This window comes from Oncorhynchus tshawytscha, linkage group LG06 (genome assembly GCF_018296145.1).
Source record: "Oncorhynchus tshawytscha isolate Ot180627B linkage group LG06, Otsh_v2.0, whole genome shotgun sequence".
NCBI classification, from domain to species: Eukaryota; Metazoa; Chordata; class Actinopteri; order Salmoniformes; family Salmonidae; genus Oncorhynchus; species Oncorhynchus tshawytscha.
In genome coordinates, this window is record NC_056434.1 from 23,465,756 (window position 1) to 23,609,934 (window position 144,179).

The window sequence follows — 144,179 nt, forward strand, 5'->3', positions numbered from 1 at the left end:
AGAGAATAAACAGGCTATGAGGGGGGGCCAGTCCTCTTCTGGCTGTGCCGGGTGGAGATTATAACAGAACATGGCCAAGATGTTCAAATGTTCATAAATGACCAGCATGGTCAAATAATAATAATCACAGTAGTTGTCGAGGGTGCAGCAAGTCAGCACCTCAGGAGTAAATGTCAATTTGCTTTTCGTAGCCGATCATTAAGAGTATCTCTACCACTCCTGCTGTCTCTAGAGATTTGAAAACAGCAGGTCTGGGACAGGTAGCATGTCCGGTGAACAGGTCAGGATTCCATAGCCGCAGGCAGAACAGTTGAAACTGGAGCAGCAGCACGGCCAGGTCGACTGGGGACAGCAAGGAGTCATCATGCCAGGTGGTCCTAGGGCTCAGGTCCTCCAAGAGAGAAAGAAAGAGAGAATTAGAGAGAGCATACTCAAATTCACACAGGACACCGGATAAGACAGGAGAAGTAGTCCAGATATAACAAACTAACCCTATCCCCCTGACACATAAACTACTGCAGCATAAATACTCGAGGCTGAGGCGGGGTCAGGAGACACTGTGGCCCCATCCGATGATATCCCCGGACAGGGCCAAACAGAAAGGATATAAGCCCACCCACTTTGTCAAAGCACAGCCCCCACACCACTAGAGGGATATCTTCAACCACCAATTTACCATCCTGAGACAAGGCCGAGTATAGCCCACAAAGATATCCGCCACGGCACAGCCCAAGGGGGGTCGCCAACCCGATTGATTGCAGGTCCATAAAACCACGATCCAGTCACTAGAATACAAAGCAGGTGAGTTTGAACCAAAAGCTACGCCATAGGCAATTTTCCTGGACTTTTACTGTGTTCAAAAAGCTTAAAGTGGGGCGCCTGAACACTATACTGTACAAAAATACCACTGCACAGGAAAAGCGATTGTATGTGTGCCACGGCCAAACAGGTGTTAGTTTGTTTTCTGACTGCTTGGAAGTGTAAATAAGAAATCCCAGATATGTTCTAATGAAAAATGTTTTTAAGTCTTAAGTTAAAAACATTTTCATTCATGAAATGCAATTTCTGACATGTTGCGGTTTATTTATTGTTTAATCATTCAAGACTCCCATTGTTATATCATTTTCAAACAAAACAGCTTGACTGTAGGCCTATTTAAAGCAAAATCGATAATAAAAACATTATTATTAAAAAATCCCTATCTGTTCTAACAAAAATGTTATTTTAACTATTACAGCTGTCACGAACCGGCTCAAAGCCCGTAACAAAAGGGAGACAACATGGAGATAAGGAGTAACAAAACATATATTTATTAAATGAAGTAAACTGAGTACAATATACAATGGTGTGTGTAATCAGTAATCAGTAGTGTAAGTGAGTGTTTTGTGGTGTGTTGAAAGGTGCCAAAGCAAACAACAAAAAACCACCAAGATACACAACCAAATCTATTAAGGTGTCTGCATGGAGTGTCTCCTCCATGAATGGGGAAGTGGTGTATTTATCCTGGGACACACCAGGCCCAGGTGTTTCCCATGTAGCTGACGACCCTCCCAACTCCGCTCCCACCGGCATCCTAATAAGGAAACAAGAACAAAGAGAGAATAAGGCAGACAGAGTAGGAGGGTCGTCACACAGCAGGCAAAGAACTTTTGTTTAATTTGTGTAATTGCTTTATCGGAAATATATGTTGTGGTTGTGTGAGGCTTGGAGCACACGGAATCAGTAGTCTATTAAACAAACACTAAAAAACAGGCAACAGAAGCATGATCTAATTTCTGAAGATAACGCAGAACAAAAATATAAACACAACATGTAAAGTGTTGGTTCCATGCTTCATAAGCTGAAGTAAAATCTCATTTCACATGTGCACAAAATGCTTAATTGAGTCACATTTTATGCACAAATGTGTTTAAATCCCTATTAGACTGAAGTTTTCCTTTGCCTAGATAATCCCTCCACTTGACAAGTGTGGCATTTCAAGAAACTGATTAAACAGCATGATCATTACACAGGTGCATCTTGTGCTGGGGACAAAAGGCCACTCTAAAATGTGCAGTTTAGTCACACAACACAATGCCACATATGTCTCAAGTTGTGGGAGCGTGGAATTGGCATGCTAACTGCAGGAATGTCCACCAGAGCGGTTTCCAGATCATTTAATATTAATTTCTTTACAGATGAATACCGCTTTCAACTGTACCAGGCAGATAGCTTGTATGGCGTTGTGTGGGTGAGCGGTTTGCTGATGTCAACGTTGTGAAGAAAATGCCCCAAGGTGGCGGTGGGTTTTGGGATGGGCAGGCATTTGCTACAGACAATGAACACAATTGCATTTTATCGATGACAAATGTCATTTCAGATACTGTGACGACATCCTCAGGCCCACTGTCGTGCCATTCATCCGCTGCCATAATATCATGTTTCAGCATGATAATGTATGTCGCAAGGATCTGTGCATAACTCCTGGAATTCCTGGAAGCTGAAAATGTCCCAGTTCTTCCATGGCCTGCATACTCAGACATGTCACCCAGCACGTTTGGGATGCTCTGGATCGACGTGTACGACAGTGTTCCAGTTCCCACCAATATCCAGAAACTTTGCACAGCTATTGAAGAGGAGTGGAACAACATTCCACAGGCCACAATCAATAGCCTGATCAACTATGTGAAGATGTCACTCTGCATGAGGCAAATGGTGGTCACACCAGATACGGACTGGTTTTCTGATCCACGCCCCTACCTTTTTTTAAGGCTGTGACCAACTGATGCATATCTGTATTCCTAGTCATGTGAAATCTGTAAATTAGGGCCTAAGGAATTTATTTCAATTGGACTGATATCCTTATACGAACAGTAACCCAGTACAATCTTATTCAGTATAAAGCAACAGAGTCAAAAAAATCACCATCAAAATCTGTCAATTTAAGCGAAATATGTTTTTTTTGGATGGGCTGCATCAAAATCCACTGCATCCGTCGATGTCAGCCTTCCACATCTGTGGAGGAATATGATCACTCTGTGGAAAGGGGAGACTGATGATGGTGTTCTCCATTTTGCTCTCCACAAGTGTTATACAGGGACTCTTCTGATGGTAACCCATACAAACAAAATGAAGTATGCTGGTAGTTTGGTGCTAACAAAAACAAGGGGTTAAATTTGTTCCCCCATAAAATATATACAGTACCATTCAAAAGTTTACACACCTAATCATTCAAGGGTTTTTCTTTATTTTTACTATTTTCTACATTGTAGAATAATAGTGAAGACATCAAAACTAAGAAATAACACATATGGAATCGTGTAGTAACCAAATAAGTGTTAAACAAAACAAAATATATTTTAGATTCTTCAAAGTAGCCACTCTTTGCCTTGATGACAGCTTTGCACACTCTTGGCATTCTCTCAACTAGCTTCATGAGGAATGTTATTCCAACAATCTTGAAGGAGTTCCCACATAGGCTGAGCACTTGTTGACTGCTTTTCCTTCACTCTGCGGTAAAAATCATCCCAAACCATCTCAATTGGATTGTAAGGTGATTGTGGAGGCCAGGTCATCTGATGCAGCACTCTACCACTCTCCTTCTTGGTCAAATAGCCCTTACACAGCCCTGAGGTGTGTTTTGTGTCATTGGCCTGTTAAAAAACAAATGATAGTCCCACTAAGCGCAAACCACGTGAGATGGGCATATCGCTGCAGAATGCTGTGCTAGCCATGCTCTTTAAGTGTGCCTTGAATAAATCACAAGACAGTGTCACCAGCAAAGCACCCCCCGCACCATCACCCATCCTCCTCCATGCTTCACGGTGGGAACCACACATGTGGAGATCATCCGTTCACCTACTCTGCATCTCACAAAGACAAAAATCAAAACCAAAATAACAGATTTCCACTGGTCTAATGTCTATTGCTTGTGTTTCTTGGTTCCAACCGCCATGCCTTTGTGAGACGCGGTGTGGGTGAATGGATGATCTCCGCATGTGTATTTCCCAACGTAAAGCAATGAGAAGGTGGTGTTATGGTGTGGGGGAGCTTTGCTGGTGACACTGTGATTTATTTAGAATTCACACTTAACCAGCATGCAACCACAGCATTCTGCAGCAATAAGCCATCCCATCTAGTTTGGGCTTAGTGGGACTATCATTTGGATAGGAGGGCTTTCTCCTATAGAGCTCCATTTTTATGGAATGGTCTGCCTACCCATGTGAGAGACGCAGACTCGGTCTCAAACTTTAAGTCTTTACTGAAGACATCTCTTCAGCGGATCATATGATTGATTGTAGTCTGGCCCAGGAGTGTGAAGGTGAACGGAAAGGCTCTGGAGCAACGAACCGCCCTTGCGGTCTCTGCCTGGCCGGTTCCCCTCTTTCCACTGGGATTCTCTGCCTCTAACCCTAATACAGGGGCTGAGTCACTGGCTTACTGGTGCTCTTTCATGCCGTCCCTAGGAGGGGTGATTCACTTGAGTGGGTTGATGTGATCTTCCTGTCTGGGTTGGAGCCCCACCTTGGGTTGTGCCGTGGCGGAGATCTTTGTGGGCTATACTCGGCCTCGTCTCAGGATGGTAAGTTGGTGGTTGAAGATATCCCTCCAGTGGTGTGGGGGCTGTGCTTTGGCAAAGTGGGTGGGGTTATATCCTTCCTGTTTGGCCCTGTCCGGGGGTATCATCGAATGGGGCCACAGTGTCTGCTGACCCCTCCTGTCTCAGCCTCCAGTATTTATGCTGCAGTAGTTTGTGTGTCGGGGGGCTAGGGTCAGTTTGTTATATCTGGAGTACTTCTCCTGTCTTATCCAGTGTACTGTGTGAATTTAAGTATACTCTCTCTAATTCTCTTTCTCGCTCTCGGAGGACCTGAGCCCTAGGACCATGCCTCAGGACAACCTGGCATGAGGACTCCTTGCTGTCCCCAGTCCACCTGGCCGTGCTGCTGCTCGTTTCAACTGTTCAGCACCTGAGGTGCTGACTTGCTGCACCCTCGACAACTACTGTGATTATTATTATTTGACCATGCTGGTCATTTATGAACATCTTGGCCATGTTCTGTTATAATCTCCACCCGGCACAGCCAGAAGAGGACTGGCCACCCCTCATAGCCTGGTTCCTCTCTAGGTTTCAGCATTTCTAGGGAGTTTTTCCTAACCACCGTGCTCCTACACCTGCATTGCTTGCTGTTTGGGGTTTTAGGCTGGGTTTCTGTACAGCACTTTGATATATCAGCTGATGTACGAAGAGCTATATAAATACATTTGATTTGTTTTTCAACAGGACAATGACCCAACACATCTGCAGGCTGTGTAAGTGCTATTTAACCAAGGAGAGCGATGGAGTACTGAATCAGATGACCTGGAGCCCACAACACCCGACCTCAACCCAATTGAGTTGGTTTGGGATGAATTGGGCGGCAGAGTGAAGGAAAAGCAGCCAACAAGTGCTCAGCACATGTGGGAACTCCTTCAAGACTGTTGGAAAAAGCATTCCAGGTGAAGCTGGTTGAGAGAATGCTGTCAAAGGGTGGCTATTTAAGAAAAATATATTTTCATTTGGTTTAACACTTTTTTGGTTACTACATGATTCCATGTGTTATTTCATAGTTTTGATGTCTTCACTATTATTCTACAATGTAGAAAACAGTGAAAATAAAGAAAAACCCTTGAATGAGTAGGTGTTCTAAAACTTTTGATCGGTAGTGAGTGAGTATACACACACACACACACAGTTGAAATGGGAAGTTTACATAGCCAAATACATTTAAACAAAGTGTTTCACAATTACTGACACTTAATCCTAGTAAGAATTCCATCTTAGGTCAGTTAGGATCACCACTTTATTTTAAGAATGTGAAATGTCAGAATAATAGGAGAGAAAATTATTTATTTCAGCTTTTATTTCTTTCATCACATTCCCAGTGGGTGAGAAGTTTACATACACTCAATTAGTATTTAGGACCATTGCCTTTAAATTGCTTAACTTGGGTAAAATTTCCACAACCTTCCCACAATGAATTGGGTGAATTTTGGCCCATTCCTCCTGACAGAGCTGGTGTAACTCAGTTCTACACACACATTTTCTATGGGATTGAGGTCAGGGCTTTGTGATGGCCACTCCAATACCTTGACTTTGTTGTCCTTAAGACCCCAAGCATACTTCCAAAGTTGTGGCAAAAATGGCTTAAGGACAGCAAAGTCAAGGTATTGGAGTGGCCATCACAAAGCCCTGACCTCAACCCTATAGAACATTTGTGGGCAGAACTGAAAAAGCGTGTGCGAGCAATTCCTACAAACATGACTCGGTTACACCAGCTGTGTCAGAAGGAATGGGCCAAAATTCACCCAACTTATTGTGGGAAGCTTGTGGAAGGCTACCCGAAACATTTGACCCAATTTAAATAATTTAAAGGCAATGCTCCCAAATACTATTGAGTGTATGTAAACTTCTGACCGACTGGGAATGTGATGAAAGAAATAAAAGCTCAAATAAATCACTCAACTATTATTCTGACATTTCATTCTTAAAATAAAGTGGTGATCCTAACTGACCTAAAACAGTAAATTTTTACTAGGATTAAATGTCAGGAATGGTCTAAAACTGAGTTTAAATGCATGTAAACTTCCAACTTCAACTGTATATTTCATGAGCTTTCATATATCTTGTAGATATAGGACAGACACATCAAATATATATTCCTTGTATTTGACTGTCTGCCATTTATGAACGCGCTATTCAATGCGTTTCTATGGGCTATAGTATTAAATGTCAAATTCAATATCTTAGCAAAACATATTATAAAAATGTATATACACACCTAAAGGGTCCTAAAATCCCAAATTAAAATTTCAGTTGAAGACTGCCAAAGTAAGCAAACAAGTGAAGTCATGAGATAATCCTAGTGTGCTGGTCTCTTACCTTTCCTCCAAGGATGTGTAAACCCTCCTTAGCTTGATCCCAAAGAATGAACATGACCACCAGGGCCATCATTGACTTGAATTGGGACTCCTGTCCTGTTCATTCTAATTGTATGCATTTAATTCTATCCGATAGGTGAAATCCTGATAGATAACTTTTGAAAAACTGGACCCAGCAGACCAAGGATAAGGCCATCACAATACTCAATTAATTATAGTAGACATCTGTGTTGGGGTCATTTCTAATAAATTAATTCAATATTATCACAACAAATCCATTTCAAATTAAATTCCTTCAGGCTAATCACATCACTGTTCAAATAGCCTAGCTATACTGGAAATGCAATGATACAAGTTGAAATGATTGAAAACAAATCCTACAGTAAATGTTTAATACAATGCGCATTAATTCCATTACCTGGGAGAAGATAAAATGTTTTTACAATTGCAATTCCAAGTCAAAAAACAGCCTAATTCCAATTAAATTCCATTACTTGAAGATTTTAAAGTATATTCTCCACTTCATGACTGAATTCAAATGTCTAATTAAATTGACCCCAAATCTGGGAGACATTACACTCACCTTAATGAGGAGGACATATGGCACAAACCGGTAGATAAAACTGAAAATACTGATTAAATTGTATTGACACTAATAAAAGACTAATGTTTTGTACAAAATAAATGCTATGTACCATTGCCATCTAGGCCTTTTGGGCTCCCGAGTGGTGCAGTGTTCTAAGGCACTGCATCTCAGTGCTAGAGGCGTGACTAAAGACACCCTGGTTCGAATCCAGGCTGTATCACAACCAGCCGTGATTTATTTATTTTTTAAATACAAGTTATTCAGTGGGCTGCTTCTCCACCTAGTGGTGACACTCCATCACTAAAGATGGGCATTATCAGCAAAAAGCACAGAAGCATCCAAAATCGCATTTCCACTGCCTCTTGTATTTAGAAAATACACTAAACAAAATACATAAACACAACATTTAAAGTGTTGGTCCTGTGTTTCATGAATAGAAGATGCCAGAAATGTTTCATAATCACAGAATAGAATTTCTCAAAAATGTTGTGCACAAATTTGTTTACGTCCGTTAGTGAGCATTTCTCCTTTGCAAAAACAATCCATCCACCTGACAGGTGTGGCAGCTGATTAAACAGTGTGATCTTTGCACAGGTGCATCTTGTGCTGGGGACAATAAAGAGCCATTGCAAAATGTGCTGTTTTTTCACAACACAATGACATAGACGTCTCAAGTTGAGGGAGCGTGCAATTGGAATGCTGACTGCAGTAACATCCACCAGAGCAGTTGCCAGAGAATTTAATGTTAATTTCTCTACCATAAGCCGGCTTCCAATGTCGTTTTAGAGAATTTGGCAACAAGTCCAACAGGCCTCACAACCGCAGACCACGAGTAACCACGACAGCACAGGACCTCCACATATGCCTTGTTCACCTGCAGGATCTTCTATGACCAGCCACCGGACAGGTGATGAAACTGAGGATTATTTGTGTCTTTAATAAAGCCCTTTTGTGGGGAAAAACTCCCCAGTGGGTGAGCGCAAGCCCTCCAAGGCCCAGCCATGGCTGCGCCCCTGTCCAGTCATGGAAAATCCATAGATTATTGCCTACTTATTATATTTAAATTGACTGATTTCCTTAAATGAACTGTAACTCAGTAAAATCGATGAAAATGTTGCGTCAATATTTTTGTTCAGTATATACACTGCTCAAAAAAATAAAGGGAACACTTAAACAACACAATGTAACTCCAAGTCAATCACACTTCTGTGAAATCAAACTGTCCACTTAGGAAGCAACACTAATTGACAAATTTCACATGCTGTTGTGCAAATGGAATAGACAACAGGTGGGAATTATCGGCAATTAGCAAGACACCCCCAATAAAGGAGTGGTTCTGCAGGTGGTGACCACAGACCACTTTTCAGTTCCTATGCTTCCTGGCTGATGTTTTGGTCACTTTTGAATGCTGGCGGTGCTTTCCCTCTAGTGGTAGCATGAGACGGAGTCTACAACCCACACAAGTGGCTCAGGTAGTGCAGCTCATCCAGGATGGCACATCAATGCGAGCTGTTGCAAGAAGGTTTGCTGTGTCTGTCAGCGTAGTGTCCAGAGCATGGAGGCGCTACCAGGAGACAGGCCAGTACATCAGGTGACGTGGAGGAGGCCGTAGGAGGGCATCAACCCAGCAGCAGGACCGCTACCTCCGCCTTTGTGCAAGGAGGAGCAGGAGGAGCACTGCCAAAGCCCTGCAAAATGACCTCCAGCAGGCCACAAATGTGCATGTGTCTGCTCAAACAGTCAGAAACAGACTCCATGAGGGTGGTATGAGGGCCCGACGTCCACAGGTGGGGGTTGTGCTTACAGCCCAACACCGTGCAGGACGTTTGGCATTTGCCAGAGAACACCAAAATTGGCAAATTCGCCACTGGCGCCCTGTGCTCTTCACAGATGAAAGCAGGTTCACACTGAGCACATGTGACAGACGTGACAGAGTCTGGAGATGCCGTGGAGAACGTTCTGCTGCCTGCAACATCCTCCATCCAGCATGACCAGTTTGGCGGTGGGTCAACCATGGTGTGGGGTGGCATTTCTTTGGGGGGGCCGCACAGCACTCCATGTGCTCGCCAGAGGTAGCCTGACTGCCATTAGGTACCGAGATGAGATCCTCAGACCCCTTGAGACCATATGTTGGTGCGGTTGGCCCTGGGTTCCTCCTAATGCAAGACAATGCTAGACCTCATGTGGCTGGAATGTGTCAGCCGTTCCTGCAAGAGGAACGCATTGATGCTATGGACTGGCCCGCCCGTTCCCCAGACCTGAATCCAATTGAGCACATCTGGGACATCATGTCTCGCTCCATCCACCAACACCACATTGCACCACAGACTGTCCAGGAGTTGGCGGATGCTTTAGTCCAGGTCTTGGAGGAGATCCCTCAGGAGACCATCCGCCACCTCATCAGGAGCATGCCCAGGCGTTGTAGGGAGGTCATACAGGCACGTGGAGGCCACACACACTACCGAGCCTCATTTTGACTTGTTTTAAGGACATTACATCAAAGTTGGATCAGCCTGTAGTGTGGTTTTCCACTTTAATTTTGAGTGTGACTCCAAATCCAGACCTCCATGGGTTGATAAATTTGATTTCCATTGATAATTTGTGTGTGATTGTAGTCAGCACATTCAACTATGTAAAGAAAAAAGTATTTAATAATAATATTTAATTAATTCAGATCTAGGATGTGTTATTTTAGTGTTCCCTTTATTTTTTTGAGCAGTGTATATCATGCTACTAGGTAACTAATGTAACTGTGCAGCTAAGTCAATAAGTCTAGTTTATGGTCAAGTCCTATTGCTGCACCATTGTCCACTTTCACTACAGATGTCATATAGGCAGGTAAGTGGCATTGCATCTACTTTTTGTTGATGGGGCTTTTTTCCCCCCCATATTCGTTGCTGGGGGGTGCTTTGAACAATGTTAAATTATAATTTCTTCTACATTGTATCCATCTAAGCCAATAAGGTGGTGCTAGTACAATTAAATATATTCGGTATTGTAAATATTTAGAAATGCAAGTAGAACTGATGCAAGGTTTGAGGAGAAAGGAACGATAATTTTAAAAAATTAAAAAATTATAAAACTTTAGCCAGCATTCCCCAGTTGGCAATAACCTGCATCGACCCCCCTCCTTTACATCGACCCCCCCTTCTTGTATACTGCTGCTACTCACTGTATATTATCTATGCAGTCACTTCATCCCCCACCTACATGTACAAATGACCGCAATTAACCTGTACCCCGCACACTGACTCAGTACCAGTGCCCCGTGTATATAACATCATTATTCTTATTGTGTTACTTTTTTATTTTAGTCTACTTGGTAAATATTTTCTTAACTCTTCTTGAACTGCACTGTTGGTTAAGGGCTTGTAAGTAAGCATTTCACAGTAAAGTCTACACTTGTATTCGGCGCATGCGACAAATAGTTTGATTTGATTTAGGGGTCTATAGTTAAGCAATAAGTCACGAGGGGGTGTGGTATATGGCCAATATACCACCGCTAAGGGCTGTTCTTAGGCACGACGCATCGTGGAGTGACTGGACACAGTCCTTAGCTGTGGTATATTAGCCTTATACCACAAACTCACAAGGTACCTTATTGCTATTATAAACTGGTTACCAATGGAATTAAAGCAGTAAAAATAAATGTTTTGTCATACCCGTGGTATACGACAGCTATCAACCAATCAGCATTCAGGGCTCGACCCACTCAGTTTATAACTTCACATGAATGATGTGTTTATTGATTTACACAATATGAACAAATGAGAATTTGGGCTCATGAACATTAACCCTTTGATTTATAGCAAGATCTCCAAGCACTACAGCAAGCACATATCTAATTTCCTAAAGCACGCTCTCATTTCATACAAGGCTTTCGAGATACTCACCCGAGAACATTTCACACTACTGAATAAATCCCCATTGTTCATGGCATCTGTAAGCAGGAAGTTGCAGCACTGTAGTCTACAGTCTGTAGATAATATCACGGAGTCTACACAACAGCAGCATTATGGCAAGCACTCCTGTCTAACTCCTTTTCTACTTCTGAAAGTGCCGTCAGAAGATTTACGATAATTATCACCATCACAGTGTGTGCGTGTAACAGCCACACCATCACAGCTATGGTTTTTGTAGTGTCTTATGTCAGAAAAGCCTTTTCCACATCTCTTGCAATAGTAAGGCCTAACTCCAGTGTGGACTTGCATGTGGGCTTTAACATTGTTGGCTTGACTGAAACCTCTCCCGCAAACATCACATTTGAATGGCTTCTCTCCTGTGTGGATTCGCTCATGCCTTTTCAGATTGGTGTTGACTGCAAAAGTCTTGTCACAATAACTGCATTTGAAGGGTTTTTCACCTGTATGGGTCCGCTCATGTCCTTGAAGAGCTTGCTTCAGAATAAATGTCCTTCCACAGTATTTACATTCATGGGGCTTCACTCCACTGTGAACTCTCATGTGATAGTCAAAAGCATTTTTATATGCAATGGTCTTTCCGCAAATGGAACAAGAATATTGCTTTTGTCCTGTGTGAATTTCTTTATGCTTTTTCAGAGTTAGCATGGAGCTGAAGCCGTTCAAACATATTTTGCAACTGAATGGCTTTGTTGATGTTCCTTCTCTCCCAGGAACCTTATCTCCTTCAGCCATGTGCCATTGTAGATTATGTTGTCTCATTTGGTAATTGTAAATAAAAGTCTTTCCACATAGGTCACACATAAAAGGTTTGGTTGCCCCATGACGGTGCATGTGAGCTTTTAAGTCGGTGGACTGAGGGTAGCTTTTCCCACACACTTTACATTTGTATGGTCTCTCCCCCGTGTGAAGCACTTGGTGTCGCACAAGGTTTCCTTTATGGCCAAAAGCAGCTCCACAGGTCTCACATTTAAATGGCTTCTCCCCTGTATGAATTCGCTTGTGCTTTTCGAGGACAGATTTTGTCCTAAAGCTTTTACCACACTCTTCGCATAAGTGTGGACGTATGTCTGCACCTGTATGTCTTCGCATATGAATTCTTAGGTCATAAGACTGTCTGTAACTTTTCCCACATTCAGCACAGCTGTATGGTTTTTCACCGCTGTGGATTCTCTCGTGCCCCATAAGTATGGTCCTTTTTGTGAAACCCTTTCCACAAGTCAGGCACTTGAACGGTCTCTCCACTGCATGAACTAGCCGATGTAGTGTCAGATCTGTCTTGGTAGAGAATGTATTTCCACAGACTTTGCAACTGAAATAGTTTTCTTTGTGATGCAACATGTGACGTTCAAGCTGCTTGGACATTCTGAATGTTTTGCCACATTGACCACAAGCAAATGGCCTCTCTCCTGTGTGAATTAGCTTGTGACGTAACAGCATGCGGTTCAGGCTGAAGGTCTTGTCACAAACATCACAGGTGAAGGGTCTTGTGTGAATTAGCTTATGACCTTCCAGTAACCCTTTCCTGCTGAAGGTCTTCTCACAAATGTCACACTTGAAAGGTTTTGTGTGGATTAGCTTGTGAACTCTCAGCAACTCTTTCTTGCTGAATGTCTTCTCACAAACATCACACTTGAAGCGTTTGTTTTCTGTGGATCCTGTCCCATTACTAATATTACTGTTTTTATGTCTTTCATGGCTGTCTCTACCATTGTCAGTGCCCTCTGGAAGAGCAGCTCTCATATGCTCAATGTTGGATTCAGTATCTCTTGGTGAGGGCTCTGTATTCAGTCCATGTGTGTCTCCCAGAGATGAGTCATACTCCAATGAAGTCGTCTCTGTAGGTTTACTGCAAACTTTGGTAGGACCTAAACATAAAAGGAATGTGAGTATACACATAGTAAAACTACAGCCTAAGTTAAGAGAATTTAACAAAATGATTAGGTTATACTAAATGTATTTAGTTAGACAAATAAATCAACCAATATATGGCTATATCAATATTTTTCCTTAAAATAAACATGCTTTTTAACCGTCTGTGTATTGTTTTCGAACAACTGGGTCATATTCTTTAGCGCACACCACAGAAAAATGTTATGCAACAGAAAACAAACAGGCGTTTCTTATTGGCGTTCAGGTAGTTACTCCCCATTTTCTTTTGTTTGGTTCTTACTGAATATGACCCTGGACCACGTTCAGCAGAACACAACTTTATAACATGAGATTCAAAGGTAACGGTGCTATTCTGAAAAAAATATGTTTAGTAAGCCAATGGTGTGGACTGTTTGAGGGAAACATTTAGTTCAGTACAAACTATCACAGCAAACATTGAACTGAACGCACACCTGGTTTGGCAACGATTATTCAAATATAACACCACTGAGGATATTACCTGCACAGACGGATGTTGCGTTAGTGACTGTGTTTGCTTGACTGACATTCCCTGGAAATGCTGAAGCCGCTGTCATTCCAGGCAACAATGGGAGATCTAAAGAACAAGAAAAGTTACATTGAAACATGTTCAAAACTCTCTCTCACTTTTTCCTTTCAACAAAATGATGTGTGGGAAGTTAATACAAACAAAACTATCAAAGATGGGGAACAAAACAATCAGTACACCTACAACAGACCTACTTAGCTACCTTATTATAGGCAGGAACCTAATGACTGGAGGTCTACAACACTCACCAACTGGTTTTATTGCAAAGATCATTCCGTTGTGCAGAACATGGGTTGGTGTCTGTACTTTCGGTTCAGCCTCCACTTTAGCCAGAGACGTTCTATAATGTTCAGCCTTCTCAGTAATTTCCTTCATATATTCATCCATCTGCTCCACCTTGGTCTTCAGTTTCTCGTTTTCATTTTGCAAACGTGAGGAGGCCACAAGGAATAGTTGGCAGACTTTACGAATACCCTCCCCCATCAACAAATTCATAATGGTGCAGAGCTGTGTAGAGCAATAGAAACAAGTGAACTAGTTAGTTACTGTATACAGCCAGCTTAAGCAGAGGATGTGAAACCAGTAACGTTGGCTAGCAACCTAGCTGAGGGCTAGCTAGTAGTACTGGTTAAGTAACGTTGTACCAGGCTGTTTCACAACCGGCCGTGGTTGGGAGTCCAATAGGGCGGCGCACAATTGGCCCAGCGTCGTCCGGGTTTGGCCGGTGTAGTCTGTCATTGCAAATGCGCATTTGTTCTTAATTGACTTGCCTAATTAAATGAAGGTTAAATAAAACAAAATAAAAAATTAACGTTCGCCAGGTAGTCGACACCCTCAGCGCGATGGTTGAAAACTAAAAACATCCGGTTTTCAGGGATACGGTACCTCAACCTAGCTTCCTTTAACCTGAAAATCAGAATCGGGGCCACGTTCAGGTTAATTTAGGTTACAGACGGTAGTTAACGATCTAGGTAGCTAAACAAATTTATTCTGATAACTTTTGTTCGTTAGCTAACGTAGCTGGTTGTAGTCACTAGGCGCCCGTCATCATACTGTTCAATGCCAGAAATATTTTAGAATACTCACCTCTCTCCCCGGATTAACGTCGTTGTTAGCGTCAGAGTTTGGCAAAAATGTGTATATTTCTGTCATTGCCGTCTCGACGACGAAGGCCATAATCGATGTTGTTTCTGACTGGAACATATTGTAAATTGTAGCCATCTTGACCTTTGACTAATTCAGGTAACGTTAGAATAAAAACTACAAGTCGCAGCTACATTTATTTTAGGTAGCATATTTTTGCTAACTTGCTGATACTGTCATCCGCGTGAAGCCAACTGGCGTCTTGTCAGATCCCTTCCGGGTCACGGATTTTTAGAAATGTTCCAAATTAGAAAAGTGCATGAGCACGAACAATTATTCAGATTTGTTCATATTTAAATATGCACTAGTTTTACAAAAAGTTTTAGGACACCTACTCATTCAAGGTTTTTTTGTTTATTTGGACTATTTTCTACATTGTAAAAAAAGTAGTGAAGACATCAAAACTATGAAATAACACACATGGAATCATGTAGTAACCAAAAAGTGTAAAACAAATCAAAATATATTTTATATTCTTTAAAGTAGCCACCCTTTGCCTTGATGACAGATTTGTACACTCTTGGCATTCTCTCAACCAGCTTCATGAGGCAGTCACCTGGAAGGCATTTCAATTAACAGGTGTGCCTTCTTAAAAGTTCATTTGTGGAATTTCTTTCCTTCTTAACACATTTGAGCCAATCAGTTGTGTTGTGACAAGGTAGGGGGGTATACAGAAGATAGGTTCTGTTTGGTTAAAGACCAAGTCCATATTTTGGCAAGAACAGCTCAAATAAGCAAAGAGAAACAACAGTCCATAATAGTTTAAGACATGAAGGTCAGTCAATTCAGAACATTTCAAGAACTTTGAAAGTTTCCTCAAGTGCAGTTGCAAAACCCATCAAGCACTATGATGAAACTGGCTCTCATGAGGAGCGCCATAGGAATGGAAGACCCAGAGTTACCTCTGCTGCAGAGGATAAGTTTATTAGAGTTATCAGCCTCAGAAATTGCAGCCCAAATAAATGCTTCACAGATTTCAAGTAACAGACACATCTCAACATCAACTGTTCAAAGGAGACTGTGTGAATCAGGCGTTCATGGTTGAATTGCTGCAAAGAAACCACTACAAAAGGACACCAATAAGAAGAAGAGACGTGCTTGGGCCAAGAAACACAAGCAATGGACATTAGACTGGTGGAAATCTGTCCTTTGGTCTGGACTCCAAATTGGAGATTTTTGGTTCCAATCGCCGTGTCTTTGTGAGACGTGGTGAGGGTGAATGGATTATCTCTGCATGTGTATTTCCCACCGTAAAGCATGGAGGAGGAGGGGTTATGGTGTGGGGGTGCTTTGCTGGTGACACTGTCAATGCACACTTAACCAGCATGGCTACCACAGCATTCTGCAGCGATACACCATCCCATCTGGCTTGGGCTTACTGGGCTAATCATTTGTTTTTCAACAGGACAATGACTCAACACACCTCCAGGCTGTGTAAGGGTTAATTTACCAAGAAGGAGAGTGATGGAGTGCTGCATCAGATGACCTGGCCTCCATAATCACCCGACCTCAACCAAATTGTGATGGTTTGGGATGAGTCGGACCGCAGAGTGAAGGAAAAGCAGCCAACAAGTGCTCTGCATATGTGGGAACTCCATCAAGACTGTTGGAAAAGCATTCCAGGTGAAACTGGCTGAGAGAATCCCAAGAGTGTGCTAAGCTGTCTTCAAGGCAAAGGGTGGCTATTTAAAGAATCTCAAATATAAAATATATTTTGATTTGTTGGTTTCTACATGATTTCATGGTTTTGATGTCTTCACTATTATTCTACAATGTAGAAAATAGTAAAAATAAAGAAAAACCCTTGAATGAGTAGGTCTCCATAAACGTTTGACCGGTAGTGTGTGTATATGCACAGATGAAGTCGGAAATTTACATACACTTAGGTTGGAGTTATTAAAACTCATTGTTCAACCAAGCCCTGACCTCAATCCTATAGATTGAGTGGATCATAGTCATATGATTGAGTGTAGTCTGGCCCAGGAGTGGGAAGGTGAACGGAAAGGCTCTGGAGCAACGAACCGCCCTTGCTGTCTCTGCTTGGCCGGTTCCCCTCTTTCCACTGGGATTCTCTGCCTCTAACCCTATTACAGGGGCTGAGTCACTGGCTTGCTGGGGCTCTCTCATGCCGTCCCTGGAGGGGGTGCGTCACCTGAGTGGGTTGATTCACTGTTGTGGTCATCCTGTCTGGGTTGGCGCCCCCCTTGGGTTGTGCCGTGGCGGAGATCTTTGTGGGCTATACTCAGCCTTGTCTCAGGATGGTAAGTTGGTGGTTGAAGATATCCCTCTAGTGGTGTGGGGGCTGTGCTTTGGCAAAGTGGGTGGGGTTATATCCTTCCTGTTTGGCCCTGTCCGGGGTGTCCTCGGATGGGGCCACAGTGTCTCCTGACCCCTCCTGTCTCAGCCTCCAGTATTTATGCTGCAGTAGTTTGTGTCGGGGGCTGGGGTCAGTTTGTTATATCTGGAGTACTTCTCCTGTCCTATTCGGTGTCCTGTGTGAATCTAAGTGTGCGTTCTCTAATTCTCTCCTTCTCTTTCTTTCTCTCTCTTGGAGGACCTGAGCCCTAGGACCATGCCCCAGGACTACCTGACATGATGACTCCTTGCTGTCCCCAGTCCACCTGGCCATGCTGCTGTTCCAGTTTCAACTGACCTGAGCCCTAGGACCATGCCCCAGGACTACCTGACATGATGACTCCTTGCTGTCCCCAGTCCACCTGGCCATGCTGCTGCTCCAGTTTTAACTTCCACCTGACTGTGCTGCTGCTCCAGTTTCAACTGTTCTGCCTTATTATTATTCGACCATGCTGGTCATTTATGAACATTTGAACATCTTGGCCATGTTCTGTTATAATCTCCACCCGGCACAGCCAGAAGAGGACTGGCCACCCCACATAGCCTGGTTCCTCTCTAGGTTTCTTCCTAGGTTTTGGCCTTTCTAGGGAGTTTTTCCTAGCCACCGTGCTTCTACACCTGCATTGCTTGCTGTTTGGGGTTTTAGGCTGGGTTTCTGTACAGCACTTTGAGATATCAGCCGATGTACGAAGGGCTATATAAATAAATTTGATTTGATTTGATTTGATAGACCATTTGTGGGCAGAACTGAAAAAGCATGTGCGAGCAAGGCATACAAACCTGACTCAGTTACACCAGCTCTGTCAGGAGGAATTTATTGTGGGAAGCCTGTGGAAGGCTACCTGAAATGACCCAAGTTAAACAATTTAAAGGCAATGCTACCAAATACTAATTGAGTGTATTTAAACTTCTGACCCACTGGGAATGTGATGAAAGAAATAAAAGCTGAAATAAATCATTCTCTCTACTATTATTCTGACATTACACATTCTTACAATAAAGTGGTGATCCTAACAGACCTAAAACAGGGACTGTTTACTAGGATTAAATGTCAGGAGTTGTCTAAAACTGAGTTTAAATGTATTTGGCTAAGGTCTATGTAAACTTCCGACTTCAACCGTATATGTTTTTATTGCAGAAAAAACAGTATACATACAAGAAGTATACAAACAGACAATGATAACATATACTAGGGGTTACAACAAATTACAGATTATACAAAGACTTTAAAGGAAGCACACATATTGATTGTTTTATCAGCTTTCTTATTAGAATAATGTAGAATGGTCTTAATGTACTGCTCAAATTCCTTATAGAAAACGTGGAATAGTGTTTTTTTATTCGTGAATTTACAATCATGAATATGACATTTTGCCATTTGCACAATTAGATTTCAGATAAAACTAGTTTTTTTTTAAATCCTTGTTATAGTTAAGAAAACCGAGCAGCACGTTCTCCCATAACAAACTAAAGTCATCAAGAATATTAACAATTATAAAACTATAAATATCTTGCCATCATTTCTTTACATGTAGACAATGCCAAAATAAATGCAAAACTGTTTATGGATGCTCAACACAAACAGTACAGTTAATGTTTTAGCTTCTTCAGGTAATTATTCGCAGGGTAATACTTACAGTATGGTTCATTCTGATAGAGACCTCTTTGATCTTGTTAAAACTACCAGGTATTTGTGTGGTAATAACCAGACTTTTTTTCAACAGATATTATTGACAAATGTATTCCAGTAAGTTGTGACATAAGGAATGGATACAATATCCCTTTGAAATAAAGCATGTATAGATCTGTTGTTCTGAGGGAACAAGAAGAAACACATTTTTCCTATTGGTGAGTCAACTGGATTAAGCAAGGATAGGCCAAGAAGGTGAGGTCTTGTTACACCTCTAAACAACATGAGAGTTCAAGATGGAATAGCATCAAAAACTATGGCGAAACAAAAATTCAAATAGTTCACCTAATGTCAGTTTAATTGACAAAACAAGCTGTTTGACGTTGTTGTACAAAACTTAAAGTAAAAGACACAAAAACGAAACTTAGAAATAGCAACGCTTTTTATAACTAACCCACAGATCATTGTTCTATCTGTGGAAATAGGGCACATAGAACATATCTACCACTTCTTAGACTACTTTCAATGAGAATGACAGATCTATAACTCACATTTCTATGTGAATTTGGTCGGGGTGGCCCAAAAAGTTGCATATTGCAGCTTTAAGTGACATTTGCATTAAATGTGTTTTTTAAAACAAGGTTAAATAAATAATAACATTTCTGTATGCAGCACATACAAAACGCAGTCCACTCTTTGTTACAGATTCTAGTTTTGGAAACAGAAAACTGTATGGAAATCAAATATTTCCTCTATGAGAAAATGAGCAGAATGTTGGCCAAAATCCATCTTCTCCCATTGCTGGCCACTGGGCTTCCTCTCATCACCATATTTGGTAGTGAGTTGAAACGCCAACCAGACGTTTCACATTAAACATCCGGTGAAATATCTGTGTCATTGTTCTATCTGTGATAGTGCCCTCCAAGCTCATCATTAAAAAGAAACCTGGGATAAAACACCTCCCTCTGCAACTGGGCTCCTGAATGGCGCAGTGGTCTAAGGCACTGCATCCATTCCTTTACTTAGATTTGTGTGTATTAGGTAGTTGTTGTGGAATTGTAAGATTACATGTTAGATATTGCTGCACTGTCGGAACTAGAAGTACAAGCATTTCGCTACACATGCAATAACATCTGCTAACCATGTGTATGTGACCAATAAAATTTGATTTGATTTTAAGAGTACATAGTCTATCGGTAAATAGCCCACCCAATTTTACCTACCTCATCCCCATACTGTTTTTATTTATTTACTTTTCTGCTCTTTTGCACACCAATATCTCTACCTGTACATGACCATCTGATCATTTATCACTCCAGTGTTAATCTGCAAAATTGTAATTATTCGCCTACCTCCTTATGCCTTTTACACACAATGTATATAGACTCTTTTTTTTCTACTGTGTTATTGACTTGTTAATTGTTTACTCCTTGTGTAACTCTGTGTTGTCTGTTCACACTGCTATGCTTTATCTTGGACAGGTCACAGTTGCAAATTAGAACTTGTTCTCAACTAGCCTACCTGGTTAAATAAAGGTGAAATAAAAATACATTTTAAAAAGAGGCATCACTACAGTCCCTGGTTTGAATCCAGGCTGTATCACATCCAGCCTAGATTGGGAATCCCATAGGGCCCAGCGTCATCTGGGTTTGGCCGGGGTAGGCTGTCATTGTAAATAAGAATTTGTTCTTAACTGACTTGCCTAGTTAAATAAAGGTACAAATTTAAAAAAGACAAAAAACTGGATCCTGGAGTTACTGACAGGCCGCCCCCAGGTGATAACTGTAGGCAACAACACATCCGTCACACTGTCCCTCAACATGGGGGCCTCTCAGGGTTGCCTGCTTCACAGGCGGTTGGCTGCACCTTAATCGTTGAGGACAGGCTCATGGTAATGGCTGGAGTGGAATAAGTGGAATGGTATCAAACACATGGTTTCTATGTGTTTGATACCATTCCATTCACTCCGTTCCAGACATTATTATGAGCCGTCCTCCCCTCAGCAGCCTCCACTAGCATGCTTAGTCCCATTTTATACTCCCTGTTCCCCCATGACTTTATGGCCGCACACGACTCTAACACCATCATCAAGTTTGCAGACGACACAACGGTGGTAGGCCTGATCACCGACGATGATGAGACAGGAAGGAGGTCAGAGACCTGTCAGTGTGATGCCAGGAAAGCAACCACTCCCTCAACATCAGCAAGACAAAGGAGCTGATCATGGTGTACAGGAAACAGAGGGCACGCCACCATCCACATCGACAGGGTGTGGTTGAGCAGGTTGAGAGCTTAAAGTTCCTCTGTGTCCACATCACTAAGGAATTATCATGGTCCACACACACTACAGCCTAAATGATGTTCTTATCATCATCGCTATGCAAACAAGGCTGGTTTTGCTGTATATACAAGTTTTGTTTAACTAATAAAATTAAAACAGTAACTCAAACTACTTTTGGGTACCTTGTTAACATTACAACAGGAAATCCATGTCTTAAACATTGCAACGTTTCGGAACAAAGAAAATGTGTAATCTGCTTGACACATTAAAGTTACTTACCTTACAGATCATGAAGTCAGATCATTTCCATTCCATTCATATGCATTTTACAATACATTTGATTCATACACTGGTTTATCTGGTGGTCATGTTTTTATTTTAACCCGCCCTTCCCTTATCTACACTGAAATAATATAATTATGATAAAAAAATAGAAATGATATCTCGCATAGCTCATTAGTATACCCTTGTGGTTGAAAATGTATATATCTATTGTAGGTCCTAGGATACAACAATGAATAATGTAGAACAAATAAATACCACTAAAGGATACCTTACAACTTACAATAATGAACACCTTGTGAAACAGCTGTGAAACCTGGCAATATCTAAGATTGTAATACATAAACTTTGATCGTTTTTGGTGCAGTTGTGTCATTCATTTATTTGTACAGATTCTTTGTACACTCACATGGCAATCATAGACTAAAATACTGAATTCTGGTGTGTGGAATATAGAGTAGGTGGTTGCTGTGTAGGTGGGAGGTTCTGCCTGTCACTTGATCTCAACAGGCAGCCAGTCTCAGAAAGGGGACTTGAAGAGGGAGACTGCAAAGTCCAAGCACGGCTGCTCAGTGGGCCCTCAGATCCTCAAAAAGTTCTACAGCTGCACCATTGAAAGCATCTTGACTGGCTGGATCACCGATTGGTAAGGCAACTGCTTGGCATCCGACCACAAGGCGTAGTACATCATTGGGGCTGACCTCTCTGTCATCCAGGCCCTCTATAGAGTACCACAGTACCACATAATACCCATAAAACCTATTGGTCAAGAAGGGAAATGATTCCAATGGTTTTTTGACAATTCATTCATAGGGTTTTTTAAATTTTTAAAAAATGTGTTTCGTGTAGGTTTACTCTGGCATGACGTTTTGATAATCGTGTAAATCTCTCTGGGACAAGGTGACTTTTATCAATATATTCAGCGCAATTTACTATTTACTCTATAGGACAGAAAGCCCTGCCTCCAGCTGTTTGCTTAGAAATTCTAGGAACAATAAGGAGGCCTGCATCTTGTTTCAGATTTTTGCAATGTTACGAAGATGGAAAAAAGCTGCTGTTTAAATATTTTTGATATGTTCATCAAAAGAGACATCAGGGTCCATAGTAACGCCAAGGTCCTTCACAGTTTTATTTAAGAAGACTGTACAACTATCGAGATTAATTGTCTGATCAAACAGAAGATCTCTTTGTTTCTTGGGACCTAGAACTAGCATCTCTGTTTAAAAGATACAATTCCTTATGTCTGAAACACAGACTTCCAAGATAGGCAATTTTGGGGCTTCACCATTTTTCATCAAAATGTACAGCTGTGTGTCATCTGCATAGCATTGAAAGTTGACATTGTGTTTCCATATGACATCACCAAGAGCTAGCATATAGTGTAAAAAATTCTGATCCCAAAACAGAACCTTGAGGAACACCAAAACTTACCACGGATTTGTCAGAGGAAAAACCATCCAAATTGCTAACTTTCTGACAGATAAGATCTAAACAAGTCAATAACTTGGGTTTCCAATCTCTCCAAAAAAATGTGTTGATCGACAGTGTCAAAAGCGGCACTAAGGTCTAGGAGCACAAGGACAGACGCAGAGCCTTGGGTCTGATGCCATTCAAAGGTCATTTACCACATTTACGAGTGCAGTTTCAGTACTATGATGGGGTCTAAAACTGGAGTGTTTTGTGTACATTTGGCTTCAAGAAGGAAGTGAGTTGCTGAGCAACAGCTCTTTCAAAACAATTTGAGAGGAATGGGAGATTCGATATAGAAGTCAGAGCTCTGGTATGATAGACAAGTTTCCCACTAGTAATTATCAGTTGGAAGGCCATTGGAGTGGATTTTTCCAAGTCATTTGTGGTAAACTCCCACTTCACACTTGGTTACGAACGCAGCATGAACAAGCGACAGGGTTACCTAGAGGCTCACAATGTGGGTTAAGAGTACTGGAGCAAATTGCAAAAATCACTGAAGCTGGAGACTTATATCTCCCTCTCTAACTTTAAGCATCAGCTGTCAGAGCAGCCCACCGATCACTGTACCTGTACACTGCCAATCTGTAAATAGCACACCTCATCCCCATATTATTACTTATCCTCTTGCTCTTTTGCACCCCAGTATCTCTACTTGCACATCATCATCTGCACATCAATTACTCCAGTGTTAATGCTAAATTATAATTATTTCACCTATATGGCCTATTTATTGCCTTACCTCCCTAATCTTACTACATTTGCACACACTGTACATAGATTTTTCTATTGTGGTATTGACTGTACTTTTGTTTATCCCATGTGTAACTCTGTGTTGTTGTTTGTGTCACACTGCTTTGCTTTATCTTGGCCAGGTCACAGTTGTAAATGAGAACTTGTTCTCAACTGGCCTACCTGGTTAAATAAAGGTAAAGTAACAATAAGTAAGTTTTAGAGTTCTGGGAATATGGGAAATAATATTGTTAGGCCTAATTAAAGGGATATCAATCTGGAAAATGTATTTCTGCAGACCACTGGAAGGACAGTAAGCAATGAGTCCAGTTTAATGAAATAAAAATGTTTAAACTTGCATGTAGGGGAGAGAGGGGTAAGCTGAGCCAATTTTTACATTCAGCATCACTCCATCAAGGCGAAATATAGTATTCTCTCTAACAAAGATATCTACATATATTGGTGTGTAATCTTGAAAATAATAATAATTCATGCAAACATTACAGTTTTGAAAAAAAGTGGTCACTTGGCATAACTTATGTGGTAAGTTGAGCCACTGGACAGGTTAAGTTAAGACACCTACACATTTCTATATTTAATTAAATATTGCCAATACCTTTTAAAAATCAAGTCTATCTTCATTTCCCAAACACAATTTAACATATTCACAATTGCTTTTTTGTCTTTTAATCATTTAATATTTTAACAGACTAACAAATACTTTTACTCTTTTAAACACTTTTAACATAGGCCCTGTTGTTACCTCATATCCCAACGAAAATGCCTTGTATTACGCCTGGAAAGAAAACACTTCAATTTGCTTCAATTACTCATCTAAACAATATCACTTTCTCTCCCTTCTACACACACACACACACACACACACACACACACACACACACACACACACACACACACACACACACACACACACACACACACACACACACACACACACACTCATCTTATGATGACAGCCACCCCGTTCAAGTCTAATGGTGTTCATTAATTGCATCCAGAAAGATTGCCTTGTCCTTGTGTGATGAGCAAGGCAGGTTAAATTATGAGAGTAGGTGGTTGGATATGAGGAGGATATGAAGGGAAGGCCTATCCATGGTGGAGATACCAGACTGTAGCACCTGCCAATTCTGCCCACTGGGTGTTCCTCAGAGGAAATGTTGTGCTGGAGTTTACATACAGGAGAGGAGGAGAGAAATAACAAAATATGAAACGCCTCTCAGTCTCAGTCTGTTCCAGTTCAACCCCAGATCTCAGGAAGACTCCTGGTGCACTGGGACTGGAACTTAGACTGGCCTCCTCCTCTGTCTCCCCTTCAAACCAGCCAAACAACAGAGCTCAACAACAGACTGTAACAAATCCTAGTTAAACAGACAATGTTTGATCCCCAGAGCACCCCCTGTTTGTGTTGACACAGGGAAGTGAAAATCAGAGCAACTCTTTCTGCCCCTCACACCTGTGAAAATCCCCTCCCTGCAGAGTCAATATTGGGTGGCTATTGTTAAACCCTATCTCATTTCCCCCTCGCGTGCAGCAGGCAACGTTTCACCAGCAAGCTCACAGTGTGGGAAAGAGAGAGAGAGAGAGAGAGAGAGAGAATTAGAGAGAGCATACTTAAATTCACACAGGATGCCGGATAAGACAGGAGAAATACTCCAGATATGACAGACTGACCCTAGCCCCCCAACACAAACTACTGCAGCATAAATACTGGAAGCTGAGACAGGAGGGGTCGGGAGACACTGTGGCCCCGTCCGATGATACCCACGGACAGGGCCAAACAGGCAGGATATAACCCCACCCACTTTGCCAAAGCACAGCCCCCACACCACTAGAGGGATATCTTCAACCACCAAATTACCATCCTGCGTCAAGGCCGAGCATAGCCCACAAAGATCTCCGTCATGGCACAACCCAAGGGGGGGCGCCAACCCAGACAGGAAGATCACGTCAGTGACTCAACCCACTCAAGTGACGCACCCCTCTTAGGGACGGCATGGAAGAGCACCAGTAAGCCAGTGACTCAGCACCCGTAATAGGGTTAGAGGCAGAGAATCCCAGTGGAGAGAGGGGAATCGGCCAGGCAGAGACAGCATGGGCGGTTTGTTGCCCCAGTGCCTTTCGTTCACCTTCACAGGGCCAGACTACACTCAATCACAGGACCTACTGAAGAGATGAGTCTTCAATAAAGACTTAAAGGTTGAGACCGAGTCTGCGTCTCTCACATGGGTAGGCAGACAATTCCATAAAAATGTGGCTCTATAGGAGAAAGCCCTGGCTCCGGCTGTTTGCTTAGAAATTCTAGGGACAGTAAGGAGGCCTGCATCTTGTGACCGTAGCGTACATGTAGGTATGTACGGCAGGACCAAATTGGAAAGATAGGTAGGAGCAAGCCCATGTAATGCTTTGTAGGTTAGCAGTAAAACCTTGAAATCAGCCCTTGCCTTAACAGGAAGCCAGTGTAGAGATGCTAACGCTGGAGTAATATTATACAATTTTGGGGTTCTAGTCAAGATTCTAGCAGTCGTGTTTAGCACTAACTGAAGTTTATTTAGTGCTTTATCACTAACTGAAGTTTATTTAGTGCTTTTCCGGGTAGCCGGAAAGCAGAGCATTGCAGTAGTCTAACCTAGAAGTGACAAAAGCATGGATTCATTTTTCTGCATAATTTTTGGACAGAAAGTCTCTGATTTTTTGCAATGTTACGTAGATGGAAAAAATATGTCCTTGAAACAGTCTTGGTATGTTTGTGATAAGATAACTATTGATAAGCCCTGCCTCCTTGCTTAGAATTCTAGGGACAATTAGGAGGCCTGCGTCTTGTGACCATAGCGTACGTGTAGGTAGGTACCAGGACCAAATCGGAAAGATAGTTAGGAGCAAGCCCATGTAATGTCTAGGAGCACAAGTACAGATGCAGAGCCTCGGTCTGACTCCATCAAAAGGTCACTTATCATCTTCACAAGTGGAGTCTCAGTGCTATGATGGGGTCTAAAACCAGACTGAAGCGTTCCGTATACATTGTTTGTCTTCAGGAAGGCAGTGACATGATAAAGCATGTATTTAAATTATCAAAAATGTCAATAACACATTTTTTTTAACCAAATGTGCAGTTACTGCTATTTTGCTTTGTAGGGCAGTATACACCACCCATGTTTAATCTGTTACAGGTTAATTGCAAGAACATAGAATCCCCTCTACTGAATTTCCAAAGATTCCAGAGCACTAAAAAACTTTTTTAATGCACAACTCTCCATTTACAACACATCTCTTGTCTTTTAAGAGAACTACATAATGGTTTATTATCTTTATTAGATTTTTTTAAATACCAGCATGGGTAACAACATTAAGTTGCCTCTATTTTTCCCTTTATTCAGATTACAACCTCTCTCTTTCTGTTATTTTAAAATAAAATAATCTCGAAAATATCGCTATTTTTAAAACAAGCCATGGAAAGTTGGTTGCAATTTCAGTTTAATCCACCAGAAAATACAAAACATATATTACAATAAATATTATAGTTAAACTCAATAAATATTTTTTAAAGGTATTCACTTTGTAAATTATATCATAAATAGGACTGGTGAAGTTATGTCACACATGCGGCTATCACAATATATGGAAATGTCTGCTCTACACAAGATTACAATAAACTAATTGTAGCATGACAAGTGGAAGGGGAGAAACTAAGGAACTTGTGACAAATATAGAGTATACCAGTTTCATTTAATGACCAAAAAATTGACAGCTGTGCCAGACAGCTGTGCCAGACAGCTGTGCAGAATAGTAGGGAAGAGATTTGCGATGTACCGATTAACACATGGTTTATGAACTGATTACCAAAATGGCGTTAGATGGGGAGCACGTGATGCCACGGAGCTGAGCAGACGTTGACAAACCGAGCTCTTCAAAGTTATTCTATTTTTACCTAAATAACAACGTTGAAACAATATTCTAACATCGGCTGATAAATTGTCAAGTACTTACCTTCCCAAAGAGCCATGGACCTCCGACCGAGAGGCAAGAAGGACGACCAAAACGTAGTTGATTCCCAAGTTCACGATAACGCTATAGCTAGCAAGATTAGCATTAGCCCTCATAACTCAGACGACAGTTCCAGACTGTTGCTCTCAGCAGCCTCTTGCGAGCCTGCCGACATGCCGGCTACTCTCCTCCGGGAAATTCAGGATGGTAACAAAGGTCTTTCTATGAAAATTGATAAGAAGTCGGCTGAACTCCATTCTTCCATTGACGACCTGAAATCCTCCATGAATGATCTCCTTTTGAGAACGACTGAGGCAGAGTTGCGCATTAGCACAGTTGAAGATACCATCGCTCGACATGACCAGGTCTCGATACAACTGCAAAAGGACAATGCCTACCTCAAAAACAAGGTAGATCAGATGGAGAACCAGAGTAGACGTAGTAATAACCGTGTGGTGGGATTGAAAGAGGACAGCGAGGGCCGTTACCCGGTCCGTTTCTTCACTCAATGGATCCCGGAGGTCCTAGGCATAATCAACTTCACCAAGCCGCTGGAAATCGAACGCGCCCACAGAACATCAGCGCCAAAACCCCGGCCAGATGAGCCCCCACGGGCCGTCCTGATCAGGTTCCTCCGTTTCTAAGACAGAGAGAAGATATTGCAACTCGCAAGAGCCAAAGGGGACATCACCATCGATGGAAAGAGGGTCAGCCTTTTCCCGGATATGAGCGTGGATCTCGCCAGACGTCGCAAGCAGTTCAGACCTGTCGCCAAAGCACTGAAGGAGAAGAACATCACCGGCTACCTCATCCACCCTGCTCGGATGAAAGTTCAGTACAAAGGCAGAAGCCATCTCTTCAACACACCGGGAGAAGTGCTCTGGGGGATAAAATGCAGTTTGTTTGTTTTTCTGCTTTTTGTGACTCCTCTCTTTGGCTGGAAAAATGGCTGTGTTTTTCTGTGACTAGGTGCTGACCTAACATAATCGCATGGTATGCTTTCGTCATAAAGCCTTTTTGAAATCGGACACTGTGGTGGGATTTTCAAGAATTGTATCTTTAAAATGGTGTTTAATACTTGTATGTTTGAGGAATTTTAATTATGAGATTTGTGTTCTTTGAATTTGGCGCCCTGCACTTTCACTGGCTGTTGTCATATCGATCCCGTTAACGGGATTTCAGCCGTAAAACCTCAGGGGCACGTGCTTAATCCCCTCCTATACTCCCTGTTCACCCATGACTGTGTGGCCAAGTCTCCAACACCATCATTAAGTTTGCCGTCGACACACCGACAACAATGAGACGGCCTATAGGGGAGGTCAAAGACCTGGAAGTGTGGTGCCAAGACAACAACCTCTCCCTCAACGTGATCAAGACAAAGGAGATGATCGTAGACTACAGGGACTACAGGAAATGGAAGGCCAAGCACTCCCCAATTCTCATCGAAGAGGCTGTAGTGGAGCAGGTTGAGAGTTTCAAGTTCCTTGCTGTCCACATCACCAACAAACTATCATGGTACAAACACACCAAGACAGTTGTGAAGAGGGCACTACAATGCCTATTCCCCCTTAGGAGACTGAAAAGATTTGGCATGGGTACTCAGCTCCTCAAAAAGTTATACAGCTGCACCATCGAGAGCATCCTGACTGGTTGCATCATCACCTGATATGTCAACTGATCGACCTCTGTCCGTAGGCACTACAGAGGGTAGTGCGTCCGGCCCAGTACCATCCAGGACCTCTACACCAGGCGGTGTTAGAGGAAGGCCCTAAAAATTGCCAATGACTCCGGCCACGCTAGTCATAGACTGTTCTCTCTGCTACCGCACGGCAAGCGGTACCGGAGTGCCAAGACAAGGTCCAAAAGGCTTCTTAACAGCTACTACTCCTAAGCCATAAGACTACTAAGTAGGGTAGCTAATCGAATGGCTACCCAGACTATTTCCATTGACCTCTCCCTTTTTTATACTGCTGCTACTCGCTGTTTATTAAATCAAATCAAAGTTTACTTGTCACGTGCGCCGAATCCAACAGGTGTCGACCTTACAGTGAAATGCTTACCTCCAGACTCTAACCAATATTGCGTGAAAAAAAGTGTGTTTGTGTGTGTGTGTGTGTGTGTGTGTGTGTGTGTGTGTGCGGCTGGCTTCCGGGTTGGATGTGCGCTGTGTTAAGAAGCACATACACATAGGGCAACTTCATGTAAAGCGTGACCCTGTGCATTACATAGCTTACGGTGTCGACTGTCTCTTTGTTTGGGTGACAATATCAGCAAGCAACATATTACAGAGGCTCACGAGTTAGTGAGTGATTGTTACGCCCTACATATATTGCTTGCTTATATTGTCACCCAAACAAAAGAGACAGTCCACACAGTAGTAAGCTCTGTAATGCAGAATACTTTTCTTTACTCTCAGAGAGAGCTCAGTACTGAATAATGTGCAGACTACAGACTAAGGTAGAATGTACAAGAGCTTTACAGAGACTTAAGCACTCCAAGTAATAAAGAAAACTCACAACAAAGAGCTTTGCACAAAGTATCATGGCAGGAGAAAGGGAGGGAAACAGAAGAACAGAGGCTACAGTGGGAGATAGAAAACAGTCCCTGATCTGGAGAAATCCATATTGGGTGGCTGTTATTGAACCCTATTTAAATTCCCCCTCACGTGCAGCAGGCAACGTTTCATCAGCAAGCTCACAAGTGTGGCAAAGAGCTTGATCGAACATTTGTTTCTTCCCTTCCAAATGTCTTTATGTTATTAGGTTATGGAGAAGACAGTCCAATCAACTGATGGATGGTTAGAAATGAACACCTGCCCACTCACTATGCAGCCCTGAGAAATGGTGTTATAACAATCAATTAAAGAGAGATTATCAGTGCCCATATATGAAATACCCTCCACTGCACTTCAGTGAATTCACTCAATACTTCAATGTTAATACCTTTTGCCCAGTCTTCCTTGCTCTAATTGACCTGTGTGACTGGCATTGGCATGTCATAATTGTGTGGAACATATTTAATGCAGTTCACCAAATGTTCTCTAACTATTAGGAATGTAAACACATTGCTCTGATGTCACGTGAATGCTTAGCAAGATTATCTGCACTCCTAGGCCACAATTCCTTGAATGCAATACACATGCACAACCTCCTACTTTTACCTACCTCTTCTCTTACAGACTTAGCATCATGTTCATCGTCACTTCATTGGGTGACAATGATGGAAAATGTGTGAGCTGTCTTCAGGAGACTCCGAGACCCTATGTTAAGGCAGAAAGACAGCCCTTGGTCAGTTAGGGCCTGCATGCGACATGTGGATGCAACACCCAATGCCATGTTTTAGATGACCAAGTAGTTTCATGCACCACATGAACGTAACTTCAAGTATACGGTTAGTAATACATGGCTCGGCATGATGCCTGCATGACTCTACTGTGCCATTCCCAACAAGCGCAGTTCACCAAGTGCACGTTGTGTTAGCTAATTATAAATTAAGAATGATCTTTCCTAAAGGAAGTATGTCAAAGGACAATGTGGCCATCCTCTGATCATTCACACCAACATCCATCAATGCCAAGTCATATGAGACATCCAGAGTATTGTATAGCCTGAAGCATCAAATACAATGACAATATACACGTTTCATTTGTTACAGATCAATTGCAAGAACATACATTTTACTCCACTCAATTTCTAAAGATTCCAGAACACTAAACAATATTTTTAATCCATAAAAATAGCATAGCCAGAAATGTGTTGGTGGGTGGACATTTTTGGAGAAAAAGATTTAACTTCCAGCAATTCTACACATTTTGCCATGGGGCAGTGAGAATCATTTGCAGTTTTATAGCTAATCTCATGCTATTCAACATTTTGCCACGAGTCTGAGAGAAAATGTTGCTGTTCCCCAGTGGCCCACTCAGGCCCATCCATTCCTAAGAGGCTGTCACAACACACACACCCCACTATGAGTCTTGTAAGAGAAATACACAATGGTCTATCATCTTTATTTGATTCTTCCAAATAGGAACAGGTAAAATGAATGTAACAATTACTCAATAATAGATACTCTACATATATTGCTTGCAGTAGAAAGCTCTGTAATGCAGAGTACTTTATTTTACTCTCAGCAAGAGCTCAGAATCGACAACAATACAGAGTACAGACAAAATGGCTTTACAGAGACTTAAACACTCAAGAGTAATAAAGAAAACTCACAACAGAGAGCAAATTTGAGGAAAACGCTGCCAAAGTTCTATCAAGACATTGACTGTAGGTCAAAGCTTAGGAAAAACACTACACCACTGCTACTCACCTTTTCGAGATGCCTACAAAGGCCCTCCGACTCCCTCCCTTCGGATAAATCAGATCACGACTCCATTTTTCAAACAGGAAGTACCCGTGCTAAGGTCTATTCGACGCTGGTCTGACCAATTGGAAGCCATGCTTCAAGATTGTTATGATCCAGCAGACTGGGATATATTCCGGGTAGCCTCTGAGAATAAAATTGACGTATGCACAAACACGGTGATTGAGTTAATCAGGAAGAGTATAGGGAATGTTGTTTCCATGGTGACTATTAAAACCTACCTACCTAAACCAGAAACCGTGGACAGATGGCAGCACTCGAGCAAAACTGAACTAGCGAATCAGTTATTCCCTCCATAATGCAATCAAACAGGCAAAACTTCAGTACAAAGATTAAGTGGAGTGGCAATTCAACGGCTCAGACACGAGACGTATGTGTCAGGGTCTACAGACAATGCCGGATTACAAACGAAAACCAGCCACGTTGAGGACACCAATGTCTTGCTACCGGATAAGCTGAAAACCTTTTTCGCCTGCTTTGAGGATAACACAGTGCCACCGACGCGGCCCGCTACCAAGGACTGTGGGCTGTCCTTCTCTGTGGTCGACGTGAGAAAGACATTTTAAACTTGTTAACCCTCGCAGGGCTGCCGGCCCAGACGGCATCCCTAGCCACGTCCTCAGAACATGCGCAGATCAGCTGGCTGGAGTGTTTACGGACTTATTCAATCTCTCTCTATCCCAGTCTGCTGTCCCCACTTCAATATATCCACCATTGTTCCTGTACCCAAGAAAGCAAAGGTAACTGAAATAAATGACTATCGCCCTGTAGCACTCACATCTGTCATCATGAAGTGCTTTGAGAGTCAAGTTAAGGATCATATCACCTCTACCTTACCTGACACCCTAGACCCACTTCAATTTGCTTACCACTCCAATAGATCCACAGACGATGCAATCGCCATCACACTGCCTTATCCAATCTGGACAAGAGGAATAACTATGTCAGAATGCTGTTCATTGACTATAGCTCAGCATTCAACACCATAGTACCCTCCAAACTCATCATTAAGCTCGGGACCCTGGGTCTGAACGCCGCCCTGTGCAACTGGGTCCTGGACTTCCTGACGGGCCGCCCCCAGGTGGTGAAGGTAGGAAACAAAACCTCCACTTCTCTGATCCTCAGCACAGGGGCTCCACAAGGGTGCGTGCTCAGCCCCCTTGTGTACTCCCTGTTCACTCCCTGACCATGCAAGCCTCCAACTCAATCATCAAGTTTGCAGACGACACAACAGTAATATACCTGATTACCAACAATGACGAGACAGCCTACATGGAGGAGATGAGGGCCCTGACAGGGTGGTGCCAGGAAAATAACCTCTCCTCAGGAAAAATATGTTTCTATCTACTCCTCAGATACCCTAAAATGCAATCAAACTATAATATTTATTACGGAAAGAAGTATGTTCAATAGAAAACCGATTTTAGCAGGTGCGTAATGTCGTCATGGTGTGCGCAAACACAAATTTCCAAGACTGTGTCCCTCTACTTAAACAGTTATTTCTTATTCGTTTTTGAAGTTACAAGCCTGAAACCTTGAACATAGACTGCTGACACCTTGTGGAAGCCATGGGAATTGCATCCAGGGAGCTAATTTTCAATATGACCCTTCTCTTGAATTTCTAAAAGGATGGTCTCTCAAAAAAAAAATTCTGGTTGGTTTTTCTTTGGATTTTCTCCTACCATATCTAGTGTTATATTCTCCTTAATGTTACATTATTGTAACATTTCTACCATCTTCAAAGTGTTCTCTTTCCAATGGTATCAATTATATACATATCCTGGGTTCAGGGCCTGAGCAACAGGCAGTTTACTTTGGGCACATCATTCAGACAGGAAGTGGAGAAAAAAGGGGCCTAGCCCTAATGAATAATGTTTACATACTGCTTTACTCATCTTATATGTATATACTGTATTATATTCTACTGTATTTTAGTCAATGCCACTCGGACATTGCTTGTCCTAATATTTATATATTTCTTAACTCCATTATTTTACTTTTAGATTTGTGTATTGTTAGATACTTCAGCACTGTTGGATAGGTAAACAAACATTCCACTACACCCGCAATAACATATGCTAAATATGAGTATGTGAACAATACAAATTTGATTTGAACAAATTACGGTAAGAGAAAGGGAGGGAAAACAGAAGAACAGAGGCTACAGTGGGAGGAAGAAAACATTGGTCCCTGGCCTGGGGATATCTGGATCTGCTCTTAGGCATGATCATGTGTGTGTGTCAGATCTGGGTTAAATACACTGAGCAAAACTATAAATGCAACATGCAACAATTTCAAAAATGTTACTGAGTTACACAGTTCGTAAGGAAATCAGTCAAATGAAATACATTAATTAGGCCCTAAGTTGTGGATTTGCATCGGTTGGTCAGATACCTTAATAAAAAGGTAGGGGTGTGGATCAGAAAGCCAGTCAGTATCTGGTGTGACCACCACTTTCTTCATGCAGCGCAACACATCTCCTTTGCATAAAGTTGATCAGGCTGTTGATTGTGGCCTGTGGAATGTTGCCCCCCCTTCAATGGCTGTGCGAAGTTGCTGAATATTGGCGGGAACTGGAACACGCTGTCGTACACGTCAATCCATAGCATCCAAAACATGCTCAAATGGGTGACATGTCTGGTGAGTATGCAGGCCATGGAAGAACTGGTACATTTTCAGCTTCCAGGAATTGTGTAGATCATTGCTACATGGGTCCATACATTATCAGGCTAAAACATGAGGTGATGGTGATGGATGAATAGCACGACAATGAGCAACAGGATCTCGTCACGGTATCTTTGTGCATTCAAATTGCCATCAATAAAATGCAAGAGTGTTCGTTGTCCATAGCTTATGCCTGCCCGTACCATAACCCCACCATGAGGCACTTCGTTCACACGTTGACATTAGCAAACCGCTCACCCACATGACGTCATACACGCTGTCTGCCATCTGCCTGATACAGTTGAAACTAGTATTCATCCAAGAAGAGCACACTTCTCCAGCATGCCAGTGGCCATCGAAGGTGAGCATTTGCCCACTGAAGTCAGTTACAATGACAAACTGCTGTCAGGTCAAGACCCTGGTGAGGATGCTCACGCAGGTGAACTTCCCGGAGATGGTTTCTGACAGTTTGTGCAGAAATTCTTTGGTTGTGCAAACCCATAGTTTCATCAGCTGTCCGAGTGGCTGGTCTCAGATGATCCCGCAGGTGAAAAAGCCGGATGTGGAGATCATGTGCTGGAGTGGTTACACGTGGTCTGCGGTTGTGAGGCCGATTGAACGTGCTACCAAATTCTCAAAAATGACATTGGAGGCGGCTTATGGTAGAGAAATTAACATTAAATTCTCTGGCAACAGCTCTGTTGGACATTCCGGTAGTCAGCATGCCAATTGCACGCTCCCTCAAAACTTGAGACATCTGTGGCATTGTGCACATAATTTGAGAGAAGTAAGCTTTTGTGTGTATGGAACATTTTTGGGATCTATATATATACAGTGCCTTCCGAAAGTATTCAGCCCCCTTGAACTTTGCGACCTTTTGCCACATTTCAGGCTTCAAACATAAAGATATAAAACTGTATTTTTTGTGAAGAATCAACAACAAGTGGGACACAATCATGAAGTGGAACGACATTTATTGGATATTTCAAACTTTTTTAACAAATCAAAAACTGAAAAATTGGGCGTTCGAAATTATTCAGACCCCTTAAGTTAATACTTTGTAGCGCCACCTTTTGCTGCGATTACAGCTGTAAGTCGCTTGGGGTATGTCTCTATCAGTTTTGCACATCTTTAACCGTTTCCCAGAACTTCTTGAGGTTAGACCCACAGAGAGAGAACTTCTTAAACCAACTAACTTCGGCCTTCCGGATAGCCTGGGTGTACTCATTTCTCATTTGCCTGAACGAGAGCCAGTCAGCCTGAGTATGCGTGTGCCGAGCCTTTTGCCAAATGGAATTCTTGAGGTGGAGTAACTCTGCAAGTTTACAGTTGAACCAGGGCCTGAACCCGTTTTTAGGTCTCATTTTATTTATGGGGGCGTGTTTAACAATACCACTGAAAATATCTTTAAAAAGTCCAAGTGTCTTTGACAGAAGTGATCAAGCTGATTCTTTACAATTTTACAGAGGCCAGTTCATGAAGGCGTGCTCATTACATTTTTTTAGCAAGCTTATGACAAATCAGGAAAATTTGTTTCTCTGAGCAGCCATTACAAACACAGGCTGTAAAACAGTGATCACTAAGGTAATTACAGAAAACGCCAGACTGATGCCCATCAGGATTATTTGTGAGGGTAACATTGCTGAAAAAGGTCATAACCAGAAAGGTTAACATCAGTGTTCAAAACACTCTTTCTTAACCACGTCTCAGTAATGACCAACACATCTGGATTGGAGCTGCGAACCTACACTTTAAATTTATCAATTTTAGGTAATAAGCTTCTAATGTTAACGTGCAGAAAACCCAGGCTTTTACGAGAGCAGAAATCATTGAAGCGGATATCTGTGCACAAGTCCGAATTGGGGCTAGCAACAGTAGATGGGCAAGGGTGTACATGCACATTTCCAGATATCGTCAACAGTAATACGGGGCCCAAAAGCCTTGACACCTTTTACTTCACACCTCAGTGCTAATTTAAATTGTATTTGGTCTGTCCTTGCAAGCCTGGCAGCACAGTTCCTATCAAGGCACAAGGCAAGACCCAAATGCAGACACAGTAAGCAGAGGGTTGGAGTCTTACAATGTTTTTATTCCAAAGGGGTAGACAAGAGAATGGTCGTGGACAGGCAAAAAGGTCAAAACCAGATCATGAGGTCCAGGAGGTACAGAGTGGCAGACAGGCTCGTGGTCAAGGCAGGCAGAGTTCAGGCAGGCGGATACAGAGTCCAGAAACAGGCAAGGGTCAAAACCAGGAGGACTAGAAAAAGGAGAATGCAAAAAGCAGTAGAATGGGAAAAATGCTGGTTGACTTGGAAACATACAAGATGAACTGGCACAGAGAGAGGCAGTTTGGGGAGAGGGATGAAATAGGCTTTGTTACTTTGGTCCCAGCTCTCTGCAGGTCATTCACTAGGTCCCCCCGTGTAGTTCTGGGATTTTTGCTCACCGTTCTTGTGATCATTTTGACCCCACGGGGTGAGATCTTGTGTGGAGCCCCAGATCGATGGAGATTATCAATGGTCTTGTATGTCTTCCATTTCCTAATAATTACTCCCACAGTTGATTTCTTCAAACCAAGCTGCTTACCTATTGCAGATTCAGTCTTCCCAGCCTGGTGCAGGTCTACAATTTTGTTTCTGGTGTCCTTTGACAGCTCTTTGGTCTTGGCCATAGTGGAGTTTGGAGTGTGACTATTTGAGGTTGTAGACAGGTGTCTTTTATACTGATAACAAGTTCAAACAGGTGCCATTAATACAGGTAATGAGTGGAGGACAGAGGAGCCTCTTAAAGAAGAAGTTACAGGTCTGTGAGAGACAGAAATCTTGCTTGTTTGTAGGTGACCAAATACTTATTTTCCACCATAATTTGCAAATAAATTCATTAAAAATCCTACAATGTGATTTTCTGGATTTTTTTTCTTCTCATTTTGTCTGTCATAGTTGAAGTGTACCTATGATGAAAATTACAGGCCTCTCTCATATTTTTAAGTGGGAGAACTTGCACAATTGGTGGCTGACTAAATACGTTTTTGCCCCACTGTAAGTGTTTCACCTGTTGTATTTGGCGCATGTGATTTTAATCAATGCTGTTTCCATGTCACTTTAACAAAAAAATGCAATGTGACGACATTGAATCAACGTTTTTTACTCAACTTTAAACTTAAATCCAATGAGATGGTTTATATTTTTGTTGATTTGAAGTTGAAGTTACGTTAGTTGACAACTCTACAAAACTAGGTGTTGAATGGATGTTTGTGCCCAGTGGGTTTGTCCAGACAAGTAGTCCATGTGAAGCACGTCCTGTAGTGTATTTAAAAATCAGTTACAAAGAGGATTGCATTGAAACATATTTTATTAACATGATAAGAACACAGGATAAAGGAGACAAAAAAATTGGACAATACATACATGTATGGAAAAAAAACAAGATTTATTCATAAAGCACTTTAACAAATGCCCTGTCAAAAAATGTGGGGACTAAAAGATCCTACAATAAATAAATAAAACCTTCTACAGTACTATTTAAATTAGTTAACATCTTCTGATGGCTGGAGTGTTAGCAAGCTATTCTGCTGTTCTACATACAATGACACATCCTCCAGGAAACCAATGGTAAGTCAGACTCATGAGCTATATTGTTTACCACAGTGACCAGGTGGTCTATAGCACAGCACATGTTCTTGGCTTTACAAAGCTTTACCGTGCCACAATGTGGAGGAACACATTAAAATAAACAGGTCTGGACAAGCTTCTGCAGGATGATTTTTGTTAATATAGTACGCTGAACATTTTTTTTCAGCAAAAAAAACAACAATGAATTAATAATCTTGTCAACCATCCACCTCCAGTCCTGTGTCTCCCCTGTCCCACCCTCTGAGGCATCTGTATCCAAAGACTGTGGTTTTAACCTTTGCTCTGCTATGCCCTGCCCGCCTACCCACTTTTTGACGGGGAAACCACACATTTCCAACAATCATGGTCCATACCTCATTAAACCTTTACCGCACAAATCTCATCATCACACTTAAATGTAGAAATCCTTTTATGAAGTTGATAGCTGCTGACAGTAGTGACAACGTACAGTAGACACATGCAAGCACAGAAACAGACACACTAAAACAATGAAATCATCTTTACAGCTGTGACCCTATTCTAAGACATATACACACCCACAATAGCCCATTCTAACCCAAAATTCTGATGTTATTAGTCAGCCTTGTCACAGGTAAAAAGTAGTCACTGTGACAGTGTTCCTATTGGGGGCCTTGGTTACAACCTGTCCTGTTTTAAAACTCTTCGACATAACAGTAGTTAATAGCAACAATACCCATGTGCATCTGATGATACCCACAAGATCATTGTGATCTAAGAACAAATTAAATCCTTGCTCGTAATGTATGTAGTCTGGATTGAGCTCAAGCAGGCAACTATTATGTTCACAAGTTTGTATTACATCAGCATTAAAAAAAACATGATGTTATATTTGTAAGATTTACAACCAGCAATATTATATTCCTGTGATACTGTAGGTCCACTGAGGTAAGACATGGTACAGTCGGAAGGCTACTGGTGATTTAATGACAAATCTACAGACAAGCAAAAGGGTCTCTGTAATTTGTATACTCAGAATAGTTGTAAAAATAACTATAATTATAATAATTATGTCCCATGCATGGTCTATTTGTGAACCAGAAATCTCACGGGAAACTAAGACGTCCTTAGATATACAAAAAAGTTAATTGACAGCATTAAAAAAAAGCTCCACTGCAAAGTAGAAATTCATATCTACAAAGATTTTAAAAATAACGGCCAAAGCAGAGATTTACAACATGGTGCACAGGGTGCAGTGAGCCAGTCTGATCTGCCGTAAATGGGGAGGGGTGCTATCATATAAGAATTATAACACTTACGCTCCAATCACTGTTACACGTCCATTTCCCTGTCTACCCTCAGTTTTCAGCTTCTCAGGGTTCAGATGAGTTCAAGTGTGTCTGTAGTCAGGGAACTGAATAGCCTTGGCTTTATCAGAGGCACTAGTATAATCAAATTGATATTTCGCTATCCTTTACAGAAACATTAAACCTTTCCCCAAAAAAAGCTGAAAACAAAAGCATACAGAAAAACAAACACCCAGACTACAACACATAATGTCTGCGTTCAACAGCCTGTAAGCTGCTGAAATAGAAGCCATGGCAACAAACAGACACAATGCCCTTCTGGGAAGCAGTTGACTCACTAACTGGGTAATGGCAGAACTACTGTGAAACAGTGAGTCAGTGAATCTGAACAACAATTCTAGCTTTGGCCTACCAGGAATTAGCACCAAGCCAGGCCACACATCACAATTGACTGAAAGCACAGATTGCAACTATATGAACACAGGGATGCCAAACCTTCAGTGAAAGAATAGTTTGAACGAGAGGACATTTTTCTGTAAACAGAAGTAACATAATCCTTATAAATACAACACTTGTGAGCCGTGGTTCGGTACAAAGACATTAAAAATCAACAAAATCTTGAAGACTGAAACAACGTTTGCAGTGAAAACCTGTCTGAAGGTATCCCAACAGCTACAGTATGTGCAGGGTAGAGGGGGACCGTGCTGGGCACAGCAGTCTAGCAGCATGGCTCTCCTGCACTAGAACACTAGGAGATCAGAAGGAATGATTAGACCTAAAAAAACATTGATGGGGGCTGAGTGAGGGTGTAGACTGGGAGCAGGTGCCTCCAGGGGTGAGGGGGTAGATAAGTGGTCACTGGGGTTGTATGTCGAGGGGCTTCGTCGCTTTAGCTCCTCTTCAGGATTCCTGTGGTACCACCCCAATCAGCTTCTGGCAAAGCGCCGTGGAAGAGACTGGAGAGAGAAACACACCGTAAGTCACAATCACTGTATAATCAGAAACAGACTACAATCATGCAGATAGGTCCAGAGAGAGCATTGAAGCAATTCATAACGGAAACTTACAGATAAACTGAAGGAGCCATTTGGGCTTGTTTTGCCACCAAACGCCAATGTAGTAGACTGGCACTCCAGTGGCAATGATGCCAAAGCCAATGGCACACTCCACAGGTGTTTTCCAGATGGACACCACGATGAGGAACATACAAGCCAGGACAAAGCTGATAGGCAGCAGGATATTCACCTGGGGGAAACATTTAAATGTGACACTGAATAAATAAACCAGGACAGACAAACACACTGACACTACCGTTAACAAAACACACAGAGAATGACTGGATTCAAACTAAACCCATCTTGAGGGAATTAAAATAGGAAAATATTGTGAAATTGTATGACAGTAATTCACAAAGCATCTTCATCTACTAAATAGAATATTTAAAAATCAATATTTTAAAAGTAGAAGATAATACATAGCAAATGGGCCTCTCTCATCAGTCTTACTGAGGTAAATGCTTAAGGTTAAAACTCTGAGGAGGTTTAGATGTGAAATGCTGAGTGGAGAGGGAAGGGGAGTGTTTGTGCACTTTCGTCAAACTCTGATCAGAACACTGACTCACATCCAGCTGAATCTGGACCATCGGACCAATAACTGACATTTTCAGAGGCTGCCAAATGCAGTCTGATGTTGATCCACACTAACTAAATGAGTACCAGCAAGCGGGTATACGAGAGCGAGATATTCAAAGGCAGAGAGTTGAATGGTCAATGTTGAAGAACCCCTCCAGCCCCTCCTTTATTGTGGCACAGAGCCACTGTAAGGTCATCTGTCCCAAACCCAGTCCCAACACAAACACACAGGACAGATGTATCTGTGATAGATAGAGATCTGAACTGTGCAGCGCTGGCCTCTTTCACTTCACTGCCTCTCTTGGCCACTCCCCTCATTAACACATCGCCATGTCAACCAGACAGATGGGTTCAGGCCATTATAGGTCCATTTTGGGGGCAGGCAGAGGACCCACAGTCACACAAAGGGTCTCTGTGTGTCCAACAGTCCAACAGTCCTCAGTGCACATGCTGCTCTACCTTCTTTAGCCAGCAGCTCATGCCAATGGCAGGTCACACTGCGGTCTACGCCGCCAAGTAACCAGTTCAAGCTCCTTCTTTTCTTTCTTCTTCTTCTATCGTCCTCCCCCTCTATCTCTCTGGGCTCTATTGGGCGACGATGACATGGACATCGATTAAGGCAGCCCCCCGCACTGCTCTGATTCGGAGGGGTTGGGTTAAATGCGGAAGACACATTTTGGTTGAATGAATTCAGATGTGCAACTGACTAGGCATCCCCCTTCCCTTGCAATGGTAAATCTTACTGTTGGCAGTAGCGCTGTAGGTTTTGATAAATAAACAAGTTGTGGGTGTGTCGACGCTTGGCCCCTCACTCAATCGAAGCGTGCTCCATGGCTAAATATGTGGTTGCTTCAAGTAGTGTATTTACGAATATTATTCTGCTATAGCATAGTCCGTTAAATAGCCTGCCCCATATTTGCTAAATATGTTGAACATTTTTGCAGTCTACATTTTTCTAATTGAATTGCTTCAATTTGGAAATACATAGTTAAACATAGGCTAGAGCAGTGGTTCCCAAACTTATTATAGTCCCATACCCCTACAAACATTCAACCTCCAGCTGCATACCCCCTCTAGCACCAGGGTTAGCGCACTCTCAAATGTTGTTTTTGCCATCATTGTAAGCCTGCCACACACACACTATACGATACATTTATTAAACATAAGAATGAGTGTGAGTTTGTGTCACAACCCAGCTTGTGGGAAGTGACAAAGAGCTCTCATAGGACCAGGGAACAAATAATGTAATAATAATCAATAGTTTTGCTCTTTATTTAACCACCTTACATATAAAACCTTATTCGTTCATCAAACATTGTGAATAACTCACCACAGGTTAATTAGAAGGGTGTGCTGGAAAGGATGCACATAACTCTGCAATGTTGGGTTGTATTGGTGAGAGTCTCGGTCTTTTTCCACACAGTCTGTGCCTGTATTTAGTTTTCATGCTATTGAAGGCCGAGAATCCACTCTCACATAGGTACGTGGTTGCAAAGGGCATCAGTGTCTTAACAGCACGATTTGCCAAGGCAGGATACTCGGAGCGCAGCCCAATCCAGAAATCTGACAGAGGCTCTCTTGTTCAGATAACGGTAAGTGGACTGGAGGCAGGGCATGAAAGGGACAACGAATCCATTTGTTTGTGTCATCCGTTTCGGGAAGTACCTGCGTAATTGCACACCCAACTCACACAGGTGCTTCGCTGTATCACATTTGACATTGTCCGTAAGCTTGAGTTCATTTCCACACAAAAAAAATCATACAATGATGCAAAGACCTGTGTGTTGTCCTTGTTAATGCAGACTTCTTAATCACAGCCTCAATTTTGTCCCGCACATTGAATATAGTTGCGGAGAGTCCCTGTCATCCTAGACTCAGATCATTCAGGTGAGAAAAAACATCACCCAGACAGGTCAGTTGTGTGAGAAACCTGTCATCATGCAAGCAGTCAGACAAGTGAAAATTATGGTCAGTAAAGAAAACTTGAAGCTCGTCTCTCAATTTTAAAAAAACGTGTCAATAATTTGCCCCTTGATAACCACCGCACTTCGGTATGTTGTAAAAGTGTTACATGGTCACTGCCTATATCATTTCATGCTTTTACAAATTTAGCCATTTTCACTGTAGTGTCCAAAACGTCTTTCAAGCTGTCAGGCATTCCCTTGGCAGCAAGAGCCTCTCGGTGGATGCGGCAGTGTACCCAAGTGGCATCGGGAGCAACTGCTTGCACGCACATTACCACTCCACTATGTCTCCCTGTCATGGCTTTTGCGCCATCAATACAGATACCAACACATCTCAAAGTCCATTTTATGTCACAAAGCTGTCCAGTACTTTAAAAATATCCTCTCCTGTTGTCCGGGTTTCCAGTGGTTTGCAGAAGAGGATGTCTTCCTTAATTGACCCCCCATAAATGTACGGACATATACCAGGAGCTGAGCCAGGCCCTTCACGTCTGTTGACTCATCCAGCTGTAATGCAGAGAACTCACTGGCTTGTATGCGAAGCAGTAATTGTTTCAAAACATCTGCCATGTCACTGATGCATTGTGAAACAGTGTTGTTTGATGAAGTCATTGTCTGTACAGTTTTTTGTGCCTTTCCCCCCTGCATTGTCCCAGCCATATCCGGGGCAGCAGGAAGAATAAAGTCCTACACAATAGCATGGGGCTTGCCTGTCCTAGCCACTCATTAGCTCACCATATAAGAAGCTTCTAGACCCTTTTTATTAATGGTATCTGTTGCTTTTATACGTCTTACTACTCGAAAGTCGTCTTAATTCTGGCTTATTTTTCAAATTGGCATATTTCAAAATGTCTGCACAAGAGTGAAGGATTCATCGAGTTGTGAGATAGGATTTTTGCACATATAATACACTGTGGCTGAGGAAAGGCACTACTCCCAATATAAGTGAACCCCAAATCAATGTAGTTCATCATATTTGCGCCTCTTCGATGGTACAACGTCCCTGTCTGTTGTTCGGTGCTTTCCCGGGTAAGGGGGCAGTAGCTCTTCGGCTGCATCAGATTCACAACTGTCAGTGTCAATGGTAGCTGGGTTATCAACAAATGTAGAATTACTTATGTGCTTGTGGAAACAGAACAATTGTGTCGTCGACAGGTGCAGTAGAGCTGGTATGTGTCGCTATGGACGCGGGCCTTACTTTTTTTTAACCATTAATCTATTTTCGAGCAAACGGAATGAGCAGCAGCTACGTTTTGCTACATTCGGACCGTTACTGGAATTCCCGCGAGAGAGTAACGGTTCATGTGATTGGATGTTAATTATTTGACTAGGTTACCTGTATTTGACATTGGGTTGTTATTTCGCTGAACACTAGATGGTTTCATTTTATTTTGGATAGTGAAACGAGGCTATTAAGGCGAGAAAAAAACCTCACCCAAATGTATAGCCCCGTTGGAAAATATAAATGGACTGTTTGAAAATGTGATTTTTTTTTATTTGGCGTACCCCCGAAGGCATTGTGTGTATATAGGGACTAGACCTACTGTAAATTGCAGACATGGACAGGCAAAACGTAGTCAATAATCAGATTAAATTCACTAGTCTATTGATAAGATATGAATAATTCTATTCAAATTCTATAAAAAAGGAAAAAACGGTTTTAAATAAGCTATGTCTAAATACAGTTACAGGCACCATAATTGCTCGCTGTGGGATACAGGGGCAACTTAGAGATAAGGTAAGGCAATTTCAAAGAAGCTGGATAAAGATTCAGCACGAAGTTACCATATTTGCACTTCTCCAGAAATAGCAGACGAAATTGCATTGTATTCAAGCCAAGTACATACTCACCAAAAACCCATGGACGGTGAATCTTTCTAATAAATTAGTTTAAATAAAATAAAATAAATGTAAACCAACAACAATATTTTGAAATAGGATCGGGTCAGATGCATGATATCACAAATCGCTTATCTCGTTCCATGGCACTGTGCACACAAAGGCGTAAATGTCTTTGCGCATATCATTCGCACATCTATACAAAATACTAGGCTCCTGTCAATTGTACCGTTGCCTATGATCAAGGCAGGTAAAAAAAATCTAATTGCAATTGATATGGCATTATAGGAAGATTGAATAGTTTGGAGGAGCGGGCGTGTCTTTGGTAATCGAACGAGTGGCGCGCTTATGAATAATGAAAACACGAGGAAAAAATAATCATAAATATATATTTCAAAGCTCTCTCAGTAGACCATTTAAAAGCCCTTTATTCATAGGCTACCTGGTTAATGGCCAGCATTAAAAGACACACCTATGCGATGCTGCTAAACCAGCCTTGATTAAGGGGAGGGTAGGCATTCTTGTTTTTTAATCATATTAAACAAAATGAGAGGAAACCAACAGTTTTTTAGGTTTCTAAATACAAGATTCACCGGCACAAAATGCACATCTCTCTTCCATGGGCACTGTGTGTCATGTCTGGATAGGCCTCTGTTCCGCTCTCACCATCCATGCCATTATCAACTGAGTTACCGTTAAGACCTGCATTTTGTGGGTCTTAAAACTTCCAATTAGTGCTGCATGAAATTGTCACTTTTGCACGTGTTTTTAAGGACATACTTCAAACATTGCCACCCCTCCCACCTCAGCGCAAGTGAGCCGATGTTAGACAAGTAAACTGCTGAACCTGGTATTAGGAGTGGAAAATTCCAGTGTGACAGTTTCTACATGACTAAATTAAAAATGAACGTGCATCAGCCGCAAACAAAGAGCTCTCTCTCTCTGGTGCCTGATCAGTTGAAAACAGGTTAGAGACATTACACATATTCTCACCTTAATTGGTCGTTCCAGCTCAGGTTTCTTGTAGCGCAGCCACATCATGCCGATTATCGCCATGGCAATACAGAGCCAGTTGAAGAAACTGAAGAAGTTGATGACAGAGAAGATGTCGTTGGAGAAGGCATACAGCAGCGTCATGAGGCACTGTGAGGGAAGTATGAGAGAGAGATGTGAACGTAGCACACAGCAGTGACTATTGTAGACAGGCATGAAAAATTGCTAATAATGACCATAATACTGAGCCTCAATCTTCAGGCTCAATGTTTGACTACAAGTTCCAATATTATATTTTACTTTGCATATTGAATGATGAGAGCCCTCGATGGTGGAGCAGTTTTGAGAAGCACCTGGTCAGAGAGAGGTTACGTACTGTGAAGATGAGTGACGGCAGAGGGGTCAGCAGGTCGGGGTGGATCATGGACAGCAGACTGGGGAGGTGGCCTTCTCTTGAGCCCACAAAGAACAACCTGACAAAGAGAACAGGGGTTATAGTATTTATACATACACACAAACCAAAAGAGCATACTTGTATATAGCTTTGGAGTTTGTGTGTGAATTAATAAGTGTAAGTCAGAGGACTATGGTGGGAGGAGCTATAGGAGGACGGGCTCATCGTAATGTCTGGAGTCAAAAATGGCTTTATACGTTTTATACCGTTCCATTAATTCCATTCCAAACATTACACTGAGCCCATCCTCCTATAGCTCCTCCCACCAGACTCCACTGGTGTAAGTGTGTGTGTGTTTGTGAGATACCTGGATGATGTAAAGAGAGAGCCATTAACAGAGCCGAAACAGGACAGTCCCACAAACACAGGGATGATCCAAGCCATGGGGCCCAGGTGGTAGTTTCCAAAGTCCTGAAGGACAGAAACACAAACAATATCAGCAAACAAAGTCTGTCTACCTGTCACTGGGCTGTGTGTACTAAGACATACAGTGATGTACGTAACCTGATATTGAGTGTGTACCAGTGGAGAGAGACAGTTCTGTACTGTATGTACAGGCTAATCTCAACACCATAAGTCTGTCACGAGAGACTAGTACAGGCTGGTTCAGTATGGGGGAGAGCTTACCACCGCCACAGCCTCAGAGCTCAGCATCTCTTCTGGACTCAGAGTGGTGAAGTAGGCCAGGTTAGTCAGTACGTACACCACAGTGACGATGGGCAAGGAGATGATGATAGCACGAGGCAGGTTCCTATGGGTGTGGGGGGGGCAGTGAGTTATAGAGTTTAACACGCCACCTCTGACATAATACTTCCTTTGTTTACCTACGTCGGAAGAAAATCTGAGGTAATTATAACTTTGAAACGGACTGACACAGGAATCGTGTTAACATAAAACATGCATGTACCAGTAATTATTTTCAATATTCATAGGTAGTCATTCTTGACCTATAGTATGTTACAAGGAACATGGGCTGCGGTCCAAACACTTAAAAGACACATCCTATCCCCTCAGCCCTCAAATTAAGTTGACACTTCTGATGACGTATCATGACGTCTGACGAGTATACACTTGCAGGGCAAGGGGCGAGGGAGGAAGGAATTATTTTTAAGTAAACCACACAATCATCCTGCACTGATTGTGTTTTCAGCCACTGGTAGCTTGTGGGTGCTTTATATGCGCTACAGTCAATTATGAGTGCATGTCTACTTATATTAAATATATAATTATTAATATACGCCTACTGTATGATAGCTAGCAAATTAATTTGCTAACTAACATTAGCCTGCCTAGCTGGAACTTCTGAAGAAGGAACATTTTTTATTTCTACAATTTCCAAAAACATATGTACTTTTTACAGAGTAGCAAAATGTCTAACTTATTTGCATTCGTTTTTACTTACACTTGCATGTTGACTTCTCCATTGTTGTTTTTAAGTTTTCACAGACTTTTCTTAGCAGATGTACAATCGTCGTGGTTTGAATTATGGGGAGTTTCAGGCCCCGGAGTGAAGATAATTGTACACTCGCAAAGCCGACTAAAAACGAGGGCTGGGTCTTACGTTGCAAACTTCCCTTGCTTGGCTGACCAGCCAAGATGGCAACGGGGATTCCCCCAAGGGCATAAGGCGAGGGTAAGTGGACGAGGGCGTGTCTTTTAAGTGTTTGGACCGTAGCCATGGACTAGTTTGGACACTCACTTGTAAGGTTCAATCATTTCTTCTGTAACAAAGTTCAAGTAATTCCTGCAAGATAAAGAAGACATGGTTTAGATATACAGAGAGACAATCAGAACAGAACACTTTGTGTAAATCTATTGTAATCATAGCTTTCATAAACCATAGATGAACAAAACATAACACACAGTGAAAAAAGACCAGACGGGAGAGGAAAGAGTGAGACTGTAACCAAGTTTCCATCCACAGTTTTTATGCAAGTAAAGTCATCATATTTAAAGAAAATATGACAGCTGTGATGGAAACAGGAAGTTTTGGTACAATTTGGTAAATGCCGGCAGATAATTTGTTCATTTGACATAGTGGGATCTTTTGTGTCTGTAAAATTAATTATGCGAGGAATGCGGTGGAAATGCCTTTATACGCAAATATTGATGTAAACACCACCATATCGAAGTCAACTTGAAACCACACTGGTGTGTGTTCCTCCCACTATGACTTGGGAAACCATGCAATTTAAAATAGGATGCGGATTAAACAAGTTATGACCTTTACAGGGTGGTGAAAGTAAAAGATATGAGCTTGATGCTCCTTTCCAATAACATATCAAGGGTCTTATTCTGGTGACATGATGATCAATGCTTGACTGCCATTTTGATCAATAAAAACATTCTCGCTCAAATCCATCATCAGGCGGCAGGTAGCCTAGTGGTTAGAGCATTGGGCCAGTACACGAAAGGTTGCTAGATCGAATCCCTGAGCTGACAAGGTAAAAATCTGTCGTTCTGAACCTGAACAAGGCAGTTAACCCGCTGTTCCTAGGCCGTCATTGTAAATAATAATTTGTTCTTAACTGACTTGCCTAGTTAAATAAAAAGAAATTCATCATGTAGACTGGAGCTGTGTGCCAAGACCAGAGTAGGTGCCTTTTCTATTTAAAACTATCGGTAGAGTTGAAAATACAAATGGAAACACATTGAACATTAGATTCAAGTTTGGTGGAAACACACCACTTGTGGGAAATTTGCACATTTCATTTATGCAGATTTTAGAATATTTGCATGCAAATGTTGCCAATTGGATGGAGGCCTAGCTAGTGAGGAGAAAGCGGGAGAGGGACGGAGAAAGAGGGAGTGAACACCAGGCATGGGGAGGATTAGCCTGAACAGACTTTTCAATTCACTTAGTAGAGTTCTTAATTAGTCAGTCCTCCTAAGAGGGGGTTTACAATGGGATTAGAATGGAGGACAAAATGCTGGCCTAGTGTTCAATAGTTCTGGATGTCAGTCAAGTTCTAGTTCTCTGTACTTACCAGCCCCCATATGCAAACAGACCACTGTACAGGGCCAGACCAATGTTCCCAAAGTCATAGTTTGAATTCTTGAAAGAATTTTCTGGTAAGAGGTTGACTGTGTCACCTGGAAGAAGGAGAGAAAGGGAGTTGGAAAGGTAAGTCCAAAGTTGACTGACTCATTGAACACAAAGTGTACAGAATCAGTATCCCTATGAATTGTGTCAGAGCAGGGTTCTGGAATGATACAACACTAGATAACAAATGCACCATGATCAACTTGAAACCATTGAAATAGTGCAGGGCTAGACAAATGTACCCAGACAAAATATCACTAATATAATTTAGAGCTTGTTCAAAAGGCTGTGAGCATCCGTGGTTTAAACTTTAATCTAGAGGTTGACCGATCAGCATGGCCGATTAGTTAGGGCCGATTTCAAGTTTTCATAACAATCGTAATCTGCATTTTTGGATGCCGATTATGGCCGATTACATTGCATTCCACGAGGAGACACACGAGTGCAGCAAGGAACCAAAGTAAGTTGCTAGCTAGCATTAAACGTATATAAAAAACAATCAATCAATCTTAACATAATCACTAGTTAAACTACACATGGTTGATGATATTACTAGTTTGTCCTGCGTTGCATATAATCAATGTGTTGTCTGTTAATTTATCATCGAATCACAGCCTACTTCGCCAAACGGGTGATGATTTAACAAAAGCGCATTCGCGAAAAAAGCACAATCGTTACACCAATATGTACCTAAACATAAACATCAATGCCTTTCTTAAAATCAATACACAAGTATATATTTTTAAACCTGCATATTTAGTTAAAAGAAATTCATGTTAGCAGGCAATATTAACTAGGGAAATTGTGTCACTTCTCTTGCGTTCAGTGCAAGCAGAGTCAGGGTATATGCAGCAGTTTGGGCCGTCTGGCTCATTGCGAACTGTGTGAAGACCATTTCTTCCTAACAAAGACCGTTATTAATTTGCCAGAATTTTAAATAATTATGACATAACATTGAAGGTTGTGCAATGTAACAGCAATATTTAGACTTATGGATTCCACCCGTTCTATAAAATACAGAACGGTTCCGTATTTCACTGAAAGAATAAACGTTTTGTTTTCAAAATTATCGTTTCCGGAATAGACCATATTAATGACCAAAGGCTCGTATTTCTGTGTGTTATTATATTATAATTAAGTCTATGATTTGATATTTGATAGAGCAGTCTGACTGAGCGGTGGTAGGCAGCAGCAGGCTCGTAAGCATTCATTCAGACAGCACTTTCCTGCATTTGCCAGCAGCTCTTCGCAATGCTTGAAGCACAGCGCTGTTTATGACTTCAAGCCTATCAATTTCCGAGATTAGGCTGGCAATACTATAGTGCCAATAAGAACATCCAATAGTCAAAAGTGTATGAAATACAAATGGTATAGAGAGAAATTCCTATAACAACTACAACCTAAAACTTCTTAACTGGGAATATTGAAGACTCATGTTAAAAGGAACCACCAGCTTTCATATGTTCTCATGTTCTGAGCAAGGAACTTAAACGTTAGCTTTTTTACATGGCACATATTTCACTTTTACTTTCTTCTCCAACACTGTGTTTTTGCATTATTTAAACCAAATTGAACATGTTTCATTATTTATTTGACAATAAATGGATTTTTACGTATTATGTTAAGTTAAATAAAGTGTTAATTTGGTATGGTTGTAATTCTTATTATTACAAATATAAATATAAAAACCGTCTGATTAATCGGTTATCTGCGTTTTTTGTCCTCCAATAATCGGTATCGGTCGACCTCTACTTTAATCCCCTACCATCAACAGTAATGGGGATTTCACTGATTCCACAACTCAGGGGCTACCTGTTAAAAAAATAAAAGCAAGGCAAATGTGAAGCGTATGCCTGAGGGAACACACCAGGGATGGACATTCCAACAGTACCAGCTGGCCCAAAGAGCCAGACATTCTCTGAACAAACAATTCCCAGAGTGTTCTTTCAGACAGGGGCCCATGATTAAACAGGACAAACACTGGGCCGTGAGAACCCCCATGTCCCTCTTCATGTAGGACCATGACCTTCCACCTTTATTGTCCCCCAACTCTAAGCCTAAAGCCTGCATGACGTTCCAACATGGTAAGGGTCTTCCCAAAGTTCTACAACATCAGCTAGTCCACTGAAACTCTTATGACACAAATATATTGGTTGCGCGCCCTCCACTTCTTACCAGCATGAGTCAAGGTGCAAACAAAGAATGTAATCATAATTGAAAAGGAAAATGCTCAACGCTCGCTCAGCATTAAGAATTCATTGTTTTATTTAAGCAAGGTTAAAATAAACTCTTCAGCCTTCAATGGCCTTCAGCAGAATAATCAGAACAAGGGAATGGACAAGTTCATAAAGGGCATAGGGAAGACAATTAGGAAGAAAACGCTATTCAGCTGGTGGTGCAAATGAAAGAGAGTGTGGTAGACTATACAGGTTGGTCCTCAGGGTGAGGGTTACTGTGGTCAATGTCTCCATCTGTTTTGTGGACGTGTACATCCAGGAAGTCCAGACCTGCCTCGTCATGTTCCATAGTGAAATGCAGGTGTCCCGAGTTGCAGGTTAGCGAAGTTTGGTACAATCCTTATGCCCATGGCATCTCTCCACTGCAGGAAGTAGGCATTGTCAAGGATGGCACCAAACTTCACAATTGAGTTTGTTGTCCGTAGCTTATGCCTGCCTGCCCATACCCCCACCATGGGGCACTCTGTTCACAACGTTGACATCAGCAAACCACTCGCCACACGACGCTATACATGCCAACTGCCTGGTACAGTTGAAACTGCGATTCATACGTGAAGAGCACGGTTCTCCAGGGTGCCAGCGGCCATCGAAGATGAGCATTTTCCCACTGAAGTCGTTTATGATGCAGAACTGCAGTCAGGTCAGGTCCCTGGTTTCTGACAGTTTGTGTAGAAATTCTTTGGTTGTGCAAACCCAGTCTCGGACAATCCCAAAGGTGAAGAAGCTGGATGTGGTCTTGGGCTGGAGGGTCATGTCAGGATGAGCCTGCAGGAAGGGTACCACGTGAGGGAGGAGGATGTCTTCCCTGTAACGCTCCGCATTGAGATTGCCTGCAATGACAACAAGCTCAGTCCGATGATGCTGTGACACACCGCCTCGGTGTAACGCTCATTCCTTCGACGATAAACGCAAATCCGACCATCACCCCTGGTGAGACAAAACCGCGACTCGTCAGTGAAGAGCACTTTTTGCCAGTCCTGTCTGGTCCAGCGACAGTAGGTTTGTGCCCATAGGCGATGTTGTTGCCAGTGATGTCTGGTGAGGACCTGCCTTACAACAGGCCTACAAGCCCTCAGTCCAGCCTCTCTCAGCCTATTGCGGACAGTCTGAACACTGATGGAGGGATTGTGCATTCCTGGTGTAACTTGGGCAGTTGTTGTTGCCATCCTGTACCGCAGGTGTGATGTTCGGATGTACCGATCCTGTGCAGGTGTTGCTACACGTGGTCTGCCACTGCGAGGACAATCAGCTGTCCGTCCTGTCTCCCTGTAGCGCTGTCTCAGGCGTCTCACAGTACGGACGTTGCAATTTATTGCCCTGGCCACATCTGCAGTCCTCATGCCTCCTTGCAGCATACCTAAGGCACGTTTACGCAGATGAGCAGGGACCCAGGCATCGTTCTTTTAGTGTTTTTCAGTCAGAAGAAAGGCCTCTTTTGTTTCCTATGTTTTCATGACTGACCTTAATTGCCTACCGTCTGTAACTGTTAGTTTCTTAATGACCGTTCCACAGGTGAATGTTCATTAATTGTTTATGGTTAATTGAACAAGCATGGCAAACCGTGTTCAAACCCTTTACAGTGAAGATCTGTGAAGTCATTTGGATTTTTATGAATTATCTTTGAAAGACAGTGTCCTGAAAAAGGGAAGTTTCTTTTTTTACTGAATTTATTTAGCAGATGTTGTTGCGGGTGTAGCGAAATGATTGTGTTCCAAACTACAACAGTGCAGTAGTATCTAACAATTCACAACAGTACACACAAATCTAAAAGTCAAATAATGGAATTAAGAAATATATAAATATTAGGATGAGCAATGTCGGAGTGGCTTGACAGGTAGGTACGATTGGCAGTTACGTGATTAGCCAGAGGGAGACTATGTGGGAATTTAATTTTGATTTAATACCTAGTCAGTTGTACAACTGAATGCATTCAACTGAAATGTGTCTTCTGCATTTAACCCAACCCCTCTGAATCAGAGAGGTGCGGGGGGCTGCCTTAAATCGACATCCACGTCATCGGCGCCTGGTGAACAGTGAGTTGGTTATCTGCCTTGCTCAGGGACAGAACAACCTATTTTAACCTTGTCAACTCGGGGATTCGATCCTGCAATCTTTCGGTTACTGACCCATCGCTCCTTCCCGCCAGGAAGTGGGCGTAAGTGTGTTGTATTTGGGGAGGGTTAAAGTTGGTCACAGCAGCACAATGAGCAGCTGGGTCAGGTTGTAAATAAACCATTAAGAGATCCCGTTACAATACTGACTACCGTTCCTTCAACTGAGCCAGCAGAAAGAAATGTGATGGCAAAACTATTGCATGGCTGCCTATTTCATAAGCAGCCAAGGGGAGATGTACTGAGACAGAGATGTACACATGAAAAACACACATTAAAGACACCCAGACAAGGAATGTCCCTACAGAGCCTCTCGACTGGCTCCAAAAGACAAACAAAAACACTTTTGATTGAAAAGGAACTGGACTATTGCAGTAGCCTAATCAGATTAGTTTTTAACAATCCTGTTGCCATTAACCTGCTTGAGCCTATTGCCAAATGAAGGAATGACCCAGAATCTTATACTTAATCCGTTTACCCTAGGTGACTGCCCAGTATAGACAACAGGTGGTTTAAAATGCACTGAAGTGAGCATGTCTCTCAGTCAGGAAAAGAGAAAAAGGACAAGAGGAGCGTTCATTCGACCTCTGTCATTAGATGTATCTCTCCAACCCAGTGGCGTCCCACCCAGATAAGACAAGACCAGACCAGAGCTGTCCAGCTCTGGAAGATCCTCCTCCATACCACAGCCATGAGCTGGCAGCAGGAGGACCATGATAATTTGATACATGCTATTTCACAACACTGAGTTTGTCACGGGGCAATAGAACTATCACACACACACATCCTGACAGACAAAGAAATACAGATAGAGACACACTTAAGTAATTTAGCAGATGCTCTGACACATAGGGACTTACAACAAGTTAATTCAAGTAAAGACAACCACTACCATGATCATTGCAAGTAAAGCCTTAATCAAAAATGTCCTCTATTAGAAAGATCAGTCCGTGTAAGAATGAACAAGAAACAAATAAGTGTTTAAAGATGCTGTTTTTTGTGAAAACATTTTGTGAAAAGCAGACAGTAACCAATGACCATTGGGGCCTACAAGACATTTGTTTACAAATCCATTGTGAGAAAATGCCCATCTGACATAAGCCCCTCACCAACTTCCACTCCCAACCAGCACTAACATATTGACCTTGCAGACACAGACACCCATAGCTCTTCTTTATTTAAATATATTTTTCCCCCTTAGAGCCTGCCATTCATCTGTCTGTGACCACTGGCAGAGTCAGACAGGACCATGCAGATGGAGGGGGGGAGAGTGGGGCTGCTGTTGAAGACAGAAGATAGAGAGCATTGAAACCATATTTAACTCTGAATGATTGATAGTATTAACTCTACCTAGCCGTATTATAGTGTCTGACAAAAATAGCTAAAAGTCCACCACCAATGTTATGATTGATTCAATCTAGTCTGGTGCTTTAAGCAAGAGCTCCCCCACTGGACAAGGATGTCAGTTCAACATCTAGTTTTGATTTACATTCGGTTGAGATGTCAACTAATGTGAATTCAATGCAAAATCAACAAAACATTTCACCATGCCATTGGATTTAGGTTCAAAGTTGGGTGAAAAAAAAAACACAAAATGCCATTACATTGATGAGTTTTTACAAATCCAATGAGTTTTCATCGTTGATTTAACGTCATCACAATGATTTCTTTGGTTGAAATTACATGGAAACAACGTTGATTAAACCAGTTTTTGCCCAGTGCTCTGGCCTGCAAAGAAATTCTCTCTCATACACTTCACCCTTAACTTCATGTGCATCCAAATATACAACCAGGAGAGGGGAAAAAGATGTGATAACAAGGAGGCCAACCGGGAAGAACAAGACCAGCCATGGTTACACAGCAGGCCATGACTACACATATTCACCCAACAGAGGGTATCTGGCCCCTAAGGGCACAGGGTTACCTGGGAAAGGTTAGCAGTCTCAGAAACAGTTCCCTGAGCAGCATTGCAAATGTATGCACCTTAGACATTGCAGTCTTGGTACACTGAAGGAGGGGGGGCATGCCTCTGGTAAATAGGGTGGCACCTCTCTGTAAGCTGTTTATTTAAGCTTGAATCACTCATTTGCTCCCAGCCACTAACCACACACTTCTGTAAAGGAATTCTCATCTGCTAACTTGCTACTGTAAAACATCAGGTTACAAAATCTCAGGCATCTCCAGGACAAAGGTTTTAAAAAGTGCAATTCCTTGCACTTCAACAGTACCTTTTATTCTAACATAATTACTTTTACATAATATTAAATCAGTCTGACTGGAAGACTTGTTTGTTTTCCTTCAAGGTGGCCCATAAGCCCAGTCTGGGCACTGAATCAGTCCACACTGATCTCTCAATCAGTACTGACTGGCCCTCAGCTCTCCTTCCTCCCGCAGGACAATGGAGTAGTGTTTTACTGTTGGAACATGATAACGTTGTTTTTTATGCCTCTCATTTGGGCTGAACATCTTAATTGGACCAAAACACTAGTGGATTGAATGGTGATGTCTGTTGGACTTATATCACTTAAAGTTAATGATCATAATCTTTCCTTTGGACCCCAGTCGGGACCCTTGAGTTGGGAACAGGATGGGTATAATATTGATTATTTGTTTGCCATTTCTTTTATCCATTCTGTTCTTACATTGTGCAACATGAGGTGTTTTTCCAGGTTCTGTGATAGCAGCAGCTTCCTGTGCTCTCAAAGACTGACTCAAGCTGCTGAGATATGAAGCTGCCTTTGTGCGTCTAGAAATTATAGGGCGTATTTGATACTGCTCATAATTTTTTTTTACATAGCAAGTAATAAAATAATCATAGCAAGTACAGCTATCATTTTGTAACATACAAAATGGTAGCTGTACTTGCTATGATTATTTTGCATGCATGTCAATTGTATGTAATTTTGTTCGTTTTTTTGTGCACATGATTCTTCAAGATAGTGTTTTATAAGCTCATGAAACTGAAATAAAATCAATCATGATAATGCTTGATCCTGCTAGTCAAGAGGAAGAAGACTTCTATTCGCCAGCGCACAGTTACCTATCAGATAGGATTAAATGCATAACAATAGAATGAATAGAACGGATGAATCATTGACTTGAATGGGGACTCATGTTCTTTACATTCTATTTCTATACATCCAATCTGATAGCTGAAATCCGGATAGATAACTTGAGAAAAACTGGGCGCTGGGCTAAGACAGTTAGTTACTTCACTCTCTTGGGGACACCCTCCATCTATGGAGAAATACCTTATTGGCAATGAAGGCCACGCCAACTTCCTGCACTCGATCACCTGACACATCGTTATTGGGCCTGACTTATAATATAACAATATATGCCATTTAGCAGACACTTTTATCTGAAGCAGGAATCGGACCCACTACCCTTGCATTACAAGTGCCATGCTCTACCAACTGAGCTACAAATGACCACTTCCTTTCCCGTCGCATGGCACTTTATGGCTTGTCTGTTTAGTTTTCACTGTGTACCTCCTCCTGTAAAGTGCATTATGATGAGTGTGTTAGTGATTTTGTGTGGCTGTATCTTACCTTTGCCAATCTTCACAAAACCAATAATAATGATGAGGCCCAAGGCAAAGAGCTTGGCAGCTGCAAAGGCATCCTGGACCCGCGTGGCTGCCTTCACACTGTAGCAGTTTATAGCAGTCAATAGCACTGGGGAAAGACAGAGAAAGAGACAGTGTGTGAGAGTTATGCCTTTTTATTACTGTCTACATGAATGAGCTAAAAAAAAAATCTTTAAAAATTCTCCCACCTTTTATAAGCTCAGTAAGCTCAATAAATCCTTCTGAAGGTACTAATTGTTTGTGTAGCATCCACTCAGCACGCACAGCGGGACCCTGAGGCTAGGGTTGGGAAATCCCAGCACCCAGCCCACATTATATATGTGATCGGGCGGCAGGTAGTCCAGCGTTTAAGAGTGTTGGGCCAGTAAACCGAAAGGTCACTGGTTCGAACCCCCAGTGCCGACTAGATGAAAAATATGTTGAGGTTCCCTTGAGCAAGGCACTTCACCCTAATTGCTCCTGTAAGTCGCTCTGTATAAGAGCATCTGCTAAATAACTAAAATGTAAATGATCAGTGCGCTGGACCGCTGTGAGGTGTGTCATGTGGCACAGAGGGTGGAATAGTTCAGAGACCCAGTAAACAGATTCTTGTTGGAATAAAATCAAGGCCCTCCCCCTGTCCCTCTGACTCCCCATTAAAAAAGATTAACTAACGAACACTTCAAAGAACCATAAATAAAATCAGCCTGGGCAACAATGGGGAACCAAACAGAACAAAGAGGGCCTGTGTGGGAGTACAGTATAGATTGGGAGGAATGGCACACACACACACACGAAAACACACTCACACTGAGAGTGAGAATGAGAGAGCAGACCTGCTGCCACTGGGATCAGAGTATAGGGACTACCAAGGCAAAAAGGCTTCAGTCTCAGCCTCCTAAACAAATGACATGGACTGAACCTGAGGTTTCAACCCACAACCAGCCAGGGGGCCACTGTGTTAAACCTCACCACTGTGGAAATATACATTAAACTAAAGCACGGCGACCTAATAACTACTAAAAACCAAATCAATCACTGGAACAATAACACAGACGGTCAGACAAACATCCTAGCCTAGCACAACTCAATGGATTAGCAAAACTGCATGGAACAGTATTGTGGATAATAGAAGCTTAGCTATCCTGACTGACCATGTCAACTCTAGAGTCTAGACCAACAACATCTTGGCTTCAACACTATCTCTAATCTATATATGTGCCCTGGCTTGGCTGCCCCTCTATCTCAGTCTCTATCATGTGGTCACTGTTGGGGATTACACGCTCAGAAAAGGGATTAGAGACTAGCGCAGGCACTATACCATATGACGTTCACACACACATTCCTGCACCTTAATCAGGCATTCATACCAGTGGAAGCTACTGAGGGGAGAAAGGCTCATAATAATGGCTGGAATGGAGTCAACGGAGTGGTATCAACCACATGGTTTTCATGCGTTCGATACCATTCACTCCATTCCATCCATTCTACTCCATTCCAGCCTTCATTATGAGCCGTCCTCCCCTCAGCAGCCTCCACTGATTCATACCCCCAACAGAGAAATGTATGCTACAAGAGAGAGATGGGTCCAAAAGGGGCAAAAGTCTGTAACAGAGAGATGGAATTGGAGAGCAGAAAGAAAAGTCTGCTTGAGATAACTAGCAATCTCCACAATGTGAGAATGTTTTTGATTGGTTGGCTAATTAATGCAGAGCTCAAACTAATCCACCCATAATCCCAACTGGCTAACTACTATCCAACACTGCACAACAGTAGTGCTGAGTGATAAGTGCTTTTTGAGGTCTGTTCGGTTTTGGTTCATTATAAAAAAAGGTTTTCTATTTCGGTTTCTATTATATGTGTTGAATGCTGTAACACAGAATGCAACAATACAACAAAGTCCCATGATGGTAGTGACTGCTCACCACTGCTTATCACTTATTAACCATCATTTATTCACATTACTTCAATCAAATATTTCAGTTGTGTATATTGTGACATTTGTTTTATTTGATGACTTTCTTATTTCATTCCAAGTCATCATCTCATCCCTATAGAGCTGCTGCATATGCGGTTTGACAAAAATCACTCTTTTGTAGTACTCCAAAGTAAATAAGGCATGCTTTTATGACGGCTGAATACCAACTATTAATCACTTAGATCATGTATTTTCAGGTAGAGATACTGTACCTTGCGAAGCAACAGCTGCCCTCTATATCCCCTCATGGTCGTGCATTCTTCTGCTTCCGTAGCAGGCATAAATTAAACACAGACTACAAATGCGTTTTATGCGCTAAACTATGTAGAATATTGGCCTGTTGGAAACTACAACATCATACAGTTCAGGTTGGATCTGATTTATCTCTAGAGAAACTGTGCAATGTGTGCATTGAGCTCACAGAAAAAAAACGGAACAAATTTCAAATAATTGAACCGATTTAGGTCAATTTATTGTTTAAAAAACGAAAAATAATCATCGTTCAGCACAACACAACAGCCATGTCTGTTACAGACTAGCTAACATCTACGTGTTGAACTTCACAGTGCCACCTGACTCACAAAAACATTTATAGAACAACTCTTACTGAATGTATAGGCCTATAAGCTGTCCAAATTGGTTCGTTGGAGAATACAATATTGTTTATTGGTATACCAAAGCATATGATATCAACAAAGTGATAAAGGATAGTGTCAAAACTTAATACATCCCTTCATCATATTGATATTGAACATAGTAAGTCACATCACACGCCTTCCTTTTATTTTATTATTACTGTCGTTTATACCCCGCGCAATAAGGGTCCATGAGAATAATGTGCGCAAGATGTGTAACTGAATTAATGTTATTAGCATATTATGGGGAAACAATAATTCATTGTAGATTATGTTTTATATTTGTATTGTATTTACATTATTTTCCTTATTTTAATTGTAATTATTCATTATCTGGAGAGAAATAAAATGTCTGATCACACTCACATGGACCATATGGCGCCTGGGTAATGCTGCCAAAAAGCCGGCCTCTACCAACCAAGGATGATGAAATAACGCGCTATTTTTTCAACAGTTTCTTTCAACTACAGTAGACCTAGCCTACAGAGTTTCCGTTTGGGTGAGTGGCGAGCGCACTGCCAAGAGAACAGTGTCGCAGTGAGTAAGCCTAGGCTACGTGTTTTCAAGATTTTGGCACCATATATCAACATAGTCCAGGAAATTGCAAAATGAAGTTTTATTAAAAATATTTTTATAAAACAGTGTCTGTTGGAAGATACATTTGCATACTACGAAATCCTGACGTGGCGCCATGCGTAAAGGAGGATGCAACGTGTGTAACTACCACCTGATATAGTAACACTGAGTTTGAGAATAGTAAATTGAATCAGAATGGCTACTTACAGATGCAAAGACAGGCGATTAGCTTCGCCCCATTCTCGGGTACAGGGCAGTCAGGGAAGATTGGCTTGAGAAGGTAGGTAGCGAAGACGTACGCGACAATGTACTGCGATGACGGGCGGATGATGAGCAACTCGATCCACAGTTTCAGGAAAGCCGGCAGGGAACCATACACTTCAAGGATGTAAGCATAGTCACCACCTGATTTGGAAATAGTGGTGCCAAGCTCAGCATAACACAGTGCACCTATGGTTGAGAACACACCACACACTGCCCAGACGACTAGGGACAGTCCGACGGACCCGGCTTCCTTCACCACTCCAGTCGGGGTCACAAAAATACCCGAGCCGATAATGGTACCCACTATGATAGCTACGCCATTCACCAGGGTAATGGTTCTTTCTAGGACAACCTTCTCTTCCCCGGGTACCTTATCCGGGCTTCCCATCCGGCTTGAGTTTCCATTCTCTCCTCCGACTGGAGAGAGCATCTTCTCCGTAACCTCCTTGTCTTCCACATCCCGTTCGGCTGACGAATTCGAATATCTTTTCTTTAAACTTGACATTGCTCGCTCCTGTGGGGACACGGCTTTTTGTTTGGCGTCTGTGTCTCTCCCTTTTTTCTTTCTTCTCCAATTGAATTGTATGATCCTGTCTGTCGCTCCTGAAGTGCAAAGACACGATGCTGACACAGAAACACGTGTTCTGTGCTGTGTCAACGGAACTCTGTGTATAAAGGATTTTAGTATAAAGCTTCATGGTCTGTCTAGGACAGCCTCTTCCATTTCTCCTTTCATGACAGCGTCACAAATCCACCCCACATACTGCTCAATGCGAGACCAAAGCTTTTGCGCCCTCTACTGATGCTTTGGCCTCAAAGGATGTCTCAGACAGGGCCAAACTGCCAAACTAACTGAACTGGTTTTATTGGTACTTTCAAGGCATTAGTGAATTGTAATACTAGAAAGGGCATTGTGGCGAAGAAACAGTATGTGCCTCTTTCTCCACAAATGCGCTCACTATCTCCCGCCAATCCGTGCGAATGAATTATTCCATGGTGTGAATTGTTTGCCCTTTGTTTATGAATGCTTATCCAATATACCGTTAATCCTTGCCATTTCCCATAGTTCACATTATTACATTCATTTAGCCTACGGCTGTATTTATTTAAGTGGACACGTTATTTGGATAGCTCACAAACTGTGCTACACTTGTGTGAAAGGAGATAAGGTTTATTTAATTATATTTACCAGTTTTCTGTCCATTTCTTAATTGTCTTTGGTTTGGAGTGCTTCATGTGTGCATGATAGCCTATTTATTTATTTTAACTTTTTAGATTTTTTTAGTATTGCTAGGTAGGCTATCATTACTGCACTGTTGGAGTCAGAAACACAAGCATTTCGCTGCACCTGTGATAGCATCTGTACATGTTTTTATTTTTCTGGCTTCTCAGTCCGGTAGGCCTAATGTTGTGTGTACTCGCGCCGTTGCGTGCATATAAGTACCTCCTGAGTTTATAGCAGGGGTTCCCAAACTTTTTTGTCCCAAGACCCCATTTTGATATCTGAACATTTTCTCAACCCCAACCATGTGGAATTTAAAACGATAATTATATTTGGGGCTATGACAGTCAATTGAAAAACATTCAAACAGTATTCAAACATAATTTTAATGTGGGGCTATAACAGTCAATTGTAAATTAGTCTGACATAATGTATATTTTCTCACCACCACTAATGGGATGGTGTGCTTGATGCATGTGGCCTCGGAGATTCTCAAAGTCAGGGGGCGTGGTCAACAGTGTGCACCTCATCTCTGCTGTCACATCCAACCTGGATTGATATCCGCTGTTAATGCAGATGAGAGCACTGAATCCAGCTTCACACAGATATGAGCTGGTGAAGGGTACCATGAGTTTTGAGGGTGCTTTCAAGACAAATGGGAACTCAGAAAAATACGAAGTCAAATCATGATTTCAGTGATCTACTGGTCGGAAAGGTGAAGCTCTAGGAGGAGGTCGCACAAAATGGCGACGAGAGCAGCAGCATCCCTGTGAACTCAGACAGTTATGGAGTACCACATGTTTCATTGATTTATTGAACCACAAACATATTTACATTATGAAAGGAATTTAACAATGTGACTTTTGAACCAAAATCAAAAAGATTTAAGTGCTGGTTGAGACTCAAAAGCAAACTTTCTCTGTTCATGTTGGCTAGCCAGTCTGGTTAGATAGATAGCTAACTAGATAGCTAAATTACTGCCTGTACTATAAAAAAACAAACTTTTCTTTTAGCTACCGTTAGCTATTTGTTTAGTTAACGTTGGCTTTGCGAGTGACGATGCCAAAGAGTGATTCTAGTAAGGTCAGTGAGGAGGCTGAAAGGTACAGTAGGAGGTGGAATTTGCGGCTCTACAGCCTTCCTGAGACCCGCAATGAAGATGTGAGGAAAGAGTTTTTCAATGTTTTGGCCAAGATCGCTCCAAAGACAGGGAAAAACTTGGATTCCTGGTGGACACGGTGCAGAGGCCAGATACCCCCGAAACGACAAGACAACTCGACCAGTTATCATGCAATACACCATGAGCACATTCAGAAACAAGATATGGAGAGCATTCCGTGACGCAGAAGTCCTGCGATCTCGAGAGGCAGCTAAGGCACAAACTATGGCCACTGGTCAATAAGGCACGTAAAGAAGGGAAAAGGGCTGGATACGCATATAATCGTTGGGAAGAACGTGAAATTTGACGACCTCAGCAATAGATCCAACCAACCCAGGGTGACCTAAAAGGCGCAGACAGGCAAGATTCACATTGATAATGACCATTGTGTTACATGGTTAACTTTTGGTCTATATGTGGTACCTCGTTTTGTTCAGAGTTTTTTCTATTCTCGCAAGTGCCTTTACTCTCAGATTATCTCAGAGTTACAATCCTTCATTTGTGGTACAGACATATAGTTCAATCATATTTTGTTAATATATTAGGGCAACTAGGGAAAAAGGAGGTTTGGAGTTATGTGATTTTGTCGATATGAATAATATCTTTAAGATTAAGTGTTTGAAAAATGCATAGAATCTCCAGAATCTTTATGGTTCATTATATTTGTAAGAAAATTGGGGGTTCACAATTTGGTTGTCTTGAAATTACAACATAATCAAACTGCCACTAATGTTATCGAAATGTAATCAGCAAGCCTTTATGGCATGGAAATTATTTTTCAATTACTTTTTCAGATTAATTTTTTTAAATATCATCTTTGTAGGTGACATGTTTGATAGTGGTGGCCATATGTTATGTTACAAGGTCTTTTTAAGAGTCTGTCAAAGCCTTTCCTGTTACATACAAAGAATATCGCTCTGTGGTTAATGCTATGCCCTCAGCTATTTCCCAGCTAATGAAAAGTCATGTGTTTTCAAGATGCACATAGAATAGAACCTAGGCTATTGATTAATGGTATTGAACTCAAAAGTCCCAAGTGTACAAATAAACACAAAAGATAAAAAAAATTTCTAGCAAAAGAAAGATCACACATAAGAGGGAAACCCTTTTGGAATTTACAACTATCAGACATTTCATGGCAAAATGCTTTGTATCTTCCTTTCTTTTTATTTCTATTAAGAAAGGGGCACCTAAAGATTTTGCACAATATATACCCCTCCAGCAAAATGGTGTTAAGGTTTACAGACATGACATGTACTTTCTACAATGATGGACCTGAAACGCTGATACATTTGTTATACAGTTGTTTGTACACTATTAGATTTTGGAGAGAAATGGAAGAGTACATATTGAGTAAAACTGGTCACACTATTGATATTAAATGCAATGATGTTATGAGCTTGTTTTTTTTACTGTACTCTGACCTCTGAAATGTATAACTAATGTCATGATTTTGGTTGGTACATTTTTATATCCACAAAAAATACAAATAAAACTCTGTCTTTAAAGTATTTTTGAGAGTTTGTTTCTAATTGAGTCTCTGAAATTCCTATAAGAAAAGCTTGTCTATGGTTGTATTCTATAATTAATTATTTTCTGAATAAGTCACATTGTTGCATTATCTTATGCTGTCGTAACACATTTTTCTGTTTTTGTTTTATCCTTTAGGTTCTTGTTAATTATTGACTCCATGATGTCAGATTATCTGTTATATTTGATTCAATAAAAATAAATACACTTTTTAAAAAGCTTTAGAAAGAGGCCCGAGTTCCAGAGTTGGAATTCCGAGTTAGATGACCGTTCAAATAGATTTTTCCTAGTTGGAGCTCGTTTTTTCCGAATTCCCAGTTGTCTTGAACGCACTGGAGTCGGAGATTTCCCAGTTCCTAGTTGTTCTGATCGCTGCATTAATGCTCAGAGGGAGACGACAGGGTATTTATTCCCTTGCGAGTCATGAACCGAGTTACCGTCCAGACACTTAAGACACACCCTCGTCCACTTACCCTCGCTTTATGCCCTTGGGGGAATCCCCGTTGCCATCTTGGCTGGCGGTCCAAATGATCAGCCAAGCAAGGGATGTTTGCAACGTAAGCCCCTCAGCCCTCGTTTTTAGTCGGATTTGAGAATGTACAATGATGGTCACTCCGGGGCCTGAAACTCCCCATAATTAAATTCGTTAAGAAAAGTACATCCGCTAAGAAAAGTCCGCGAAAACGTTCTAAATAACACCAATGGAGAAGTCAATATACAATGGGAAAGTAAAAATGAATGCAAATAATTTGAAAATTGTGCTACTAATGCACATGACGGCACAAACACGTATCGTAAAAAGTAAATATGCTTTTTTGGGGTTCTTTTTTTGGAAATTGTAGAAACAAAAAAAACGTAATTCTTCAGAAGTTCCAGCTAGGCAGGCTAACGTTAGTTAGCTAATAAATGTGCTAGCTATCATACAGTAGACGTATATTAATACTTATAGATTTAATAGAAGTAGATATGCGCTCGTAATTGACTGTAGCGCATATAAAGCACCCACAAGCTACCGGTGTCTGAAAACATCAATCATTGCTGGATAAACTAGTGACGAATTTCCGGTGTTGTGCGGAAAATCTTCCCCCTGTCAGAATTTTGGGCTCTTCATTGCTGCGACTTGCTTGCTCGTTGAGATTTCTGATCTTCACCCCGTTGTTAGTTTAGCCTACATGTCACTGATCTTAGTAGCAAAAAGCATTTCTGTCTACAGTTTTCGGTTTGGCTATTTGTTTCAAGTGTATGCGGCGGTTCTAGCTGGTATGGCGCCCTGGGCGAACCACCCCCATCAGCGCCCGCACCCGGCAAGATGCCGCCCTGGGCGGCTGCCCTTGTCGCCGGTACCTAAATCCGTTACTGATTTTGTATTAAGTCTATAAATACATCTCTTTGTCAAAATTCGTCATCTCCCCCATGTCTTATTCGACTAGTGTTTTTGAAAATGTAAGGATAATAATTCAGCCATAGTTGTTCTGAAATGTTAATTGCTTGCCATAATTTTATTCCCTCTATGTTTAATATAACACACATTCATTATTAATTTCGGTTGCCTATCCGTGAAGTTTGTTCTATAGAAAGTATTTGACTCTGATGTGTGTCACAGAAAGTATTTGACTCTAGCCACAAAATGAAGGAAATTAGAAGGGGGAGATTTTCGGGGTGTTCCATTTAAAAATCATTCCTTCCTCCCTCGCCCTGCAAGTGTATACTCGTCAGACGTCATGAAACGTCATCAGCAGTTTCCACTTAATTTGAAGGCTGAGGGGATAGGGTGTGTATTTTAAGTGTTTGGACCGCATGACCATCCTTAGTGATCCGTGAATGCGTTGTCTGCAGCTCGATCAGCTCTTAGATTTCCCTTAACGGCATGTTAACTGAGCCAGGATCACAGGCAAGTAGGTCCCAAAGTGCTCTTCCAAGCTTTGGAGGTAAGCAGTCATCACTCATGTGGGATATTTACTGATGCTGTTTTCTTTTCGAAACATGTACTGCAGGAGGAAGGGAGCATGGTTAGCTTTTGAAAAAAACTATCCAATAAGAATTACACTGCTCAAAAAAATAAAGGGAACACTAAAATAACACATCCTAGATCTGAATGAATGAAATATTCTTATTAAATACTTTTTTCTTTACATTCTTTACAGTTGAATGTACTGACAACAAAATCACACAAAAATGATCAATGGAAATCAAATTTACCAACCCATGGAGGTCTGGATTTGGAGTCACACTCAAAATTAAAGTGGAAAACCACACTACAGGCTGATCCAACTTTGATGTAATGTCCTTAAAACAAGTCAAAATGAGGCTCAGTAGTGTGTGTGGCCTCCACATGCCTGTATGACCTCCCTACAACGCCTGGGCATGCTCCTGATGAGGTGGCGGATGGTCTCCTGAGGGATCTCCTCCCAGACCTGGACTAAAGCATCCGCCAACTCCTGGACAGTCTGTGGTGCAACGTGGCGTTGGTGGGTGGAGCGAGACATGATGTCCCAGATGTGCTCAATTGGATTCAGGTCTGGGGAACGGGCAGGCCAGTCCATAGCATTAATGCCTTCCTCTTGCAGGAACTGCTGACCCACTCCAGCCACATGAGGTCTAGCATTGTCTTGCATTAGGAGGAACCCAGGGCCAACCGCACCAGCATATGGTCTCACAAGGAGTCTGAGGATCTCATCTCGGTACCTAATGGCAGTCAGGCTACCTCTGGCGAGCACATGGAGGGCTGTGCGGCCCCCCAAAGAAATGCCACCTCACACCATGACTGACCCACCGCCAAACCGGTCATGCTGGATGGAGGATGTTGCAGGCAGCAGAACGTTCTCCACGGCGTCTCCAGACTGTCACGTCTGTCACATGTGCTCAGTGTGAACCTGCTTTCATCTGTGAAGTGCACAGGGCGCCAGTGGCGAATTTGCTAATCTTGGTGTTCTCTGGCAAATGCCAAACGTCCTGCACGGTGTTGGGTTGTAAGCACAACCCCCACCTGTGGACGTCGGGCACTCATACCACCCTCATGGAGTCTGTTTCTGACCGTTTGAGCAGAAACATGCACAATTTTGGCCTGCTGGAGGTCATTTTGCAGGGCTCTGGCAGTGCTCCTCCTGCTCCTCCTTGCACAAAGGCGGAGGTAGCGGTCCTGCTGCTGGGTTGATGTCCTCCTACGGCCTCCTTCCACGTCACTTGATGTACTGGCCTGTCTCCTGGTAGCGCCTCCATGCTCTGGACACTACGCTGACAGACACAGCAAACCTTCTTGCCACAGCTCGCATTGATGTGCTATCCTGGATGAACTGCACTACCTGAGCCACTTGTGTGGGTTGTAGACTCCGTCTCATGCTACCACTAGAGTGAAAGCACCGCCAGCATTCAAAAGTGACCAAAACATCAGCCAGGAAGCATAGGAACTGAGAAGTGGTCTGTGGTTATCACCTGCAGAACCACTCCTTTATTGGGGGTGTCTTGCTAATTGGCTATAATTTCCACCTGTTGTCTATTCCATTTGCACAACAGCATGTGAAATTTATTATCAATCAGTGTTGCTTCCTAAGTGAACAGTTTAATTTCACAGAAGTGTGATTGACTTGGAGTTACATTGTGTTGTTTAAGTGTTCCCTTTGTTTTTTTGGGCAGTGTATTTCCGCTGAATCGGTCATATCTCCAAATAGATGTGAACAGGCGTGTACGCAGTGGATGTGGATTAATGTAGTTTACAATCAATATCAATTGTAGCTGGTAATATCAAAGTCTGCAATAGTGTGTGGTTTCATAGCGTAGCGGACCAAGTCATTCACCATGTGAATGATTCAAGTGTAATGGTAAAGTCAGGCCTTTTCCCATGATCTAAGGGCACACTGGTTGAATTTTCTTTTAGATTTGATTAATTGTAATTTGGATTTAAGGTTAACCACATTACAATGATTTTGAGATACAAATATGATATTATGACCCTTTTTTGTATATTCAGGATTTTGTCAAATTTCCCTCGACCCCATTTTCAAATCAGGCGACCCCCATATGGGGTCACGATCCCCCTATTTTGGGAACCGCTAGCATATAGCCTATTACTAAGCACACTATTACAGTGAGGTAACTTTGGTTAACTGAGTCCAACTCGGGGTAACTGGTCATACAAGTTTCTATGCCATCAAATCCTTCTGAACTAACCTGCTCCGGGGCAGGCTAACTCACATTCCACATTTAGTAATGGCAGGATGAATTTGAAAGTTCACACACAGTAAAACTTTTGTGATGATTGCATTGATAACCATGCCAAAGTAATATAGTAATGGTCTGTGTGGCCTTGAGAGGGAGTGGAAAGGTATTGACTACTCTGGCATGTTGCCATAATGTTTCAGGGCAGTCGCAGCACTATGAGGGTAAGAGAATAGAACCCTACCTGCTGAAATCACTGCCATGGAATGAGGGGGAGTGGAGAAGTGTTGATTAGGCTACTCTCTGTCTGTGGCCTTGAGTGGAATTCGGCTACTGTAAAAGTCTATTTCACACGATAGCCAGGTTGAATTTGCAAGATAACATTTTCTTTCATTTTTGGCACAAATGAAAATGTGGCACTGATTTGCCCATGGGTTGATGTTTCAGCATTGTCTCAATGAAGAGTTTGGTGTTAGACTAGCCATGTGTGACATGCACATGTAGTTAAGCCTGCAGGCGGATGACCAATATCCACTGTTGTAATACGGATGAAGCCTGAGCTGGAATGTGAAGCTAACTGAAGTTCTCTAGCTTTAGATCTACTCAGGGTTTTCTATCTTGCTTTGCAGTATACCCCTCTGGTCTGCGCACCACATGTGTTGCCTAAATGCCCATTTGGGGATGTTATCATTAGTTCTGTTTTAGTAAAGGGAGGGTGCATTTGACCCTGCTTACACCCCACCTGTGTCTTGTATGGTTAAGAACAGGTTTAGCCTGTTATAGGCTTTTTTCTTTTGAAGACTGAAATATTCAACGGAAGTTTGTATGTCATTGTAAATATATCCACATTCTTGGAAACTCATCAGCGCTGTGTAAATAAAATCAACACATTCACATACAGTAGACCTATTTGCATTTCTACCTGGCTGCCTCCCCCAAATCCTACCCCATAGGGTTAATGCACAGGAAGGGTTAAGAAAATAAGATGAAAAAAGCCCCACCTTCAGGGCTTTGCAGGGATGTGCCCTGCAAGGAATGTCATTTGTCTGGAGCTCAGAGGGACAAATATTACCCCACTCAGACAATTTCCTGCCATTTTCCTCCGAAGAGGAGGACATGGGAAAAGAATAGTGGACAAATTTACCTCCTAAGGTCTTCAAGTTTTTTGGCTCCTCATTCAACACAGCAAAAAAAAGCTATTTCAGACATACACAAGCTTAGTTTTTCATCTATAGTCTGAATAGTTGTTTTTTTCCTAAATACCAAACCCGGGTCACTGCAGAGAGCATTGTGAAAGAAATACACTAGATATACAAAAGTATGTGGACACCCGTTTAAATTAGTGGATTCGGCTATTTCGGCCACAATCGTTGCTGACAGGTGTATAGAATCGAGCAGGCCACCATGCAATCTCCACAGACAAACATTGGCAGTAGAATGGCCTTACTGAAGAGCTCAATGACATTCAACGTGACACCGTCATACGCTGTCACCTTTCCAACAAATCAGTTTGTCAAATTTCTGCCCTGCTAGAGCTGCCCCAGTCAACTGTAGGTGCTGTTATTGTGAAGTGGAAACGTCTAGGATCAACATCATCTCAGCCGCGAAGTGGTAGGCCGCACAAGCTCACTCACTACCAAGTTCTAAACTGCTCTCTGGAAGCAACGTCAGCATCAGGACTCTTCGTCGGGAGCTTAATGAAATGGCTTTCCATGGCCGAGCAGCCGCACACAATCCTAAGAGCACTATGCTCAATGCCAAGCGTTGGCTGGAGTGGTGTGAAGCTCGCCGCCATTGCACTCTGGAGCAGTGGAAACACGTTCTCTGGAGTGATGAATCACGCTTCACCATCTGGCAGTCCGACGGACAAATCTGGGTTTGGCGGATGCCAGAAACATTCTACCTGCCCGAATGCTCAGTGCCAACTGTAAAGTTTGGTGAAGGAGGAATAATGGTCTGTGGCTGTATTTCATGGTTTGGGCCAGGCCCCTTAGTTCCAGTGAAGGCAATTTTAACGCTACAGCCTGCAATGACATTCTAGACAAAAAGGGAAAGCCCTTTTCTGTTGCAGCATGACAATACCCCTGTGCACAAAAGCGAGATCCATACAGAAATGGTTTGTTGAGATTGGTGTGGAAGAACTTGACTGGTCTGCACAGAGCCCCAACCTCAACCCCATCGAACACCTTTCGGATGAATTGGAACACCGACTCCGAGCCAGGCCTAATCGCCCGACCTCACCAATACTCTTGTGGCTGAATGGAAGCAAGTCCCAGCAGGAATGCTAAAACATCCAGTGGAAAGCCTTCCCAGAAGAGCGGAGGCTGTTACCGTAGCAAAGGGGGGACCAACTCCATATTGATGCCCATGATATTGGAATGAGATGTTTGACGAGCAGGTGTCCACATACTTTTGGTCATGTAGTGTACCTTGGTGTCTGACTATACCCTCTACTTGTGTAACTCCTGATCATTTATTTAGAATCCGGCCCTACGATTCAGTGGCGGTTGGTGCCATTTAAGATGAGGGAGGACAATACATTTTTTATTTCAAATTACAGCATATTGGATGTCTGTCGTTCATATTCCATTCACTCAACTCAATATAACATCTAAGTTTAGGCTACTACATGATTCTCACATTTTCCCTATACCCATCATGCGGTTGCTACAACCTAGCCTATGAATGAAAGTGCACAAAGTATGTCCACAGTTCGAGAGAAATTGACATATTCAATACCGCCTTTACACACTTTTGCCTGCATCTAGCTGATCTAGGGTGTAATCATTAGCCCATCAGTTGCAAACAAGAGTTTCTATTGGTGACGTGAATATATTTAGCATAGTTTAATCTATAAAGGATAACTTTTTAAATGTTTCACTTTTCATGAAATTTACTGAGGATGGTCCTCCCCATCCTCTGAGGAGCTTCCACTGCTACGATATCATATTGCACAATATGACATTCCACACCCTTAGTTTAGTCAGTCACAAGAACACAAATGTTAACGCACATGGGGAGACTTATTTCCCCTAATTTATTTCCCAGTTCTCTATTTGTCTTCTTCCCTCATGATGTCCAGATGTTTTAATACCTACTGATATACTCCACTGAATGTGGGACTCATCATTCGTTAACCCAGGTATCAGAGTACTAAGCACGATGGTGGTTGGGCAGTTTGTGTGCATCGTGGCAAGGTGAAGTGGTGATCATCATTGACAGAGTCATGAAGGTACTGCTGCCTCCAGATGTGGAGGTTCTGCTTTCTCTCCCGGCAGGTGATCTAAGGGTGGGATTGACCTCTAATACAGGGCTGGTCAACATAAGGAAGTTAAAACAATCAACCATCCTCTGAATGCAGCCCACAGAGGGCCTGCCAGCGGGGGCGCAGGGAGGATCTGAGGCTGTTGCTGAGATTGCATGGAACATATGTTTGTACATAGTGTGGCTATTAGGATAAGGAGTCCCTTGAACAGCAATCCTTAAAACAATGAGAATAAGTAAATACACTTACACAACAAAATGAATGCTATACAAGCTCTGTTATGTAGGCTCACATTGTCTGAGGTGAGAAACTTACTCAGAAGTAGCCTAACATTCACTGCATCTTTAAAAATTCAGCAAGTCCATTGAAAAATCAAGATAACAGAAGTCCCTATGGTCTCTGTGTGATGTGATTTGGACTGAGATCAATAAAGACATTTGATATTGCATTTTCTGATTGACAAAACAATGAACACAGGTTATTTTCTTCAGTTCAAAACAACATCTGAAGATCCTGTGAACAAAACATACTGGCATAAGAAGTGCCCAATCTACTGCCAACCATTCTCATAACCAAAGAGCCTGGACTATCCTCCTTTCATGTTTCAAGGAGCCAATTTCAGTTGAAGGTTCCATTCACATCAGAGGGGACTTCTAGTTCTCAAACCCTATTTATGAGAAACAGATTGAAATATCTGATAAACTAAACAAACTTTTGAGTTGAGGGGGAGAAAGAGCAGCTGGATGAGAGTTCTGAGAATGTCCTGAAGCTGCAAGTTCCTGTTTACAGTCCTAGTATGTGGGCTTTGGGAGATTGGTGGCTCATCTTTTGTTCTAAGAATATCCTCTTCAAACAAAGAAGAAAAACCAAGAGTAGAAATTCTTTAATTAGACATTTTCTTTCATCTTCTAACTGCCATTCATCTTGTAACTTAAGGTCAGTGGAAAGAGGTCAGCTCAAGCATGAGGACCACAGACGGACATGACGCTTATTCCCATACTCTGAATGACAGCCATGTAGTCACAGAAATATTCACTCTGATCGCCTGTTCGTTTAACTTTGCCATTTGTTTTTACACCGTTCAAAGAACAGCTTCTCAAACTCTCCCACACAATAATGGGAAACCATGCAGCCTTTTGGGAGATATCACATCCCACTTTTATATCCCCTGTGGCGAACCATAATAAACACGAATAGGGGTCTGTTTGAATCAAGTTGAGACAACTCAAACCAGGTTTTCTAACATTTATAAACACCCACACCCCATTCTCTGTTGTCTTCAAAGGTGCCGTTTAGCTCTTCTGTGGCGTTATCAGCCCTGGTCCAGGTCCTTATTGAATGTCTGGGCCTAGGCTCTTGTCTGATAGGGAACAATGGAGTGCAGCACAATTATTGTGGACAAACCTTTAAGAACCCAGAGCTCTGTGACATTGTTTCTGTTGCAGACCGTCATCTTAGTTCATGTGTAGTGCGTTCTGGCTTGAAATTGCAGCGAAGCATTACATGCGTGCATAACAGTGAAGATGAACCTTCATGTAATTGTCTCTGGCCCCCTCCCAATTAGGGGGAGTGATGAGCTCTATAGCAGTCTCACAACTCAATCGCTGGTTGAAAACTGTTTTCTGCCCCTCCCAAAAAATAGTATTTGTAGATAATTGGCCCTCTTTCTGGGACTCACCCACAAACAGGACCAAGCCTGGCTTGCTGAGGAGTGACGGACTCCATCCTAGCTGGAGGGGTGCTCTCATCTTATCTACCAACATAGACAGGTCTCTAACTCCTCTAGCTCCACAATGAAATAGGGTGCAGGCCAGGCAGCAGGCTGTTAGCCAGCCTGCCAGCTTAGTGGTGTCTGCCACTAGCACAGTCAGTGTAGTCAGCTCAGCTATCCCCATTGAGACCGTGTCTGTGCCTCGACCTAGGTTGGGAAAAACAAAAAATGGCGGTGTTCGCCTTAGCAATCTCACTAGGATATAGACCTTCTCCATTCCTGCCATTATTGAAAGAGATCGTGATACCTCACATCTCAAAATAGGGCTACTTAATGTTAGATCCCTCACTTCAAAGGCAGTTATAGTCAATGAACTAATCACTGATCATAATCTTGATGTGATTGGCCTGACTGAAACATGGCTTAAGCCTGATGAATTTGCTGTGTTAAATGAGGCCTCATCTCCTGGTTACACTAGTGACCACACGGTGACCACCGTGCATCCCGCAAAGGCGGAGGTTTTGCTAACATTTACAACACAAAAAAATGACTTTCGTCCTTTGAGCTTCTAGTCATGAAATATATGCAGCCTACTCAATCACTTTTTATAGCTACTGTTTACAAGCCTCCTGGGCCATATACTGAGTTCCCTAAATTCCTATTGGACCTTGTAGTCATAGCAGATAATATTCTAATTTTTGGTGATTTTAATATTCACATGGAAAAGTCCACAGACCCACTCCAAAAGGCTTTCGGAGCCATTGAGTGGGGTATGTCCAACATGTCTCTGGACCTACTCACTGTCAGTCATACTCTGGACCTAGTTTTGTCCCATGGAATAAATGTTGTGGATCTTAATGTTTTTCCTCATAATCCTGGACTATCGGACTACCATTTTATTACGTTTGCAATCGCAACAAATAATCTGCTCAGACCCCAACCAAGGAGCATTAAAAGACTTGCTATAAATTCTCAGACAACCCAAAGATTCCTTGATGCCCTTCCAAACTCCCTCTGCCTACCCGAGGACGTCAGAGGACACAAATTAGTTAACCACCTAACTGAGGAACTCAATTTAACCTTGCGCAATACCCTAGATGCAGTTGCACTCCTAAAAACTAAAACATTTGTCATATGAAACTAGCTCCTTGGTATACGGAAAATACCCGAGCTCTGAAGCAAGCTTCCAGAAAATTGGAACGGAAATGGCGCCACACCAAACTGGAAGTCTTCTGACTAGCTTGGAAAGACAGTACAGTGGATTATCAAAGAGCCCTCACTGCTGCTCGATCATCCTATTTTTCCAACTTAATTGAGGAAAATAAGAACAATCTGAAATGTATTTTTGATACTGTTGCAAAGCTAACTAAAAAGCAGCATTCCCCAAGAGAGGATGGCTTTCACTTCAGCAGTAATAAATTCATGAACTTCTTTGAGGAAAAGATCTTGATCATTAGAAAGCAAATTACGAACTCTTTAAATCTGCGTATTCCTCCAAATCTCAGTTGTCCTGAGTCTGCACAACTCTGCCAGTGCCTAGTATCAAGAGAGACACTCAAGTGTTTTAGTACTATGCGGATGACACACAGCTGTACATTTCAATGAAACATGGTGAAGCCCCAAAATTGCCCTCGCTAGAAGCCTGTGTTTCAGACATAAGGAAGTGGATGGCTGCAAACGTTCTACTTTTAAACTCGGACAAAACAGAGATGCTTATTCAAGGTCCTAAGGAACAAAGAGATCTTCTGTTGATTCTGACAATTCATCTTGACGGTTGTACAGTCGTCTCAAATAAAACTGTGAAGGACCTCGGCGTTACTCTGGACCCTGATATCTCTTTTGACCAACATATCAAGACTGTTTCAAGGACAGCTTTTTTCCATCTACGTAACATTGCAAAAATCAGAAACTTTCTGTCCAAACATTATGATGAAAAATGTATCCATGCTTTTGTTACTTCTATGTTAGACTACTGCAATGCTCTACTTTCCGGCTACCCGGATAAAGCACTAAATAAACTTCAGTTAGTGCTAAATACGGCTGCTAGAATCCTGACTAGAACCACATTTTTAAAAATCATATTGCTCCAGTGCTAGCCTCCTTACACTGTCTTCCTGTTAAGGCAAGGGCTGATTTCAAGGTTTTACTGCTAACCTACAAAGCATTACATGGGCTTGCTCTTACCTATCTTTCCGATTTGGTCCTGCCGTACATACCTACACATACGCTACGGTCACAAGACGCAGGCCTCCTGATTGTCCCTAGAATTTCTAAGCAAACAGCCGGAGGCAGGGCTTTCTCCTATAGAGCTCCATTTTTATGGAATGGTCTGCCTACCCATGTGAGAGACACAGACTCGGTCTCAACCTTTAAGTCTTTATTGAAGACTCATCTCTTCAGTGGGTCCTGTGATTGAGTGTAGTCTGGCCCAGGAGTGGGGCTCTGGAGGCTCTGGAGCAACGAACCGCCCTTGCTGTCTCTGCCTGGCCGGTTCCCCTCTCTCCACTGGGATTCTCAGCCTCTAACCCTATTACAGGGGCTGAGTCACTGGCTTACTGGTGCTCTTCCATGCCGTCCCTAGGAGGGGTCACTTGAGTGGGTTGAGTCACTAACGTGATCTTCCTGTCTGGGTTGCCCCCCTTGGGTTGTGCCGTGGCGGAGATCTTTGTGGGCTATACTCGGCCTTGTCTCAGGATGGTAAGTTGGTGGTTGAAGATAACCCTCCAGTGGTGTGGGGGCTGTGCTCTGGCAAAATGGGTGGGGATATATCCTACCTGTTTGGCCCTGTCCGGGGGTATCATCGGACCCCTCCTGTCTCCTGTCTCAGCCTCCAGTATTTATGCTGCAGTAGTTTGTGTTGGGGGGCTAGGGTCAGTCTGTTATATCTGGAGTACTTCTCCTGTCTTATCCGGTGTCCTGTGTGAATTTAAGTATGCTCTCTCTAATTCTCTCTTTCTTTCCCTCTCTCGGAGAACCAGAGCCCTAGGACCATGCTTCAGGACTACCTGGCATGATGACTCCTTGCTGTCCCCGGTCCACCTGGCCGTGCTGCTGCTCCAGTTTCACCTGTTCTGTCTGCGGCTATGGAAACCTGACCTGTTCACCGAACCTGCTACCTGTCCCAGACCTGCTGTTTTCAACTCTCTAGAGACAGCAGGAGCGGTAGAGATACTCTTAATGATCGGCTATGAAAAGCCAACTGATATTTACTCCTGAGGTGCTGACTTGCTGCACCCTCGACAACTACTGTGATTATTATTATTTGACCATGCTGGTCATTTATGAACATTTGAACATCTTGGCCATGTTCTGTCATAATCTCCAGGTTTCTTCCTAGGTTTTGGCCTTTCTAGGGAGTTTTTCCTAAGCACTGTGCTTCTACACCTGCATTGCTTGTTGTTTGGGGTTTTAGGCTGGGTTTCTGTACAGCACTTTGAGATATCAGCTGATTTAAGAAGGGCTTTATAAATATATTTGAAATTTGATTTGATGTAATTCAAAGTGTTTGGTGTATTGAAGTGCTTCATAGGTGCAAGCCCTGTAACTTCAGCATATTCTGCTACTTCAGTGCCTACTACTGCCCCGCATACCTCATAGCATGACAAGCCCAATGCTGAGTAACGACTAAAGACAAGTACCTTGTTCCACAGACAAACCATCTTTCTGCAATATTGACTATTGTACCCTTCCTCCTTTTCCCACCCTATTGAGGACATCATAAGATACACATTCAACACGCCCCAATATGACCTATAACATAACCACATGAATATAACATAACCACATGGGCTCACAAAATCAAATCAAAGACAAAGTCCAAAAAAAGTAAAAGGTGATGGCATGTCCCATAAAAGACTTGTGGTATTATATGGGAGATGCAATCACCCTTACTTTAACTACATGACTTGGCCCAGATGAGTAACACATTCCATAGTTTTCAAAAAGAAAGGAGGACCAAGGCACTCTTCATATAATTAATTAAAATGCCTTTATTGGCCTCCTGGGTGGCGCAGTGGTTAAGGGTGCTGTACTGCAGCGCCAGCTGTGCCACCAGAGACTCTGGGTTTGCGCCCAGGCTCTGTCGTAACCGGCCGCGACCGGGAGGTCCGTGGGGCGACGCACAATTGGCCTAGCGTCGTCTGGGTTAGGGAGAGCTTGGCTGGTAGGGAAATCCTTGTCGCACCAGCGACTCCTGTGGCGGGCCGGGTGCAGTGCACGCTAACCAGGTCGCCAGGTGCACGTGTTTCCTTCGACACATTGGTGCGGCTGGCTTCCGGGTTGGATGCGCGCTGTGTTAAAGAAGCAGCGCGGCTTGGTTGGGTTGTGTTTCGGAGGACGCATGGCTTTCGACCTTCGTCTCTCCCGAGCCCGTACGGGAGTTGTAGCGATGAGACAAGATAGTAACTACTAACAATTGGATACCATGAAATTGGGGAGAAAAGGGGATACAATTTTTTTTTTTTTACATTAAAAAAAGAATACTCCAAGCTAGTTTTTTGAGAGTCACCCGGAAGATAGCTGTGGACTAATTTGTCATTTAGGGTAGGACATCTCTTAAAGCTTATGAATTATGACTTATGAATTCATTGTCTCACTGACTGAATGGACTCTTAATCATAACATCTTTATCTTTCAGGACCGTATTTTTAAACAGGTCAAAGGGTGTGCCATGGGAGCTACAGCCCTTCCTACGCTGGTTTGTACTTGGATAAATGGGAAAATGACTTCATTTTGGATCCTTCTAATAACCATTTCTTTGACCGGATTATATGGTGGGGACTCCATATTGATGATGTTTGCCTGTTTTGGTCCGGCTTTGAAGATGAACTTATTTCCTTCCACCAATACCTTAACAACATTACCCCTAACATCAAACTAACTATGGAGTACAGCAAGGATAACATTCATTTTTTGGACCTCGACATTAGTAAAAATGACAGGTTGTTTGCACACATCAATCTTTAGGATGCCTACAGATGGGAATACCATTCTGAGGGCAGACAGCTTTCACCCCAAAAGGCTAATATTCCATATGGCCAATTCCAAAGAGTCCGCAGAATTTGCGATTAGGAAACGGACTACAGTATCAAATCTGCTGAATTGGAGAATCGCTTCTTGAATCGAGGCTACAGCGTTCAGGTCCTGAAAGATGCAGGTATAAGGGCTGGATTACTTGACAGAGAATACTTGTTTTGCGAAGGGGAGTGCCTCATGACAAATCAGAGAGAGTGTATTTTGTTACAAAATATAGCACTGAAGCAGAGAACATTAAAAGAATCATTAAAAATAATTGGGGAATCATCCAAAGTGATATGCTTCTATGCCAAGTCTTTCCTGAGCCACCAGTCATAAGCTTTAATAGATTTCCTACCCTAAATAAGAACTTAGTCCAGAGTTATCTTCCGGGTGACTCTCAAAAAACTTGGCTTGACCACAAACCCAAGGGCTCTTTTAAATGTAACCATTGCAGTAATATTGCACAGAAGTATTTTGTTGACACAGCTTCCAAAATGGAGTATTACTTCAAGCATTTTATTAACTGCAAAACCACTCATGTCATCTACAGATTGGAATGTCCACAGTGCAAGGTGTTCTACATTGGACGGACAAAGAGATGCCTTCAAGACCGCTTAGCGGAACACAAGTACGCCATACGGGGAGGCAATGAAGACTACCCCATGGCATGGCACTACAAGTCCTTACACCTTGGCAACCCAGCCTCCCTACAAGCTATGGGTATTGATTATGTTTCGGCCTCTATTAGAAAAGGGGACCGTCTTAAACAGTTAAACCAAAGGGAACGTTTTTGGATTTACAAACTACAGGCCACTAAATACCCTGGTTTAAATGAAGATATGGATTTCTCACCCTTCCTGTAGGGTCGTGATGGGTCCATTTGCTGTCATCTAGTGGACATTTTGCTCAATTGCCCTCAGCTATGTTTAGACTGTTGTTGTTCATGTTTTGCTGTGTACTATGGAATATATAGCTTTCTTATTCTTGACACTTCTCCCAGTCATATTTAAGGTTAGAACTACCTTTCTAAGTGTTCTGATACTTCTAGCTTGGAGTTGTATCTTTATGATAACATAGCAACAGCATTTCACCTTTTAATGTGTATATTATTGCTTACTAGGTGTGTCCAATCAATTTTGTAACCACTTCTTCTTTCAATTAGGGCTAATTGGAAAAGCTGTTCAAAAGAGGACATTGTATTCTTTTTTTTTTTTTTGTACTCCCTGATGAAGGCCATGAAGCCGAAACACGCTGGTTTTTAAAAAACTTTGTTTCTATTGAACATTCCATATTAAAGGCATTTTAATTAATTATATGAAGTGCCTTGGTCCTCCTTTCTTTTTTGATGACCAATTTACCCCTTTTACCAAGGAGCACCTTCTATCTACCAAAATGTACTATTGTGTACCTTAGTAGCGTTTCCCTTTCTTCCATTCCAGTTTTTTTAATAGCACCTGCACATCAAAATAAAATAGGCATTTCTTTATTATTAATCTTATATATAAACATTCTGTCAGCAAAGGATGTAAGGTCCATCCCTGTGGTGTTTTAGGCCTGTGGGACATGATAGTAGCACCACTTCCTGGTTGCCCAGCTGGACTGGGCCAATCCAGCACCTGGTGCAATAACAGGCCTGTTGGAAGAGGGGCCCCAACTTATCCCTTGAACCACAGCTCCTCAAGGCCCATGGGGCAGGAATGTGGCTGCCCGACGATCTAACAAATACAACATGTACTACAGCATACTCCTCTAGCCTCAGGAAAACACCTGCCAAGTAGCAAACAAAGAAAGGGGAAGTACTGCAAGTCGTATTTATGTAAAACATGTACACCGTGTACAAAACATTAAGAACACATGCTCTTTCCATGACAGACTGACCAGGTGAATGATAGGATCCCTAATTGATGTCACTTGACAAATCCACTTCAAATCAGTGTAGATGAAGGGGAGGAGACAGGTTAAAAAAATATTTTTAAGCCTTGACACATGGATTGTGTGTGTGTCAGAGGGTGAATGGGCAAGACAAAATATTGAAGTATCTTTGAACAGGGTATGGTAGTATGTGCCAGGCGCACCAGTTTGCATCAAGAACTGCAACGCTGCTGGGTTTTTCACAGTTTCCCTTGTGTCAAGAATGGTCCACTACCCAAAGGACGTCCAGCCAACTTCACACAACTGTGGGAAGCATTGGCGTCAACATCGGCCAGCAATATTAGGAAGGTGTTAATGTTTTGTACACATTGTATATCGACCGAGATCATTGTGCATACTAACTTCTACACGTTTAAAACAGGCATTGATGGCAGACACATTAAAATACAGCAGTTCACCAGAGGACATATTAACCAAGACTAATGATCCATTTTTAAAGTACATAGTTATAGTACAACTTTTGTGTCCGTTTAGTATTTATCATTTGAAAACTATAAAAATACAGTTAAACGAATGGAAACCTCCCACTGGAGAGTATTATTTCAAATATTTAAAAAGGCAGATCATAACTAAACAGACCAAGACAAATGGAAGCTTGAAAAATAGCAGTACCAGTTACAACAGAAAATAAAATCTCTCTACTTACCATCAAACCAATCAGCACCCATAAAAATGCCCACATGAAATGTATAACCATTCAGAACTGTGTTCAAATCCTCCCTGTACCCCAACATTGTTCCCCTAAACTCTGGTGTAACAAAATGCCATCTTTAATTTCATAGGGAACGCAGTGAAACAGGCAAGTGTCATTTGGGTATAGAGGGCAAGAGTCTTACGGTTCCTGTGTTTGGACAGTGCTGTACAGTTTTCAAAACGGGTTAGTGTCAAGCTACTTCTTCTCTGCAATTGACCTAGTGGGGAGAGGGCCAGGTGGCTCTTTCAAGGGAGAAGCCCCACAAGGGACAGTTTATACAGGAACATTGTTATTGAATGATCACAAAGACAACCATTCACTCACGTAATGCTTTATAGAACAAACAATACCAATGTTGCCTCAATGTCTGCTCCCTTTTCATTCCCTGTTTATAGAACAAACCAATCAATCCCTTTCTCCTCCAATCTTTTTAGCACCTACTTCACATTCTCTGAACACTGCAAACATAAGACACCCCCCTCTCTTTATTCAATCACTCCCTTTCTTTGATGAAAATAGTGAAGCACTGGAAGGCACACCCAGAATACTGCAACTAGAAGTAGGCTAATGGAAAATAGGCAGCAAGGTATTACAATTGCTGTAACACGTTTCATGGTTTTGTGTCAACATGGGGAATAGCAGTGCTTATATTACAGTTAACCTTTTGGAACGCTATTAAAGCATAACATTAAGTGTAGTTATGTTTTAAAGTTGATGCATGTAGTTGGTTCCACTGTAATCCCTATCCAGTTCTGCTGGGAACTTTAAAATCTCAAATTTTATATATATATATATATATATATAGATAAAATACAGAAAAAGCTTAAGTCTCAAGAAATGAAATACAAATATCAGGAGAATGATTCCTGTCTGTGTGCTTCTAAAAAGGCAAGTAAAAACCTACCGACCTCCACCAATAAATAAATACAGAACCAACAAGATAACAGGTTAATGATGCATGATGTGATACCCTCTCTTAACTCTCCCAGCGCCTAAACCAGAAACTGGCAAACATACAAATTGACAGACTGTTAAGCTTGGTAGGGGCAGAATATTATCGATATGCGTTAGACCAGCAAGCCCCAACAGAATACACACTGCCATGAGCAATTGATCTATGAGAACAGAGGTGACCGCCATGTGTCAGTATGATGCATAAAATAGAAGGCACTATGGTAGATTCCTGTTTAGTAGAACAGAACAATTTGATTACAAGAGGAAATATGCCTAGACACCCATGCTAAAATACAGATGTTTGCTATATCAACAAAATAGTTCTGCATATTAGTTGTAACAAATGCCTGTGTCCCTGTGCTTATAAGGCCTTATAAAAGATGTCGATCCTACACATATGATTTTCACCTGTAAGTTACAGATAGTGAGATGTGCATTCTAGTCCACTCAATAGACTATGTAATAAAATCAATCACAAATGCATCTAAAACATCTTTCAAAGCAATGAGCAACACTCATTTGTGCAGTTTGGAGCCTTAGCTAGGCCCAAATACAATGAACCAAATCTCTTCGGCTGTGTGCAGTAAACAAGTTCAGAGCTTAAAACCTTCAAACTAAACCCCACATCCATATGGAGCCCCTTCACCTCAAATACTTTGTCAAGGAAGGAGAACAATTACTGCAAGAGTACTGCTCATACACAAGGGTGATATTCTTATGCTTGAGATTATTAAATCGGTGATAGTATAAAAGTGCAGGTAACTGAGAAAATAATGGAAACACTTGAGTAAATGAGGGAAACAAAGTATATTGAAAGCAGATGCTTCCACGGGTGCACTTCCTGAGTTAATTAAGCAGGTAACAGCCCATCATGCTTACTTAGGGTGATGTATTATTTTGGCTACGTCCCCATAGGATGACAATAACCCCATCCACAGGGCACGAGTGGTCACTGAATGTTTTGAGCATAAAAATGATGTAAGCCATATGCCATAGCCATCTCAGTAACCAGATCTCAACTCAATTAAACACTTATGGGAGATCCTGGAGGAAAACAAAAAATTCTGGAATTTCTCATGGAAGAATGGTGTCGCATCCTTCCAAGACTTCCAGACACTTGTACATTAAAGCTGTGGTGGCCCAACTTAAAGACAATACATGTTGGTGTTTTCCTTTATTTTGACAGTTACCTGTATTTCAGCATTATCCCTCATTGGTTTCTGGAAGCATTTCAAGTGGGACTGTTAAGGACTGAATAAAAAAGGTTTACAACTTAAACATTCAGAGCATCTAGAAAAAAATATATTCACCTAAGAGACAGGGGTTTAAAAAAATCTGTTAGCATAGACTACAGCAATACACCTGCCCTGTGTTGATGATGCCTTTCACTTATTGATAGGACAGCAGGCAGTGAGACAGCTGTCTAGTGACAAGGATGGTCAACAAAACAGCTTTTAGATGGTGACATTGGAATTATAAAATCCCTGGCACTTAAGTGAAATCAGAGTGCTTTCTGAATGCATAAGCGCTTGGAAAGATGCCAGCAGTATGACTTCTGTAGAGTCAAACGTAAGACTTTGTTAGCCAAAAATGTGCTTCCCAGGATATTGCATTATTTTGGTTTGAAGGGTCCAAGTTAGTCTCTGAGTAAAGGTCAGTGGCCTGTGTGTGGACCCTTTGCCGGTTGCTCCTCCTTCAGGAAGGGGGTAAACGAAGAACGCACAGTGCGGCCCTGCAGCGACTGCTGCACACGGAAGTTGTTGACCATGCTCTTCTGCACCTCCTCCTCTGCTGAGGTGAAGAGAAGGCTCCGAAACACAGCCAGCTGAGGAAGAGACCGGACAGGGAGAGAATGTGTTAAGCAGACATGGAACAGCTGAGTGAAGTCACTAAAGTGTAGTCCACCAGTAGTTCTAACATTCCTTTTTACTACACACATGCACACACTCTCACTCACACACTAACCTGGTCATGGCTGACTTCGATGTGCTGCTTCATGATAATCCAGGTCACTGCTTCAGTCAGAGGAGGCGTGGTCAGTGACCCTGCATACGTCCAGTAATCATCAATGTTAGTGGGCAGTAGGCAGGCTGGGTCGAACCTAGTGAACTCAACAACACTGTCCTAAGGTGTAAAAAGGGAAAGAGGAAAGGGTCACATGGTGCTGCCAACCGTGTCATAAGTCATATAATAATAATTGCCATTTCCCAACCTTAATGTGTGATGCATTGTTGTCTACCTTCTTGACCATTGTGCTGTTGACTGTGCCCTGTTTTGTGCTGCTACCATGCTGTGTTGTCATGTGTTGCTGCCTTGCTATGTTGTCTTAGGTCTCTCTTTATGTAGTGTCGCTTGTGATCTGTGTTTTGTCCTAGATTTATATTGTATTTATTTATTTTAATCCCAGGCCCCCATCCCTGCAGGAGGCCTTTTGGTAAGTCATTGTAAATAAGAATTTGTTCTTAACTGACTTGCCTAGTTAAATAAAAGGTTAAAAAAAAAAAAAAAAAAATTGTAGAGGCATGTAATTTGACTCATGGCCACTAGACAGAAGTTAAAGTTGACAGTCTCCCCATCTCAGATCATACAGTAAGTTCCTTTGCAGTAATACTTCTGGAAGGTAACAAGGGGAGTGTGTGTGTGTGTGTGTGTGTGTGGGAGGGGGGGGGCTCTAAATAATGCTAATTTAACCATTCTCCTATTTGTTTAAAATGCAGTGGTAAATATGAAACGTACACCCCCAACTCATGGTTGGTCATGGTTTAAACCATTTATTTCTGTGGCGGTGCTGTCCATCCAGTAGACTAGTGCTGAATTTCAGCTTCAGCCGAGCTCCTTTCAGCATAGATACTTTGTCATTTTTCGCCATTTGTTTGCCATGCAGCCTTGATAAAAATAGCCTGTCTTTATTCCAATGCATTAGATTTATCCATTGATTTATCATTGTTTGCTTTTGTCAGTCAGCTGCTTAAAGCACTCATTGCTGTTTTTTAGGTGTGCGCAGGTACTGGTGTTCTCCCTGCCAACAGTGGCCAGAAGTACCAGACCATTTATTATTTTCTATCAATATTGGTTTTCTTTACTGGATCACCTGATGGTCGACAATATCACTAGACAACTAGCCTACAGCTAGACACCAATGCGCATCCAATCCAGCCAACAAGTTTACCTTAATAACAGTAGTTGACTCCTCCGGTTAAAAGCATTCGGTTTTGCAATGCCATAGGCCTACATTACTTTGGATTTGTGTGCCCATGAGAACTGTTTTCACTGCGAAACATCACATAATGAAATGTTAGACTTAGTGGACTTTCCCAGATCTCCAAGATCCATTATTTGTATAGGGTTTAAGTTCAATATTCTAATTCAATTGTTAAATACTTAATAAATAACAACACTGTCAAATGTCATTAACATAAGGAAAGAAAGGTACTGTTATGTCCCATTATCTGTGAAGACTCCAAACATGAACTCATGACAATTCATGAACTAGGGTGCAAAACATGTTTTGATTCAACTGTATTATATTGAATGTAAGCTACCTACGTAGCGTGTGTTTGAAATGGCCTTGGCTGAGGGGGTAGGCTACCGGTAGGTGTGTAGGCCTAGTGAAGGATAAACGCAAGTAAATGTTGTTTACCCACCTTTTTTTTAATGCATTGAAAGTGTTACTTTTTTCATTTTAAACACTACATCACTGACTACTGGTAGGCCTATTTGAAAATCATGCTAATACACATTACATTGTAGGCTAGTCTAGTAAGTTGACCATGTGTGTTAGGGTGACCATCCCGTTTTTCCCGGGACAGTTTCAGCCCCATTTCAAGTGTCCCAAATTTTCAGGCTACAAAAAAATATCAATTTGTCAGCAAGACGCATCAATTAATGTAAGAATAATCAATGGAAATCGCAGAATGACACTAGGAACAATTTTGGTGCTTTGTAACAAATCTATTAACAGTCAAACAGCGGAATGGCCGATTAATTTGGGCCGATTTCAAGTTTTTATAACAATCGGAAATCGCTATTTTTGGACACCGATTATTATTATTTTATTTTTTTACACCTTTATTTAATCTTTATTTAACTAGGCAAGTCAGTTAAGAACACTTTATTTTCAATGACGGCCTAGGAACGGTGGGTTAACTGCCTTGTTCGGTGGCAGAACGACAGATTTTTACCTTATCAGCTCGGGGATTCAATCTTGCAACCTTACAGTTAACTAGTCCAACGCTCTAACCACCTGCCTCTCATTGCACTCCACGAGGAGCCTGCCTGTTATGCGAATGCAGTAAGCCAAAGCAAATTGCTAGATAGTTTTTTTATAAGATAGCGTTAAACTTATCAAAATCACTAGATAAACTAGTAATATCATCAACCATGTATAGTTATCTAGCGTGTCCTGCGTTGCATATAATCAATGCGGTGCGTATTCGCGAAAAAGGACTGTCCTTGCTCCAATGTGTACCTAACCATAAACATCAATGCCTTTCTTAAAATCAATACGCAGAAGTATATATTTTTTAAACCTGCATATTTAGCTAAAAGAAATCCAGGTTAGCAGGCAATATTAATCAGGTGAAAATGTGTCACTTCTCTTGCGTTCATTGCACACAGAGTCAGGGTATATGCAACAGTTTGGGCAGCCTAATTTGCCAGAATTTGACGTAATTATGACATAACATTGAGGGTTGTGCAATGTAACAGGAATATTTAGACTTATGGACGCCACCCGTTAGATAAAATACGGAACGGTTCCGTATTTCAATGAAAGAATAAAAGTCTTGTTTTCGAGATGATAGTTTCCGGATTCGACCATATTAATGACCTATGGCTCGTATTTCTGTGTGTTATGTTATAACTAAGTCTATGATTTGATAGAGCAGTCTAACTGAGCGATGGTAGGCACCAGCAGGCTCGTAAGCATTCATTCAAACAGCACTTTCGTGCGTTTTTGCCAGCAGCTCTTTGTTGTGCTTCAAGCATTGCGCTGTTTATGACTTCAAGCCCATCAACTCCCGAGGTAAATCTGGTGTAACCGATGTGAAATGGCTACCTAGTTAGCGGGGTGCGCACTAATAGCGTTTCAAATGTCCCTCGCTCTGAGACTTGGAGTGGTTGTTCCCCTTGCTCTGCATGGGTAACGCTGCTTCGAGGGTGGCTGTTGTCGATGTGTTCCTGGTTCAAGCCCAGGTAGGGGCGAGGAGAGGGACGGAAGCTATACTGTTACACTGGCAATACTAAAGTGCCTATAAGAATGGACATCCAATAGTCAAAGGTTAATGAAATACAAATGGTATAGAGAGAAATAGTCCTATAATTCCTAGAATAACTACAACCTAAAACTTCTTACCTGGGAATGTTGACGACTCATGTTAAAAGGAACCACCAGCTTTCATATGTTCTCATGTTCTGAGCAAGGAACTTAAACGTTAGCTTTCTTACATGGCACATATTGCACTTTTACTTTCTTCTCCAACACTTTGTTTTTGCATTATTTAAACCAAATTGAACATGTTTCATTATTTATTTGAGGCTAAATTGATGTATTAAGTTAAAATAAGTGTTTATTCAGTATTGTTGTAATTGTCATTATTACAAATACATGAAAAAAATAATAATAATAATAAAAAAATAAATCTAAATTTTAAAAAATATGTAAAAAAGAAGAAGAAATCAGCCGATTAATCAGTATCAGCTTTTTTGGTCCTCCAATAATCGGTATCGGCGTTGAAAAATCATAATCGGTCCACCTCTAGTTTGGATGCTGGAATTATTTTGGAGTGGACCAACATGCCTACTTTTTGAAGTGATTTGTTTGACAATCAGATGAACATATGACTGGTTGTGTTCATGCCACATTAAAAGGTCATTAAAAGGTAATTTATTACGCCGATAAATTTGATAGAGAATCCCCCAAATAGCATGGTGTAATTCGCACTCCAATAGTCACACAAATGTCATGTGTGCGCCACCGGAGAGAGGCTTGTCTAGAATACCAACCTGAGTCGTACAGCACTGACTACTTTATGTTCTTAAGCTTTGGGCGGCCTTCTCAGAAACTCAGCGACATATAACCCCTGCTTGAAACGTTCTCTCTGAAACCTTGGCAACAAAATCACCTGCATGGTTTAAGTGGTCAATCATTGAACTCACCTTGTGTCTGACAGCAGGTAAGACATCTACTAGTTTCTGCAGTCCCTCGTGTCTCTTCCCTATCTGAGGAGGAAAATAATCTGTGTCTGAGCACTGAGTCCTTCTGTCAGGCATGTGCTGTGTGTTTACATTCACTGCATGGGGTGTTTACATTTCAATGTCAGTAAATATTGAAATGGTGTGTATATGACGTGTACAGCTGAAGTCGGAAGTTTACATAAACCTTAGCCAAATACATTTAAACTCAGTTTTTCACAATTCCGGACATTTAATCATAGTAAAAATTCCCTGTCTTAGGTCAGTTAGGATCACCACTATTTTAAGAATGTGAAATGTCAGAATAATAGTAGAGTGATTTATTTCAGCTTTTATTTCGTTCATCACATTCCCAGTGGGTCAGAAGATTACATACACTCAATTAGTATTTGGTAGCACACACTTCTTCAGTTCTGCCCACAAATTTTCATTAGGATTGAGGTCAGGGCTTTGTGATAGACACTCCAATACCTTGACTTTGTTGTCCTTAAGCCATTTTGCCACAACTTTGGAAGTATGCTTTGGGTCATTGTCCATTTGGAAGACCCATTTGCGACCAAGCTTTAACTTCCTGTCTTGAAATGTTGCTTCAATATATACACAATTTTCCTACCTCATGATGACATCTATTTTGTGAAGTGCACCAGTCCCTCCTGCAGAAAAGCACCCCAACAAAATGATGCAACCACCCACGTGCTTCACGGTTGGGATGGTGTTCTTCGGCTTGCAAGCCTTCCCCTTTTTCCTCCAAACATAATGATGGTCATTATGGCCAAACAGTTCTATTTTTGTTTCTTCAGACCAGAGGACATTTCTCCAAAAAGTATGATCTTTGTCCCCATGTGCAGATGCAAACCGTAGTCTGGCTTTTGGCGTTTTTTTTTGAGCAGTGGCTTCTTCCTTGCTGAGCAGCCTTTCAGATTATGTCGATATAGGACTCGTTTTACTGTGGATATAGATACTTTTTGTACCGGTTTCCTCCAGCATCTTCACAAGGTCCTTTGCAGTTTTTCTGGGATTGATTTGCACTTTTCGCACCAAAGTACGTTCATCTCTAGGAGACAGAGCACGTCCTCTTCCTGAGCGGTATGATGGCTGCGTGGTCCCATTGTGTTTATACTTGCGTACTATTGTTTGTACAGATGAACGTGGTACCTTTAGGCGTTTGGAAATTCCTACCAAGGATTAACAAGATTTGTGGAGGTCTACAATTTATTTTCCTGAGGTCTTGGCTGATGTCTTTTGATTTTCCCATGATGTCAAGCAAAGAGGCGGCAGGGTAGCCTAGTGGTTAGAGCGTTGGACTAGTAACCGGAAGGTTGCAAGTTCAAAACCCCGAGCTGACAATTACAAATCTGTTGTTCTGCCCCTGAACAGGCAGTTAACCCACTGTTCCCAGGCTGTCATTGAAAATAAGAACGTGTTTTTAACTGACTTGCCTGGTTAAATAAAGGTTAAAAAAAAAAGAGGCACTGAGTTTGAAGGTAGGCCTTGAAATACATCCACACCTCCAATTGACTCAAATTATGTCAATCAGCCTATCAGAAGCTTCTAAAGCCATTACATAATTTTCTGGAATTTTCCAAAATGTTTAAAGGCATAGTCAACTTCGTGTATGTAAACTTCTGACCCACTGGAATTGTGATACAGTGAATTATAAGTGAAATAATCTGTCTGTAAACAATTGTTAGAAAAATTACTTGTGTCATGCACAAAGTAGATGTCCTAACCGACTTGCCAAAACTATAGTTTGTTAACAATAAATTTGTGCAGTGGTTGGAAAATGAGTTTTAATGACTCCAAACTAAGTGTGTAAACTTCCGACTTCAACTGTATGTATGACAGTGGTGGTGGGTTGCATGTGGTAGGGATGCTTCGCTATGTTAACAAGAAGCAATAAGTTACCTTGAGGAAAACCCCGATAACAGCCAGTCCATTCTCCTCCATCACCGCCTCCTCAAACCGGCTGTACTTATCAGAGTTCCAGTGGACCATGTGGAGCTATCAACAGAAAAGGCAATGCCATACATTAATTAGAACCTATTTATCCACACACCCAGAGAATTCAAATGCAATGTGTCACAGATTATATTTGCTGCTGGATAATTATGAATCTTTAATATCATTCTCAAGATAAACGGTTACCTTCGTGGTAGAACAATCAATTATCAAAACTGTAACAACAAAAAATTAGCAGATTCTGAATGAAAATCCACCCCAAAATCCTCCATCCTGAACAGACGGGTATCAGTAGCTATTAAACCAAACGGAGCATCGTCTGACCCTGAGGTCACATGCAGCTGCTCTTTGTTTTACTCCATCGGCGTGTCCAACCCAACCCTACCCATACTTACACCACAGATCCCTATTCACCCTGGGATCTGGGGAGATTTCTATAAAGAATGGTACAACCCAATAAGTAAACTGAGAAGGATCCATTATCTCGGTTACCCACTGTGGTGTGCTCCTATTAGGCACACAGAGTGAGTTGTGTGCTGTAATCGTAACTTGAGCCTCTGTACACACACTGCACCTGGGGATTGTTGAGAACCCTGACATGGTCAGATTCTCACAGCCACTAACGCCAGCTTGGCATGGCACCCTCCCCCAGACATACAGTAGTACTCCCTCTATTGCATAAGTATGCTTTAGGTGAGTGGAAAAATATGAAAATAGATCACACATTAAAAAGTGGGCCTTAATGATAGAACAGAATGCATTCTGTTCTTCTATACGTAGAGGTTTCCAACAGCACAATCCCCCTGTCACAGAAATTGCATGCCAATGTCGTCATGGATTGGCTAGGGCATCAGCATTGACTTGATGACTAAGCAGTACCTACTATCTACCGTTCCATGCCACAGTCTCCTGAAGACTATGACTCTATTAGACTTGACATGTTAGGAGGTTCTTACTATAGCATAGCTAGAGTCATTCAACAAAGTTAGCATTTAAATACAGACACTCTCTGTTAAGTAAGAGGACGTGCAGTAGCTACCTCCGCAGGGAAGAGGCGGCGGTCCACTGTGTGCTCAGAGCCCCATGCGTTGCTCTCCCCCCAATGGAAGTGGAACTGACACAGCCGGAAGTTGTCCTCCAGAGGACCCCCTTTAAGTGCTGAGAGGGAGAGAGCGACGAGAAGAAATCAACCACTCATCAATGTTGTGTTAGAGACGCATACAATAATGAGAAGAAACCGCAAATTAATACACACAACAGCTGTGGCGAGTTAAACATTATTATATAAACATACTTGTTAAAACATATGTATCCTCTTCTCACACAAACACACATGAAAAGCAGAACTAAGAATTAAATTACAGAATAATTAGCCTACTGTTCAAAAAAAATGTGCCTCTTGGTATAAATATTTATGTAAAGTCTAGCGGTTAATAAAATATACATTTCTGAAATAATATTGGATTGAAAATTAAAGTAATTAGACTGTCTAAACAATAAGTTAAGACCATGATGTTGAGAAATAAGCCAAGAGCAGGGATACCTAAATGTAAATCATAATCATGTTCCACGTGGCAGGCATTGCAGTTTTAAATCAGGAGGTCACGCAGCAGAACAGAAACTGCTTACTGGATTTGTCGGTGGTGTCATCGTACTCAACCAGGAATGAGTACCCGTTGTTCCATATCTGTGAACATGTCCTGGGGTCGTAATCCGGGGTCAGCGGCTTGAGATGCGGATCAAACACACTCTTGCGCACCCGAATATCGATCGGAGATTGTCTGTTGCCCCCAGGAGCAACAAGTGGTCCCTGCCACATCGGATGCACTGGAGTCAAAGCATGAGAGAGGGGATTTAAATCTAGTCTGATAGTAAAATGTAAAACAGCAGCTTGTCTTTAGTAAATCACATTAGGTCCTATTGCTTAGCCTACTGTAAGAAATGCTGACACTTACTTTTCATAGTGTACTCTCCAGCTTCCTGCATTCTAAAATAGGCAATAAGTCAAATTCCCAAATAACACAAGATCAAATGTCTCAAAGTAGACAAGCAATTCTGAAAACTTTGTGAGACCAGTAGTCTAAGCCTCCTCCGTTGATTCCGTTTAAGAAATTTAAAAAGCAGGAGGAAAAAGAGACACTTCCTTCAGTAACTCCTATTGAAAGGAAATTACAGGATAAGCAAAATGTGGGTAGGCTACAGAAACAGACTCGCGGAATGTATTGGCAGCCCACCAGGTCTACTCCGCAGCAGGAATGGGAGACACTAGTTCAGCTCTGAATGGAACGTTTCATAGATGTACATCTTCTGGCGTTAAAATAAATCTACTACGACTTCCTGGTTTTGCCATTGGGCTGCAAAACAATAACTGCCTATGATGCAATTTACATCAGTCACTGACCGCTCTGCCAATGGGACTGTGAATGCTTAACCTATGTGAATGCTTAACCTACGACAAAGGTCGTTTGGAAAAGGTATTTAATGGAAAAATGTATTAACAATTATCCATTTTGCTACTGTACCTGAAAAAAAAGGGCCTATCCTTACTAGCATTTTCTAAATTTGAACGAACCACCTGCAACTGAACACAGACCTATTAGAAGATATGTTTGACCGAATCGAGGACGAAGATAGTGTCGCTAAGTTAAAGTTGATCGAAAATTCTCTGTGATACGCCAAACAGTAGCTATCCTGCAATGACTAATAGATCACATTACTCGTTACAATCTGCTAGATATTCATGAAGTAAGTATGTGGACGGGTATGGCTATTTCAGCCACACCCGTTGCTGACAGGTGTATAAAATTGAGCAAACACCCATGCAATCTCCATAGACAAACATTGTGTAAAACTTGCCGCCATTGGATTCTGGAGCAGTGGAAACACTTTCTCTGTGGTAATGAGTCACGCTTCACCATCTGGCAGTCCGACAGACAAATCTGGGTTTGGTGAATGCCAAGAGAACACTACCTGCTCCAATGCATAGTGCCAACTGTAAAGTTTGGTGGAGGAGGAATAATGGTCTGGTGCTGTTTTTCATGGTTCGGGCTAGGCCTTTTCGTTCCAGTTGTGAAATCTTAACGCTACAGTATACAATGACATTCTAGACAATTCTGTGCTTCCAACTTTGTGGCAATAGTTTAGGGAAGGCCTTTTCCTGTTTCAGCATGACAATGCCCCACTGCACAAAGCGAGGTTCATACAGAAATGGTTTGTCGGGATCGTTGTGGAAGAAGCCCAGCGAACATCTTTGTTAATGCTTGTTTACGGAAGACAGAGGCGACCACCTGTGCTAAGCGTAACTGGGGAGAAGGTGTAGCGGAAGTGTAGTTTGTCAGCTGGATGCACACACAGCCATATGGATCTGTGCAAATCTGCTACATTAAGTGAATAAATAGTTGTTTTATATTATTTCTCGCTTATACAGTATGAAACAAATTCCATATGTTTCAAAAACCGTAATGCAAGCAATGATTGATGGTTCTAAACATTAAAACAGAGCGCTGGGATTTTAGTTCACATGTTCCCACCGGTATGCAGTGCTTATATCTGAGAACCCTTGGAATAATGCATAATGCCTTGGGTTCTGGAGAGAAAAGTCAGGCCTTATGAATGTCTTGAGTAAAGACAAGACCATAAAACAAACATGCAGTGTAAAATAGGCCAAGTTAGAAAAGAAAATACAAAAGATAAACATAAATTGTGATCACAGTTATGATCAAATTGACATGTGTATGTACACACCAGAGTTACAATCAAAACCAGTACCCGGCAAGAAGTTTAGAATGAACTATTTCCCCCTGAAAATGTGACGCCAATTCACTCATGCAGAAATCCAGTCCTTGGTTTCTATGTATTCTTTGTGCACCCGTTGCGATCAAAACAACGCCATTAATTAACCCTTTAGTAATGTAGACATTGTGGATTTCGATTACAACTTTACAGCGTAGCCATTTATGTTACTATTGCTTGAGCGATTGAAACGGTCTTATTTCTCATGTAATCTCAGCGGGCAGCTGGACTGAACATTAATGTCATTGTTCTAGTCTTGTGAAATGAAGAGCAAACAGCTAGCGAATTCAACTGCAACTAATGATAATTCAGCTGTAATATGATGAAAGCTACCGTACTTTTAAAGTTTCGACACTTACACGCTGAAAGCACATATTTGCTTGAACATGCAGTGAGGTTGCATCTTCTCACAGGTATCAACCGTTGACCTTTAGTTTGCTTGATGACATGTCTCTGCAGATGCCGGGCAAGTGGGTTTACGATCGATGAGAGAGCCACCATGACCACGGTTCTCCGAACAGGCTACTCGAAGTTTGCGAGAGTCAAAATGAGCTGTTGTGTTATCTTTTCAGGTAAGGCAAAACGTCGAATTAAAACTGCTCCCGTCTCCCGAGTCGTTCGGTTTCATATGTTTTCAGTCAGAAACAACAACGGGAGTTGCGTTATGGCCCCTCTTCTTCCACACTGACAGTTTCGGATGGCTGCCGGCTGGCTCTCTCCACACTATCGCTTGATTGATCTGGAAAATAGACAAGCTTTCACACGATTGAAACATTCACGTAAATTCCAAAGGTTTTACACTTGACCTGTTGATGCGTGCTTACTTTAACACCGCGGCGATTTATATTGGCTACCTACTGCTATCGAACGCTCCGAATCAATGAAGGTGAAATATTGTTTGTAACGTGTTTGCGATAATGTGGTTCCAAAAGGAAGAGATCGTTGAGTGGGGCTCGTGTAAGACTTTCGACCAATCGGCTTTATCCTCTGAGAGGCGTTTCAAACAACATGCGCTAGATCTAGACCCGTGACAGAGATATTTGGTGTACTTTTTTACTTAGTTTTGTTGAAATGTCTGTGTGGTTCTTGTCATATGTCATAACAGCACAATTCATCTGCGCCTCATGATCTTCAATACGATACATGGTCAAATGTGCAGTGCTTTCTCTATAACAAAAACTCATTCATTGACTGTGTCGTTTCCAATTGTGGATGAACACACATGCATCTTTACAAACAGCCCAAGTATTCTATTCTGATTTAATGTAAATTATTGGTTAAGGTTATTTTGAATAACATTGAAGTCTTGCAAATGTTGTGCAACATTGTGCTACTATGGAACTGAGAATATGTTCAGCTAAAGCTCCTTAGGAATGTCATGTTTATTGTAAACATGCTTATGTTATGGCTTTTCTTGTGTACTCCATTTACCTACAGGGCTGAGATGACTCTTTTGGACTTTAATCCCTACACACACCTTCAGTTACAAAACATTTGCTCTGAAAAATGTTTTTCCTTCAGTCCCAGGACGTTGGAAGACAAACATTTAAGGGACGTTATGAAACTCATTCGCTCTTTCGCTCCCCCCCCCCCAAAAAAGTACCACAAATAAGTTAGCAAATTGAAATTTGGTGGTGTGTCCAGTAAAAACAAGCCAAAGTACTGATGTTCCAAACAAATACTGTATACCAGTAATAATGTGTATGCTAAAGCTTAAAAAAAACAATTTTGGGGTCATTAGATGTGTGTTTATTGTGTCGTTATCTATTTGGTCCAAAGGGAGGTTGAGGCCTGGATATGATGGCTCCAACTATAAACCACATGAAATATGTATAAATAAAGTAACAAACTCCAGTACAATTTATTTTTTAACCAGCTGTGACAAAGAAAATCACCCTGCAAGTGGTCAATGGTTAACAATTACAAAGAAAATTCAGTCAACGCTTGACTCAAAGAAATGATTGGGTTTGATCACTTTTTTTTTATTTTTTTTTTTTACATTCCTTCAATGGAGGTGTTTACTGGATGAAATACGCTGAAAAAAACTTTTGTTATTAAATGTACAAACCACACCCTGACTTGTGACATGACAAATACATTATAAAAAATACAAAAAGCTAAAAGTATTTTATCCATCTGTGATGGACCAAAATAAAATAAAAACTGGTACACTTAACAGTTTTTGTACATTTATATTTACACATGTTTGGTAAGAGGAACAGCGTATGAAAACACAGAGTTTCATCCTTCTGAAGAGGGGAGGGGCCAGGAGAGACATACTAGTCTAGTGCAATGATGTCATCATCTTCCGCATCGGCAGCCAAAGGCTGATCCAGGCGTTGGCGCTTGGATGAAGTCTCGCCTGTCTCAGCATCATGGAGCTTCCTCTTGTGGCCTCCTGACTCCATGCGTACATCCATAGTGCTGGAGGACGGCTCCTCCTCGTCTGAATCAACTATCAGAACATCGTCCTGCTCAGCAGGGGCTAAGAGGAGAAAGGAAATCAAGAGAAAGTCAGACGAGAGACGATCGACATGTACCATTTTAGAGTTTACGTTCAGCTACAAAATAAACATAGCTGCACATGATTCTCAGTACCATAAACAAAATGGTTTAAAAGGACAGGACCGGTGACTTCTGACCAGGATTTTGATTATTAGACAGTTTAAAACAGTCCATCTCTGTAGTCAATGTCAGTTTTGCTCACCTTTTGAAGAGGTGGACGGTTCTGCAGTCTTTGTTGCCGTTGGCAACATTCTTGTCCTCTTGTGCACCGGGTGGGGTTGGGGCTTTGTCAGGGGCGTCACCCACCACCTCAAACTCCACATCCTTCTCCAAGTCCTCACTTTTCCAGACAAGCGCAGAAATACATTTACATTAAGGAAACAAATTTGCATTAGTCATGAAAATGCAAAGGCCTATACAGCACAGAGAAATACATTCTCTCTTACCAGTGAATCACGTTAACCAGGAGTGTGTAATCCTGCAGAAAGTCATCCACTTGCAGACGGCTACCATGTCGTATCCTAAAGTCAGACAGAAACTTGCTGTTGTTTGCTATAAGAAGAGAATGGTGCATGATCATAAATATGTATACCTGATGATAAGAGTATACCGTTGAGTACAATATGGGGTTTAGCGATATTATGATAGTATCGTATAATCGACAGTCATTGCCAATGGTGACAATATTGTGATGTGACAGACAACTTTTTTGCCCAGGGGTCTCCAACCCTGTTTCTGGAGTTACCATCCTGTAGGTTTTTAAACCAACCCTAATACTTGGTTGATAACCTGAACCAGGTTAGTTACAACTGGGGTTGGAGAGAAAAGGACAGTGGCTCTCCAGGAACAGGGCTGATGACCCCTGGTTTAGCCTATTTGAACTTGACTAGCGCCGCGCAATAAATAACGGAGTCGGGCAGGGCAGCTCAGTGACATTCTGAGTAATTTACCTATTCCTATTTGCTATAATCTTGTTTTATGAAAGGCTTCATATTAATAAAGGCTTGCCTATTTCAATAAATATGTTATACAGAACGCAAGAGGAATGTAGGCTAGACAGAGCAGAGTAGTACACCAAAGCAGCGCGAATTGGCCATTCAGAGAATATTGTCTCTCCCCCCTCTCGCTGTCGGATGCTTGGGCCTGTCGGCCTAAACCATTTTTAAAATATATATATATATACAGTGCCTTCAGAAAGTATTCATACCCCTGGACTTATTCCACATTTTGTTGTTTACAGCCCAACTTCAAAATGGATTAAATAGATTTTTTCCCTCTCACCCATCTATACATAATAACCCATACTGACAAGGTGAAAACATGTTTTTAGAAATGTTAGCAAATTTATTGAAGATTAAATATCTCTATTACATAAGTAGTCACACCCGAGTCTATATTTTGTAGAAGCACCTTTGTCGGTGATTACAGCCTTGAGTCGTCTTGGGTTTGTCTGTATAAGCTTTGCACATCTGAATTTGGGGATTTTCTCCCATTCTTCCGGAGAACAGCATTCTTCAAGTCTTTCCACAAACTTTCAATGGGATTCAAGTCTGGGTTTTGGCTGGACCACTCAAGGACTTTCACATTCTTGTTCTGAAGCCATTCCAGCGTTACTTTGGCTGTATGCTTGGGCTCATTCGCCCAACCGAAGGTTGTTTGCACTCTGAAGCAGGTTCTCATCTAGGATTTGCCTGTATTTGGCTCCATTCATGTTCCTTCTATCCTTACCAGTCTCACAGTTCCTACCGCTGAAAAGCATCCCCATAGCATGATGTTGCAACCACCATGCTTCACGGTAGGGATTATATTCGACGGGTGATGAGCTGTGGCCTAGTTCTCCCCAGACGGCGCTTTGCATTCAGGCCAAATATATTTAACAAAAATATGAAACACAACATGTAAGTGTTGGTCCCATCTTTCATGAGCTAAAAAAAAAGATCCCAGAAATGTTCTATGCTCACAAAAAAGCTTATTTCTTTAGAATGTTGTGCATAAATTTGTTTACATCCCTGTCAGTGAGCCAAGACAATCCATCCCCCTGACATATCAAATAGTTGATTAAACAGCATGATCATTACACAGATGCATCTTGTGCTGGGGACAATAAAAGGCAACTCTAAAATGTGCAGTTTTGTCACAACACAATGACACAGATGTCTCAAGTTGAGAGAGTGCAATAGGCCTGCTGACTGCAGGAATGTCCACCAGAGCTGTTGCCAGATAAGTGAATGTTCATTTTTCCACCATATGCCACCTCCATCATTTTAGAGAATTTGGCATAACATCCAACTGCAGACCACGTAACAACTCCAGCCCAGGACCTCCACATCTGGCTTCTTCACCTGCGGGATCATCTGAAACCAGCCACCCGGACAGCTGATGAAACTGAGGAGTATTTCTATCTGTAATTAAAGCCCTTTTGTGTGGAAAAACTCATTCTGATTGGCTGGACCTGGCTCCCCAGTGGCTGGGCCTATGCCCTCCTAGGCTCACCCATGGCAGTGCCCCTGTCCATTCATGTGAAATCCATAGATTAGGGCCCAATGAACTTATTTAAATTGGGTTCCTGACCAAAGTCCTTCATGCCCAGTTGCTCAGCCACTGTGCTCTTGGAAACTTAACACTAGAAATAGTTTCCCAGATATATGCCCCAGCATAATTATATCTCAGATCTACGGACAGTTCCTTGGACTTCATGGTATAGTTTCTGCTCTGACATGCAGCCCAAGTGTTCTATTCTGATGTAATGTAAATTATTGGATGAGGTTATTTTGAATGACATGGAAGTCTTGCAAACATTGTGCTACTATGAGACTGAGAATATGTTCAGCTAAAGCTCCTTAGCAATGTCATGTTTACTGTAAACATGCTTATGTTATGGCTTTTCTTGTGTACTCCATTTACTGACAGGGCTGAGATGACTCTTTTGGACTTTAATCCCTACACACACCTTCAGTTACAAAACATTTGCTCTGAAAAATGTTTTTCCTTCAGTCCCAGGACGTTGGAAGACAAACATTAAAGGGACGTTATGAAACTCATTCGCTCTTTCGGCAAAATTGGAATTGCTATAATGAGGCCTTTTCTCAGTCTGAACCCTTTAGAAGACAACTGTGGCAAAAACAGATCATTTATTGTCAAACCAAAACCAAGCAATGAAAGGGCTTCATAGCCCCCCCCCCCAAAAAGTACCACAAATAAGTTAGCAAAATGAAATTTGGTGGTGTGTCCAGTAAAAACAAGCCAAAGTACTGATGTCCCAAACAAATACTGTATACCAGTAATAATGTGTATGCTAAAGCTTAAAAAAATTGGGGTCATTAGATGTGTAAGTGTTTATTGTGTCGTTATCTATTTGGTCCAAAGGGAGGTTGAGGCCTGGATATGATGGCTCCAACTATAAACCACATGAAAGATTTATAAATAAAGTAACAAACTCCAGAACAATTTCTTTTTTAACCAGCTGTGACAAAGCAACTCACCCTGCAAGTGGTCAATGGTTAACAATTAAAGAAAATTCAGTCAACGCTTGACTCAAAGAAATGATTGGGTTTGATCACCTTTTTTTTTATACATTCCTTCAATGGAGGTGTACGTTTACTGGATGAAATACACTGAAAAAACATTTGCTATTAAATGTTTCTTTCAGTCTCCCTACAAACCATACCCTGACTTGTGACATGACAAATACATTATAAAAAATACAAAAAGCTAAAAGTATTTTATCCATCTGTGATGGACCAAAATAAAATAAAAACTGGCACACAACAGTTTTTGTACATTTATATTTACACATGTTTGGTAAGAGGAACAGCGTATGAAAACACAGAGTTTCATCCTTCTGAAGAGGGGAGGGGCCAGGAGAGACATACTAGTCTAGTGCAATGATGTCATCATCTTCCTCATCGGCAGCCAAAGGCTGATCCAGGCGTTGGCGCTTGGCTGAAGCCTCGCCTGTCTCAGCATCATGGAGCTTCCTCTTGTGGCCTCCTGACTCCATGCGTACATCCATAGTGCTGGAGGACGGCTCCTCCTCGTCTGAATCAACTATCAGAACATCGTCCTGCTCAGCAGGGGCTAAGAGGAGAAAGGAAATCAAGAGAAAGTCAGACGAGAGACGATCGACATGTACCATTTTAGAGTTTACGTTCAGCTACAAAATAAACATAGCTGCACATGATTCTCAGTACCATAAACAAAATGGTTTAAAAGGACAGGACCGGTGACTTCTGACCAGGATTTTGATTATTAGACAGTTTAAAACAGTCCATCTCTGTAGTCAATATCAGTTTTGCTCACCTTTGGAAGAGGTGGACGGTTCTGCAGAGTCTTTGTTGCCGTTGGCAACATTCTTGTCCTCTTGTGCACCGGGTGGGGTTGGGGCTTTGTCAGGGGCGTCACCCACCACCTCAAACTCCACATCCTTCTCCAAGTCCTCACTTTTCCAGAAAAGCGCAGAAATACATTTACGTTAAGGAAACAAATTTGCATTAGTCATGCAAATGCCTATACAGCACAGAGAAATACATTCTCTCTTACCAGTGAATCACGTTAACCAGGAGTGTGTAATCCTGCAGAAAGTCATCCACTTGCAGACGGCTACCATGTCGTATCCCAAAGTCAGACAGAAACTTGCTGTTGTTTGCTATAAGAAGAGAATGGTGCATGATCATAAATATGTATACCTGATAAGAGTATACCGTTGAGTACAATACAGGGTTTAGCGATATGATAGTATCATCTATCGACGATCATCGACAGCCATTGCCAATGGTGACAACATTGTGATGTGACAAACAACATTTTTGCCCAGGGGTCTCCAACCCTGTTTCTGGAGAGTTACCGTCCTGTAGGTTTTTACGCCAACCCTAATGCTTGGTTGATAACCTGTACCAGGTTAGTTACAACTGGGGTTGGAGAGAAAAGGACAGTGGCTCTCCAGGAACAGGGTTGGAGACCCCTGGTTTAGCGTATTTGAACTTGACTAGCGCCACGCAACAAATAACGGAGTCGGGCAGGGCAGCTCGGTGACATTGAATAATTTGTCTATTCCTATTTGCTATAATCTTGTTTTATGAAAGGCTTCTAGGCAGGGTAGCCTAGTGGTTAGAGCGTTGGACTAGTAACCGGAAGGTTGCAAGTTCAAACCCCCGAGCTGACAAGGTACAAATCTGTCGTTCTGCCCCTGAACAGGCAGTTAACCCACCGTTCCTAGGCCGTCATTGAAAATAAGAATTTGTTCTTAACTGACTTGCCTAGTTAAATAAAGGTAACATTTTTAAAAATAAAATAAAAGGCTGGCCTATTTCAATAAATATGTTCTACAGAACGCAAGAGGAATGTAGGCTAGACAGAGCAGAGTAGTACACCAAAGCAGCGTGAATTGGCCATTCAGAAAATATTGTCTCTCCCCCCTCTCGCTGCCGGATGCTTGGGCCTTATGGCCTAAACCAAAATTTATTTTTATACAGTGCCTTCAGAAAGTATTCATCCCGCATGACTTACTCCACATTGTTGTTTTTATTTGATTTATTTAACCTTCATTTAACCAGGTAGGCTAGTTAAGAACTGGTTCTCATTTACAACTTTGACCTGTCCAAAATAAAGCAAAGCAGTACGACACATAATAACAGAGTTACACATGGAGTAAACAAACATACAGTCAATAATACAATAGAGAAAGTCTATATACAGTGTGTGCAAATGAGGTAGGATAAGGGGGGGTAATAAATAGGCCATTGTAGCAAAATTAAACTGGGGTGATAGATGTGCAGAAGATCAGTGTGCAAGTAGCGGTACTGGGGTACAAAGGAGCTAAATAAATCAAATAAATAACAATATGGTGATGAGGTAGTTGGATGGGCTATTTACAGATTGGCTATGTACAGGTGCAGTGATCTGTGAGCTGCTCTGACAGCTGGTGCTTAAAGCTGGGAGATACGAGTCTCCAGCTTCAGTGATAATTTGCAGCTCGTTGCAGTCATTGGCAGCAGAGAACTGTAAGGAAAGGCGGCTGAAGGAGGAATTAGTTTTGCGGGTGACCAGTGAAATATACCTGTTGGAGCGCGTGATGTGGGTGGGTGCTGCTATGGTGACCAGCGAGCTGAGATAAGGCAGGGCTTTACCTAGCAACAACTTACAGATGACCTGGGGCCAGTGGGTTTGGCGAGGGATATAAAGTGAGGGCCAGCCAACGAGAGCATACAGGTCGCAGTGGTGGGTAGTATATGGGGCTTTGGTGACAAAACGTATGGTACTGTGATAGACTGCATCCAATTTGCTGAGTAGAGTGTTGGAGGCCATTTTGTAAATGACATCGCCGAAGTCAAGGATCGGTAGGATAGTCAGTTTTACGAGGTTATGTTTAGCAATATGAGTGAAGGATGCTTTGTTGCGAAATAGGAAGCAGATTCTAAATTTAATTTTGGATTGGAGATGCTTAATGTGAGTCTGGAAGGAGAGTTTACAGTCTAACCAGACACCTAGAATATGTGGACAACTACAAATACCTAAGTCAGAACCGTCCAGGGTAGTGATGCTGGACGGGTGGGTAGGTGTGGGCAGCGATCAGTTGAAGAGCATGCATTTAGTTTGCATTTAAGAGCAGTTGGAGGCCACGGAAGGAGAGTTGTATGGCATTGAAGCTCGTTTGGAGGTTACTTAACTCAGTGTCCAAAGAAGGGCCAGAAGTATACAGAATGGTGTCGTCTGCGTATAGATGGATCAGACAAATCACCAGCAGCAAGAGCGACATCATTGATGAATACAGAGGAAAGAGTCGGCCCAAGGATTGAACCCTGTGGCACCCCCATAGAGACTGCCAGAGGTCCGGACAACCTGCTCTCCAATTTGACACACTGAACTCGGTCAGGGAAGTAGTTGGTGAACCAGGCGAGGCAGTCATTTGATAAACCAAGGCTTTTGCGTCTGTCGATAAGAATGTGGTGATTGAGAGTCGAAAGCCTTGGACAGGTTGATGAATACAGCTGCACAGTACTGTCTTTAATAGATGGCGGTTATGTCGTTTAGGACCTTGAGCGTGGCTGAGGTGCACCCATGACCATCTCGGAAACCAGATTGTATAGCGGAGAAGGTACGGTGGGATTCGAAATGGTCGGTGATCTGTTTGTTTAACTTGGTTTTCAAAGACCTTAGAAAGACGGGGAGGATAGATATGTCTGTAGCAGTTTGGGTCTAGAGTGTCTCCCCCTTCCAATCTTTGGGGATCTCAGACGATTCGAGAGGTTGAACAAGCTAGTAATAGGGGTTGCAACAATTTCGGAAGAGAGGGTCCAGATTGTTGATTTGTAGGGGTCCAGATTTTACAGCTCTTTCAGAATCTCAGCCTTCTCTATTTGGGTGAAGGAGAAATGGGGGGGGCTAGGGCAAGTTGCAGTGAGGGGTGCAGGGCTGTTGACTGGGGTAGCCAGGTGGAAAGCATAGCCAGCCGTAGAAAAATGCTTATTGAAATTCTCTATCACAGATTTATCAGTGGTGACAGGGTTTCCTAGCCTCAGTGCAGTGGGCAGCTGGGAAGTGCTGCTCTTATTCTCCATGGACTTAGTGCTACAGGATGCACATTTCTGTTTGAAAAAGCTAGCCTTAACTTTCCTAACTGACTGTGTATGTTGGTTCCTGACTTAACTGAAAAGTTGCATATCGCGGGGGGTATTCAATGCAGTACGTATTACAGCCCAAATTCAAAATTGATTAAAAATAGGCTATGCTTTCATCGTTTCATGCATGCATGCATGCATGCATGCCTTTCTCCTGATCAAACAATGAATGCTGAATGCTAGCTGAGTTACATCAAAGTAGTTTGAATAGCCTACAAATGTAAGGTAGCCAGGGGACTAATGAGAGAACAATCATCATCAATAACCTATAGAAACATTGAATGACAAGTTTAAGCTTATTATGAAATAAATCCCTCCATGTGACTCTGAATGGCCAATAACCTAAACTCAGCAAAAAAAGAAACATCCTCTCACTGTCAACTGCGTTTATTTTCAGCAAACTTGTATGAACATAAGATTCAACAACTGAGACAAACTGAACAAGTTCCACAGACACGTGACTAACAGAAATTGAATAATGTGTACCTAAACAAAGGGGGAGGGTCAAAAGTAACAGTCGGTATCTGGTGTGGCCACCAGCTGCATTAAGTACTGCAGTGCATCTCCTCCTCATGGACTGCACCAGATTTGCCAGTTCTTGCTGAGATGTTACCCCACTCTTCCACCAAGGCACCTGCAAGTTCCCGAACATTTCTGGGGGGGGGAATGGTCCTAGCCCTCACACTCCAATCCAACAGGTCCCAGATGTGCTCAATGGGATAGAGAGCTGGGCTCTTTGCTGGCCATGGCAGAGCACTGACATTCCTGTCTTGCAGGAAATCACACACAGAATGAGCAGTATGGCTGGTGGCATTGTCATGCTGAAGGGTCATGTCATGATGAGCCTGCAGGAAGGGTACCACATGAGGGTGGAGGATGTCTTCCCTGTAACGCACAGCGTTGATTGCCTGCAATGACAACAAGCTCAGTCCGATGATGCTGCGACACACCGCCCCAGACCATGACAGACCCTCCACCTCCAAATCGATCCCGCTCCAGAGGACAGGCCTTGGTGTAACACGCATTCCTTCGACAATAAACGCAAATCCTACCAGCACCCCCAGTGAGACAAAACCGCGACTCGTCAGTCAAGAGCACTTTTTGCCAGTCCTGTCTGGTCCAGCGATGGTGGGTTTGTGCCCATAGGCAACGTTGTTGCCGGTGATGTCTGGTGAGGACCTGTCTTACAACAGGCCTACAAGCCCTCAGTCCAGCCTCCCTCAGCCTATTGCGGACAGTCTGAGAACTGATGGAGGGATTGTGCGTTCCTGGTGTAACTCAGGCAGTTGTTGTTGCCATCACACCTGCGGGACAGGTACAGGATGTTCGGATGTCCCGATCCGGTGCAGGTGTTGTTACGTGGTCTGCCACTGCTAGGACGATCAGCTGTCCGTTCAGTCTCCCTGTAGTGCTGTCTTCGGCATCTCACAGTACAGACGTTGCAATTTATTGCCCTGGCCACATATGCAGTCCTCATGCCTCCTTGCAGCATGCCTAAGGCACGTTCACACAGATGAGCAGGGACCCTGAGCATCTTTCTTTTGGTGTTTTTCAGAGTCAGTAGAAAGGCCTCTTCAGTGTCCTAAGTTTTCATAACTGAACTTAATTGCCTACCGTCTGTAAGCTGTTAGTGTCTTAATGACCGTTCCACAGGTGCATGTTCATTAATTGTTTATTGTTCACTGAACAAGCATGGGAACATTGTTTAAACCCTTTACTTTGAAGATCTGTGAATTTATTTGGATTTTTACGAATTATCTTTGGAAGACAGGGTCCTGAAAAAGTTGAGAACATTATCACTTTTATACAAACAGGTTACCAACATATTCAAATAATGATTGCCATATTTTAATATAAAAGGTTTTGATTTATTAATTCATACCATTTCATCCTTCAAAAAGATATAGTCCCGACACAAATCTAGGTTTGCTACCCAACCGGCTGGTCGTTCGTTCTATTGGTTCGGTTGCTAGAGACACGACCAAGTCATTCAGTCATCTTGTTCTGTATCTATGGACACGACTCAGTCGTTCGTTATAAATGTTCCATTGCCATACTGGCTGGCAATGTTCTTATCCGCATTTGCATTCGTTTAAGCTGTATTCCAGTGACATTTATTTGGATACATCCATAACAATGAGCTAATGAGGCACGATTTCGTCTGGCATAGAAAATGTGCTCACTCGTTAGGACACTGTTGTTCAGAGGACGCTACCTGACTGTCTCGCCCCGACACATTCATTACTATGGGAATGCTGAAGATGCTGAAATGCTGAAATGCTGAAATTCTATATTGAGACAATGTTGCAAATGTCAGTTAATACAAATCTCCTCTGTTGAAAACTAAAATGTTAGTCTAAAAGAAATGTGAGATAATGTCTAGATGCTTTTTATAGTAGAGATCAAGTTTATAAATTGTCTGGCTGGGCTGATGAGACAGTGGATTGTGCAGTCAGATGGAACAGAGTAAATAGGCATTTTAACGTCATAGATTTAGCCGGTGGGAACTTGTGGAATAGACACCGGCTGGGAATTCTGTTTTAACCAATCAGCATTCAGGATTAGACCATTGCCATATATAGATCTGTGCCATTCACTTTTTGCAGCATCAGCAGTCGAGAATAGATGCACTTGTTTTGAGATCAAAGCAAGAGCTTCTTGTAGGGACGTGTGTACATTTGTTCATATCCTTTGCTAGTTAGTGAGTTATTAGCCCAGTTATAGATAATTTGTAGTCAGCAATGGGGAGTGACTGATTCCAAAAAGAGCACAAATGTGTGCATTTCAAGACATCTTTGAAACGTCAGTCAGGTAAAGAGCTTTTTTTTGTCTTAAAAGGGGCAACGTATTTTGAGACAGGCTTGAATAAGCTAAGTGGCCAATAGGCAGAGGGTAGAATAATGTCTGATTCACTGTAATAATGGTATGGGAATAATGATGCATTTTATATTGTAAAGTGGTTTCTTGCATCAAACAACATGTTCAGTCACCTTGTCTGAAGGTCACGTGGATAAACAGTTTCTCAATTGTTTGAATTGAACCTTTGTTTTCCCGCGAATTGAATTTTGGAACATTTGTACGTAGCCTACAGCCATGAGCGCATTGTTGAGCTTATAATATGGACACTTTGGACACTGTTAACAACCCTCCAGACGAGCTTCAATGCCATACAACTCTCCTTCCGTGGCCTCCAATTGCTCTTAAATACAAGTAAAACTAAATGCATGCTCTTCAACCAATCGCTGCCTGCACCTGCCCGCCCGTCCAACATCACTACTCTGGACGGTTTTGACTTAGGTAGTTGTCCACATATTCTAGGTGTCTGGTTAGACTGTAAACTCTCCTTCCAGACTCACATCAAACATCTCCAATCCAAAGTTAAATCTAGAATTGGCTTCCTATTTCGCCAGAAAGCATCCTTCACTCATGCTGCCAAACATACCCTTGTAAAACTGACCATCCTACCGATCCTCGACTTCGGCGATGTCATTTACAAAATAGCCTCCAATACCCTACTCAATAAATTGGATGCAGTCTATCACAGTGCCATCCGTTTTGTCACCAAAGCCCCATATACTAACCACCACTGCGACCTGTACGCTCTCGTTGGCTGGCCGTCGCTTCATACTCGTCGCCAAACCCACTGGCTCCAGGCCATCTACAAGACCCTGCTAGGTAAAGTCCCCCCTTATCTCAGCTCGCTGGTCACCATAGCAGCACCCACCTGTAGCACACGCTCCAGCAGGTATCTCTCTCTGGTCACCCCCAAAACCAATTCTTCCTTTGGCCACCTCTCCTTCCAGTTCTCTGCTGCCAATGACTGGAACAAACTACAAAAAATCTCTGAAACTGGAAACACTTATCTCCCTCACTAGCTTAAAGCACCAGCTGTCAGAGCAGCTCACGGACTACTGCACCTGTACATAGCCCATCTATAATTTAGCACAACATAATTTTGCTCCTTTGCACCCCATTATTTCTCTCTACTTTGCACATTCCTCCACTGAAAATCTACCATTCCAATGTTCTACTTCGCCACCATGGCCTTTTTTTGCTTTTACCTCCCTTATCTCACCTCATTTGCTCACATTGTATGTAGACTTATTTTTCTACTGTATGTTTGTTTTACTCCATGTGTAACTCTGTTGTTAAATGTGTCGAACTGCTTTGCTTCATCTTGGCCAGGTCGCAGTTGTAAATGAGAACTTGTTCTCAACTTGCCTACCTGGTTAAATAAAGGTGAAATAAAAAAAATTACTTGATCAACATTTTAAGCTAAACGGTCTGATCTGTTGCACCGAACTCATTGCTTTTCGGATTTTGCTACTCCCGCAATAACATCAGCTAAATAAGTGTATGTGACCAATAAAAAAAAATAAAAAAACATGTGGTGGTTGTATTTTGAACCGTAGACATTGTTTATCGTCCCAGGGACAACGGGACACCCTTAATTTCAAGCCCCGGACGGAATTATTTTATAAACCAAAAAAGTATTTGGTTTTACTTGTAATGTTGCATTATTTTATAGGCTACGAAGGGTGGCCAACCATTTCAGGAGAGCCTTAAAGATGCAGAGTGTAGGCTTGACTATGCAAAGAAGCCAATAAGCAGAGTGTAGCTAGCCTACCTTTTTGTCTGATTCGAGGGTAAAACAAGATAGTAATGCATTTTATTTGTAAAGTGGCTAAAAATGTTAATGTCAAGGCCTGCAGTCACCAATTTGTAAAGTGGCTAAAAATGTTAATGTCAAGGCCTGCAGTCACCATGGGAACAGCATCCTCCTTTTTTTTACCTTACACTAGTACCCCAGGTCTGATTACGAATATAAGGGTAAAACAAGATAGTAATGCATTTTATTTGTAAAGTGGCTAAAAATGTTAATGTCAAGGCCAATGTCCAGTCACCAATTTGTAAAGTGGCTAAAAATGTTAATGCTCAAGGCCTGCAGTCACCATGGGAATTCTCCACGCATCGCGCCGACAGAAACAAACATCTCTCTGGTTTGACATGGTGTGATGAAGGGAATTCCTCACAATCAAATGTAGACCGCATTATCTACCAAGAGAATTCTCTTCGATTATAATCACAGCCGTATATATCCCCCAAGCAGACACATCGATGGCTCTGAACGAACTTTATTTAACTCTCTGCAAACTGGAAACGATTTATCCGGAGGCTGCATTCATTGTAGCTGGGGATTTTAACAAGGCTAATCTGAAAACAAGACTCCATTTTATCAGCATATTGACATCATCATTGCCACTGCCTGTTCGGAAAAGCTGACCACGACTCCATTTTGTTGATCCCTGCCTACAGACAGAAACTCCAGAAGGCACGCTGAGGTCTGGTCCGACTCAAGCTGACTCCACACTCCAAGACTGCTTCCATGCATCAAAGCTGGGACAGACAACAACAGAATAGACTGAAAAACAGCGAGTTCATTAGAACGTGCGTTGAAGATGTCGTTCCCATAGCAACGATTAAAACATTCCCTAACCAGAAACCGTGGATTGAGGGCAGCATTCGTGTGAAACTGAAGGCACGAACCACTGCTTTTAATCAGGGCAAGGTGTCTGGTAACATGACTGAATACAAACAGTGCAGCTATTCCCTCCGCAAGGCTATCAAACAAGCTAAGCGCCAGTACAGAGACAAAGTAGAATCTCAATTCAACGGCTCAGACACAAGAGGCATGTGGCAGGGTCTACAATCAATCACGGACTACAGGAAGAAACCCAGCCCAGTCACGGACCAGGATGTCTTGCTCCCAGGCAGACTAAATAACTTTTTTGCCCGCTTTGAGGACAATACAGTGCCACTGACACGGCCTGCAACGGAATCATGCGGTCTCTCCTTCACTGCAGCCGAAGTGAGTAAGACATTTAAACGTGTTAACCTCGCAAGGCTGCAGGCCCAGACGGCATCCCCAGCCGCGCCCTCAGAGCATGCGCAGACCAGCTGGCCGGTGTGTTTACGGACATATTTTGCTTCAAGAGGGCCACCATTGTTCCTGTTCCCAAGAAAGCTAAGGTAACTGAGCTAAACGACCACCGCCCATTAGCACTCACATCCGTCATCATGAAAAGTGACATTTGACCCACTCCAATTTGCTTACCGCCCAAATAGGTCCACAGACGATCATCTCAACCACTATCTGACAAAAACTACAGCTCGGCATTCAACACCATAGTACCTCCAAGCTCGTCATCAAGCTCGAGACCCTGGGTCTCGACCCCGCCCCTGTGCAACTGGGTACTGGACTTCCTGGACGGGCCGCCCCCAGGTGGTGAGGGTAGGCAACAACATCTCCTAACTGGGGCCCCACAAGGTCAGCCCCTCCCTGTACTCCCTGTTCACCCACCTGCCATGCATCTCCAACTCAATCATCAAGTTTGCACAACAGTGGTAGGCTTGATTAACGAGACGGCCTACAGGGAGGAGGTGACGGAGTGTGGTGTCAGGAAAATAACCTCACACTCAACGTCAACAAAACTAAGGAGATGATTGTGTGCTCAGGAAACAGCAGAGGGAACACCCCCATCCACGCCCGATTAATCCACACAGCATGTCTGAGGAAGGCCAGCAGCGCCTCTTCAACCTCAGATGGAACTGCACGCCCCAACTCAATCATCAAGTCACGACACAACAGTGGTAGGCTTGATTGAGGGCCCTCGGAGTGTGGTGTCACCTCACACTCAACGTCAACAAAACTAAGGAGATGATTGTGGACTTCAGGAAACAGCAGAGGGAACACCCCCATCCACAGTGGAGAGGGTAGCAAGTTAAGTTCCTCGGCATACACATCACAGACAAACTGAATTGGTCCACTCACACAGACAGCATCGTGAGGAAGGCGCAGCAGCGCCTCTTCATTCGGCTTGTCACCAAAAGCACTCACAAACTTCTACAGATGCACAATCGAGAGCATCCTGGCGGGCTGTATCACCGCCTGGTATGGCAACTGCACCGCCCTCAACCGTAAGGCTCTCCAGAGGGTAGTGAGGTCTGCACAACGCATCACCGGGGGCAAACTACCTGCCCTCCAGGACACCTACACCACCCGATGCTACAGGAAGGCCATAAAGATCATCAAGGACATCAACCACCCGAGCCACTGCCTGTTCACCCCGCTGTCATCCAGAAGGCGAGGTCAGTACAGGTGCATCAAAGCTGGGACCGAGAGACTGAAAAACAGCTTCTATCTCAAGGCCATCAGACTGTTAAACAGCCACCACTAACATTGAGTGGCTACTGCCAACACACTGTCAATGACACTGACTCTACTCCAGCCACTTTAATCACGGGAATTGATGGGAAATTATGTAAATATATCACTAGCCACTTTAAACAATGGGAATCTCATATGCATACGTACTGTACTCTATATCATCGACTGCATCCTTATGTAATACATGTATCACTAGCCACTTTAACTATGCCACTTGGTTTACATACTTATCTCATATGTATATACTGTGATATCATCTACTGTATCTTATGCTGCTCTGTACCATCACTCATTCATATATCCTTATGTACATATTCTTTATCCCCTTACACTGTGTATAAGACAGTACTGCATTGTCGGAACTAGAAGCACAAGCATTTCGCTACACTCGCATTAACATCTGCTAACCATGTGTATGTGACAAATAAAATTTGATTTGATTTGATTTGATACTGGTCTCCTTGGGAACAGTCTGATATTATTCTGTGATTGTCTTATACCTTCAGTTTCACCCTCCTCAGAGGAGATGAGGATTGTCCCTTTCCCATCCTCGATCTGCACATCTGGCGCCACCATCCCAAACTTCTCCTTTAATATCTAACAAAGAAACAAGAATCTTTAGCGGAACACATAGATATGCTGATCACTTTTCACTGTGTTGTGGTGGTTGCAACAAACAAGCACACCAGATTGGTCTTGTATAGATCAACATGCAACTCTCTAAGCAGTCAATATCCATCTGGCTTCATCTCTGCCTCTATGGTCAAAAATGTCTTCATCACTTGCCAACAACGTCCATACCAGTCTGTGTGTTTGTCTTTATCAGTCTGATGGCAAGCATGGTCACATGCATACAGGAGCCAGAGGCATACATTACCTTGTCTTGAAGGGCCAGGACAAGAGTTTTGTGCACATTTAGTTTGACTGTAACCTCTGGCTTGCTGGCGCACACATAACAGTTGGCACTGGGTGGGTCCAAAGCACATGGAACAAGCAGCTTTTTCCTGGGGTTAGGCTGCTTGTTCAGGAAGATCTAAGAAGACCATACAGGAAGGAACATTGGAAAATGTTTCAGAGGACAGTAGGCATACACCAAACACTCATAATCTATTAAATTATTTACAACCATTATGGCTACAATTAGCGAATGAAATGCTGGGCCAAGTAAGTGATATGCTGAATTTTGAAAATAGTGCCCCATTCATACTGTCAAAGCTTCCCTGAATGTGCAGACTAGGGGCAGATGATCAAAGGTAGAGTACCACCCTCTAAGAATAGAAGGGATCACTCCCGATTTCTCACCGTGCGACACTGCTCCACATCTCCAGACAGGATCTTCAGAGCCTCCAGCACAATGAGGCCAGCAATGACTGCATTGGTTGTGGCAATTGCTGGGATGATGTTTCCTGCCATGGCTGCAAGGAACAATTTACAAAATCAAAACACCTTAATAGGTATCAGACTTAGAAACATTTAAATGCCCAGTGCAGTCAAAAACATGATTTATATACATTTCCACAATATGAAGGTGGAATAATACTGTGAAATTATGAAAACGATCATGCTCTTTTTAGTGTAAGAGCTGTTTGAAAAGACTGCCTACAATTTCTGCCTGTTTTGGTGGGATGGAGTTTTGGCGTGCCTTGTGACATCAAGTGGTACATTAGTTAACAGACCAATAACAAAGAGTTCCAAACCTCTCAGCCAATAACATATAGTTTTCAGTTTCCCCCTGCCCACTCAGACCACTCCCAAACAGTCCTAGCCATATTCTTGCTTGAGAAATTGACCATTTTAATTAAAAACAAACAATCACAGTAAGGTACTTAATTGTTCTTAATTGTTAAGCAGAAATTATTTATCGAGAAAAAACAGCAGCATTGGAACTTTAAAGCAAGAAAGTAAAATCAATTGTATGAATCTGTATCAATAATAAATTGTCACAATAAGAACTTAACAGCTTGACATCTTTCACCCAAAATACCCACACTTGATGTCAAAACGGCTCTTCATGTTCATGCTAAAGATATGCATGCGCAAGTTGGCGGCTGCTGTCACAAAGTCCATCGCTGGAGGGTCATCCTAGCAAAAGGAGGAAAATGTTACTCAAATGCAATGCCAAAAGAGCATAATCTTCCCAAGTCTATTTTCTATCTCCACCAAAATATTTTGTTCCAGTGGGGCAGTGTTGATTCTGCAATGTCCAATCCTTAGGTCCTCACCTTGTCCCACACAAGTTCTGCTCCATCCCCTTTGTCAGCCAGCATGGAGCGCAGGGTTTCCACGCTGCGGGAGAAGAGCTGGGAGTAACCTGCCACACCCAACACCTGTTGGTCCTTCAGTCCCGTCCCAGTCACCTCCTGGGGACACGCTATCGCACAACCAGAAAGAGAGAGAGACAATGACAAAACTAAACTACCACAACAAAATCTTCTCAATCAAATTGGTCCACTGCACTCTCCAGAAGCTTGGAGCAATATAATATATACTGAACAAAAATATAAACTCAACCATTTCAAAGATTTTACTGAGTTACAGTTCATATAAGGAAATCAGTCATTTGAAATAAATAAATTAGGCCCTAATCTATGGATTTCACATGACTGGGGATACAGACATGCATTTGTGGTCAGATACCTGTTAGAAACTTTTTTTTTAATGTAGGGGCGTCGATCAGAAAACCAGTCAGTATCTAGTGTGACCCCCATTTGCCTCATACAGTTCGACATCTCCTTCACAGAGTTGATCAAGCTGTTGATTGTGGCCTCCTCTTCAATGGGTGTGCTTAGTTGCTGGATATTGGCGGGAACTGGAAAACGCTGTCGTACACGTCAATCCAGAGTAGAATTCGACCGATTAATCGGCATGGCCGATTCCAAGTTTTCATAACAATCGGTAATCCGCATTTTTGGATGCGGATTATGGCCGATTACATTGCATTCCACGAGGAAACTGCGTGGCAGGCCGTAACGCGAGTGCAGCAAGGAGCCAATGTAAGCTGCTAGCATTAAACTTATCGTATAAAAAAACAATCAATCTTAACATAATCACTAGTTAACTACACATGGTTGATGATATTACAAGGCTAACTAGCTTGTCCTGCGTTGCATATAATCAATGCGGTGCCTGTTAATTTATCATCGAATCACAGCCTACTTCACCAAACGGGTGATGATTTAACAAAAGCGCATTCATGAAAAAAGCACAATCGTTGCACGAATATACCTAACCATAAAAATCAATGCCTTTCTTAAAATCAATACACAAGTATATATATTTTTTAAACCTGCATATTTAGTTAAAAGAAATTCATGTTTGCAGGCAATATTAAGTAGGGAAATTGTGTCACTTCTCTTGCGTTCATTCAGAGTCAGGTTAAATGCAACAGTTTGGGCCGTCTGGCTCGTTGCGAACTGTGAACTAATTTGCCAGAGTATTACATAATTATGACATAACATTGAAGGTTGTGCAATGTAACAGCAATATTTAGACTTAGGGTTGCTGCCCGTTTCATAAAATACGGAACGGTTCCGTATTTCATTGAGAGAATAAACGTTTTGTTTACGAAATTATAGTTTCCAGATTTGACCACAATGACCAACGGCTCGTATTTCTGTGTTTATTATATTAAAATTAAGTCTATGATTTGATAGAGCAGTCTGACTGAGCGGTGGTAGGCGGCAGCAGGCTCGTAAGCATTCATTCAAACTTTAATGCATTTGTCAGCAGCTCTTAGCAATGCTTGCATCACAGCGCTGTTAATGACTTCAAGCCGGTCAACTCCTGAGATTAGGCTGGAAATACTAGTGTCTATTAGAACATCCAATAGTCAAAGGTATATGAAATACAAATGGTATAGCGAGAAATAGTCTTATAATTCCTATAATAACTACAACTGGGAATATTGAACCACCAGCTTTCATATGTTCTCATGTTCTGAGCAAGGAACTTAAACGTTAGCTTTTTTACATGGCACGTAGAGCACTCGTAACATCTGCAAATCGCTCTCCCACACGACGCCATGCACGTGGTCTGCAGTTGTGAGGCCAGTTGGACGTACTGCCAAATTATCTAAAACGACGTTGGAGACGGCTTATGGTATAGAAATGAACATTAAAATCTCTGGCAACAGAGCTGGTAGGCATTCCTTCAGTCAGTATGCTGATTGCATAATCCCTTAACTTGAGACTTCTGTGGCATTTGTGACAAAACTGCACATTTTAGAGAGGCCTTTTATTGTTCCTAGCACACGGTGTACTTGTGTAATGATCATGCTGTTTAATCAGCTTCTTGATATGCCACACCTGTCAGGTGGATGGGTTATCTTGGCAAAGGAGAAATTCTCACTAACAGATTTAAACAAATTTGTGCACAAAATATGAGAGAAATAAGCTTTAATTTTATTTCTGCTCATGAAACCAACATAATACACAATGCGTTTATATTTTTTGTTCAGTGTAGGATGCTAATATCTTACCAAGTTTCTGAATCTCAAGCCAATCCAGAGGGAGTGGCGCTTTCCTCTTCTTCCACAGCTTATCCATGGTCAGGAGGTACTGGATGTCATCTTTGAAAAGCTGGAGGACCACACAAAGCAAATGGCTATTAGCCAAAGTCAAGGGGCTAATAAGCTTGTTGACAACAAGACAAGGGGACACTTTCACTTAAGCAGTCCTTTAGTGAATGCTTGTTCACACTAAAGCCTACCTTGTTGAAGAGTTTGACTGCGTCGTAGCCTGTGGATCGTGCCCAGTCCTTGGTGGACACCCGTTTGATGTCTCCATCCTGATCAGATGCTGTGGCTCGGGCTTCAGTGTCTGCAGGGTTCCCTGAGAAAAGGAGACAAGAGACCTCAATGAAAACCAGTGTACACAGCAGCCTTTTACTGCATACGTGTCAGTGCATCTCACCCCTCTGGTCTATGGAGGGCAGGGAGGTGGCAGTATTAGAATTCTCTAGTGTTGCGCTCTACTCACATGAAAGCTCTGGGTCAGCGGTGTCAGGGGACACCTCCTGATCTGCATCCTCCTCTCCAAAGAGCTGGCTGAGGCGGAGATTAAAATAAAACCGGATTGTCATTATCATGGACTTAATCTCAACCACCCAGCAATAAAACATATCTCTGCAAGCAACACCAACACTCACTTAGGATGAAGATAACAATCACAACCTATTCCTCATTGGTTTACAACTAGTGAGATACATAAAAGTTATCTTCCAAGATGGCGCAGCAGTAACACGCGTTTGTTTTTTGGCCCATGTAAATATTCAATATTTTTCTGGGGGTTTGTGTACAATTCAAATCTCTTTTTCCCCATTTCGAATTAAATATATTTTCATGCAACCCGCCTCACACAAGGTGGTACGGATCTGCTATTTTTTAGACCTTATAACTAGAACCTCCATCAGCAGCTAGCCAGCTAATTAGCTACTAGCCATTTAGTCATTGTTAGCCACTGCTAGCGGTCTTAACCTTTAGCTCGGACTCCAGACGCTTTAGCCCGGATAATACCTGCCAGTCTGCACAGCGCAATATCAGCCCTGAGCATATCGGACTGCTTTTTCCCCCACTACATCCCCGGATTCCTGACGCAAGCTCTGGACCATTACACCGGATCTTCGCAGCTAGCTAGTTGCTACCGAGTGGCTAACGCCCTTGTCCAGAAGCATGCACCAGTTAGCCTCGAGCTAGGCCCATCTCCCGGCTAGCAAACGAAGTACACCAACCACAATACCTCTCTTGCCAATTGGCCTGGACCCTTTGTCGACATGGAGCCCCGCCGATCCATCACGACTGGTCTGCTGATGTAATTCGGCCCCTGCGCTCTCAACCCGGCCCCTGCGCTCGCCATTTACCCGTTGTTATTGTCCTAGCTGTTTACCCATTGTTGTCTCACCCTTTGTTGTCTTAGCTATCCCAATCAACACCTGTGATTGCTTTATGCCTTTCTCTTAATGTCAATATGCCTTGTATACTGTTGTTTAGGGCAGCTCTCATCGTTTTATTTTATTGCAGAGCCCCTAGTCCTGCTCAACATGCCCTCGGATAGCCCCCTTGTCCCACCCCCCACACGTGGAGACCACACCTAGCCTAACTGGCACCTCCAGAGATGCAACCTCCCTCATCCCCACTGTACTCGCACCCTACCATACCCTTGTCTGTACACTATGCCCTGAATCTATCCTACCATGCCCAGAAATCCGCTCCTTTTATTCTCTGTCCCCAAAGCACTAGATGACCAGTTCTTATAGCCTTTAGCCGTACCCTCATCCTACTCCTCCTCTGGTGATGTAGAGGTTAACCAAGGCCCTGTGTGTCCCCAGGCACTCTCATTTGCTGACTTCTGCAACAGTAAAAGCCTTGGGTTCATGCATGTTAACATCAGAAGCCTCTTCCCTAAGTTTGCTTTATTCACTGCTTTAGCAGACGTCGCCAACCCGGATGTCCTAGCCGTGTCTGAAACTTGGCTTAGGAAGGCCACCAAAAATTCAGAAATTTCCATCCCCAATTACAACATTTTCCGTCAAGACAGAACTGCTAAAGTGGGCGGAATTGCAATCTACTGTAGAGATAGCCTGCATAGTTCGGTCATACTATCCAGGTCTATGCCCAAACAGTTTGAGCTTCTACTTTTAAAGATCCATCTCTCCAGAAATAAGTGCCTCACTGTTGCCGCTTGTTATAGACCCCCCCTCAGCTCCCAGCTGTGCCCTGGACACCATATGTGATTGATTGCACCCCATCTATCGTCAGTGTTCGTACTGCTGGGTGACCTAAATTGGGATATGCTTAACACCCCAGCCATCCTACAATCTAAGCTAGATGCCCTCAATCTCACACAAATTATCAAGGAACCTACCAGGTACAACCCCAAATCCGTAAACATGGGCACCCTCATAGATATCATCCTGACCAACTTGCCTTCTAAATACACCTCTGCTGTCTTCAACCAGGATCTCAGCGATCACTGCCTGCGTCCGTTATGGGTCCGCGGTCAAACGACCACTCCTTATCACTGTCAAATGCTCACTAAAACACTACTGCGAGCAGGCCTTTCTAATCGACCTGGCCCAGGTATCCCGGAAGGATAATGACCTCGTGCCGTCAGTAGAGGATGCCTGGTTGTTCTTTAAAAAGTGCTTTCCTCACCATCTTAAATAAGCATGCCCCTTTCAAAAGATGTTGAACTAAGAACAGATATAGCCCTTGGTTCACTCCAGGCTTGACTGCCCTTGACCAGCACAAAAACACCCTGTGGCGTACTGCAGTAGCTTCAAATAGTCCCTGCGATATGCAACTTTTCAGGGAAGTCAGGAACCAATAAACACAGTCAGTTAGGAAAGCAAACAGAACTTTGCATCCTGCAGCACTAAGTCCAAACAGTTTTGGGGCACTGTAAAGTCCATGGGGAATAAGAGTACCTCCTCCCAGCTGCCCACTGCACTGAGACTAGGAAACACTGTCACCACTGATAAATGCACAATAATTGAGAATAACATTAAGCATTCCTCTATGGCTGGCCATGCTTTCCACCTGGCTACCCCAACCCGGCCAACAGCTCTGCACTCTCCGCAGCAACCCCCCTTCTCCTTCACCCAAATTCAGACAGCTGATGTTCTGAAAGAGCTGCAAAATCTGGATCCCAACAAATCAGCTGGGCTAGACAATGTGGACCCTCTCTTCCTAAAATTATCTGCCACCATTGTTGCAACCCCTATTACTAGTCCGTTCAACAACTCTTTCGTATCGTCTGAGATTCCTAAAGATTGGAAAGCGGCCGCAGTCATCCCCTCTTCAAAGGGGAAGACACTCCAGACCCAAACTGTTACATACCCCCTATATCCATCCTGCCCTGCCTTTCTGAAGTCTTCGAAAGCCAAGTGAACAAACAGATCACCGACCATTTCAAATCCCACCGTACCTTCTCCTTCTTCTCTATGCAATCTGGTTTCCGAGCTGGTCACGGGTGCACCTCAGCCACGCTCAAGGTCCTAAACGATGTCATAACCGACATCGATAAAAGACAGTACTGTGCAGCCGTGTTCATCGACCTGGCCAATGCTTTCGACTCTGTCAATCACCACATTCTTATCGGCAGGCTCAACAGCCCTGGTTTCTCTAATGACTGCCTCGCCTGGTTCACAAACTACTTCTCAGATACAGTTCAGTGTGTCAAATCGGAGGGCCTGTTGTACAGACCTCTGGCAGTCTATGGGGGTTCTTCTTTGGACACCATTTAACAAACCTCTAAACAAGCTTCAATTCCATACAACACTCCTTCCGTGGCCTCCAACTGCTCTTAAATGCTAGTAAAATGAAAGGCATGCTCTTCAACCAATCGCTGGCCGCACCCGCTCACCCAGCATCACTACTCTAGACGGTTCTGACTTAGAATATGTGGACAACTGTAAATACCTGGGTGTCTGGCTAGACTGTAAACTCTCCTTCCAGACTCATATCAAGCATCTCCAATCCAAAATGAAATCTAGAATCGGCTTCCTATTTCGAACAAAGCCTCCTTCACTCATGCTGCCAAACATATCCTCACAAAACTGACTATCCTACCGATCCTCGACGATGTCATTTAGAAATTAGCCTCCAACACTCTACTCAGCAAATTGGATGCAGTCTATCACAGTGCCATCCGTTTTGTCACCAAAGCCCCATATACTACCCACCACTGCGACCTGTATGCTCTCATCGGCTGGCCGTCACTACATATTCGTTGCCAAACCCACTGGCTCCAGGTCACCTATAAGTCTTTGCTAGGTAAAGTTCCACCTTATCTCAGCTCACTGGTCACCATAGCAACACCCACCCGTAGCACGTGCTCCAGCAGGTATATTTCACTGGTCATCCCCAAAGCCAACACCTCTTTGGCCGCCTTTCCTTCCCGTTCTCTGCTGCCAATGACTGGAATTAATTGCAAAAATCACTGAAGCTGGAGATTCTTATCTTACTCACTAACTGGAACGTCAGCTGTCAGAGCAGCTTACCGATCGCTGCAGCTGTACACAGCCCATCCAACCAACTACCTACCTCATCCCCATATCTGCTCTTTTGCACACCAGTATTTCTACTTGCAAATCCTCATCTGCACATATATCACTCCAGTGTAAATTGCTAAATTGTAATTACTTTGCCACTATTGGCCTATTTATTGCCTTACCTCATTTGCAGATACTGTATACAGAATTGTATATTGTGTTATTGACTGTACATTTGTTTATTCAATGTGTAACTCTGTCGCACTGCTTTGCTTTATCGTGGCCAGGTCGCAGTTGTAAATGAGAACTTGTTCTCAACTGGCCTACCTGCTTAAATAAAGGTGATATAAATAAGAAATACATTTAAAAAAGCACTTCAACAACACTTACTTGAACAGGTACTTGGCCCACACAATGCAGTGTATAGGCTCAGAGGGGGTGTTGCGAATGGTACAACCAGGGAAGGTTTTCTGTGTGGGTTTGGGCTGGCACTCATAACACTCAGTAAGACCCTATAGTGTGGGAAATCAAGGAGAGAGAGGTGATTATTTCACTCTGTATCTAATGAATTTTTACTGCACTGAACATGACCATGCATCTAATTGGCATCCACAGGTTGTTTTCATCCGTGTCTTACCTTCTTAATAACGGTCACCTGCCCAAGGTAGCCAGCTGTGCCACTCTCAATAAGGGGAATGTCAGCTGCAAGACACATCCTGTTCACATGGTTACGAGCCGCTGCAAGGAAGAAGAGAGTCAGCTGGCGCTAAGACCAGGACCACACCAGGGAAAAGATACCAAATGTACTCTACAGACAGACTAGGGGTAGGGAAAGAGGGTGTAATTAGGGGGAAGTAGATATTACTATACCTCGATTGTCCAAAGCATTCATGACAAGCATGAAGTTCCTGAAGAATTCCACATTGTACTCTGGGCTGTGAAGGACAAACATACCAAACATTAAACAGGATCAAGGACTTTAAGTTCTCACACCGGCAACTCACAACACTAGTTGACTTACTTCATGATGCTGTCATGATAGGCTGTAATGTTGGCAGTGGGACAGAATTGCAGCACACTCTCTTTTGCCACCTGCAAGACAGATAGCCGTAAGTTCACAAATAGTGTATGCTGTACACAATCTAAATACTGAGTGTACAAAACATTAGGAACATCTACTCTTTCCAAGTGAAAGCTATGATCCCTTATTGATGTCACTTGTTTAATCCACTTCAAATCAGTGTAGATGAAGAGGAAGAGACAGGTGAATGAAGGATCTTTAAGCTTTGAGACATGAATTGTGTATGTGTGCCATTCAGAGAGTGAATGGGCAAGAAAAAATATTTAAGAGCCTTTGAATTGGCTATGGTTGTAGGTGACAGGCGCACCTGTTTGAGTGTGTCAAGAACTGCAACGCTGCCAGGTTTTTCACACAACAGTTTCCAGTGTATATCAAGAATGGTCCACAATCCAAATGACATCCAGCCAACTTGACACAACTGTGGAAAGCATTGGAGTCAACAAGGTCCTGCATCCCTGTGGAACGCTTGACACCTTGTAAAGTCCATGCCATGACGAATTGAGGCTGAACAGCCACAGGGCAAAAGGGGGTGCAACTTAATATTAGGAAGGTGTTCCTAATGTTTTGTAAACTCAGTGTATTTTTGAATGCAAGACCAAGTGATCTCATGTTTGTGAAACAACAACAAAGCATCTGTCCCCTACCTGCGCCTTGGACTTCCCCACATGTTTTTTCTGGAACAGGAACTGTCTGTTCAGGTTGCTCACATCAATAATGTCCAGATCAATCTATAAAAGAGACACAGCAAATTCAAGTTAAAACACAATTACTGATACAAAAAATGCAATTAATAAGATCAAGACAGGTTCACAAAAAAGTTGGACGTGGTATGAAAGACTTTGCTACAAACTGTATAACGTTAGCTACCTACCTACCGTACGTTATTATATATCTAGCTAGCTGCATTGTAGTTTACATTGCTTATCACAAATCACCAGCATTGCTAGCAGCTAGCTAATTAGCCTTCAATCATACCGGTATGGACAGCTTAGCATTGTCTAGCTAACGTTAGCAGACCACAAAGAGGTCGGGACAACATGGCGCGCAATTGAAATTCTGGACGAAGTGACCTAAATGTTGTGTTTTTATATACATGCATGTAACTAGCTAGCTATATAACTACATTGCTAACTCCACCACTTACATATAGCCAGGCTCATGTGAAAATGTTCTAATATATACACTTATTTCAGACTAGCTAGCATGCCAGGCCTTTCACACTTCAGCCTGTAGGCTGCACAAAGACCCAGCAAATGTCCGCCCCCTGCACGACTTACCACTTCTATATTTTTGAAGCCGGTGAGTACAAGATTTTTCAAGAGCTCGCAACCAATTCCTCCAGCTCCGACCACCAGCACCCGGCAAGCGGATAAGGAATCTGCGAGCTCTTTTCGGAGAGACCCCACTAGTTGTACCATTGTTGATCAGAAAAATACAGAAACTGCAGTAGACCAGAAGAGAGAGGAGCTAGCTATGTGGCTAGCAGCAGGCACCACCTCCTCACTCGGATAAGGGGGCCCTTCGATATGAGCGCACAAAGACTGATCAAACACTCTGCCTATAGTGCCGCCTTCTGGAGAGGCGGGGTTTAGGCTTTTGAGTTGAGTTCGTTGAGTTTCCTTCTCTGACAGTACAGTGCTGAACTGCACACCAAAACCATGACCAAAATAGGCTTTGTTTCTGCCTTTCTCACGATGTGGGTGGGAAAATATTGTGGGATACCAGTTTTGATGATATAGCTAGTTCAAGATAGTGCAGTGGCAAATTAATTCCATTCAGATTGGCAAAAACATCCAGTCAAGCAAGCTAAAACAAGTAGTCATGATGAAAATGATTGAGAGCCAGAGTATCACTGACATAAAACTAGTTTATTGCTTCGAGTGGTGGTAAACATATATATTAAAGTCCACTTTTGCACTAACTCTCTTGCACTGACTATGCACACCCACTAGACTCTACCCACATACTCACACTGACGCCCCAACACACACACACACTCACACACACAATTCACACTCACCATATATGCCACTGCTACTGTCTATTATCTACCCTGTTGCCTAGTCACTTTCATTGAATCAGATGGTTCATTCATCACAAAGCCCACTGATATTGCAAACTACTTTATTGACTTTTTCATTGGCAAGATAAGCAAACTTAGGGATGACATGCCAGCAACAAATGCTGACACTACACATCCAAGTATATCGGACCAAATTATGAAAGACAAGAATTGTACTTTTGAATTCTGTAAAGTCAGTGTGGAAGAGGTGAAAAAAGTATTGTTGTCTATCAACAATGACAAGCCACTGGGGTCTAACAATCTGGATGGAAAATTACTGAGGATAATAGCATACGATATTGTCACTCCTATTTGCCACATCTTCAATTTAAGCCTACTTGAGAGAGTGTGCCCTCAAGCCTGGAAGGAAGCTAAAGTCATTCCACTAACCAGGAGTAGTAAAGCAACCCTTTACTGGCTCAAATAGCTGACCAATCAGCCTGTTACAAACCCTTAGTAAACTTCTGGGGGAAAAAATTGTTTGACCAGATACAATGCTATTTCACAGTAAACAAATTGACAACAGACTTTCAGCATGCTTATAGGGATGGACACTCAACAAGCACAACACTTATACAAATGACTGATGATTGGCTGAGAGAAATTTATGATAAAATGCTTGTGGGGGCTGTCATGTTAGACTTCAGTACAGCTTTTGACATTATCGATCATAGTCTGCTGCTGGAAAAACTTATGTGTTATGGCTTTACACCTCCTGCTATAATGTGGATAAAGATTTACCTGTCTAACAGAACACAGAGGGTGTTCTTTAATGGAAGCCTCTCAAATATAATCCAGTTAGAATCAGTAATTCGCCAGGGTAGCTGTTCAGGCCCCTTGATTTTTTCAATTTTTACTAACTACATGCCACTGACTTTGAGTAAAGCCAGAGTGTCTATGTATGTGGATGACTCAACACTATACACGTCAGCTACTACAGCGACTGAAATGACTGCAACACTCAACAAAGAGCTGCAGTTAATTTCAGAGTGGGTGGCAAGGAATAAGTTAGCCCTAAATATTTCCAAAACTTAAAGCATTGTATTTGGAACAAAACACTCACTAAACCCTAAACCTCAACTAAAGCTTGTAATAAATAATGTGGAAATTGAGCAAGTTGACATGACTAAACTGCTTGGAGTAACCCTAGATTGTAAACTGTCATGGTCAAAACATATTGATGCAGTAGTAGCTAAGATGGGGAGAAGTCTGTCTATAATAAAGCAATGCTCTGCCTTCTTAACAACACTATCAACAAGGCAGGTCCTACTGGCACAAGTTTTGTTGCACCTTGACTACTGTTCAGTCGTGTGGTCAGGTGCCACAAAAAAGGACTTAGGAAATTTGCAATTGGCTCAGAACAGGGCAGCACAGCTGGCCCTTGGATGTACACAGAGAGCTAATATTAATAATATGCATGTCAATCTCTCCTGGCTGAAAGTGGAGGAGAGATGGACTTCATCACTACTTTTATTTATGATAGGTATTGACATGTTGAATGCACCGAGCTGTCTGTCTAAACTACTGGCACACAGCTCAGACACCCATGCATACCCCATAAGACATGCCACAAGAGGTCTCTTCACAGTCCCCAAGTCCAGAACAGACTATGGGAGGCATACAGTACTACATAGAGGCATGACAACATGGAACTCCTACACCTGCATTGCTTGCTGTTTGGGGTTTTAGGCTGGGTTTCTGTACAGCACTTTGAGATATCAGCTGATGTAAGAAGGGCTTTATAAATACATTTGATTTGAAATTTGATTTGAACTATTTTCCACATCAAGTAACTGACGCAAGCAGTAAAATTAGACTTAAAAAACAGATTAAAAAAACTCCTTATGGAACAGCGGGGACTGTGAAGCTATACAAACATAGGCACAGACACACGCGCATTCAACCCGGCCCCTGCACGCACACACACACACACACACACGATAACATACATACATATGGATTTAGTAATGTAGATATGTGGTAGTGGTGGAGTAGGGGCCTGAGGACACACAGTGTGTTGTGAAATCTGTGAATGTATTGTAATGTTTTTAAAATGGTATAAACTGCCTTAATTTTGCTGGACCTCAGGAAGAGTCGCTGCTGTTTTGGCATACACCCAGTCACTACAAAGATGACTCAGTTGACAGAGAGGAAGTAAACCGCTCAGAGATTTCATCATGAGGTCAATGATGACTTTAAAACTGTTATAGAGTTTAATAGCTGTGATAAGCGAGAACTGAGGATGGATCAAAAACATTGTAGTTGCTCCACAATATTAACCTAATTTACAGAGTGAAAAGAAGGAAGCCTGTACAGAATAAAAATATTCCAAAACATGCGTCCTGTTTGCAACAAGGCACTCAAGTAAAACTGCAAAAAAATTGCCTGTAAGAGATTTCCTCCTCTTCTTCCGAAGAAGAGAGGCGAAAAGGATCAGAGGACCAATATGCGGCGTGGTAAGTGTCCATGGTTCATTTAATATGTAAACTTACACATGAACAACTGATACAACAAAACAAGAAACATGTGAAACCCTAAACAGCCCTATCTGGTGCAAAACACAAAGACAGGAACAATCACCCACAAACACATAGTGACACCCAGGCTACCTAAGTATGATTCTCAATCAGAGACAACTAATGACACCTGCCTCTGATTGAGAACCATACTAGGCCGAAACATAGAAAACCCCAAATCATAGAAAATCAAACATAGACTGCCCACCCAACTCACGCCCTGACCATACTAACTAAATACAAAACACAGGAAATAAAGGTCAGAACGTGACATTGCCAAATAATTATCTTTTTGTCCTGAATACAACGTGTGTTGTATTTGGGGCAAATCCAATACAACACATTACTGAGTAACACCATATTTTCAAGCATAATGCTGGCTGCATCATGTTATGTGTATGCCTATAATTGTTCAGGACTGGGGAGTTTTTCAGGGTAAAAAATTAACAACATGGAGCTAAGCGCTGGCAAAATCCTAGAGGAAAACCTGGTTCAGTCTGCTTTCCACCAGACACTGGGAGATGAATTCCCCTTTCAGCAAGACAATAACCTAAAACACAAGGCCAAATCTACACTGTACTCTTAGAAAAAAAGATGCTATCTAGAACCTTAAAAGGTTCTTCATCTGTCCCCGTATGAGAACCCTTTTGGTTGCAGGTATAACCATTTTGGTTCCAGGTAGAACCCGTTTACAGAGGGTTCTACCTGGAACAAAAAAGGGTTATCCTATGGGGACATCCGAATAACCCGATTGGAACTCTTTTTACTAAGATTGTGGGGTGTCTGACCAAGAAGACAGTGAATGTTCCTGAGTGACCGAATTACAGTTTTGACTTAAATCTTAAATATATGGCAAGACCTGAAAATGGCTATCTAGCAATGATCAACAACCAATTTGACAGCGCTTGAAGAATTTAAAAAATAATAATTGGCAAATGTGGCACAATCCAGGTATGGAAAGTTCTTAGAGACTTACCCAGAAAGACTCACAGCTGTAACCACTGCCAAAGATGCTTCGACAAATGATTGACTCAGGGGTGTAAATACTTATGTCAATGAGATATTTATGTATTTAATTTACAATAAATTAGCAAACATTTATAAAACATGTTTTCACCTTGTCATTATGGGGGTATTGTGTGTAGATGGGTAAGAACATTTCATCCATGTTGAATTCAAGCTGTAACACAACAAAATATGGAATAAGTCAAAAGCTGTGAATACTTCTGAAGGCACTGTACATAGCTACCTCAATGACCTCTTACCCCTTGGGACTGGTACTCCCTGTATATAGCCATGTTAATTTTTTAAATTGTTATTCGTTCACTCTGTATTTATTCCTCTTTTCACTATTTTGAAAAATGATTTAACTCTGCATTGTTGGAAAATGACCTGTAAGTCAGCATTTCACTATTCGTCTACACCTGTTGTATACAAAGCATGTGACAAATACATTTGTATTTGATTTCATGTGAAATCATTCTCTACCATTAATCAAGCCTTTACAGTGCTTTACCTGCTCAAACACAGTTCGAGAATATGTATCGTGCACATGGCATCAGAGCAGTAAGCAAGGTATTCATCTTCATCCTCCTTGTACATAGTGGGTTGTTTTTTCTGCAGCACTGCTGTTTCTACTGAAGGTCCTGGGTCTCCTACAGATATATTATGTATTACATTATACTGTATAACAGCAATACAGACCAACATTAGAAAAATACAGACATATCTATCAAAATTAAAACCATCTTTTATAAATGTATGAACTAAGTAATACTACATCTTTGTTTGTTTTTGTCAACGACACATTTTTATGACACAGTTATTGTCTGTAAAGAACCCTTTAGTTCTTTAGATTTTATCCTATGTTTATCTGATTATGGTATGTTTTGAAGTACCCTCTCAAAACGAGCATGTATGAGGTTGGCCTTATCGACAAGCCACTTCTTTAGGTCAGCTGTCTAGCAGCCTGTCTGGTCAGGTTCTCCGGGTCACCCAGCTGGGCCTGAAACGGTGCTAAGATGTCCAGCTTCTTCACCGCCTGTCGAAGACGCTCCTCTTTGGCCATCCTCTCCTGGACATGACATGAGGTAGAGAGGAAATACTGTAGGGTAAGAAGGCGGCACCGAGTGTCAGTCAGCCTTCTGTGATGAGAGGGTGAGTGTAATTCTTACTAGTGCCTCTCAGTGACAGCGTGCTCTCTCATTCCTCACTGTGTTGTAGATGGAGATGTAAAGCTCAGTACTGCCCTCTTCTTGTTCTCTTACACCCAGTATTTCCCTCACCTGAGTAAAAATACTAACTGTTTGTTACTTTGATATTTCTCTAATTTGAAGACATGTCGGAAAAGGTCTAGTAATTCATGCCAAAGTACATACACAACACATGCACACCTCTTTCTCAGACTCCTTGATTGTACCACATTCTCCTCCTCCTTCATCATATGGACTAACATTTCATACAGTTTCTTACTTGGCTTCTAAAATGGATCTACCTGAAAGCACATACATAAAGACCATTGGACAAACACCATAGTTACTTAACCCACATAACGGAAGAACATTTTATCTCAAATTGCTGGTGGCAGCAAATGGATGATCTAAGCCAGGTGTAAATTCTGTAGATTGTTTAGCTACTGTTTATTGCCCCTGAAGATTACATCTGAAATTTTACATTTTCAATTGCTAGACTAATGATCATGAGCACTCATCTCAATTTAGCTAACACTTCCCAGCCTAATTGTAACCAAATATCCAAACAGAGATTCAGTGAAAACAATAATCTGACATTGATGGATTTTGTCAAGACGAGATCCCATGCTTTTCTCAAAGCAGGACAATGGCGCTGTCCCAATCAAAACGGTGCTAAAATTATAGTTAACACACACAGTGATTGCTTTACCTTTATTAGAGTGGTGGATTACTTTGGGAGTTTCACGTAACCACGGCTATGAACTAAGCTGCGCATTCAGTTGACTACAATTTTTTTGCACCAGCGCAAAAGATTCGAGTCTGACCCAAAATAATTTGATCAATGGAGTTGATCAAGAATGGTTCACAAAGGCCACTATCTCACAGTCAACCATTCACGATCACACTTATCTTTGTCTAAGTTTGACCATCCTAAGGTGCCTCTTGTTTGAAATATATGGCATGTCCTTATAGGGAAATTGGGATTAAGGAACAGTTTGATGATAAGTAGGTGACATTATAGCCCAATTCTGTAGGCTAAGTTATATTCCACAGTGGGGGCAAGCTGTAAAGCGAGGGAGCGGGTGTCCGAGTCCATGGTTGTATTCTCTTTCCTTTCATTGGAGCCTCATCGTTGCCTCATTGATCCTCAAAGAGGCTTGTGAATTGAAATATTGGTGTTGTCATGCCAGGCAGTCTGCTGCCTTTTATATACACAGGCAAAGGTGTTTGAGTAATTATGGTGGGGATATTGGATTCCCAACATACACTACTTGACCAAAAGTATGTGGACAACTGCTCGTCGAACATCTCATTCCAACATTATGGGTGTTAATGTGGAGTTGGTCCCACCTTTGCTGCTATAAAAGCTACCACTCTTCTGGGAAGGCTTTCCACTAGATGTTGGAACATTGCTGCAGCAACTTGCTTCCATTCAACCACAAGAGAATTAGTGAGGTAGGGCACTGATGTTGGGCGATTAGGCCGGTCTTACAATTCATCCCAAAGGTGTTCGATGGGGTTTAGGTCAGGGCTCTGTGCAGACCAGTCAAGTTCTTCCATACCGATCTTGACAAAACATTTCTTTATGGACCTTGCTTTGTGCACTGTAGCATTTTCCCTTCACTGGAACTAAGGGGCCTAGCCCGAACCATGAAAAACAGCCCCAGACCATTATTCATCCTCCACCTAATTTTACAGTTGGCACTATGCCTTGGCATCTGCCAAACCCAGATTTGTCTGTCGGACTGCCAAAAGGTGAAGCGTGATTCATCATGCCAGAGAACGGGTTTACACTGCTCCACAGTAAAATGGCGGAGAGCTTTACACCACTCCAGCCGACCCTTGGCATTGCGCATGGTGATCTTAGGCTTTTGTATGGCTACTAGGCCATGGAAACCGGTTTCATGAAGCTCCCAATGAACAGTTGTTGTGCGTGCTGATGTTGCTTCCAGAGGCAGTTTGGAACTTTGTAGTGAGTGTTTCAACCGACGATTTTTACACGCTATGTGCTTCAGTATTCGGCCGTCCGTTCTGTGAGCTTGTGTGGACTACCACTTCGTGGCTGAGCTGATGTTGCTCCTAGATGTTTCCACTTCACAATAACAGCACTTACAGTTGACCAGGGCAGCTCTAGCAGGTCAGACATTTAACGAACTGACTTGTTGGAAAGGTGGCATCCTATGACGTTGCCACGTTGAAAGTCACTGAGCTCTTCAGTAAGGCTATTCTACTGCCAATGTTTGTTGATGGAGATTGCATGGCTGTGTGCTCGATTTTATACACCAGTCAGCAAAGGGAGTAGCTGAAGTAGCCGAATCCGCTAATTGGAAGGGGTGTCACATACTCATGTATATATAATGTACTTCCATTCATTTTTTAAAACCGGTACCGTTTCCCTCAGACAAGTCCTGTGAGACTTGTGGGGGTCATAGATCAAAATGGAGAACACCATTGTGTGCGTGAGAATCTCCCCTTTCCACCATGGGGTTAGTTTGTAGCCCAAATGGTTTGGATGCTACAGATGTTTTCGGGATGTCTCATGGTCTGACAAATACCGCTCTAGCTCTAACACCTTTCACCGCATATGCGGAAGTGATAGGCAGATGTGGTGGATTGAGATAAATTCAATGGAAAAAACATATCTCCAACTTAACCTGACAGATTTTTACGAGGATTTTTCTTTACGTCACCTATTGGTACGTCAAGCAACTCTAGGAGGTTAATCAGCTACCAGAAAGTAAAGCTTACATTCATCGTAAATATTCATAGTTGATATTTCCACCTATTATATCTCTGTCTATATTTCCAAGATGAATTAAGAGATCTTAATTATTTTGGTTTATGTAGGGCAGACAACTGAATACTTGTATTCCAAATGTTAGCAATATTCGAACTTGCAATATTTGGTTACATGAGCTTATGTGGGCCATCCCCACTCCATCCAGGCATTATTCTGCACTTTGAGTTTAGGGGGTGTGATGATGCACAGAAATACAATAATACTATCACGACTCAGGATATGACCCAGATGAAAACACGGAAGGCGGATAGTACAGTTCTCAGATGATTTATTAGAAACACAGGGCCGGCAAAGGGCAGGTAGAGGTTTGTAAACAGGTCAGAGTCAGACAGGTACAGGACAGCAGGAAGGCTCAGGGTCAGGGCAGGCAGAGGTTCATAATCAGGTCAGAGTCAGACAGGTACAGGACAGCAGGAAGGCTCAGGGTCAGGGCAGGTAGAGGTTCGTAATCAGGTCAGAGTCAGACAGGTACAGGACAGCAGGAAGGCTCAGGGTCAGGGCAGGCAGAGGTTCATAATCAGGTCAGAGTCAGACAGGTACAGGATGGCAGGCAGGCAGAATGGTCAGAACCGGGAAAAACTAGGAAACAGAACTAGCGCAACAGGAAGGCGGGAAAGAACCCTGGTAAGACCTGACAAGACAAGACAAAATGAACTGGCAAAAGACAAACAGAGAAATACACAGGGGATAATGGGGAAGATGGGCGACACAAGCACAAAGACAGGTGAAACAAATCAGGGTGTGACACAATACATCACAAAACAACAAACAGGGTGTCTTTCAATTCTGAACTGCATTTTTAAAAATTATTTTTCTTATTGTTTTATTATAAACATTTTTATATTTTTCTAGTGATTTAGCAATATCAGAACTTGCAATATTTGGTTAGATGACCTTATGTGACCCATCCCCCCCCTCCAATCAGGCATTATTATGCAATTTTTTAGTTTAGGGGGTGTGTCACAATATCTATCAATTTAACCACTTTTTCAGTAAAACATTTTTCCACAACCACTTTTTCAGTAAAACATTTTTCCACAACCACTTTTTCAGTCAAATATTTTTCCACAACCACTTTTTCAGTAAAACATTTTTCCACAACCACTTTTTCAGTAAAACATTTTTCCACAACCACTTTTTCAGTAAAATATTTTTACCCAACCATCCATTTCATAAATGGGAGACATTAGAGATATAGAAAAACATGGTTATACTTCGTTATCCCTCGGGTAGGGGTATCTCAAAAACTAAAGCCCTTTTTTGAGGATTGGCCACTAGTCTATAAAGCAACAAAGTAACCAAAGCAGTGGTCCTCTCCAGGAAAAGGACAGCATAGCTGCATTTTCCAGAAACGTTTTATTTTTTTACATCACATGGGAATAAATATAGGTAGGTGGTACACGCCGTGTTTGTCCCCCTACTGTATGTGTGTGTTGTTTACATTTTCATATAAATGCAGGTAAACTACTGTAACAAGTATTACTTATACTCGGTAGAAGCACACAGATGCGCTTATAGCAGGACATAATATGTGCATCTTTATCATGTTGACTCTATTTCTCCTGTGTGGGAGAGAGGTGGGACGCGAAATCAGAGGGAAAACGTGAGGTTAGTTATTCATTGTCTGAACGCACTTCGCTCAGACAACGAATAACTAACCTCACGTCTCCCTTCTGATTTCGTGTCCCATCTCTCTCCCGCACAGGATTAATAGACCAGTTCTCCTTCTGACCCAGTGAGACAAGACAACACTGAGCTTTAATAAAGATTTGGTCAAGATTTGGACATAATGGGATACGCATACTGCTGTACCGTGCTCGTTATAGGACACCTTGCGCTACATCAATCTACTGGATTTTGGCTCTTCGATGTGGTCTTCCCATCAAGTGTCAAACTTCAAAACAAAGTGGCAAACAATAGCACTCCGCCGGTTCTTATAGGTGAGCGTTTCTGTTTCTTGATAGAGAAATAGATCATAATTAAGTTTGCTGTGATCTGAAAAGCCTATATTGGGGATTGTGTCATTAGATTATGTTCATGTATTATATGATTGTAATATTGTCCTTGGACCCCAAGAACACAGTGGCCTCCATCATTCTGAAATGGAAGAAGTTTGGAACCACCAAGTCTCTTTCTAGAGCTGGCCTCCTGGCCAAACTGAGCAATCGGGGGAGAAGGGCCTTGGTCAGGGAGGTGACCAAGAACCCGATGGTCACTCTGATAGAGCACCAGAGTTTCTCTATGGAGATGGGAGAACCTTCCAGAAGGACGACCATCTCTGCAGAACTCCACCAATCAGGCCTTATGGTAGAGGGGCCAGACAGAAGCCTCTTCTCAGTAAAAGGCACAGGACAGCCCGCTTGGAGTTTGCCAAAAGGCACCTAAAGACTCTCAGACCTTGAGAAACAAGATTCTCTAGTCTGATGAAACCAAGATTGAACTCTTTAGCCTGAATGCCCAGCGCCACGTCTGGAGGAAACCTGGCACCATCTCTACTGTGAAGCATGGTGGTGGCAGCATCATGCTGTGGGGATGTTTTTCAGCAGCAGGGACTGGGAGACTAGTTAGGATCGAGGGAAAGATTAACGGAACAAAAATAAATCCTGCTCCAGAGCACTCAGGACCTCAGACTGGGGCGAAGGTTCACCAAACAATAGGACAATGACCCTAAGCACACAGCCAGGACAACGCAGGAGTGGCTTTAGGAAAAGTCTCAGAATGTCCTGGAGTGTCCCAGCTAGTGCCACGACTTGAACCCGATCAAACATCTCTGGAAAGACCTGAAAATAACTGTGCAGCGACGCTCCCCATCCAACCTGACAGAGTTTCAGAGGATTTTAAGAGAAAAATAGGAGAAGCTCCCCAAATATAGGTGTGCCAAGCTTGTAGTGTCATACCCAAGAAGACTCAAAGCTGTAATCGTTGCTCAACAAAGTACTGAGTAAAGGGTCTGAATACTAAATGTGATATTTCGTGTATTGTGTGTAGATTGTTTTTTTTTCTTCAATTTAATAAATGTATTAATAAGGGTTTAACGTAACAAAATGTGGTTAAGGTTAAGGAGTCTGAATACTTTCCAAATGCACTGTATATTTACATTATTTAGTAGACCAGAGCAACTTACTTTTATATGAATACTAGTCCCCTTTGGGAATCAAACCCACAACCCTGGCGTTGCAAGCGCCATGCTCAACCAACTGAACCACACAGGATTCCTAATGCTGAGAGTTGGACTGGGGTGAAGAGCGTACTGGTATTCCTTTGTCAGCATTTGTGGGGCTAAGCAGCATATCTGCCTGGAGAGGAGAAAGTGTTGGGTTAATAAATGTTTTGTGGGGGCAGTAATGCCACACATGATGTCCTAGGAGGTGCTGTGTTGGGGAACTGGTAGGGCTTGGATTAGGCTTGGGGCTCGTGTGTGTTATATATATTTATATATGGGATTGGTCAATGTCTTGAGTCTTTTTGATGGGACAAATCACACAATCCTGTCATCCTCTTCTTTCTCATCTACCATTGTTGTATGCTCCTTTTCAAATACTTTAATTCAAGCTGTGCTGATTGAACAAGTTGGAGAAAGTTCTAAAGGTTTATCACTTTTGACCAGTGCCAGGGAACCTAGGAAACCAATTTGAGGCCAAGATTGACAAGCCAAGTCTTGTGCATTGATGTGCTACAAAAAGACTGACTTTTTCACACTCTGGATTGACCTAAATATGTTCATGCCAATTGGGATTAACTGTTGGATTGATAATACAAGGTGAGGGGGAGAATGAGTATATTCTACATATTCAACGTCATAATTCTGTTTAGATTAATTAATTAATTTCAATTTAATGTTTGAGCATTTGCTAATTGTATCAATAAATAATGCACTGTAAGAGAGCAGTATATAACCACAACTCTATTTTCATGATTTTTTGAATGTTTTAGTGGTTGGGATCATTTCCTTATGCAATACCATTCTGTACATACTGCATATTTCCTGCTACAGAATTGAACAACAGGACAACTGGCAAGACCTCCAATTCTGCAGGGGTGACAGTGAGAGTGCCTGGTTTTGGACAAACATATAGTGTTGAGTTCTTAGACATCAACAAGCTGGCAGGTGAGAATAACCATAATGAGGCCATCTTTTCCTGTAAATGTTTTCTTTTTAATTATGATTTCATTAAATTTGTCTTACCAGGTTATTTTCATACTATGGTTACTCATTTGGTCAACATTGGATATGTCCGCAATGAGATCATCTGAGCAGCACCATACGACTGGAGGATAGCTCCAAGTAAGTAACATCATGGACACAAACACAAACCATCCAACTGACAATCAATTTCCTGTCAGCAAAATTACAAGTACAACTCATTCATTGTTTGTGCAAACATGGTTACACATCATGTGACTGTCTATTTGTCTCTACTAACCAGATGAGCAGGATGAATACTTTGCACGACTGAAGAAGCTGGTTGAGGATATGTATGAGGAGTATCAACAACCAATTTACCTCCTGGGACACAGCATGGGAAGCAATTATGTCCTCTACTTATATCAGCAGACCCAGGCTTGGAAAGACCAGTACATCAAAGGCTTCATTTCACTCTGTGCACCCTGGGGTGGGGCAGTCAAGCCCCTTCGAGTGCTAGCATCAGGTACTCGGTCACAATCCGGTGGACAGATTGAAACATCACCCATAGTAGAAACATAACCTAAAACAATCTGAAACCGTGCTGAAGTACTTCTTATTGTCCCACAGATCACATTGACAGTAAATCACTACATATTGCAAAATCGTTTTATTTGAGATGATGCCCACATCTTAATTTTCTTGAAAGGGTGGTAAGACTGGTTTGTTTAGATTACTTTGGCGAGTCACACATTGGCTGGAGATTGAAAAATATAAATTTGTCTCCGCAGGTGAAAATGATGGCATCCCAATGGTGTCTAACATCAAGATCCGGGAGGAGCAACGAATGACCACCACAAACCCCTGGATGCTTCCATTTGAAGAGGCATGGCCTGCAGACCACACCTTCATCTCCACACCCTCATTCAACTATACCGACCAGGACTACCAACACTTCTTCAAAGATATCGACTTTGAGGATGGCTGGTTCATGTGGGAAGACACCAGAAACCTGACCGCAGGTCTGCCCCCTCCTGGTGTTGAGATATACTGCTTCTATGGTGTGGGGCTGCCAACACCAGTTACCTATATTTATGATGACCAGTTCCCAAATGTAGACCTTATAGACTATGTGTATGCTGATGTGGATGATAGTGGATAGTCTTAGCATGGGTCAATGTAAGCACTGAATAGGGAAGCAAGCACAACCTGTCCATGTCAAGGAATTCAGGGCCATGCCCCACTTGGAAATAGTATTAAATCGCAAGGTGCTCAACGTGGTCCAGAGTATCCTGGAAGGAAGATATGAGGAAGAGGATTATGAATTCCATGAGACTGATGAACCTCCTGTTGACCCCACTGTCATGCAAGACCGGCCCCTGTTGGACCAGCCTCCCAAATTTCTGGTTTAACAGTACAAAACACTTCCCATTTAATATCTACAGTGCCTTCAAAGTATTCACACCCTTTTGACTTTTTCTACATTTTGTTGTATTACTGCCTGAATTTAAAAAGTATAACATTGTTCCACTTTGACAATGTTTTTCAAAAATGTTTACTAATTAATAAAAAAAATTGTCTTGAGTCATTAAGTATTCAACCCCTTTGTTATGGAAATTCTAAATAAGTTCAAGAGTAAAAATGTGCTTAACAAGTCACATAATAAGTTGTGTGGACTCACTGTGTGCAATAGTGTTTAACATGATTTTTGAACAACTACCTCATCTCTGTACACCACACGTACAGCTAATTGTAAGGTCCCTCAGTCTAGCAATGAATTTCAACCACAAAGGCCAGGGAGGTTTTCCAATACCTCGTTAAAAAAGGGCACACATTCGTGAATGGGTAAAAAAAAATACAAAAAAGCAGACATTGAATATCCCTTTGAGCATGGTGAAGTTATAAATGACACTTTGGATGGTGTATCAATACATCCCTTCACTACAAAGATAGTGTCCTTCCTAACTCAGTTGCCGGAGAAGAAGGACACCGCTCAGGGATTTCACCATGAGGACAATGGTGACTTTAAAACAGTTACAGAAGTTAATGGCTGTAATAGGAGAAAACTGAAGATGGCTCAACATTGTCATTGTGAGGTAATTCAATTTCAATTCAGGCTGTAAGGCAAAATGTGGAATCAAGGGGTATGAATTGTTTGATGGCACAATTGTTCTACAAATATTTCAAGACAAAAATGTAGTCCTGAGAAACTTCAATTAACAACCCTCCATGTTCCAACACAAACTCTGGACAGCAAAGGGTCTGGTTAGTTTTATAAAGAGGAATGACAAACCACACACATGTAAAGAACTCTGAGCCATGTGTTTAGTAAGTTAGTAGGGATGTTCTATTGATAAGTGAGTGAATTGGGCCATTTTCTGTCATGCTTAGTGTAACAGTATAACTTTAGACCGTCCCCTCGCCCATACCCGGGTACGAACCAGGGACCCTCTGCACACATCAACAACAGTCACCCACGAAACATCGTTACCCATCGCTCCACAAAAGCCGCGGCCCTTGCAGAGCAAGGGGAACTACTACTTCAAGGTCTCAGAGCAAGTGACGTCACCAATTGAAACGTTATTTAGCGCGCACCACCGCTAACTAAGCTAGCCGTTTCACATCCGTTACATTAGCATTTCAAATGTAACAAGTACTTTTGTGTTTCAGGGAAAATGTAAGGAGTAAAATGTACATTATTTTTTTGGTAATGTAGTGAAGTAAAAATTGTCAAATAGAAAATGGTAACGTAAAGTACAGATACCCCCCAAAAAGTAAACATTTTTACTTCACACCACTGGTGGTGGCTGAAGAGGCGGGTGTCGACTGCTGTGGCCATCTGCTACGCCCCACATGGGAGACTTCCTTAAAAAGGGTGAAGGCTCTCACTGCTCTTGTAGCAGTCACTGAACACTTCTAGAGAAAGAGAGGTGTTAACACGCAACCTGACAAAAATGCTGCAGCACATATCAGTAGTATGCATTACCCTGTAACAAAGAAAAAGGCTAACCTACCTTCGGCCAGGTGGCAAACTTCTGAGCAAACTCCTTCATGGAAAGCTTGGTCTCCGTCTCACTTTCCATGAGATTGAGACGGAGAGAACTAACTTAGGCTCTTGAAACGCATCCGTGCTTTGTTTTGCTTTGAGTGAGCATGTGGTTTTCATTATTACAATCTCCCAGAAGTAGCCAGCCATCTACACTGAACAAAAATAAACGCAACATCAAATCTAAATTTGTCGCATGCGCCGAATCCCCCACAAAAGGGACTCCTCAGCACCAATGGGATCGTTTATGTCAGCTCATGAAACATGGGACCAACACTTTACATGTTGCATATATCTCTCTCGCTGCGGTCCTGCAGCACAACCCAGATGAACAGAGGCTCAGGGAGAAAGACAGAGCTGCTTCCTGTACAGACACTCTGCTGAGAGGTGGGGAGAGTGGGGGAGAGTGAATAAAGTTAGCACAGCAGTAACAGTTTCCAATGCATTATTGGCCTTAGCATGCATCACCATAGCAATGTTGATAAATATGTAGGAGGCCGGAGGATGTGGCTGCCGTTTTATGGGCTCTTAACTAACCGTGCCATTTTGTTAGTAACTTATTTTGTACATAATGTTGCTACTACTGTCTCTTATGACCTGAGGGGTGTGGTATATGGCCAATATACCACAGCTAATCGCTGTTCTAATGCACCACCCAATGCGGAGTGCCTGTATACAGGCGTTAGCTGTGGTATATTGGCCATAGAGTACAAACCCCCAAGGTACCTTATTGCTATTATAAACTGGTTACCAACATAATTAGAACAGTAAACAAGTAATTTTGAGTCATAAATGTAGTATACCATGGCTTTCAGCCAATCAGCACTCAGGAGCCAAACTACTCCGTTTATAGTAAGGTTTTAACTGATGGTTGATAGGGATGTCCCACAGCCAGGGGAGCCGCCAGGGATTTTGGGACTCATGAAAATATATCACATTGGGCCCCACCACCACAGGTCACATCAACCCTGCGCAATTGCTGTAGCCACACACCTCCAGAACCCAATCGGCCCATTCAAAGCTTTAAATAACTCTACCTTTGCAGGCTTGCAGGCTCTTGTAGTCCAATATTTACTGACATTGAGCTGTGAAAATATAACACTGTGCAGACATGCACGCAACATTCTGCATACAGTGAAATTCACTATTTGATGCAAGATTGATACCCTTTATATGAAATGTGCCCAAGGTAATCTTTTACAGTCTAAATGTAATTTTAAATGGTAAAAATCGTGAATGGAAAATTCTCTTAACATTAATGAATAACTTAAAATAAATATAGCTTATATAACCCCCTCTTATATTAACCTCTTCAATTAAAATAAATTAACATTATCATCTTTGAATGATAACAAACAAAATCGGCAGCAGATTTTTGAACTAAGTATATATACCAACTAGAAGATAAGCAGCTGTAAAAGTGGAAATGGAAAACAAAACGAAAAGGCCTGATGGTGGCGCTAGAGGAACAGTCAAGTGGTCACAAAATCAATAGGTTTCTTCCACTTGAGGTCTTGATTGTGCACAACAATTTTTTGGGCAATCCAACTATTACTTTGAGCTATATCTTGTTCTCAGCCTGTGGTTATCATGTGTGTAGTGATCCAATATCCATGCCAATCAACAGTTATCACTGGCCCTTGCTCAGCCTGAACACCATTTGGACTTTACAGCCCAAGTGTTACAGGGAATACTGAAGGAAGAGGTTCCCCCTCCCAGGTACCTGAGCCGGTGTAGTGATCTGAAAACACATTTGAATCTGACTGAAGGAGTATAGTGGTTTACTTTTAAATATTAGAAGTACTGTATATTTTTTTCACTTTTCCCTTGTCCCAATTGTGCGTTCAAGTTAAACCGTTTTCATCCCATCCAGTAGGTGGCGGCATGCACATTTACTGTTGTTTGCGGACCGTCATAATACCATAGAAGAAGGTCAATAGATTGATAAATTATCTGTTGCACCCCTGCTTTCAACATCTGCGCAGTTTTGTTTTCATGTTATGAAATGTGTGTCAGCCAAGGGATTTTATCGTGTTGATAAACACCCACATTTCCTCATCAGGGGAAACAGCGTTATGAATGGGAGAAATGGTATCCTGTGGTTTGACTATCCCAGTGCTCTTTCAGCTGTGTTTGTTGTTTTTGGCACCATACATCAACGGCAGAACATTTGAGAATTGTCTCACGGGCAAGTCATGTCGATCGGAAAGACCTCCCGTAGTCCTAAGTAAGTGGCAATTGTTTATATTTGTTGGAGCTAACGTTAGCGCACCTATTTTTATGTAGTCAATACTGTGCAACAGATTTGTGTAACAGATTGCCTGGCCAGCTTCTTGGCTAACGTCAGACAGGTAACGTTAGGCTAGTTAGCAGAAACTCTTGACCTGTACTCAGCATCATATTTGTTTTGAGATGTCCCTCGAACAGCAAGGCATAGTTTATTTGCTTGATTAGAGAGCGGGTAAAACTAGCTAATATACATACCGTCGTTAACTTAGTCAATCTATCCCTGTGCTCATTACATTTATTACTCCAATTTTACAATGCAGTTCGGTCTCCGATTGTTTACTCATGAGCAGAGTGATTCAGGCACGCTAGGTTCGAGCGACTGGTCATATGACTACCAAATGGAACAAAATGTGACCGACACTTTGTAGGCCAACATGTTTCCCCACGCGCTGTAATGCATCTTACTATTTAACTAACTTAAATTCCCTAATGCGGTTTCTTATTCACCGTTATTTTCAGCTTTTTTAATACACCTTGAGAATAAAAATACATATTGCAAGCCTAGAAATTAAGTCTGTTCTGTGTTCCAACAAAGGGTATCTTCTGTTTGGCAAGTTACAACCCTAGCAGTAGGCTATTTGTTTGTCGCCATACATGGCAGTGATAGTAATCAGTGAAGTTTGCCCTAAGGTCTCTTCTGGTTACGGCTTTTAACTTGTGGTTGCCTCAGTCACTCAAGGTTGTATGTCGTCACTGCCTCATGTTGAAATTTAAGTCCAGCCGGAGTAAACACTAATCTCGCCATTCTAAAGACCCCACAAACTGAGTTGTCTTTAGTTAATAAATGTTAACTCATTGATTGTATCACACTCAATTGATAGTGTTCTGCCTTTGGTCAGTCTGATTGGCCATCCTCAACCTATTGTATTGTCCCACAGTTCCTGGAGACCTAGGGAATCAGTTGGAGGCCAAGCTGGACAAGCCCAGCGTGGTTCACTACATATGTTACAAGAAGACTGATGTCTATTTCACATTATGGCTCAACCTGGAACTGCTGGTGCCGGTGGCCATCGATTGCTGGATCGATAACATAAGGTTAGCACCTAGTTCTATGTGAGGAGGAAAAGCAGGGTGTTGGTTAATGAGCTTGGTAGAAAGCTACTGATAACATCTCTACTACTGGCAACTTAATAAAATACTAGTTTAATACTACTAAGTAGCTGGCTGAGTAGGCATGTGTTTCTGTAGCCTAGGTTGAATAGGTGATCTTCTGACCATTGTACAAATTGACCTTTGAATCAATGTTTTCAACAATTAGTCTGTCTGAGCTTAGTGTATTTAATAAAAGGTGTAGTGCACAAACAGTTGCGAGTTCAAATCTCGTCAGACATTTTATCTAATTAGAAACTGTTTTAGCTACTCATCTAACCTTAGCACATTTAGCTAACCCTTCCCCTAAATGTTTAAACTACTAAACTTAACCCTAAGCTAACATTAACCACTTAGCTACAATTTGTAACCTATTTAGCAACAGTACTTTTTGCAATTTCGTAACACTATAGTACATTTAGCAAATACAAAAATGGTTGGACATACATTTCTTATGGTATATATTAATTTGTAACATCCTAAATGGAGTGTCCCGGGTTTACATACAGAATACAAAATGCTGAGACCAGGTTGTTTACAAGGACGAGTTGCAGATAAATGGGTAATCAATATTTATTGAAAATGACAAGGCGCAACACTCACTTACCATGGTTGCCTTTCTTCAATGATCAAATTGATTGCACCTTAACTCGTTGGTTGAGCACCCTCCACTTTCATTAAACATTTTAGACACTAGTCTAATATTTAATTTACTAGGAAAGATAACTAATGATTCTATACATGCATAGGCAGCCTATTCGATTTCATTGAGACCACACATACAGTGCATTCAGAAAGTATTCTGATCCCTTGACTTTTCCCATATTTTGTTATGTTACAGCCTTATTATAAAATTGTTCTCATTGGCACACCTGTATTTGGAGTGGCTCTCATTCCTCTGCAGATCCTCTCAAGCTCTGTCAGGTTAGCTGGGGAGTGTTGCTGTACAGCGATTTTCAGGTCTCTCCATGTTCCACTGGGTTCAAGTCCGGGCTCTGGCTGGGCCACTCAAGAACATTCAGACTTGTCCCAAAGCCACTCCTGCGTTGCCCTGTTGGAAGGTGAACCTTCAAGCTGAGGTCCTGAGCAGGTTTTCATCTGTACCCCTACAAAAATCCTGTCTCGGAGCTCTTTTCCTCATTTCCTTCGACCTCGTGGCTTGGTTTTTGCTCTGGCATGCACTGTCAACTGTATATAGACAGGTGTGTGCCTTTCCAAATCATGTCTAATTAATTGAATTTGCCACAGGTGGACTCCAAGTTGTAGAAACACCTCAAGGATGATCAATGGAAACAGGATGCACCTGAGATCAATTTTGAGTCTCATGGCAAAGGGTCTGAATACTTATGTAAATAAGGTATCTGTTATTTGTAATGAATTAGCAAAACTATCTAGCCATGTTTTCACTTTCTCATTAATGGGGTATTGTTTGTAAATTGCAGAATGTATTTATTTAATCAATTTTAGAATAAGGCTGTAACGTAACAAAATGTGGAAAAAGTCAAGGGGTCTGAATACTTTCTGAAGGCACTGTATACTAGGCACACTTTATCTCGCACGCCCAACTAGTAGAGGAGAGGTAGGCTACTTAACTTGTATGCGTTAGCCACGCTCAGAATTCACAAGGCAGAAAGACATCCATTTCCAAATAATCTGTGGGACAACAGATTCTGTCTGACCGCCCGCTCCCAACCACAGCATGAAGAATGCTGACCGTTCCACAATGATCTCTGTAGGGACCCGTAGATGCAACCCTCTATACTGAAATGAATTGAAACCGGTGTTGCTTGTGGGGTCTCTAACCAAAATAACCACATGTCAGTGTGCTGTGGGTTTATTTCAGGAACAACTCATGAATTAAGTGAAGTGAAAGTTTCCAGTTCTATCCAATGTTATCTTCATAATACTTAGAATGTATACTTGTAATGAACTTTTCTAATATTCTGGCATCTGTCTGTGTATTAGACTGATATACAACCGCACAACAAGGCAGACAGAAGCTCCTCCGGGGGTAGATGTCAGGGTGCCTGGCTTTGGACAGACCTTTTCTCTGGAATACCTTGACCCCAGCAAGCGCGATGTTGGTGAGTGGGCCCATCGTAG

General features: G+C 42.1%; 6 protein-coding genes, 1 long non-coding RNA gene and 1 pseudogene across 9 annotated transcripts in view; 3 read left to right on the top strand and 5 right to left on the bottom strand.

Moving 5' to 3' along the window:
- Window positions 1–11,197: 11,197 nt before the first annotated feature.
- On the bottom strand, window positions 11,198–15,228 carry LOC112252258 (zinc finger protein 708). Its single transcript, XM_024423344.2, has 4 exons — window positions 14,933–15,228; window positions 14,095–14,353; window positions 13,799–13,894; window positions 11,198–13,274 (listed from the first exon to the last, which is right to left on the bottom strand). The coding sequence occupies exons 1-4, from the start codon at window positions 15,065–15,067 to the stop codon at window positions 11,500–11,502; spliced, it is 2,265 nt and encodes a 754-aa protein (XP_024279112.1). The 5' UTR covers window positions 15,068–15,228; the 3' UTR covers window positions 11,198–11,499.
- A 22,875-nt stretch (window positions 15,229–38,103) lies between these two features.
- Window positions 38,104–61,703, bottom strand: LOC112252259 (large neutral amino acids transporter small subunit 1). The gene is made up of 10 exons (XM_024423345.2): window positions 60,904–61,703; window positions 57,491–57,616; window positions 49,536–49,641; window positions 48,248–48,292; window positions 47,176–47,299; window positions 46,856–46,959; window positions 46,471–46,567; window positions 46,095–46,244; window positions 40,735–40,912; window positions 38,104–40,623 (listed from the first exon to the last, which is right to left on the bottom strand). The coding sequence occupies exons 1-10, from the start codon at window positions 61,463–61,465 to the stop codon at window positions 40,568–40,570; spliced, it is 1,548 nt and encodes a 515-aa protein (XP_024279113.1). The 5' UTR covers window positions 61,466–61,703; the 3' UTR covers window positions 38,104–40,567.
- Window positions 61,704–78,408: 16,705 nt separating this feature from the next.
- On the top strand, window positions 78,409–79,882 carry LOC112253330. The gene is made up of 3 exons (XR_002953978.2): window positions 78,409–78,544; window positions 78,639–79,157; window positions 79,569–79,882. It is a non-coding gene; the product is annotated as an uncharacterized LOC112253330 (long non-coding RNA).
- A 2,077-nt stretch (window positions 79,883–81,959) lies between these two features.
- On the bottom strand, window positions 81,960–95,510 carry LOC112252260 (carbonic anhydrase 5B, mitochondrial). 3 transcript variants are annotated; one of them, XM_024423346.2, is made up of 8 exons: window positions 95,366–95,510; window positions 94,901–95,280; window positions 92,379–92,576; window positions 91,789–91,907; window positions 90,696–90,791; window positions 88,755–88,817; window positions 84,564–84,722; window positions 81,960–84,423 (listed from the first exon to the last, which is right to left on the bottom strand). In XM_024423346.2, exons 2-8 carry the CDS (start codon window positions 95,040–95,042, stop codon window positions 84,253–84,255), a joined length of 948 nt encoding a protein of 315 aa, XP_024279114.1. In that variant the 5' UTR covers window positions 95,043–95,280; window positions 95,366–95,510; the 3' UTR covers window positions 81,960–84,252. The 3 variants fall into 3 exon arrangements, with proteins under 3 accessions (XP_024279114.1, XP_024279116.1, XP_024279115.1); XM_024423348.2 differs by lacking the exons at window positions 94,901–95,280; window positions 95,366–95,510 and adding an exon at window positions 92,705–93,550; XM_024423347.2 differs by lacking the exon at window positions 88,755–88,817 and having other exon boundaries at window positions 94,901–95,510.
- A 1,719-nt stretch (window positions 95,511–97,229) lies between these two features.
- LOC121846667 (SUMO-activating enzyme subunit 2-like) lies at window positions 97,230–97,635 on the bottom strand. Its single transcript, XM_042323086.1, has 2 exons — window positions 97,493–97,635; window positions 97,230–97,386 (listed from the first exon to the last, which is right to left on the bottom strand). The coding sequence occupies exons 1-2, from the start codon at window positions 97,624–97,626 to the stop codon at window positions 97,245–97,247; spliced, it is 276 nt and encodes a 91-aa protein (XP_042179020.1). The 5' UTR covers window positions 97,627–97,635; the 3' UTR covers window positions 97,230–97,244.
- A 2,523-nt stretch (window positions 97,636–100,158) lies between these two features.
- Window positions 100,159–123,492, bottom strand: LOC112252261 (SUMO-activating enzyme subunit 2). The gene is made up of 17 exons (XM_024423349.2): window positions 123,237–123,492; window positions 122,604–122,687; window positions 121,900–121,970; window positions 121,749–121,813; window positions 121,516–121,616; window positions 121,269–121,390; window positions 116,867–116,934; window positions 116,598–116,719; window positions 116,368–116,467; window positions 114,113–114,261; window positions 113,879–113,972; window positions 113,193–113,305; window positions 112,768–112,923; window positions 112,391–112,487; window positions 101,586–101,691; window positions 101,346–101,485; window positions 100,159–101,123 (listed from the first exon to the last, which is right to left on the bottom strand). Exons 1-17 carry the CDS (start codon window positions 123,375–123,377, stop codon window positions 100,918–100,920), a joined length of 1,935 nt encoding a protein of 644 aa, XP_024279117.2. The 5' UTR covers window positions 123,378–123,492; the 3' UTR covers window positions 100,159–100,917.
- Window positions 123,493–132,788: 9,296 nt separating this feature from the next.
- LOC112253331 lies at window positions 132,789–137,236 on the top strand (annotated as a pseudogene).
- Window positions 137,237–140,616: 3,380 nt separating this feature from the next.
- LOC112252264 (phospholipase A2 group XV) overlaps window positions 140,617–144,179 on the top strand; it is a 5,608-nt gene continuing 2,045 nt past the window's right edge. Inside the window, exons 1-3 of the mRNA XM_024423356.2 lie at window positions 140,617–140,925; window positions 141,866–142,022; window positions 144,042–144,160. Of these exons, the coding sequence (XP_024279124.1) occupies window positions 140,778–140,925; window positions 141,866–142,022; window positions 144,042–144,160 (424 nt within the window). The 5' untranslated portion in view covers window positions 140,617–140,777. The remainder of the gene's footprint in view (window positions 140,926–141,865; window positions 142,023–144,041; window positions 144,161–144,179) is intronic.

What these genes read in the sequence shown, in the direction of transcription:
- LOC112252260 (XM_024423346.2), bottom strand. Translation starts at nt 95,042, where the DNA reads ATGGTGGCTCTCTCATCGATCGTAAACCCACTTGCCCGGCATCTGCAG. An exon ending in GCCGCCTCTTCCCTGCGGAG is followed by an intron (nt 90,792 to 91,788) that starts GTAGCTACTGCA and finishes TTCTGTTGATAG; the next exon opens with CTCCACATGGTCCACTGGAA. An exon ending in TCGAAGTCAGCCATGACCAG is followed by an intron (nt 84,424 to 84,563) that starts GTTAGTGTGTGA and finishes TCTCTTCCTCAG; the next exon opens with CTGGCTGTGTTTCGGAGCCT.
- LOC121846667 (XM_042323086.1), bottom strand. Translation starts at nt 97,626, where the DNA reads ATGATCATGCACCATTCTCTTCTTATAGCAAACAACAGCAAGTTTCTG. An exon ending in CTGGTTAACGTGATTCACTG is followed by an intron (nt 97,387 to 97,492) that starts GTAAGAGAGAAT and finishes TGTCTGGAAAAG; the next exon opens with TGAGGACTTGGAGAAGGATG.
- LOC112252259 (XM_024423345.2), bottom strand. Translation starts at nt 61,465, where the DNA reads ATGTCAAGTTTAAAGAAAAGATATTCGAATTCGTCAGCCGAACGGGAT. An exon ending in GCTCTGAGGCTGTGGCGGTG is followed by an intron (nt 46,960 to 47,175) that starts GTAAGCTCTCCC and finishes TCTGTCCTTCAG; the next exon opens with GACTTTGGAAACTACCACCT. An exon ending in AGCTGGAACGACCAATTAAG is followed by an intron (nt 40,913 to 46,094) that starts GTGAGAATATGT and finishes TGTTTCCCCCAG; the next exon opens with GTGAATATCCTGCTGCCTAT.
- LOC112252261 (XM_024423349.2), bottom strand. Translation starts at nt 123,377, where the DNA reads ATGGTACAACTAGTGGGGTCTCTCCGAAAAGAGCTCGCAGATTCCTTA. An exon ending in CAGAACTTGTGTGGGACAAG is followed by an intron (nt 113,973 to 114,112) that starts GTGAGGACCTAA and finishes TCCTTTTGCTAG; the next exon opens with GATGACCCTCCAGCGATGGA. An exon ending in TGAGGAGGGTGAAACTGAAG is followed by an intron (nt 101,692 to 112,390) that starts GTATAAGACAAT and finishes CTCTTCTTATAG; the next exon opens with CAAACAACAGCAAGTTTCTG.
- LOC112252258 (XM_024423344.2), bottom strand. Translation starts at nt 15,067, where the DNA reads ATGGCTACAATTTACAATATGTTCCAGTCAGAAACAACATCGATTATG. An exon ending in CTTTGCAATAAAACCAGTTG is followed by an intron (nt 13,895 to 14,094) that starts GTGAGTGTTGTA and finishes CTTGTTCTTTAG; the next exon opens with ATCTCCCATTGTTGCCTGGA. An exon ending in CGCAACATCCGTCTGTGCAG is followed by an intron (nt 13,275 to 13,798) that starts GTAATATCCTCA and finishes TTTTATGTTTAG; the next exon opens with GTCCTACCAAAGTTTGCAGT.